The 144,179-nt window shown below is 44.1% G+C and overlaps 2 protein-coding genes and 1 non-coding gene across 7 annotated transcripts in view; all 3 read left to right on the forward strand.

The window, feature by feature from the left end:
* Window positions 1–3,933, forward strand: part of RPL35A (ribosomal protein L35a) — a 4,350-nt gene extending 417 nt beyond the window's left edge. For both annotated transcript variants that reach the window (XM_055129770.1, XM_055129769.1), the window contains exons 2-5: window positions 1–33; window positions 325–477; window positions 1,648–1,792; window positions 3,871–3,933. In XM_055129770.1, the coding sequence (XP_054985745.1) occupies window positions 23–33; window positions 325–477; window positions 1,648–1,792; window positions 3,871–3,894 (333 nt within the window). In that variant the 5' untranslated portion in view covers window positions 1–22 and the 3' untranslated portion in view covers window positions 3,895–3,933. The remainder of the gene's footprint in view (window positions 34–324; window positions 478–1,647; window positions 1,793–3,870) is intronic.
* On the forward strand, window positions 80–212 carry LOC129403031 (small nucleolar RNA SNORA2/SNORA34 family). The gene has a single exon (XR_008629021.1). It is a non-coding gene; the product is annotated as a small nucleolar RNA SNORA2/SNORA34 family (small nucleolar RNA).
* A 6,131-nt stretch (window positions 3,934–10,064) lies between the features above and the next one.
* LMLN (leishmanolysin like peptidase) lies at window positions 10,065–90,254 on the forward strand. Of its 4 annotated transcripts, none has more exons than XM_055126916.1 (17): window positions 10,065–10,246; window positions 19,280–19,377; window positions 26,719–26,773; window positions 29,196–29,278; window positions 29,733–29,850; window positions 36,369–36,547; window positions 42,593–42,698; window positions 44,527–44,621; window positions 51,320–51,437; window positions 53,874–53,981; window positions 56,064–56,140; window positions 61,325–61,435; window positions 74,452–74,584; window positions 76,716–76,875; window positions 78,559–78,689; window positions 83,489–83,699; window positions 89,691–90,254. In XM_055126916.1, the coding sequence occupies exons 1-17, from the start codon at window positions 10,079–10,081 to the stop codon at window positions 89,789–89,791; spliced, it is 2,052 nt and encodes a 683-aa protein (XP_054982891.1). In that variant the 5' UTR covers window positions 10,065–10,078; the 3' UTR covers window positions 89,792–90,254. The 4 variants fall into 4 exon arrangements, with proteins under 4 accessions (XP_054982891.1, XP_054982892.1, XP_054982894.1 ...); XM_055126917.1 differs by having other exon boundaries at window positions 26,743–26,773; XM_055126919.1 differs by lacking the exon at window positions 36,369–36,547 and having other exon boundaries at window positions 42,642–42,698.
* The last annotated feature ends 53,925 nt before the right edge of the window (window positions 90,255–144,179 follow it).

A 144,179-nucleotide genomic window follows, 5' to 3' on the forward strand; every position in this document is an offset into this window, starting at 1 on the left:
AGGCCGGGACCGAGCGGCAGGAATGGCCGGAAGGTACGTTGTGTGTCCGGGCGGCTTCGGGCGTGGGCGGCGGGGGGACGCGGCCCTGGATCAAGGCCTGCAGTCTGCCTTGGCTGCCGGCTTCAAGCAGGAGCCCAGAGGAAGCCTTTCTATGGTCTGTTGAGCACGCCCGAGTGGCCGTGGTGTGTTCAATTCATTAGAAAGAAACAGCGCGGCTTCGGGCGGCGCCGTCGGCTCGTAAGGGGGGGGGGTGGTCCCGGCACGCCCAGACGGCGCCGGGCCGGGGTCGCCGAGACGCGGTGGTCGTGACGCACTGTGTCCTAGGCTGTGGTCGAAAGCCATTTTCGCCGGCTACAAGCGCGGCCTCCGGAACCAGAGGGAGCACACGGCTCTTCTCAAGATCGAAGGCGTCTATGCCCGCGATGAAACCGAGTTCTACCTGGGCAAGAGGTGTGCTTACGTCTACAAAGCGAAGAAGTAAGTTGGGGGGGAAAGTGATTGGGACCGTGACTGTTGTTCCGGGTCTTGATGGAACTTAGTGGGAGACTCCACTAGGTTGTCGCTTTGGGGAGATTTTGGATTTAGGTGTCTTAGTACGCTTGGAAAAATTAGCCATAAATTGACAGCTGTTTTTGTTTTTTGGGTTTTGGGGTTTTTTTTTGTCACACCAAGCGTTGCTCAGGAGTCACTCCTGGCTCTGCACTCAGGAATTATTCCAACTCCTACACAGCTAGGATTCCACTCCTTTGTACTTCTAACTTTCTGCAAACCAGAGACACAACTCCACCCGTGTTTTGGGACCAGAGAGATTGTATAGTGGGTAAAGCACTTGTCACGCTCACAGCTGACCCTGCTTTGATCCCTGGCACTTCTTATGGTCCCTAGAACACTTTACTAAGTGTAGAACCAGAGGTAATCCTGAGCATTCATCACTTTTTGTCTTTTGGTCCAAATCTAGTGACCGTGCGGTGTGGGGATTGAACATGGGCCTGTTGGGTCGGCCTTGCTTTCAGCATTATGAGTCTTTGCCTCTTTTTCTTTTTTGTTCGATTTACTTCTTAGTAAGATTTCTTAGAATAAGATTCCTCCCTCTCCCTACAAGCGTCCTGTACTTCTCATCTCCCTTTACTCTTTTATATCTTATATCTTAGCCCAAGACCTCATCAAGTATGCCTTCTGGTGCCGTTGGCCCATTGTCAGTTTTGCCATAACTGCCTGACATTAACTTACTCCATTATTCTCAATGGGATTTGCAAACTTGCAGAATTGAAGGGGAAATTTTAGAAAAGTGTTTTTATATTTGGCATGTAGTACATATACAAATATTTATTGAGCAAATGATACCCTAGACAGCACCTTGCAATCTTTTTACTCCAACTTTATTGCTTCCTGTGACCCTCAGTTCTTTACTGGTTGTCACTTAGTCTCATGCTCTGGGCCCTAGTGCACATGAACCTGTTGCCCTTTTGAATGACCTGGGCCTCCTTAGATACCCCAGTTAAGAAAACAGCCTCAGGTGCAAACTATACTGGGGTTGAGAGCCACTGGTCTTTAACCTTGAATTTGTCTACACCTGTTGCATTAATTCCCTTTGTGTTTTTTGTTGTTTTTTTTTGTTGTTGTTGTTTTGATCTTCAAAAAAATCAGCAACACAGTGACTCCTGGCGGCAAACCTAACAAAACCAGAGTGATCTGGGGAAAGGTGACCCGCGCCCATGGAAACAGTGGCATGGTTCGAGCTAAGTTCCGAAGTAACCTTCCTGCTAAGGCAATTGGCCACAGAATCCGTGTGGTAAGTATTAGTAACATGACGTCAGATTAAGCTCGCAGCAGGGCTTGATTTATAAAATGGTCATTTCCATAAGAAGTCAGATAAATCATGCTGAAACATTGCTAGTGTCTTGGCCGGTGATAGTGAGGCACTTACCTTCCACACAGGCATCCCAGGGCAGTCCCTGCAACTGCTGGGTGGGGCCCTTAAAACAAATTAGTGGCTATCAGCTACTTAAATAATACCGTAAAAACAATGAAGTACTATGCAGCTGTTAGGAAAAATGAAGTCATGGAATTTGTCTATAGGTGGATGGATAAGGAGAGTATCGTGCTGAGTGAAGTGAGTCAGAAGGAGAGGGACAGATACAGTATGACTGCACTCATTTGTGGAATATATAATAGAAGACTAATAGTATCCATGGTCAGGGAAAATGTGTTAGGAGGACTGGTCAGTGATTGGAACTAACCACAAGTGGGGAGGGGCGCGAGCTGGAGGTAGGTAAGAAAGGAGAGACCAGTATGACAGTAGCTGGACAATATCTGAGTGTTCAAAGTAGATAAAGGAATATTCTTGATAATCTTTAAGTATCAATATTGCAAAACACAATGCCCAAAAGGAGAGAGGGAAGAAAAGTGCCTGTCGTGGGGGGTGATTGGAGGGAACCTGGGCTGCTGGGAAATGTACACTGGTGGAGGGATGGGTGTTGGAACACTATGACTGAAATCCAGTCATAAAGTGATTCAATTAAAAAGTTAAAAAATAATGCTATGAAAGTTCAGAAAAGGCTGGAGAGAGCTCGGTGGCTATGAGTGACTGGAGTTTGAGAACTGAGGTGGGTGCGGTCCTGGAGCACTGCTGGGTGGTGGAGGCAAGTCCAGTAAGGGTTTAGGTCTATCAGCCCCTGTCTGTGTTCCTCCTAATCCCGTGGGCAAGGCAGCCATGGGACCACAGTACAGGTAGGGCTTTCCTGTGATTTGCAGTCCCTGGTATCCCATCAGGTCCCATGAATCCTTGTAGGAGTGATCCCCGAGCATTGCTTGGTGTGACCCCTTCCCTCCCACATCCCCAAAAGCCTGAGATCAGTCCCCATTACCTTGTGGTTCCCTCACTGAGTAGTAGCCCTTCCACTGCTTGGTGTGGTGAAAAAGGGACAGGATGATTGTGCCCAGTTGGTGTTTTGCTATGAGGCTGGGGTGAGGGCAAAAATAAACAATTTTCTGTAGAAGACAGTATTGAACACCAGTCATTAGGAAATAAAAATCCTGTGGATTATTTTTTATCATAATTGTGATTTCAGCTGTATAGGTGCATTAACCTTACTTTCTAGAAGAAAATTGCTGCTTATGCTTTGTGTGTTTCCCACCCCCTCCCTGATTTTTGGGTCACATCTGGTGATGCTCAGGGGTTACCCTGGCAGGCGATGCCCTACCTGCTGTGCTATCGGGTCTGGCCACAGCTGCTTAGGTTTCCAAGTCAGGATTTCTGCCCAAATCTAGACAAAGCCATAGTCTCAGGGAAAAATGCTTCTGTTGAATGCTGCTGAGCAGTTTGCACCAGAGGAAGATCGCTGGCATTGAAAGCAAATTTCAGTGTACTTTATACTATTTCCTTGCGAAAACTTGTTAGAAAACTATTTTCTACTTTGAAAGTTGTTTACTTAGAAAAGCGAAGGCTGTGGGGCTGGACTGATAGCACAGTGGGTAGGGCGTTTGCCTTGCATGTAGCCGACCTGGATTCAATTCCCAGCATCCCACATGGTCCCCCAAGCACCACCGGGGTTATTCCTGAGTGCAGAGCCAGGAGTTAACCCCTGTGCATTGCCGGGTGTGACCCAAGAAGAAAAAAAAAAGGATGTCATGGTCCTGTCCCCACCAGAATAAAATATATAGTGCTGAGATGATGTGGGGTTAGAGCATTTACACTGTGGCTCTGGCTCAGTCTGCTCTGTGTATGAACCTGGGGGCACCTCAGGGCCAGGAGCCAAAGAAGTTGGGGTTGGATGAAGTTGACAGATGAGTTACTTCACAGTGGGGGTTGTGTGAATACTACACTACATGATGTATACTATATGTGTTTTTATGTGTTCTATTTTCCAGATGCTGTATCCCTCAAGGATATAAACTTACTGAAAAGTAAATAAAGTCTAGATATTTTTCTCGCGTCTGTTCTGAATCTCCTTTGTGTTTAAAACACTAGCAGTTAGCAGAATTCCATGTAATAGTGAACAGATTTAATACTTTGGTGCTGGCACTTGTCACAGGTGGCTCACGCTTGACTGTGGCTTAGTTTTGAAAGTGTTTACTCAGGGAAGTGTCAGGTGAAAGGGATATGAGAGAGAGATCAGGTTTCTTCAGAGTGGAAAAAGAGAAAAAAATACATGTTCTCAATAGGCTTAAAAAGAGAGCACAGACTTAAAAGCTGTAAAGAGGGTCACGATCAATCACGAAATCCCCGTTAATCATAGATTTCTTGAGAGGGCTCAGTAACCTCTCCATTCGTCCTTTCCCTGAGATACTTACAAGTCTCTCTCAATTCAGCCCTCCCAAGGATGTTGCACTGGAGGCTCCTTCAGGGTCAGGGGAATGAGATCCAGCTTGTTACTGGATTTAGCATATGAATACACCATGGGAAGCTTGCAAGGCTGTCCCATGTGGGCAGGGAACTCAGAAGCTTGCCAGTTTCTCCCAGAGGGAGAAGTAGGCTACAAGATAGCTTGCTTCTGGAAGCTTGCTTTTAAGTCTCTCTCTGGATGTTGGCCGTTGATTGGGATTACACACACCTGGGTTCCTCTGCTGGTACCTTTATGTGTGAGGCCTGTCCAAACGTGTGGAGAGGGGCCTTGAGCATGGCTGTAGCTAGGTTCTGGTGGTCTTTGGCTGCGGGGAGGGAAGCTGGAGCCCATCCTCTATGACCGGCTCTGGGGAAGACAGCCAGGTGTGTGGGCAAGAGACTCTTAAGAGGGTATTAAGGAAAATAGGATTTGATTTTCTCAGAAAGTGCCTTGGAAGATGTACTCGATATAAACGCCTGGGAAACTGACTTCAGTTTCTTTCTTTTTTTTTTTTTGCTTTTTGGGTCACACCCGGCGATGCACAGGGGTTACTCCTGCCTGGCCATGCTCGGGGATCATATGGAATGCTGAGAATTGAACCCGGGTCAGCCACATGCAAGGCAAACGCCTGACCTGCTGTGCTATCACTCCAGCCCCTGGCTTCAGTTTTTTTGGTTTTTGAGCCATTGCCTACCTTGGAACAAAATATGCTGGGATTGAACAGGGAACAGCTGTGTAAGTGCGTGCCTTACCCACTATACTATCTGGCCTTTAAGGATGTTCGTTGCCAGTGAAGACTGTTGGCAGCACCTGACAGCTTGTTGATCTTAAATACTTTATTTTGGTGGGGGGATGGGGTCACACCCAGCAATGCAGAGATTACTCCTGGCTCATTGGTGCTCAGGGAACTGTATAAGGTGGTGGGAATAGAACCCGGGTCAGCCACGTGCAGGGCAAATGCCCTACCTGCTTTGCTATGCGCATACTCCAGCCCTCTATTCTTTGAAATTTGGGTTAGAGTGACTGATTTGTGGAGAGTAATTAATACACGTACAAAAATACTTGGAAAGGCCGTGTGTCTTACAGAGTTGGTATTTGGGGGGTCAGTCATGGTTTGATCTGTTGAACCATTTATTGGCCAGCCAAACCATGGCAGGAGAGAGACCCTGGACATCACTGAATGGCCCAACTAGCCCTACTCCCCAAAACATGTATATAATTGTATGCTGTTGAGCATGATTTGTATGAGTGGCCAGATTAATTTAGAAATCTAGTGGCAGCCTAGCATTAAGTGAAAGGAAAACCAGGCAGACTTTCAAATGAAAGGTTTTGGGGCTGGTGTGATAGTAATACTTGAATTACATATAGCCAACTTAGGTGTTCCATAGAGTGCCCTGAGCATTGCCAGAAGTAATCCCTGAGGGCAGAGCCAGGATTAAGTACTGAGAACCACTGGTTGTGACTCCCCCCAAAACCAAATGATAAAATGAACATTTTTTTTAGTAAAAGCAGATCCTGTAAGTCTATAGAGATTTTTAAAACCAGTTGGTGATCTGCTGTGTCTCAGGAATCTCTGGGTTGTGATGCGTTTGGCCCACATGGTCTCAGCACCACCAGGTGTAACCCCTGGTTATGGAGCCAGTAGTCATTTCCCCTTGCCTCCCTCCAGGAAAGATTGAGATGATTATTTTACAGTGACCTGTTCCTCATTTTGGCTAGAGTGTCTTTACAAAGTTAGGGGACCAGGAAATGATCTCTTGCTGGCTGAACACTCAGGAAGACAGTTGCATCTGGGTAAGGAATAGAAAACCACACAGTGCCTGGCACTGCTAATGGACCACTGTAGTAGCTCAGCATCATTGACAAAGTGACACTTGAGTGGACAAATGGAGGGTTTATAATGAGCAAAAGGGAAGGTTTGGTAATGAGTGGAGAAAGGGTACTGAGATTACATAGAGAATGGATAAATAAGGTGGCAAAGGTTTGATCATAGCCAGTTTGTGAGCCATAGCACGGGAAGTTTTGTGTTTAACCAAAAGTGTTGGAGTGCTGGGGCTAGAACCTGGGACCTCACAAATGGGAAAGCAAATCTACATTCCATTAGGTCCAGGACTTTTCAAACTTTCCTTCTGCAACCCCAGGTTTATAAACCAGATATACAAATATCTAAGCATAAACATCTAAAAGTAAAATGATATTTACTAATTATTTTAGAATAATATCCTCAGCCTCATATCCACAGGTGTTTTTTGCTTTTTGGGTCACACCGGCGAAGCACAGGGGTCACAATTACTTCTGGCAATGCCTTGGGGACCATACGGATGCTGGGAATCGGGTTTGCTGTGTGCAAGGCAAACGCCCTACCCATTTTGCTATCGCTCTAGCCTCCCATATCCACAGTTCAAGATCTGGACGCTGACTGGTTTAAGAAACAAGTACATCTACACAATGAAATATTATGCAGCTGTTAGAAAAGATGAACTCATGAAATTTCCTTATAAGTGGCTGGACATGGAGAATATCATGCTGAGTGAAGAAGAGGGGCAGACAAAGAATGACTACGTTCATTTGTGAAATAATAAATACCGTAAAATGAGACTAATACCTAAGAACTGTGGATACAAGGGCCAGGAGGATTGCTCCATGGTTTGAAGCCTCCCTCAAGTCTTGGGGGAGAAGGCAGGATGGAGAAGAGATCACCAAGTCAATGATGGAGGGATCGTTCGGGATAGATTTGTCCTGAAAGTAGACTAAGGACCAAACATGGTGGCCTCTCAGTATCAGTTTTGCAGACTATAAGCCCAAAAGTGAGAATAAGAAGGAAAGTGCCTGCCACAGAGGCTGAGGGTGGCGGGAGGGAGACTGGGGACATTGGTGGTGGAGAATGCTTTCTGGTGGAAGAATGGGTGTTGGGTTATTGAAACTCATGAAATCTTTGTAACTAACGGTGATACACTAAAATTTTTTTTAAAGACATCTGGATGCTAGGGTTCTAAGCCTCTGTTTCATGAGACTACTATGAAATAGGAACTTAAAAGATGACTGGTTTCTATTTTTGTATGTTATGCACAGGGTTTTTTCAGGTGTTGTTTTTATAGAGAAAGTTAAGAAAGTGGTTTGAATCTCATTCCCACTGTTTGGGATTAAGACACATTTATATAGAGTCTTGTGAAATGTCTCACCCATGTTTTTGAGAATATGATCCTTAACAATAGTTTGTACAGTCAAGGATTTTTCTCTGACTATGAAGTTTCTCATACTTTTTTAAGTGTTTTATTCCCATTGAATGACTCAGTTTATTGCAGTCCATTCTAGTTTCCATTTTATTATTAGGATTTGTCTCGATGTCCTACATTTTTAAAAAGTTTGTTTTTGGGTGATTTGAGTACCCGGTGGTACTCAAAAGTGCCTACACCTTCCTCTGCAACCAGGGGTCACTTATTTAATTTTTGGGCCATACATGGTGATGCTCAAAGGTTACTCCTGGGGGTGCTCAGGGAACCATATGGGATGCCAACTGGGGTTGGCCACGTGCAAAGCAAACCCTTTACTCACTGTAGTACCTCTCTAGCCCCAAACAGGGATCACTCTGCGATCCGCTGGGGGACTATATGCAATGCCGGGGTTCAGCCAGGAACCCTTATGCTTTCCTCCTGCCACTCAATATTTAATTTTCAATAGTTTCTCACGGGCTAGTTAATATAAGTGAGCAAGGATCTACCCAGTCTTTCTAGATTAGTATAATTACAACTTTTTATTTATAAACTGGCGGGGCGTAGGGGATTCCATGAAGTCTGGAGGCTCCAACTGAGTGCAAGACAAACCCCTTACTAGCTGTGCTATCTCTCTGCTCCTCCCCCTTAAAAATAATTTCTTTGCTGCAGAGGAACCCAGGATCGAGAATGAGGAGGGGAGGGTTTAAGTGGTCTGAACATTTTTTAATTATTTTTTTCTTTTTGGGTCACGCCCGGCAATACATACATACATATATGGATGGATAGATAGATAGATAGATAGATAGATAGATAGATAGATAGATAGATAGATAGATAGATAGATAGATATCTCGGAGAGCCCGGCAAGTACCAAGAGTATCCCTCCTGCTCCTGCAGAGCCTGGCAAGCTACCCGTGGCGTATTCGATATGCCAAAAACAGTAACCATAGGTCTCATTCCCCTGACTCTGAAAAAGCCTCCAATCATTGGGAAAGGTGAGTAAGGAGAGGCTGCTAAAATCTCAGGGCTGGAAGGAATAGAGACGTTACTGGTGCCCAATCTAGTAAGTCCACAAATAACAGGATGACAGTGATATCTATAAAAAAATAAAGGATGAACAGAGACTAGCACACATCCAAAAGAACAAAAGCAACCACTGTTGGAGAGGATGTGGGGAGAAAGGGACCCTTCTACACTGCTGGTGGGAATGCCGGCTAGTTCAGCCCTTTTGGAAAACAGTATGGACGATTCTCAAAAAACTAGAGGTTGAGCTCCCATTTGACCCAGCAATACCACTGCTGGGAATATATCCCAGAAAAGCCAAAAAGTATAGTCGAAGTGACATATGCACTTATATGTTCACCGCAGCACTGTTTACAATAGCCAGAATCTGGAAAAAACCCGAGTGCCCTAGAACAGATGACTGGTTGAAGAAACTCTGGTACATCTATACAATGGAATACTATGCAGCTGTTAGAAAAAATGAGGTCATGACGTTTGCATATAAGTGGATCAACATGGAAAGTATCATGCTAAGTGAAATGAGTCAGAAAGAGAGAGACAGACATAGAAAGATTGCACTCATCTGTGGAATATAGAATAATAGACTATAAGACTAACGCCCAAGAATAGTAGAAATAAGTACCAGGAGATTGTTTCCATGGCTTGGAGGCTGGTCTCTCATTCTGGGTAACTCAGGGAAGGGTCCACCAAGTAAAATGTGGTTGGAGGTCATGTGGGGGAAGGGTGATGCGGGCCGAATGTAGACTAGAGACTGAACACAATGGCCACTCAACACCTTTATTGCAAACCACAACACCTAATCAGAGAGAGAGAACAAAAGGGAATTCCCTGCCATAGTGGCAGGGTGGGGTGGGGGGAGATGGGACTGGGGAGGGGGGGAGGGATGCTGGGTTTACTGGTGGTGGAGAATGGGCACTGGTGAAGGGATGGGTTATCGAACTTTGTATGGGGGAAACATGAGCACAAAGATGTATGGATCTGTAACTGTACCCTCACGATGACTCTCTAATTAAAAATAAACTAATAAAAAAAATAAAGGATGAAGGCGCATCACTGCCTTTAATTTATTGTTTTTTGCATTTTGGGTCACACCCAGAGATGCTCAGGGGTTACTCCTGGCTCTGCACCCAGGAATTACTCCTGGCGGTGCTCAGAGGACCACATGGGGTGCTGGGAATAGAACCAGTGTTGGCTGCGAGCAAGGCAAACGCCCTACCCGCTGTGCTATCACTTCAGTCCTGCCTTTAATTTTTTTAAAGCAGTTAAGTGGGCCTCAGTCAAAAGAAAGGTGCTGCAGCCACTCTTCAGCAGGCTCCCCTCATCATATGGGAGGTCCTGCAGCCCCAGTCGCCGGGTTCAAGCACGCAGAAGCCTAACGTTAGCTGATCCACGCCTCCGCGTCCAGCCCACTTCCCGCGCGTGTCCCCGCTCCCTGCCGGAAGCGGCGTGACGCCAGCCAATCAGAAGGCAGCTCGGCGGCGTCACGTCCTCATGGCAACGGCCCCGCGCCCGAAGATGGCGGCCGGCGGGGCTGCGGAGGGCGCGGGCCGCTGGCTGCGCCGCGGCTCCCCGTGGGTGCGAGGCGTCCTGCTGCTCCTGGGCGGGCTCCGGGCAGCCACACCCATCCCTGTCTCCTTGAGCAGTTCTCCTCCCTGCCGGCACCACGTCCCGACGGGCTCCGAGGTAGGGCGGCGGGGGCGGCCGGGCCGGCGCTGGGCCCCTGGCCGGGCTGCGCTGCTCTAGCCCCTCACCGCGTCCGCGCTGCCGGCACGGGCCCGGAACGCGGGGGAGAGCACCGCGGGCTCCTGAGGCACAGGAGCAGTTCTGCTTTCACGGTGCCTCATCGCATTGCCGGCTTCGTCGCTGGGTCCCCAAGTGCTGGGCTGGAGCTCCAAATGCTGCCCGGGCAGCGAGGGCCGTGTATCCCCCGGGCGGCGGGCTGCTGGACCCCTGGGTGCTGTCCCATGCTCACATGTAGCCCTAGCCCCGCTCTCTCCCGGCTCCTCGGTGCCCGCTTGTTCTTCAGGCCGGTATTGCCTTTGTGATTAAATTGTGAGGCTTTTCTCTTTTGATGCTGTTTGCGTCTTTGCTTCCTCGGAACCCACGATTGTGTTCTCTTGAGGAGGCAGACAGGGTTGGGGTGGGGGTCTCGGGTACTCAGGGGCCGCTCCTCCCAGTGTGAGGGGCTGCTTGTGGCTCTGGCTGCTACCAGAGTGACTGTGCAGAGCAATGCTTTCGTTCCTACGCCCTCTCTCAAGTCCCGTGTATTTTAACTATAAAATCATAATATTTTATCAAGGAACGTCAGCTTGTAATAATTTTTTTTGTTCAATCGAGAAATACAGGTTACTCTTTTTTTTTTTTTTTTGGTGATAAATTCCTCTAAAGTTCTCTGCTTACTATTTTTGATCGTAGACACTAAAAACATTAGGTTTGGAGTCCGTGGATAACACTGCATTTTGGTAGGTTTATTTAGTCTTGGGGGGGAACACCCAGGGGTGCTGTCCTCGTAGGACATCTGTGGTGCTGGGGATTCTGGGAAATGAACCCGTCGTCTGAGAGGCAAAATCACAACGACCGGATTTACCTAGCCTTAGCCTTTGAAGTGAGTGCCATTCAGGCAAAGAGGCAGCTCCCCGCGGGCCTCTCGCCCTTGGCTGCCTGCAAGGTATGAGCAGGATGAGAAGCAGAGGAAAAGGCTGGAAAGGGCTTATGTATAGTCCACGCCCCAACATTCCGGTGTTTATACCGATTGGCCACGCCCTACGGGATATCCGATTGGTATAGCCTGCGAGTTACGTATGCAGATGAGGGTGTGGATTGATTTGGCATGGCCACTCAGCAAATAGGGCTTTATTTGGGCATTCGAGGTAATGAGCGCTTCTATATGCAAATGAGGGTTGAAGTATGACCAATTAGAACACAGTTGTAAATTAGTGCATGTAATCTGATTTCCAGAGTTCTGGCCCGCCCCCCAAGCCCCCCCACTTTTTTTTTTTTTGGTGTTGGGGTCACCTTCACACCCAGTGTTGCTCAGAGTTTACTCCTGGCTCTGCACTCAGGAGTCTCTCATGGGTCATCCACTTGCAAGGTACAAGAGGCCCTACCCGCTGTACTATCTCTCCAGCCCCCTCCCTCCCTCTTCCTATTCCTTCGCTCACAACTGCTGTAAAGCTCCTCTATTAGAGTGTGCCTTCAGAATTATGGGTTGAAAGTCTGGCTTCTGAAGCTACTTCCTGCCGATAAAGGACATGAATTTCTATTAGGGCACTTAGGGCATCCCTGCTTGTTCTCAGTCAGAGGGTGGCAGTGGAGGGCAAGTCTAATTTTGAAGCTCAAGTCTTTCACAGAAGAACAGAAGAAACTGGGTTCAGCTTAGGGAATTCATAGCATTGAAATCAGCTTTGCAAGAAGCATTAAAAGAGCTCCTTGTACAGGAGAAGCCCCCGATTGTGTGGCGTTGAGTACGGCACCCACAAATGGTGCAAAAGGTTGTCCTCTACTAGATCCAGAAAGATTAAAAACATACAGCAATTAGTCATTACAAAATGACTTTTATTGACTTATTTTCTGATAATTCTGTTTGCTGTTTCTTTAGGATTTACTGGACCAAATCACATGAAATACATTTGTTAATGGTTGCCAGGGACAACCATTAATAGAGAATAGGTTAATAGAGAACCCAAGGACGTTGGGGGGGGGGAAGGGGACACTGATGGTGGGATTGGAATTGAACATTGTGTTCCTGACACAACTCTATTATGAACAACTTTGTAAACCGGATTTCTCAGTAAACATCCCTGAAAATAAAAAAAAAAAACATAGGGCTTTCATCAGGTTTCTGTTCAATGCTGTCTTATTTTGTGTAGTTAAGAGAGATTTAGCCCTATTTCTTATCAGCTCTCCACTAGACAAGCTGTGTCACCAAAGCCTTTTGCCACCTTTCCTGTGAGAGTCCTTTCTTGGTCTGCTGGTGGCACTGCTATAGGTCCTGTTGGATTAATAAAAATCTGCTAAATTCTCTCTTGGCCAGAGAGGTAGTATAGCAAGCAGGGTTGCATAAAGCTGACCCAGATTCAACCTGACACCCCACATAGTCTTCCAGGCACTGCTTAGGAGTGACACTTGAATGCTGAGACAGGAGTAAGCCTTGAGCACCACCAGGTGTGGCACAAAAAATGTAATTAGTCTTGAAAACCTCTGCATTTTCTGGCACTGTAACCTTCAGATGGATGGGGTACTCAGACTTCCGTGGACCTGCGGTTGTGGGTATTTGCCAAGTAGAGAAGCCTGACATAGTGAAGCCTGTTTGTGAGATTGAGATCTCGGGACCAGAGAGATAGTACAGCAGGTGGGGCACTTGCCTTTCATGCAGCAGATCTGGGTTTGATCTCCAGTTCTCCATCCTATCAGGAGTGCTGCCTGGGTACAGAACCAGAAGACCTGGGCACTGCCAGGTGTGCCCCCCAAAAAAAATTAAAAAGAAAAAAAGAAAATTAAGATCTCGCCTGTGATCACCCAGAGGCAGGTTCAAAAGTGACTTTTACATGGGTGAGGCCCTTAAATGTAGCTTCATGGCCTGGAATGAGTGAAATGGTTCAATAATGGGGTGTCACAGGTGAAAACTCAGGGGCTAGGCTAAGACTGGCCTCCCCAAAGTGTGACTCTTAAACCTAGGTTAATAGCCAGCTAGATACTAAGACTGCCTGATTAAATATCCAGTAAAACAGCACTGAGTAAAACAGTTTGTTGCTTGCAAGTCTCTTAAATGGCGCATTCCCAATTCTTTCATACTTCAGCTGGATTAGTTTTAAATTCCTACAGGAGTCCAGCGTGGTGCGAGCAGTAGAGCACAGCCTGGCAGTGTGGAGGCCGTGGGTCTATTCTGATACTTTTCCCCTGCTGCCAGCATTGATTGGTATGGACTGCCAGGATGAACAGAACAGGGAGTAACCCCAGTAATTAAAAATACACTCCTGGGATGAAGAGGCAGTAGAGGGGCTTAGGCATTGCCTGCACCATCCTGACCCAAGCTAGAATGCTCAGCTCTACATTTGGTCTGCTGGGCACCTTTCAGCTGTGTGGGTCACTTCTCTCCCGTGTTGTCTTTTTTTTTTTTTTTTTTTTTTGCTTTTTGGGTCACACCTGGCAATGCACAGGGGTCACTCCTGGCTCTGCACTCAGGAATTATCCCTGGTGGTGCTCAGGGGACCATATGGGATGCTGGGAATCAAACCCGGGTTGGCTGCGTGCAAGGCAAACGCCCTACCTGTTGTGCTATCGCTCCAGCCCCATCCCCTGTGTTGTCTTTTGCTCTTTGTTGTTTCCTTGCTCTCTATCTTTGTGCTGTACTTATGAGAGATCATTCTGTGTCTCTCCCTTTCCTGCTGCCACTTAGAATGATGACCTCTAGTTCCATTTATGTTGCTGAAAATTGCATGATTTTGTGCTTTCTTAGGGCATCATAGTACCTTACTGTCTACACATACCACAACCTCTTTTGTTTTTCCTTTTTGGGTTACTCCTGGCTCTGCATTCAGGAATTACCCCTGGCAGTGCTCAGGGGACCGTATAGGATGTTGGAAATAGAACCCGAGTTGGCCATGTGCAAGGCAAATGCCCTACCTGCTGGTATTACAACCTCTTGGCCCATGCACCCACAGTTAGATCTTGGGAGTGTTTGGCTAGTATATGCTGTGATCAACATAAGTTGTGCCTTTTGGACTAATATGATGAAAGTAAGGTGTGGCTATTTGGATTAATATTTTTGTGTTTGGGGATAGATGCCAAGAAGTCGTATTGCTGGGTTGTATGGGGGTTTGATTTCTGTTTTTCTGAGGGATCTCTATGTTTTCCATAGAGGTTGAATCAGATGATATTCCCACCAACAGTGGCTGAAGGTTCATTCCTCACCAAACCCTGCCAACACTAGCTGTTTTCAAACTTTTTGACATATACCATTCTCACAAGACATTATATCTCAGTGCTGTTTTACTGGCATTTCCCCAGTCATGAGTGACATTGAGCACCTTTCCATGTACCTGTTGGCCATCTGTATGTCTGGGATGTATATATGTATGTAATCTGGGAGCATGTCTGTTCATCTCCTCATCCAGTTGTGGATGAGATTGTTGGATTTTTCTTACTGACTTTTGTGTGTGAGAAAACATAAAAAACAATTCCAGTGTATTGGTCACAGTTTTATTTGCCTATTATATACAGAAGGACGTCTTGATTGCTTTCAAGCTGTTGCACTTACGAATGTAAAACATCTGTATACAGGTCCTGTTTGATATTTTAGAGTTGAAAAAACAATACCATTGTTGGGCTGTTTGCTTAAATGCATTTAGTTTTATAAGAAAATGCCAACATTACCATCTTGTATTCCCATAAACAGTGGCTGGGAGTTCTGTTGCTCTTGGTAGTGTTTGGTGTTGATACTATTCTGGATTCTGGCTGTTCTAAAATGAGAACATTTTTTCAACTGCCTTTGGCCACTTGTATGACTTCTTTGAGGAATTCCTGTTAATTTTTTTCTTCCCATTTTTTGGTAGGGTTAGATCAGTTTTTCTTCTAGAGTTCTGCCAATGCTTTATATATCTTGGATAGTAACCCTTTATTGAATGAGAGTGTTGGGCAAATAGTTTCAGTTTTTGGGCTGTCTTTTATTCTTGTCATTGTTTCCTATGAGGTGCAAAACTGCTTAATTTAATATAGACCTATTTTTTGTTAATCTTTGATTCTACTTGTTACATCAGTGATGTTTCATTCTTAAATCTTTAAGCCTCTAGCTTCAGTGTCATGGAGAGTTCTCCTATATTTTCCGCTATGTTTCTTATGGATTCACATCTGATATTGAAGTCTTTAATCCATTTTGATCTGACTTTTGTGCATGGTGTTACAAAGGTCTGAGTTCCTTTTTCTTTTTTTCTTGTGACAGACCATTTTTCCCAGTACCACTTGTTGAAGAGGCTTTACTGACTCCATTTAACATTTTTTGCTCCTTTCTCAAAGATTAATGGACCTAATCTTTAGATTTTCTATTTTATTCGATTGATCTGAGGATCAAAGTGATTCTAGTATCACTGTTTTAATTACTACTGCTTTAGAGTACAGTTTGAAGTTGGGAAAAGTGATGTCTCCTATCTTTTTTCCCCTGAGAATTGCTCTGACTGTTTGGGGGATTGGAGTGGGGGTGGCAGTGAGGGTTTTGTTCCATAGGAATCTCAGGAGTGTTTGACCTATTTCTTTGAAAATGTTACAGGTATTCTTATAGGGACTTCATTGAATCTGTGTAATGCTTTGGACAGTATTGCCATTTTGACAATCTTAATCCTTCAAATACATGAGCAGGGGGTATATTTTCATATACTTGTGTCCTCTTTTTTCTTAAAGGAGTGTTTTGTAGTTTTTTTTTGTTGTTGTTTTTTTTTTTTTTTTTTTTTTTTGCTTTTTGGGTCACTCCCAGCGATGCACAGGGGTCACTCCTGGCTTATGCACTCAGGAATCACCCCTGGCGGTGCTCAGGGGACCATATGGGATGCTGGGATTCGAACCCGGGTCGGCCGCGTGCAAGGCAAACGCCCTACCCGCTGTGCTATCACTCCAGCCCCCTTTTTTTTTCTTTTTGGGTCATGCCCAGCGATGCACAGGGGTTACTCCTGGCTCGTGCACTCAGGAATTACTCCTGGCAGTGCTTGGAGGACCTCAAACCTGAGTTGTTCGCGTGCAAGGCAAATGCCCTACCCTCTGTGCTATTGCTCCAGCCTCTGTCATCATCATCATCATCATCATCATCATCATCATCATCATCATCATCATCATCATCATCCCATTGATCATCAGTTTTCTCGAGCAGTCTCAATAACATCTCCATTCATCCTAGCCCTGAGATTTTAGAAGCCTCTCTTTACTCGTCCTTCCCAGCCGTGCATTAGAGGCTCTTTCAGGGTCAGGGGAATGAGACCAATCATTGTTACTGGTTTTGGCATATGAATACGCCATGGGGAGCTTGCCAGGCTCTCCCATGCAGGTAGGAAACTCTTGGTAGCTTGCCAGGTTCTCTGAGAGGGAGAACTAGGCTATAAGATGTCTATTTATAGGGACTGGAGCAATAGCACAGTGAGTAGGGCCTTTGCCTTGCACGTAGCTGACACAGGTTCGATTCCCAGCACCCCATATGGTCCCCTGAGCACTGCCAGGGGTAATTCCTGAGTGCAGAGTCAGGAGTAACCCCTGTGCATTGCTGGGTGTGACCTAAAGAAAAAAAAAAGCAAAAAAAAAAAAAAGATGTCTATTTATATCCAGAAGCTTGGTTTTATAGTCTCTGGATGTTAGCCATTGATGGGATTACAGGGCACTGGGGCAGTTTCTGGGTGTGACCACCTAGCTACGGGAAAATGGGGAATCTGGGCGGAAGAGTTCCCAGTCCTGATCCGAGCAGGCTTGGAGATCTCAGCCCTGGGTCTCACATACCTGGGTTCCTCTGCCAGTTCCTTCATGTGTGAGGATCATCTGAACGTGTAGAGAGGGGCCTTGAGCGTGGCTGTGGCTGGGGTCCGGAGGTCTTCAGCTGCCGGGGCTCTGCTTGTGGTGGGAAGGGAAACTCAACCTACCCCCTCTGAGGGGCCCTGGTGAAGATAGTCAGGCATGGGGGGAAGAGAGACTCTGCATCACTTTCTTCTGGGAGCTTGGTTGTATAGTTGCTGGATGTTGGCTGTTGATGGGATTACACGGCGCCGAGGCCAGTTTCTGGGTGTGATCACCTAGCTCTTGCCCCAGCCTCTGTAATTTTCTTTATATAGGTCTTTTTTTTTTTTTTGGTCACACCTGGTGATGCACAGGGGTCACTCCTGGCTCTGCACTCAGGAATTACCCCTGGCAGTGCTCAGGGAACCATATGGGATGCTGGGAATTGAACCTGGGTTGGCCACGTGCAAGGCAAATGACCTACCTGCTGTGCTATCATTCCGGCCCCTATATAGATCTTTTACTTAGTAAATGGAGCAATTCCTATGTACTTGAATTTCTGGGATTTAAAAAAAAAATCTCTTTTCTGTTTCATTATTTGGATATAGGAAAACCATGGACTTTTGCATATTAACTTCTTTCTTTCCTATCTGGATGCCCTAAATACCTTTTTCTTGCCTAATTGCTATGGCAGGTACTTCCAATACTGTATTGAACAGAAGTGGTGAAAGTGGGCAACCTTGTCTTGTGCCTGGTCTTTGGGAGAAGGCTTTTAGTTTTTCCCCATTGAGTATGTTTGTGGTGAGCTTATGGTAGATAGCTTTGACTATATTGAGGAAAGTCCCCTCAATTCCCATTCTCTGGAGAATTTTTTATCATGAATGGGTGCTGGATCTTGTCAGTTGCTTTCTCTACATAAATACACTTTTTTTCCTCTTTTTTGGTCACACTTGGTGATGCACAGGGGTTACTCCTGACTCTGCACTCAGGAATCACCCCTGGCAGTGCTCAGGGGACCATATGGCATGCTGGGAATCGAACCTGGGTTGGCTTCGTGCAAGACAAACTCCCTATCCACTGTACTATCGCACCAGCCCCACAACAAACACACGTAAGCATTTTTTTCACCAATTTTTTCTGATTACAGTAGTTTTTTTTGTATACATATTTTATTTTCATAAAAGTAGTTCACAATAGTTCATTACAGATAATATTCAAACACCAATCCTGCCACCGAGCACCTTCCCACCATAATAAGAGGGAAGCATATGAAGATTGTTGTATTTCATTCTGGAGCCATTGAAGCCCAAATATAAGAGAATATAAGTACATATGTTAAAACCAAACTAATATATGCTACTTTTGATAAGTAAGTGAGATAGAGTGTAAGAGGTGGCGTTCTCTTCCAAGAGCTTTAGTTTATAGTCTCTGGGTCTTGGCCGTTCATGAGATTACATGGTGCTGAGAGCAGCTTGTGGGTGTGACTGCCAAGCTACTGGAAAGCTGGAGAGCTGGGGGGAGGAGGCCCAGTCCCAATCCAAGCGGGCTTGGAGATCTTAGTCATGGGTTCCCGCATACCTGGGTTTTTCTGCCTGTACCTTGGGTGAGGCTCATCCAAGAGTGTGGAAAGTGGCCTTGTGCATAGTGGCTGTTGGGTTCTGCTTGGGGCGGGGAGGGAAATTCAACCCGCCCCTATCCGAGGTGCGCTGGTGAGGACAGCCTGGCGCGGGGTCAGGAGATTCTGCCTGTAATAAATCTTGAAGCCAAGTAGTATAGTTCACCAAGTTCATTCTTCTCCTTTCATTGTGTTGATTATCTTGAAATTTTTGCCTTTTCACATGAACTTTATTTTTTCTTTTTTTTGGGGTCACACCTGGCGATGCACAGGGGTTACTCCTGGCTCTGCACTCAGGAATTACCCCTGGCGGTGCTCAGGGGACCATATGGGATGCTGGGATTCGAACCCGGGTTGGCCGCGTGCAAGGCAAACGCCTTACCCGCTGTGCTATTGCTCCAGCCCCTCACATGAACTTTAGAACCAGTGTATTGATATCCACCATATAATGCCTGGATTTTGCTTGGAATGCATTGAGTCAGCAGATGAAGTTGGGAAGAAGTGACATTTGACAATTTGAGTCTTTGTATCCATGAGCATAGGATATCTCAATGGTTAATTTTTTTATGTGTTCCATTTGAAATTTAATTTATCAGTGTATGACTGGTCTTTGTAACATTTAACATTTTCAGGTTATAAATAAAGTTCATCTTAAGGCAAATCATGTTGTGAAGAGAGCTGCTGATGACCATTTAAGAATCAAGACTGTCTATGATAAAAGTATTGAAGAGTAAGTATGTTGTTATTTTTATATCTGTTTTATTAAAAGTTTAATTACTAAAGATATATTTTGTCTTCTATCTAAAGTTTCATTGTGTCAGTATACCTTCAGAATGGAATTAAGTTAAAAATCCTCTTTTTTTTGGAAGGAAAAATTTTATTTTATTATTTTTTTCTTTTTTATTTTTTTTTAATTTTATTGAATCACCATGTGGAAAGTTACAAAGTTTTCAGGTTTAAGTCTCAGTTATACAATGCTCGAACACCCATCCCTTCACCAGTGCACATATTTCACCACCAAGAATCGCAGTACAGCTCCACCCCGCCCCCCACATCCCCAGCCCCCCACCCTGCCTGTGTAACTGATAAATTTCACTTTACTTTCACTTTACTTTGATTACATTCAATATTTCAACACAAAACTCACTATTATTGTTTGGAGTTTCTCCCCCCTAAAGTTGGACCTGCTGAAGAGGAAGCATTTGATAATTTGTTTTCCATTGCTGAGAATGAAGAGATATGAGATCGAGTGGCCGCAATAGCAGCCGCATGGGTTTGGATTTCTGTATTTTAGTATTTTAGTAACTAAGTCCAGAGAAATATCTGCCAGAAATTGCATCATTGCAAACTTGTACTTCTCAACTATTTTATATTCCACATATGAGTGCAATTTTTCTATGTCTGTCTCTTTCTTTCTGACTAATTTCACTCAACATGATACTTTCCATGTTGATCCACTTATATGCAAATTTCGTGACTTCATGTTTCCTGACAGGTACATAGTATTCCGTTGTGTAGATGTACCAGAGTTTCTTTAACCAGTCCTCTGTTTTTGGGCACTCTGGTTTTTTCCAGATTGTGGCTGTTGTAAACAGTGCTGCAATGAACATAGAAATGCAGATGTCATCTCTACTATACCTTTTTGCCTCTCCCGGATATATTCCCAGGAGTGGTATTGCTGGGTCAAATGGAAGCTCAATTTCTAATTATTTGAGAATCGTCCACATTTTTTTCCAAAAGGGCTGAACCAGTCGGCATTCCCACCAGCAGTGAAGGAGAGTCCCTTTCTCCCCACATCCATGCCAACACCGGTTGCTTTTGTTATTTGGGATGTGGGCCAGTCTCTGTGGTGTGAGATGATATCTCATTGTTGTTTTGATCTGCATCTCCCTGATGATTAGTAATGTTGAACATTTTCTCGTGTGCCTCTCAGCCATTCGGATTTCTTCTTTGGGAAAGTTTTTGTTCATTTCATCACCCCATTTTTTGATCGGGTTGGCAGTTTTCTTCTTGTGGAGTTCAACCAGTGCATTGTATATCCTTGATATCAACCCTTTATCGGATGGGTACTGTGTAAATATCCTTTCCCATTCTGTAGATTGTCTTTGTACTTTGGTCACTGTTTCTCTTGAGGTGCAGAAGCTTCTTAGTTTGAGATAGTCCCATTTCTTTACCTCTGTTTTCACTTGCTTGGCCAGTGGCGTGTCAGCTTTGAAGATACCATTGGCTTCAATGTCGTGGAGGGTTTTGCCGACCGGAAGGAAAAATTTTAATGCAGCCTTTCTTGGTAATTAAAATTTTTTGTTTTTATTCTTTAATTAGTCACCATGAGGGTACAGATACAGATTTACACATTTTCAAGCTTATTTTTCCCTCATACAATGTTCGCAAACACATCCCTCCACCAGTGCCCATTCTCCACCACCAATAAACCCAGTATCCTTCCCACCCCCCAATCCCATCTCCCCCCCACCCCACCCTGCCTCTGTGGCAGGGTATTCCCTTTTGATCTCTCTCTCTCTCCAATTGGGTGTTGTGGTTTGCAATAGGGGTATTGAGTGGCCATTGTGTTCAGTCTCTAGTCTACTTTCGGCACACATCCCTCTTCCTGCGCGGGATCTCCAACCACATTTTACTTGGTGATCCCTTCTCTATCTGAGCTGCCTTTTTCCCCAACATGTGAGACCAGCTTCCAAGCCATGGAGCCAATCTCCTGGTACTTATTTCTATTATTCTTGGATATTAGTCTCCTACTCTGTTGTTTCATATTCCACAGATGAGTACAATCTTTCTATGTCTGTCTCTCTCTTTCTGACTCATTTCACTTAGCATGATACTTTCCATGTTGATCCACTTATATGCAAAGTTCATGACTTCATTTTTTCTAACAGTTGCATAGTATCCCATTGTATAGATGTACCAAAGTTTCTTTAACCAGTCATCTGTTCTCAGGCACTCGGGTTTTTTCCAGATTCTGGCTATTGTAAACAGTGCTACGATGGACATATAAGTGTAGATGTCATTTTGACTATACTTTTTTGCTTCTCCGGGATATATTCCCATTAGTGGTATTGCTAGGTCAAATGGGAGCTCAATTTCTAATTTTTTGAGAAGCATCCATATTGTTTTCCAAAAGGGCTGAACCAGTCGGCATTCCCACCAGCAATATAGAAGGGTCCCTTTCTCTCCACACCCTCACCAACAGTGGTTGCTTTTGTTCTTTTGGATGTGTGCCAGTCTCTGTGGTGTGAAGTGGTATCTCATGGTTGTTTTGATCTTCATCTCCCTGATGATTAGTGATGTAGAGCACTTTTTCATGTGCCTTTTGGCCATTCGTTTCTCTTCCTTGGGTAAGTTTCTGTTCATTTCTTCGCCCCATTTTCTGATGGGGTTGGATGTTTTCTTCTTGTAGAGTTCAACCAGTGCCTTATATACCCTTGATATCAACCCCTTATCGGATGGGTATTGGGTGAATATCCTTTTCCATTCTGTAGATTGTCTTTGTATTCTGGTCACTGTATCTTTTGTGGTGCAGAAGCTTCTTAGTTTAATGTAGTCCCATTTGTTTATCTGTTTCCTCTTGGTTGGTCAGTTGCATGTCATCTTTGAAGATATCGTTAGCTCAATATTGTGGAGTGTTTTGCCAACCTTGTCTTCAATGTACCTTATGGTTTGTGGTCTGATGTTGAGTTCTTTAATCCATTTTGATCTGACTTTTGTGCATGGTGTCAGGTCGAGGTCTAAGCCCATTCTTTTGCATGTGGTTGTCCAGTTGTACCAGCACCATTTGTTAAAGAGGCTTTCCTTGCTCCACTTCACATTTCTTGCTCCCTTATCAAAGATTAGATGGTCATACATTTGGGGTTGTGTAGGGATATGCCACCCTGTTCCATTGGTCTGAGGCTCTGCCTTTGTTCTAGTACCATGCTGTTTTGATCATTACCGCTTTGTAGTAAAGTTTAAGGTTGGGTAGGGTGATGCCTCCCATCGTCTTTTTCCCAAGAATTGTTTTAGCAATCCGTGGGCATTTTTTGTTCCATATGAATTTCAGGATTACTTGATCCATTTCTTTGAAGAATGTCATGGGTATCCTTATACGGATCACGTTGAATCTGTATAATGCTTTAGGGAGTATTGCCATTTTGACAATGTTGATTCCCCCTAACCATGAGCAGAGGATATGTTTCCATTTCCTCATATCCTCTTTCATTTCATGGAGTAGCGTCTTACAGTTTTCTTTGTAGAGATCTTTTACTCCCTTAGTTAAGCTGATTCCAAGGTACTTGATTTTCTGGGGCACAATTGTGAATGGGATTGCTTTTTTCATGTCCCTTTCCTCTGTCTCATTGTTTGCATATAGGAAAGCCATGGATTTTTGGGTATTGATTTTATAGCCTGCAACTTTACTGTACAAGTCTGTTGTTTCTAAGAGTTTCTTAGTAGAGGCTTTAGGCTTCTCTAGATATAGTATCATATCATCTGCAAATTGTGAGAGTTTGATTTCTTCCTTTCCTATCTGGATGCCCTTAATATCCTTTTCTTGCCTAACAGCTATCACAAGTACTTCCAGTACTATATTGAACAGAAGTGGTGAGAGTGGACATCCTTGTCTTGTCCCTGATCTTAGAGGAAAGGCCCTTAGTTTTTCCCCATTGAGGATAATGCTTGCCATAGGCTTGTGGTAGATGGCTTCGACTATCCTGAGGAAAGTTCCTCCTTAACCCATTTTGGTGAGGTTTTTCATCATGAAGAGATGTTGGATCTTCTCAAATGCTTTCTCTGCATCAATGGATATGATCATATGGTTTTTATCTTTACTTTTGTTGATATGATGGATTATGTTGATTGATTTCCGAATGTTAAACCATCCTTGCATCCCCGGGATGAATCCCACTTGGTCATGGTGTATGATCTTTTTGATGAGTTGTTGGATTCTATTTGCTAATATTTTGTTGAGGATCTTCACATCAGTGTTCATCAGGGATATTGGTCTATAATTTTTTTTTTCTTAGTGGTGTCTTTGTTTGCTTTTGGTATTAGGGAGATATGTGCTTCATAGAAACTATTTGGGAGAGTTCCTGTTTTTTCAATTTTCTGGAAAATCTTGAGGAGAACTGGCAACAGGTCTTCTTTAAATGTTTGAAAGAATTCGCCAGTGAATCCATCTGGACCTGGGCTTTTGTTTTTTTTTTCTTTTTTTTTGCTTTTTGGGTCACACCCAGCAATGGTCAGGGGTCACTCCTGGCTCTGCACTCAGGAATTACCCCTGGCCGTGCTCAGGGGACCATATGGGATGCTGGGAATCGAACCCGGGTTGGCCGCGTGCCAGGCAAACGCTCTACCCACTGTGCTATCACTCCATGGGCTTTTGTTTTTGGGGAGACTTTTGGTTACAGTTTCAATTTCCTTGATATTGATGGGTCTATTCAGGTATTCCAAGTCTTCTGAGTTCAGTCTTAGGAGATTGTAGGAGTCAAGGAATTCATCCATTTCTTTTAGGTTCTCTTGTTTCGTGGCATACAGACTTTCAAAGTCGTTTCTGATGATCTGTTGAATTTCATTGGTTTCTGTTGTGATGTCCCCCTTTTCATTCCTGATTTGGTTTATTAAGGTTCTCTCTCTTTCTTTGTGAGTCTTGCTAGTGGTTTATCAATCTTGTTTATTTTCTCAAAGAACCAGCTCTTGATTTCATTGACCTTTTGGATTATTTTCTGTGTTTCCATGCTGTTAATTTCTGCTCTAATTTTTATTATTTCTTTCCTTAGGTCTGGTTTGGGTTCCTTTTTCTTGTCCTTTTCTAAGGCTTTGAACTGTGAAGTCAGCTATCTGTGTAGGCCCTTTCTTTCTTCCTAAGGAATGCTTGCAGAGCTATAAGTTTTCCCCTTAACACAGCTTTAGCTGCCTCCCATAGGTTTTGGTAGCTCGTGTCTTCATTCTCATTCTCATTTGTCTTGAGGTATCTCTTGATTTCTTCCTTGATTTCCTTCCTGACACACTCATTGTTCAACACTGAGCTGTTTAATTTCCAGGTGTTTGATTTGATTCTCTGTGTCTCTGTGTGGTTAGCTTCTGTCTTCAGAGCATCGTGGTCTGAGAAGATAGTTGATACAATTTCTGTTTTTCCGATTCTATTGAGTTATGTTTTGTGGCCCAGTACATGGTCTATTTTGGAAAATGTTCTGTGTCCACTGGAAAAGAATGTGTATTCTTTCTTTTTGGAGTGTAAAGCCCTGTATAGGTCTATTAGGCCTCTCTCTTCTATTTCTTCCTTCAGAGTCAGTATTTCGTTGGTGAGCTTTATTCTTGTCGATCTATCCAGAGGTGATAAGGCAGTGTTGAAGTCTCTGACTACTATTGTGCTGGTAGCAATTTCCTTCTTAAAGTCTGTTAGGAGTTATTTTAAGTATTTAGCCGGTCGCTCATTAGGTGCGTATACGTTTAAGAGTGTGATTTCTTTCTGTTGTACATATCCCTTGATAAATAGAAAGTGACCTTCACTGTCCCTTCTAATCTTTTTCAACCTGAAATCTATGTTGTTAGATACTAGTATGGCCACCGCAACTTTTTGAGGGAGTTGTTTGCTTGCAGGATTGTTTTCCTGCAAGTCCTTTGACTTTGAGTCTGTGTTTGCTCTGACTGTTCAGGTATGTTTCTTGTAGGCAGCAGAATGTTGGGTTTTGTTTCCGAATCCATTTTGCCACTCTCTGTCTTTTAATTGGTGCATTTAGGCCAGGCAATGAAAAATTTTTAAAAGACAAAAATGGCAGCAAGACCTCTAAAGATACTGGCATAGTTACAATTAAAATACTGCATTCCCTGTAATGTTCAAGAGAAACTGAGATAATGTAACCCAGTAACAAAGTATAAGCTTTAAGAGAATTATCCACTCATTATAGTAAAATGTTAGTAAGGAATCTAGTGCTAATGAAGTACCGACACTGTGTTCCTGCACACAGCCAGAGACGCATCAAACCAACCAGCAACATCCAATGTGACCAGAACAGCCCCTTCCCCTGCAAGTCACTCTCCCCTGTGCTGCCAACAAAAATCCTTTTGTATTGTGTGTGTTTGTGTGTGTGTGTTGTGTGTGTGTTGTATGTGTCTGTGGTCTTCTTTTTATGTATTTATAGTCCTTTTTTCATTGCATCTTCATAAGATACACAGTTACAAAGTTGTTCATGATTGGGTTGCAGTGATACAATGTTCCAACACCCATCTCTTCTCATTTTTAGGCACCAGAGAGAGAAGGTCAGGTGCTGTCAATCTGAGTTCAATCTGAGCCTCCCATGTGGTTCCCTGAGCACTGCCAGGACTTATTACCGAGTGGTACAGAGCCAGTAGTAACTGCTGAGCATCACGGTGTGACTCACAAGCCAAAAAGAAAAAAAAATAATCTTTTGTAGTCTGTAAAATTGAAAGCCATGGATATAATTCAAATATTCAGTATATATATGTATGTTTGTGCGTGTCTGTGTGTGTGTGTGTTTGTGTGTGTATGTGTGTCTGTGTTTGGGAACCACTCCTGGTTCTATGCTTGGGAGGGACCAGGCTATTTTCCAATCAAATCAGGGCTTCTGCATGTGCAGCATGAGTTCTTGCCATTTGAATCACTTTCCTGGCCCTATCATGAAAATTTTTTTTTAAACTTTGAATCTGCTTGCATGTGGTCAAAGGCAGATCTGAAGACACCATCTCAACCACTACTTGGAGGAAAAATAAGAGGAAGTGCTAAATGTGATAGTAAGAACATTTATAAAATTATCAGATAAAAAAATGTTAAATAACTTAATTTTGTACTAGAGGGGTCCAGAAAACAGATATTATGAGTCTGAAGTAGTTTATTTAGAGCTGTTAGGAGTAGTTGACGATATTTCCCTATCCTTAAATTTCCAAATGAATTGGGTAACATGATTTATTATAATAGAGCTTTTGTATAGTGTGAACTATAAATACTCACAGAAATTGGGGGAGTTTTTGGATAGCTGATATTGAGTGCTTCCACACACAAATTCTTGGGGATCCTGCCATATATTATGAGCAGATAAGCTAGTTCTCTAACTCTTTACGGCAGTTCTTATGTTTTATGTCATTTCAGGTTGCTCCCTGAGAAAAGACACCTTGTAAAGGTATGTACTGACTTGTAGTCACTCATGACTTGAATTGGAAAGTTAAAATGCATGCATTTTATTGTGTATTCTAGTTTAGTAAATGCAACAATGTGACTGTTATAGGAATAATTGAAAAAAGATACTGGTAATGAGTTATCATTTGCAGGGGAGGGGTTGGGCCACACCTTGCTGTGCTCAGGGCTTACTCCTCACTCTGTGCTCGTGGATCCAATCTAGCTGTGTTCAGGAGGCCATAATGTACTGTCAGAGGTCAGATCGGGCTAGACCACATGCAAGTTCTAGTGAAAGCTTGCACTATCTCACTGGCACTGAATGTATCATTTTATCAAAACCGTTTTTATTATATACTCACCAAAATTTTGTATTTTTATATTGAATTGGCTTCTTTCTTTCTTTCTTTCTTTCTTTCTTTCTTTCTTTCTTTCTTTCTTTCTTTCTTTCTTTCTTTCTTTCTTTTCTTTCTTTCTTTCTTTCTTTCTCTTTTTCTCTCCTTCCTTCCTTCCTTCCTTCCTTCCTTCCTTCCTTCCTTCCTTCCTTCCTTCCTTCCTTCCTTCCTTCCTTCCTTCCTTCCTTCCTTCCTTTTTAAATTTTTGTGCCATACATGGTAGGGTCCAAGACACTCTCCTGGCTTTAAAGTTGGGGATCAAGGGGCTGGAGCGATAGCACAGCGGGTAGGGCATTTGCCTTGCACGAGGCCGACCCGGGTTCGATTCCCAGCATCTCATATAGTCCCCTGAGCACTGCCAGGAGTAATTCCTGAGTGCAAAGTCAGGAGTAACCCCTGTGCATCGCTGGGTGTGACCCAAAGAGAAAAAAATTGTTGGGGATTAAATCTGGTAGTGCTTGGAGGGCAGAATTGGGATTGGATCCTGGCCTCCCGTATGTAGAGCAAGAGCCCTTTGGTCTGTCTCTCTAGCCCCCAAAAAGAAATTTTGTGACTTTGTTCTGTTTTGCGGCTTTTGTGTCACACCTGGCAGTGCTGTGAAGCTCCTCCAGCTCTGTGATCAGCGGTCATTTCTGGCAGTGCTCAGTGGGCATGCAGTTGTAGGGTTTGAACTCTAAAGGAAGCTCAAACACAGCCTGCGGCCATCGGTCTTCATCCTGAGGAAAGAAAGCTTTGAGCACTCTGTGCTGCCTTGCTGAGGAGGAGTGGTGAAGCCCAGGGTGCCTGAGGCGATGCTTCCCTCGCAGCTTATAGAAAGTGCTTCCAGACACACAGGCATATATACAGCTTCATGAGCCACAGAAACTGCTGAGGTTAAAGTAGATGTTTTAAATGTGAGATTTTCTTTAAAGCTATCTTAAATTGGGAATCATGTAAATCAGTCTAAAATTTGAAGTAATTGAGATGTTAGCTTTTTTTTTTTTTTTTGGTTTTTGGGTCACACCCGGCGATGCACAGGGGTTACTCCTGGCTCTTCACTCAGGAATTACCCCTGGCGGTGCTCAGGGGACCATATGGGATGCTGGGATTAGAACCCGGGTCGGCCGCATGCAAGGCAAACGCCCTACCCGCTGTGCTATCGCTCCAGCCCCGAGATGTTAGCTTTTGAATCTATATGGGGACATGTAATGTGGGTGTTGTAGAAACTTTAAAAATTTATTTTAAGGGGCTGGAGAGATAGCAGTCTTGGAGCCTGCAGTCTCCCTCAGTCTGACATTGGGAGGGTCCAAGCACCATGGGGACCCTGAACATCACTGGGAGCCCCCCGAGCCTTTTGACCACAGCTGGGGAAGGCACCCTGAATCCTACAAAAGGAGCCCTAATTTAGATGGATGACTGACATTTCAGTTCCTTGATATTCTACTTATTTATTGACTTATTTGGGTTTTGAATCACACCCTGTGATGCTCAAGTTACTCCTGGCTCTGCACTCAGGAATTACTCGTTGGTAGTATTTGAGAGACCATATGGGATGCCGGGATGGAGCCTAGGTTGCCCTTTGCAAGGCAAACGCCCCACCCACTGTACTATTGCTCTGGTCCCTAATATTCTCTTTAAATGGGAGCTGAGAAAGAAGTTTCTTTCTGTAAGTGCCCCTAGAATATGACAGCAATTTCTTTGCACTCAGTCTTTTTTTTTTTATTCTTTTTGGATCACACCCGGCGATGCACAGGGGTTACTCCTGGTTCTACACTCAGGAATTAACTCCTGGCGGTGCTCAGGGGACCATATGGGATGCTGGGATTAGAACCCAGGTTGGTCGCGTGCAAGGCAAATGCCCTACCCGCTGTGCTATCGCTCCAGCCTCGCACTCACAGTCTTTGTAACCCTTGCACACAATCTTTCTGTCTTCTAGAATTCTATGGTTTTCCCTCTGTGCCCTTATTCCTTAATATCATGGCATTTACTTGCTTGAAATATAATTTAAAATGTTTTCTTTGACTATAATTTTTTTCCTCCCCAACTTTTATTTAGAACAAACTTTTCCCACAAGCTATTTCTTACTTGGAGAAGACATTCCAGGTCCGTCGACCTGCAGGCACTATCTTACTCAGCAGGTACGTCCCGATAGACTCCGTCTCTTCACTCATTTACTGCTCCACCGGCCCCGCTCTACTGTCATGGCACATTTTGAAATTTATGTGAGAATATATTGTCATTCTTTTTGTAATTAGAGACAAAACTGCACTGTTTAAAAATAATTGAAAACCACCTGTTGAGAGTAATTATTTCCTTGACTTTCATTACAAGGCAACTTGTGGATCTTTTTCTGAGATGTATTTGTCTCCATTTTCTGTACTCACTTTCTCCCTCCATCATCTGTATACAGTAATGACTTGATGAAATTTGGGGGGACTTGAAAACTCTTCTCAGTAGAATTTCTCCTTGTGCCAAAATTCTTTCCAACTCAAAGAGTGCCCATTATTAAGAAACTAAAATCATAGCTCCTAGACTTTGTTTTTAATTGCTGCCAACCTCTACTTATTATTTTTTTTCTGAATAAAACTGAAGGCAATGTGCAACAAACCAGTACCTCCGGAAAGAGAATGATCCCCACAGATACTGCACTGGGGAGTGTGCCGAGGCTACGAAGTGTGGCCCAGTGACAGTGCCCGAGGAGCACCTCCAGGTGACCACCCTGCTCTTGACTGTGTCTGTGTTGTTTAGAATGAATTTAGGAGAGGGCTTTCCCTCTGGCGAAGCCTGTGTTCTTTTTCTCTCTCTCTTTTGTTTTTTGGTGGTGTGGGGGTGGGGGCTTGGGCCATACCCAGTGATGCTCAGGGGTTATTCCTGGCTCTGCACTCAAAATTTTCTCCTGCAGGTGCTTGGGGAACCATATGGGATGCCAGGGATTAAACCTGGGTTAGCCGAATGCAAGGCAAATGCCCATTCAGTTATATTGTTGCTCAGTCTGTGTTCTTTCTTTTTTTTTTTTTTTTTTTTTTTTGCTTTTTGGGTCACACCCAGCAATGCACAGGGGTCACTCCTGGCTCATGCACTCAGGAATCACCCCTGGCGGTGCTCAGGGGACCATATGGGATGCTGGGATTTGAACCCGGGTCGGCCGCGTGCAAGGCAAACGCCCTACCCGCTGTGCTATCACTCTAGCCCCTGTGTTCTTTCTTAAACATGTATCTCTTTCCTCATGTCTTTAAATTTCTTTCAATAAAAAATTTTTTTTTCACTTAAAAGTATAAACTTAATGGGGGCTGGAGTGATAGCACAGAGGGTAGGGCGTTTGCCTTGAATGCAGCCAACCCAGGTTCGAATCCCAGCATCCCATATGGTCCCCTGAGCACCACCAGGGGTAATTCCTGAGTGCAGAACCAGGAGTAACCCCTGTGCATTGCCAGGTGTGACCCAAAATGCAAAGAAAAAAAAAGTATAAGTTTAAGAGACATTTTTGGGCCATACCTGGAAATGGTCACGGGATACTCTGCACTCAGGAATCACTCCTAGCGGTTATCAGGGGACCCTATAGGATGTCAGCAATCACTGTGCTATCTCTCCAGCCCTGAGATTTTGAATCTATCAGTTTCACCAAGAAGTTACAGTTCAAAAGTTTCTTTTCTCTATGAAAAATAATCCTAGTCTGGTTTTTAATTCTATATTGATTTTATTCTCCTTGGTTTTCAAATTAATGATATATTTTCTGTTTTTGGTTGATCTCTGGGCTGCTAAAATTTCAGTTTAGAGCTTAGTTTTCTAATCAGGTTTTATAGTAGGTTTATACCGTGGTTTTTTGAAGAGTAGTTTGACATCCCTTGAAATATAAGTCATAGAGCCATAGTTATATCTCAGTGGGCTGAGTGCTTGCTTTGCATGGCCTAGGTTTAGTCCCTGTCTGTATGATCCCCCACCACTGCCAGGAGTGACCCCTGAGTCAAAGCCAGGAGTAGTCCCCAGCTACCACTGAGTGTGTCTCCAAAACAAAATCAAAAGAGTATATGGTGAAGCCTAACCTAGAAATATATTCCATGAAAAAAATGACTGTGTATTACATGTTTAAAAATATTCTTTCCAAAAGTATAAATATGGGCCAGATAAAATATATAAATATCATTGTACAGTAGGTAAGATCCTTGCCTTGCATGTGGCCAACCCTAGTTTGATCCCAGTACTATATATGGTCCCCTAAACACTGCCTAGAATGATTCCTGTGCACTGCCAGTGTGACCCCAAAACAAAAATCAAAAAAACTGAATATTTTTACCTATATTTATACTGTGTTATGGCACTGCTACATATTTTACTGGGAATGTAGCTCAGTGGGAGAACACTTCCTCACCTGTGTGAAACTCTGTGTTCAATTCCTGACAATATAAAAAACAGTACAAAACACACAACAAAAAGGAAATAGACCTCTGTATACTTAGATATTTAGGCTCTTAAATAAAAAAATATTTGTAAATATATGCAGTTAGTCTGTTATATTTACAAATTAGTCATTCTATTTTCAGCAAATAGAACTGGAGCAATAGCACAGCGGGTAGGGCCTTTGCCTTGCACGTGACAACCCGGGTTCGATTACTCCGTCCCTCTTGGTGAGCCCAGCAAGCTCCCAAGAGTATCCTGCCCACATGGCAGAGCCTGGCAAGCTGCCCGTGGCATATCCGATATGCCAAAAACAGTAACAACAAGTTTAACAATGGAGACGTTACTGGTGCCTGCTTGAGCAAATCAATGAGCAGCAGGATGACGGTGATACAGTGATACAGTGACTTTCAACAAATAGTTTGTAGTAAGCATTAAAATAACTAAGAAAAGTTGTAAGTATAAATACCCATAGGGTGAACTATTGTGAAACAGAATAGAGACAGGAGTGTATATGAAGATCTGGACTGTTCTAAAATGTAAACTTTTTTTTTCCTTCAGTTTTTGGGTCACACCTGTTGATGCTTAGGAATTACTCCCTGTGGTGCTCAGGGGACCATATGGGATGCAGGGGATAAAACCTGGGTCAGGGGGGCTTGCCCAATCCACTGCCCTATCCCTCCAGTCCTATAAACATTTCTGTTTAAAAGATGATACTGGGGTTCAACTGGGTAGAACTATTTCCTAATATATATAAGGCCCTAGGGGAAGGAGGGAGGGGAAGGAAGAGAGAGAGAGACTTTTCCTTGATAACTTACGCATTTTTGTTAGTGTTCTTGGTGTTTCATACTAAACTTAAATAACTTGCACTAGAAAAATAATTTAAATGTGTATAACTAGAGAATAAGTTTATTGTACATGTATATTTAAAAATATTACTTTTAGCTATTTTCCCTGTTGAGCTATATTCTCTCATTATTTACAGAATGCAAATATACTACTGAACATTAACTTGTATCAAAAGTTAGCATATATTTAAATGAAATTTTCTTTTTTTTTCCACAGAATCAAAGGCCTTATTTATTTATTTATTTATTTTATTTTATTTTATCACCATGTGGAAAATTACAAAGTTCTCATGTTTATGTCTCAGTTATACCATATTCAAACACCATCCCTTCACCAGTGCCCATATTCCACCACCAAAATCCCCGGTATACCCCCTGCCCCCCACCCCAAATGTATAACTGATGAATTTCACTTTATTTTTCTCTTCACCTTGATTACGTTCCATATTTCAACACAAAACTCACTATTGTTGTGGGAGTTATACCCCCAAACAGGATAACCCTACTAAGGAAGCATTTGCTAATTAGTTTTCCATTAAAACATTGTATGTTTTCAGGTTTTAGAAAAGGTCGCGTGGCCGAGTTAGCGGCTCAGATATGTCCCAGTCCCGAATCCCGGAGCCATGTTAGTTGCTGCTCAGTGTCGCCAGGGCTCCATCTGGAGAAGGTGTGCTGGCTGCACCTCCACCTTCCGGCTCCCCGGTGGTGTTGGCCCCAATTCGGGTCCGGAGCATTTTCCGGGCCGCGTTGCTCACCAGAATGCCTGGCCACTTCTCTGTTAATTGTGGCAAGATGGCGCCGAGGGTGGGTCGAGGGCGTGACTTCCAGCGGCCAGGACCACTTGGAGTTTGGGCTGGCACCGCCCCACTCCAGTGCCCCCCCGCGGCTCGGATGTGTCCCAGTCCCGAATCCCAGAGCCATGTTAGTTGCTGCTCAGTGTCGCCAGGGCTCCATCTGGAGGTGGAAATTTTCTTTTCATAAATTTTTTCCCTAAAGTATTTGGGACTCAGCAAAAATGTCTAGAATCCTGTATGCTGGCACCAACATAACTAACTTACTCAGTTTTCTTCCTCCTTCCCCAAAACCCCCTAATTTTTTTAGAGTATAATTTTAGGAACAACTGCACCTTAAGAAATCCATCTGTTTTCTTGAGTTCTTTGTAGGCATTAAAAAATACATTTCTTAGTTTTTTGTCCTAAGGTATGTTCTATTCATTTTTAGTTATCTTGACTTTCCCATATTTTTGCTTCCTGGAGATTGTTTTTTTAAAAAATAATAAAGTAGCACAAAAAGGAATGTTCAAAATAGCTTCCATTTGTAACTCTCAGGTTAAAAATAGTCAAATTTACGCTGGTGGCTCGGTTGCCGCTGCCACGTTCCAGAGGCCGAGGGACAGCCAGGAAGGGGCCCGCAGTGATGAGAAACATGGGGCCTCATGGGATGGGAGCAGAGCCAACCCTTCTCCTTCCCCCTGCCCTTACAAGACCCTGAGAGTTGCCACTGAAGAACGAGCCCTCTGGCTGCTGATTGAGCTGCTTATTGGCCATGATCCCAGAGACTCAGAAACAAAGCTCAGACCACAGCAGCTTTTGGTGGAAATCCCTCCAGATTTAATTATTAAAACTTCAGAATTCCAAAATTGCGCGGCCGCAGTAGCAGCTGTGCATCATCATATGCAATTCATAATCAGCAATAGAAAACAAATTGTCTAATGTTGCCTTTTCAGCAGATCTGAGTGTTGGGGTAAAATCCCAAATAATGATGGTGAATTTGGTGTCAAAATATTGAATGTAATCAAAGTAGAGAGAGTAATGTGTAAATCATCTGCCACACAGGTAGGGAGGGTGCAGGATGGGAGGGATACTGGGGGTTTTGGTGGTGGAAAATGTGCACTGGTGAAGGGTTGGGTGTTTCATCATTGTATGACCAAGACTTAAACTGAAAACTTTGTAGCTGCTCTCATGGTATTTCAATAAGAAAAAGAAATTTAGTTTAAAAAAAAAAAGGACTCCACTGCATTGGATGAGACTCGGACCCTAGCTCAAGCTAGCAATAAAGTTCCTCCACTTTTGAAAAAAATAAATAAAATAAAAATAATTGAATTTAAAAATCACAAATACATGCATTAGGGAAGCAACAGTAAATATTATAGTGGGAATTGTTTCCTCCATGTATATGTACTTCCCTTACAGCTAAAAAAAATCATAGAAATTGCATAGGTCAATAGAAACATCTATTTCTAAATGAAAAAAAAAGATTTTTATTTATAATTTGGAGACTATAATAAACCTCAGATAGGATTCTCTAAAAATGGAAACTGTAAATTACATACGTCAGTAGAAACCATCTATTTCTAAATGGAAAAAATGATTTTTATTTATAATTTGGAGATTATAATAAACCTCAGGATTCTCTAAGTGAAGATTTTTATAAAGACAAAAAAAGATAAAATTTGCTTAGAAAACTAAAACAATGCTACTATTACAAATTGATTCTGGGCCCAGGGAGACGGCCTCAAGGGCTAGTGCACAGCTTTGCATGCTGGAGGCACCACATGGTCCTTGAGCACTGTGCTGGGAGTAGCTGTCCAAATCTATAATGATTTTACTTTTCTTCTGAGAGTGTGGGGCTGGGGTTATTCCTGGCGTTGTTTGGGGAACCACCTACAGTGCCAGGAGTCAAACTGGTGTCAGCCATGTGCAAGGCAAGCACTTTAGCCCCTGTACTATCTCTCTGGCCTGATTTTAACTTTTGGCTTATATTCACTTACATGTTCTGAACTTTTAACAAGATATACAAATTGCTTTATAAAAGATATATATATATAATTGTTTAGATTTAAAAGATTGTTATTAATTTGAGATAATTATAGATATGCAGGAAGTTACCAAAAATGTAGTAGTTCCCTGCTCCCCCAAAGATAGTTCCAGAAATATGAGATCTCCTTTGAAATACTGTGTTTCAAGATGCCCTTGGAAGCCATGTGAAACCAGAGTAGTATTCGACCTCTGTCATTACTGTGTTCATTCTTGTACATATACCTGTGATAAAGTTTAATTTATACAATTAAAACAGTAAGAGTCTGAGAGTGGTAATAAAGTAGATGAATTATAATAATGTGGTATATGGGCCAGAGCAATCATACAGCAGCTAAGGTGCTTGTCTTGCACACAGTCAACCTGGTTCTGCTCCCCTGTACTACATAGGGTCCCCCAAGCCCCCTGGGAGTGATCCCTGAGCACTACCAGGTATGGCCCCAAAACAAAATATATATGGGGTGTGTGTGTGTGTGTGTGTGTGTGTGTGTATATATATATATATATATATATACACATATATATAATAATACAAGTTACGTGAATACAATCTTTCAGGATATGTGATTAAAATATGTGCTGTTTGCCCACAGCTATCAGAAACCATAGAATGTAACCCCATAGATTACAGAGAACGGTTTGTACACAAAGGTTCCATGCAGCCTTCACCTGGCTTAGGACTTATTTATTTTTCCTTTTGGGTTGGGAGGCAGTAACCTGTGGTGCCCAGGATTTAGTCCTGACTATGCATGGGGGTCACTCCTGAAGGGGTGTGTGAGGAGCACAGTAGAAATGGAGGGTGTTGGGGGGATCATTTGTGGTTCTGAATACTGATCTAGGTCAGTCTCCTGCAAGGCCTTACTTCCTATATTACCTCTCCAGGCCCAACATTAGTTTAAAGCCGTTGACTCCTTTTTGACCTTTATAAACTCTCTGTTGTTTTGATTATGATGATAGATTTTTTTTATCATTTTATGTAAAGTAGCAATTTTAGTGGAATGAATTCAAGCATCAAGATAAGAATGAAGTAGAGAGAGTAATGAGAGTTGAGGAATAATGAGTAAAAGCTAACTAACATGCATTTAGAGCCTGGATTCCTCTAATATTAGTTGTCCACACAACTAACCTTTCTCTGGTCTGGTTTTTCTGCTGCCCACTTCTGGGTGCAGCCCTGCAGGGTCTGCCGTGGGGGTAAGTGGCCCTGTCCAGCAGTGGGTGCACAAGACCACGAGGGCATCCGGGATGCAGACTTTGTTCTTTATGTTGGTGCTCTGGCCACTGAGCGGTGCAGCCGTGAAAACATCATCTCATACGCAGCCTACTGTCAGCAGGAAGCAAAAATGGACAGGTAAAGCTCCCTGAGACTTACTTCCCAAGAGCCACTATAGGAACTCTTAAAAACAAAATATTTTGAATACAGGACATTTTCATGGACCAAATTTCCTCTAGTCATCATAAAATAGTTTACTCACCTTGGCTGGGCAGAGCGGGAAGGGGAGAGGTCTGCTGGGACTCCTGTCCTTAAGGTCACATTAGGATCTCACCAAAGGAGCATCCTGCTGTTGGGAGAGTTTTCTTTCTTCTTCTTTTTTAAATTTAATTTAATTTTAATTTTCTTATATTTATATTTTTATGGGCTGCAGCAATAGCACAGCGGGTAGGGCATTTGCCTTGCATGCGGCCCACCCGGATTCGATTCCTCCATCCCTCTTGGAGAGCCCGGCAAGCTACCGAGAGTATACCGCCTGCACAGCAGAGCCTGGCAAGCTACCCGTGGTGTATTTGATATGCCAAAAGCAGTAACAAGTCCCACAATGGAGATGTTACTGGTGCCTGCTCCAGCAAATCAATGAACAAGGGGATGACAGTGCTACTGTGCTAGATTTTTATAAAGTTGTTCACAATAACTTATTACATTTAATATTCAAACACTAATACCACCACCACTACACCTTCCCACCACCTTATTTCGAATGTCTCCACCCCAAGCCCCAAACCCTGTCCCCAGAGCCAAATCTAAATAATTGATTTTGTATTGATTTATATGAATAATCCACTAAAAATGATCAACTAAAGTTTCCTTAGAGCAAAGTGTATGAAGATTCTTGTATTTTACCCTGGAGCCATTAAGACCTTCTATAAGAGATTACTAAAATGTTATTAAAGGTTGAGCCTTTTGTGCTTGTATAAATATATATATTTCCCGCCCAGCCCCCCATACCAAGACTGGTGGATTTCTACTTTAAGCCCCATCAGATGTGCACTACTTTTGGGACATCGGTGATATAAAGTATGAGATGTTGTGCAGCTGCAAATGTGGCCACATGGTCCAGGAATTCTGGAATTTAAAATATGGTTATACAGCAGATTCACTCATGGATGAGGCTCATCCGAATCTGTGGAGATGACAGCTGTGAGCATGACAGCAGTTTCGGCTGCCAGGGCTCTGTTGGGGCAGGTGGGGGAACGCATCTACCTCCCCCGGTTTGCCCCAGATAAGACAGCCTGGTGCAGAATCTGGAGGCATTTGTATGGCATGTCATTCTATGTTGTTCTCTTCCTTTAGGAGAGTTTTCTTCCACAGTCAGTACTGAATAAGAAAGCAATTCGAATTTTTAATTGGAGCACTTCTGTGCCAGTGGATCAGAAAGACAGTACAAGGGTTAACAGCACTTGCCTTGCATGGACCCCATGGACCCCAATTCACTTCCTAGTATGACTGCATTTCCCTGTGCACCTCTGGGACCTACTTCCCTACCGCCACACCGATTATGAGAAGTGTGGCCCCCCAAACAAAAATGTAAACAAATATTTAGTGCTTCTTTGCCAAAACTGTAATGTCAGTAACTTGTTAACAATAATTTCTTTTTCATCACCCAGCGATGCTCAGGGGTTACTCCTGGCTTTGCACTCAGGAATTCCTCCTGGTGGTTCTTGGAAGACCATGTGGAATGCTGGGGATTGAACTTGGGTCAGCTGCATGCAAGGCAAATGCCCTACCTGCTGTACTATCGCTCTGGCCCAATAATTTCATCCAATAATTATTCTACTTGATATGTACTGCTGTTAGTTTAAATCATCACTTGAAAATTTAGTTTCCCTGGAGTCCCGGAGAGATAGTAAGGTAGGGCATTTGCTTTTTACGATGCTGATCTGGGTTCTATCTCTGATACCCCATGTGGTCTCTTGAGCACTGCCAGGAATAAGCTTGCAAAAGACTTAAAAACTTTTTTCTACAAAGGGAACAGCCTTGAAATGAAAATTTATTTTTTGTGTAAATTGTTATACTTTAGACAGCTCAATTAAAGGCACTAGAACTAATGACATTTCAGAGTAGAGTTTATGTATTCTGAAATCTAGGAGAGTGAATGTAATGAATTCATGTAACGAGTGCCTGATGTCAAGACATTGAGCTGTCAAATGGCTAGATGATTTTAAAAGAGTTGTCTCACTATAGTGAGTGTCTAATTCATTTAAAGAGAAAAAAATGAGTTTAGTTAAATCAGGTGGACAATACAAAGCAACACCATTATATACTTCAGAATGGTACTGTCAGTCCTGAAGGGGGCAGGGAGGTTAAAGTCGGATTCATGGATTATGAAAAGCATGTTCTGGGCCACCGCTGGCAGTGCTCAGAGCTTACTCCAGCTCTGTGCTCAGGGATCACTCCTGACAGGCATGGAGGGACCCTTTAGGGTGCTGGGACTCAAACCTGGGCCAGCCATGTTCAAGGGAAGCTTTATCCGCTCTCTGTGGTTCTTACTTAAAATCTTCATGAGATACAATTTTCACACACTTGAGGAAACCTTTTTGGATCATTTTTAGTCAATTATTCATAACAAGCAATATGAAATAAATTATTTAGTATCTGCCTTTGGGGCAGGCTTGGGTGGTGGTGGGAAAGTTTGAAATAATGATGGAGGGAAGGTATCGTGGTGGGATTGGTGTTGAAATATTGAATGTAATTCAATATTGAAATATTGAATATAAATTCTAATAAAAAGAATACATATATTTAATAGTGTTTCCTTATTCTGAGAAATGTTATTAAATATGGCATTTTATATATTAATTATAAAGTAATTAGTATGTAATATACATATTTAGTGACAGTTTCTCAGGAATAAGGAAACATTCCTAAATGCAAAGGCAAAGGGACCAACAGAGTCCTACCCAGGGACAGGGTGAGGCGGGGCTGCCCAGCACAGCCCCAGGAGCCACTGGGTAGGCAGGTTCTGCTTTTGTTTTTGGGCCCCACCCAGCAGTGCTCAGGGGTTTCTCCTGGTTGTATGCTCGGGAACCACATGGGATGCTGGGGATGGAGCTCGGCTTGGCCGCGTGCTAGGCACCCTGCCTGCTGTCATGTCTCCAGGCCGGCTGGAAGGTTCTGTGATTCATGCTGCTGCCTTTACTGGCTGCTCGCCTTGGAAATGGACGATGAGCTCGGCGAGCACTGATCGCTATGGAGCATGTGCACAAAGAAGTGCAGAGCAAGCTTGGTGTTGGCTGTGTGTCTGAGGGGAGTGCGGGCAGAGAGCGCAGAGCTGTTCTGGCGTGTCAGCAGAGAGAAGCTGCTGGGGGCTGCAGCCGGAGACATGTGGCACCTTTTCCAAACAAACCAGCAGAAGGACCAGGCGTTTCCCAGTTGGGGCCAAGTCAGGCTACCTCACGTCCGAGTTTGCTCAGGACCACACTTGTTCATACTGCAAACCCCACGTTCTGGTGAAGCGCAGGGTGGCTGTCCTTTCTAAAGATGAAGCGCCCCCAATTAGTGATAGTCATTACATCTGGGGGTGGAATCTGGTGGGAGTAGGATGTGAAACGGGACATTCTCAGTTTTCTACTTTTCTTTATACATTTCTATGCAATTGAATATCTATTTTTCTGCAGTGAACTGACTTCTCTTAAAAAAAAAAAAGCTGTGTTAAAATGAACTAATCCTACTGTCTGAGGTTCATGCGTAACGTTTTAGGATTAGTGTGGCTTCCATGGGCAAGATTGGAGAGGGATTTCACATGCCATATTGAGGTGGGATCAGTTTACGTCCTTTCAGGACCTGAACAGGCTTAAAGGACCTTAAGAGTCAGATTGTTTTTTGCGAACAGTTCCCAGTATTCCAGATTTCAGGAATCATCACTCACACAAGAGTCTCATAACCCAGCGGCATATTTCAGTTGTGCTTTTGTAAAGCATATTTGGTACACCTTTAGTATTTAGTAACAGAGTCAGCATTTTTTTGTACCAGTGAGTATAAATGAAGCTACCCACATATGTCTTCTCATACCTGGAAAAAGATTTCTTCAAAGGAGAATATTCATGTTGGAGGAAAACTCTGTCTCTTGCATTTGTGCTTTTTGAGTCTTTTTTCATAGAATTGAAATTTCCCTTCATAAATTGCTAAGTTAATTTATTTCATTCTTTGAATATTTGACCACTACCAGATTAGGTGAGGAAAATAGAAGTGTATCTATTCCTGAAATTTACAATTAAAGAAGTCAAATAGGGGCTGGAGAAATAGCACAGCGGGTAGGGCATTTGCCTTGCATGCGGCCGACCCGGGTTTGATTCCCATCGTCCCATATGGTCCCCTGAGCACCACCAGGTGTAATTCCTGAGTGCATGAACCAGGAGTAACCCCTAAGCATTGCTGGGTGTGACCCAAAAAGCAAAAAAAAAAAAAAAAAAAAAAAAGTCAAATAGTTAAATAGGCAATCCACATAAGTAGGTGATTAGGTGATTTCAATAGGTGATAGGTTCTTTGTTGAAAAGGCAGGATGTTGAAATATAAAAGGGAAGAAAGGAGGAGAAACAACCTAAATCAGTTGGGCAAAGAAAGCTTCTTTAAACTTCAGGTGTAAGCTAAACATTGTAGACTTGGGCCAGCCAAGGGGGGAGGGGCTGGGGCATGCTCAGCCCTGAGTGCTTCACTCAGACAAGCCCTGCTTCAGGCACTAGTGCCAAATTAGTTCAAGAGCCATTCGTTTATCACTTACCGAGGGGGCTAAGGAACTGTTACACGTCCTGTCCTTTCTTGGACTCTGCTGGAGAGGCATTAGAGGGGCAGAAGGGCACTTTTATTCTGAAAACACAGAGGTCTCTAGAGGACCTTATGCCTCTGGTGACATGCGTTTCATAGTCTAAAGGTTGTTGTAGCAATGTTTTAGTAGATAAACTGTTTTCATTCTTTTTCTAAGTGTCAATATCTTCTCAGGCATAAAGCAAGTATATATGCCATACATTTAAAAATTTTAAATAAGGCAAATGTTCTTTGTTAGTAGGTGATGATAATTTAATATTTTTGATGGCGTTTCTCTGATAAAATGTTAGTAAGCTTGTGGTAGGACAAAGCATCTTGGATTTCCTTATCTATTCCACCAGCTTTTTTGAAAGACAAATGAATTATTCTAAGAGAAGTGCAACTTTTGGATTCTGAAGGTTAATTTTTAAATTTTTAATATTTTTTTGGTTTTGGCACCACTCACTGGCTCTGTACTCAGGAATCACTCCTGGTAATGCTCTGAGGCTCATATGGGATGCCATGGATTGGATGGACCCAGGTTGGCTGTGTGAAAGACAAGCATCCCACCTATTGTACTGTCTCTCCAGCCCAAGGCTTCTGAAGCATCAAGGACAGCACAAGATGTAGATTCTGGACGGTGAACAATATGGAAGATGAATGGAGGATAAGAATTTTTATGCAAATGAAGGCAGTGTTAGGGCAGATAAAAAGTAAGAAGTAGATGGAGATAAGTAGATTTAACAACTTTTATCAACCTTAGTGATTGACTTATTGACTTAGTCTTATTGTTGATCTGGTTTCCCTCTCAGTCTTTCTGTCTGGCCCTGTGCCTAACAAAGAAATGTTCCTGTCAAAAAGCTGGCATATGTAGTGTGAGGATTTCAGACTTTTGGTTTATTCCTTATTTGGTACCTATTGACAATATCTTAAAAGTTCACACCTGGGGCTGGAGCGATAGCGCAGTGGGTAGGGCTTTTGCCTTGCACGAGACCAACCCGGATTCGATTCCCAGCATCCCATATGGTTCCCTGAGCACCGCCAGGAGTAATTTCTGAGTGCATGAGCCAGGAGTAACCCCGGTGCATTGTTGGGTCTGACCCAAAAAGCAAAAAAAAAAAAAAAAAAAGTTCACACCAAAGTATAATTAGCTGACTGTATTATCTGGTGGGAAAGGTGTTGACCAGTCATCACGTGGGAAAATACGGGTATGCCTTCATGTTAGTGATAGTGAACGATGTTGTGGTACAAAATGACATTTAATGTTTAGCAAAGATTTTTCTGACCATGGGCAGTTTTAATTGAAAAGTATAGATTAGCAAGTATTTTTCAAATGATCCTGGAATATAATAAGAAATTCAATGTCTATTTTAACAGGCCAATAGCAGGATATGCTAACCTGTGTCCAAATATGATCTCTACCCAGCCTCAGGAATTCATTGGCATGCTGTCCACAGTGAAACATGAGATTATTCATGCCCTGGTAAATTTTGCTGTTAACTACTAATCTGTTCTTCATAAGTATACTTTTCTGCATTTTATGTCCTCTTCTTGAAGTATATGCTACATTTTAAAATTGTATGGATTTTTTGAATCACGTTTGATAGAATCTAGTTCATTAGGCTTTTGCCAATAAAAAGTAATGATTGGAATAGTGACTAGGCTGAAGTATACTGTTAAATAAAGAAGGAAATCTTGGGGCCAGAGAGATAGTACAGTAGGTAGGGCACTTGCCTTGCACCGAGACTGATCTGGGATCAATCCCCGCCGTCCCTTCTTATTCCCCGAGCATTGCCAGAAGTGTCCCCTGAGTGCAGGGCCAGGAATTGGCCCTGAATAGCACTAGTGCTCTCCCAAAAACCAAACAAGGGAGAGAAAAAAAGTAAAAGCCATTGAATAAATAGTACTCAAGGAAAGTAGAGGTCTGGGAATATACTCCCTGTCCAGCATCTGGCTTCCACGCCCGAGGCCTTGAACTGGATGCTTGGCCACATGCTGCGTGTGATCTCAAGACTCATTTCTAGAAGTGCTCTGAGAGGGCGGGCCAGATAGTTGAGTGGTCGGGATGGCCGCTACTTATGCAGTTCCTAGCCTGACCCCAGCCCCTCTCGATGCAAGGCCTGAGCAGCATTGCACTGCAGGGCCCAAGTATTAGGGCATCTGGGCCTGGGTGCTGTTGGTAAGCCCCAAACAGAGAACAGAATAATATTGGGCATTGGGCCTTGGCCTGGTTTGAACTTCCTAACATGTGTTTATGTGGATTAGCAAACTGCTACTTTTCCCTCAGCTGGTCCAAAGTGTAGGAATAAAATATTTCCATAGGAAATGTTTGTACCAGCCAGGATTGGGAGTGAGAGTGTAACGTTGCCGAACTGCACAGGAGTGAGTGGGTGGGAGAGGCAGAGAGAGACACAGGGAGAGACAGAGGGAGACAGAGGGAGAGCAGAAAGAGAGGGAGAGACAGAGAGAGAAAGCAGAGAGAGAGAGGGAGAGACAGACAGACAGAGGAGAAACAGAGACAGAGAGAACCATTTTTTGTGTTTGGGAAATAATTTTAGAAAATAACTGATGAATGCATCAGTAAGATGCATTCATTAAAGAGAGGAAGGATCCCAAGGAGCTCGGCATGAAGCCCCTTCACTGTACCACTAGAATCCTCTGGGACCTTTTGCAAATTACTTAGGTGTCTGTCAGCATCCTTATTAAAGTAATAGTGGGACTTGCAACAATGGAGTTTTAAAAGATTTTGGGTCAGAGCGATAGTACAGCAGGTATGGCTCTCGCTTGCCTTTCCTGGGGCCATTCCTGCTTCCATCCCCGGCATCACTTTGGGAATGATCTCAGGAATCACTCCTGGTGGTGCTTGAGCTTGAACCCAGGTTGCAAATGCCTTTCCCACTGTTTTATTTCTGGCCCCATGGTCCTAGTTCTTAGGTAAAAATGTTACCAGTTTTTCTCCAGTGGGAGCTATCTATGTGTACTCCCAGGTAGAACAGGCTGCTACAGACAGGAACAGGATAGGGAGACTGAGAAACAGTGGACTAAGTGACTGACACAGAATGTCCTTGTTACTCCTTTGATTTCTTTACTTACAATTACCTCAAGCAATAAGAAATTTAAAATCCACTGGAACACTTAGTTGTCCAATTGCAATATGTAAGAATTTTACAGATGCTTTAGCTAGATGCTTTTAGAGGTAATATGAGTGATCTCTTTTGATGGCATGTTATGATACCGTAATATGAATCACACTTGTTATTTTCACTTTAAGATATTTGGAGGTAAAAAACTGTTTTGAACTTTTCTTATAGGGCTTCTCTGCTGGACTCTTTGCATTCTACCATGATAAAGATGGAAATCCTCTAACGTCAAGATTTGCAGATGGCCTCCCACCTTTTAACTATAGGTACTTCATATTCATGGTTCTTCACTTTTAGGAGAACACAGAGAACATCCAAGAATCAGAGCATGTTGGGGGCCTTGAATAATAGTGACTCTAGTTCTGGCCCAAGAAAGTTGCAGCTGAGGCTGGAGAGATACAGTGTAGAGCTGGGTTGGGCCCTGGTCTTGTGTGTAGCTAACTTGGGTTGAATCCCAGCATCTCATGTGTCCTCTGAGCCTGCCAGGAGTGATCCCTGAGCACTGCTGGGTGTGACCACAAAATGAAGGGAAAGGGAGGACAGGGAAGGGGAGTGGAGTTTCATTTTATATTAAGATGAATGTGAGTAGTAGCTAATGAGTAGCTAATGAGATATACATGATACCCTTTCAGTATCTGGGTTGCAAGCCATAATGCCAAAAAGGGAAGGGGAGGGGCTGAGGGCAGAGAGAGAGAGAAAGGGGGAGAGGAAGGGAGGGAGAGAGAGAAGGAGGGAGGGAAGAGGAGAGAAAGGAAGGAAGGAGGAAGGGAGGGAAGGAAAGGAAGGAGACAAGGAAAGAAGGGAAAGAAGGAAGGAAGGAGAAAGGGAGGGAGGAAGGAAGGGGGAGGGAGGAAGTAAGGAGAGAGGAAGGGAAAGAAGGAAAAGGAGGGAAGGAAAGAAAGAGGGAGGGAGGGAAGGAGAGAGGGAGGGAGGGAGGGAGGGAGGGAGGGAGGGAGGGAGGGAGGGAGGGAGGGAAAGAAGGAAGGAAGGAAGAAGTGTCTGCCATAGAGGCAGGGTGGAGATGGTGCAGGGCCAGAAGGAAACTGGGGACATTGGTGATGGGAAATATACACTAGTGAAGAGATGGGTATTGGAATATTATTTAACTGAAACCAAATCATGCACAACTTTGTAGCTGTCTATCTTACAGTGATTCAATTAAAAATTTTTTTGGGGGGCTAGAGCAAAAGCATAGCGGGTAGGGCGTTTGTCTTGCACGTGGCCGACCTGGGTTCAATTCCCAGCATCCCATATGGTCCCCTGGGCACTGCCAGGAGTAATTCCTGAATGCAGAGCCAGGAGTGACCCCTGTGCATCACTGGATGTGACCCAAAAGGCCAAAAAAAGAAAAGCCCACATTAATCAATAGGAGTAATTCATATAACAGTAACAGTTATGACCTGCTAGGTTCTATAGTTAACATTTCTAAATATATGTACACTTAAATAACTAAAGAGCTGAAATAAATCTATCCTATCCCTGTTGTACTATAGAGATGGAGAGTCACAGAGGAGTGACAGAGTCAGATGAAGCTGTGAGTGTGACACTGCAAATACCTTATTCATTGGGCACCACTTTTTTCGCTTTCACAGATACTAGATTTATTGGAAATTGAGCACACTTGCATACTTTGATAGGTAATTAGTATTTCCCCTTAAATTTTTCTTCCAGGATTTACTTATGTAAAGTTTAAAGTGTTTTAGCACAGAATTATTCATAAAATTGTTTTTTAATTTTTATAACCCTAAATAAAAGATACAGTCTTTGAAAAAAATTTACTTTACCAACTTATTGTTCATTTACAGTTTTGTAGAATTTCAGAGAATTAGTTTATTCATCTGTATGTATGTCGGTATCAACCACCTTTGAAATTAAGGGGAGAGGGAGAGAGAAAGGGAGGGGGAGAGGTCTCCCATATGTCGGGAAAAAACACAGTAAGGAAACAAAAAGATGGTCCGAGTCCTCAGCACTGAAGGTTCTTGATGGTAGAGCTGAGTTGCCGTGGGGTTGGCATTAGGAAGGGTGCTTGGGCCCTGGTGGCGGGAAGTGGGCTCTCTGATGACAGATCTGGTGGTGGATGGTGTGTGCATAGAAAGGAGGATCAACATTGCGATAATGCCAATACTTCAATTAAAAATGGTTTTTATAAAAGGAAAAAAGGTGCATATGAGTTTTACTCTTTCACCTTACAAATGAGGTCTCTGAGAAGGGGGACTGTGGTCTTTGAAAGCATCAATGATTAGATAGGGATTGTGCACGTGTGAAGTAGGTGAGAGAGAGCTATCCCCCCTTGGGCTGCCCGCACAGGAACTGTTGTGAGGCTCTGTGTTCTTGCACCGAGGCTGCTCCTCAAAAGCTGATCACAGTATAAATGGACATCATGGAAATATAAGAAAATCAGCTGTTGAACATTTACAGTTTGATTGGTATTATTCCAAATAATAAATTTATTTGGAGAAATTGTTCATTTGGAAGTAAGGATTTTGAAGAGGTATTTGAGTGATTAAAAGGTATTTATTTTTCTGCTATTCACTGTTCACGGCTATTCACTATTATGTTTAAATATTGACTTACCTTAGAAAACAAAAGTAATTAATAATTTTTTTTGAGAGACAAGGGATTTCAAGGATGATAAATAGACATGATACAACAAATACAAAAATTAATAATTTTGGAATCTGGGTTAGATGTTGGACTGGAGCGAGATAGCACAGCGGGTAGGGCGTTTGCCTTGCATGTAGCTGACCCGGGTTTGATTCCTCTGTCCCTCTCAGAAGCCCAGCAAGTTACCGAGAGTATCCCATCCGCACAGCAGAACCTGGCAAGCTATCTGTGGCATATTCGATACACCAAAAACAGTAACAAGTCTCACAATGGAGATGTTACTGGTGCCTGCTCGAACAAATCGATGAACAATGGGACAATAGTGCTACAGTGCTACAGTGGGTTAGATGTTGGCTGTATAGATATTTGTGTAAATTCACACGAGACCAGCTGTGTAAATTCACCAGCCAGACGGCTGTGTAAATTCAGCAGACCGGGGCCACTGTTGGCTTGGGTGATTCTCAAGAATCATCTAGGGGGGAATTTGAAAAGTTCTTTCTTTAGGTTAGGGAATGGCGAGATAATCAGGGGTAAGGTGTTGCCTTCCCTGGAGCTGCCCTGGCTCAGTCCTGGCTTCACAGACAGTCTCCAGAGCACCAGGGCGGCAGCTGGGGAGCATGAGCCCCAGCACCCCCAGCACCCACCACAAATATGAAACCAGGGGCGTTGGGGACCATTGGATGGCTAGAACCCAGTCACGAACAACTTTGTAACTGTATTTCATAGTGTTCAATTAAAAAACAGATTGAGATCTGGGAGGGGGAGTCTTAATTGCCATATTGGGTGTCAGGGTTGCTCCGTGTAGAATTATCTTCCTCCACTCGCATTTGCAAGGCCTTAGATTCGATCCCTGTTTTTCCCCCTCCCAAAATATTAAACAGAAACTACCATAGTATTTTTTCTTTTGTTTTTGAGATTATGCCAGGGCACACTCCCAGTCTGTATCGAATATTCTGCATATTGTAGATCTTTTCCCTTTCAGCCAATCTCACAGGCCTGTATTTCCAGGACTGCTAGTGAGTTTAAGCCATTTGCATTTTCTCTTTTTAACCTATTAATTTAATTTTCCTGAACTTTTAGATTTTGTTTCATTTCTCTGGTCACAACATATTTTAGGAGTTCTTTATTAATTAGGATATTAATCTTTATTATGTTTGCTTCAGATATTTTCTGTTCCGTATTTTTTAAATATATTTTTGCTATGCAGAAATACTTTGAAGGTTCATGTCAGTGAATTAATTTATTTTTCCTTTATTACTTAGGAAAGTGTCTTATTTGTTTGGTCTTGCTTTTTGGGCCACACCTGGCCACACTCAGGGCTTGTTTCTGGCTCTGCACTCAGGGATCCCTCTTGGTGGTGCTCAGAAGACCAAAGTGTGTCAGAGATTGAACCTGGGTTGGCTATGTGCAAGGTGAGCACCTCACCTGCTGTACTCTCACTCCAGCCCTACTTGGTAAAGTTTCTGCACTCCAGAGATTCTGCCAGAGGCTGAGGGAGTAGTTTACGTTGTAGAGCACATGCTAGAATGTTCCAAATCCTGCACTATTCCCCTCTGGCATTGTTTTTGTCCCTCTTCACCAGCACCATTTGGTGTTGTGCTGGTGGCCCTGTCTCTGAACACCATCATGTGTAGCCCCTTTGAAAAATAATTCTTTTTGTTTCTTTGTTTTTTTGCTTTTTTGGGTCATACCTGGTGATGCACAGGGGTTACTCCTGGCTCTGCACTCAGGAATTACTCCTCGTGGTACTCAGGGGACCATATGGGATGCTGGGAATCAAATCTGGGTTACCCATGTGCAAGGCAAATACTCTACCCACTGTGCTATCGCTCCAGCCCCCCAAAATATTTTTTTTGTTTGTCTTTTGGGGTCACACCCAACAGTGCTCAAGGCTTACTCTGGCTGTATAGTCAGGGATCACACCCGGTGACACTCCTGGGATCCAGCTGGGTTCAGCTCCACGTGAGGCCCCTGACCACCTTTACCTCTTGGCTTGTCTGAACGGGTTCTAGTCCTTATACATTTAGCATTTAAACTTTTTCTTTTTGTAGATGATTTTAATACACTTGAAATTTAAATTTGCTATGTGTTGCTTTAGGGTTCCTTTGCAAGATACATTTGTTTTTATAATTGTTAAAAGTCTTTTGAGGATCTTGGCCTAAAGTATTATTGAAACAAGTTTTATCTGAAAATTTGTTTTTACTGATATTAGTGTGACCATTCCTGATTTTGTGCATTTGTTTTTAAATAACACATCAGCTAGCTTAGGACTTACTCAGTCGTCACTCCCAGCACTGCTCAGGCACTTAGGACTTCCTCAGGAGTCACTCCTAGCACTGCTCAGGGACTTAGGACTTCCTCAGGAGTCACTCCCAGCACTGCTCAGGGACTGTGTGCCACTGAGGACTGAACCAGGCTTTAGTGGGAGCACGCATGGCAAGCACCTTACCCCTGTGCTATTTCTCCAGCCCCATTCCTCCTTTCTTAATGAGTGTTTGCATCTTTATATTTTTTATTTTTCAATATTTTGGGCCACACCTGGTGAACCTGGTGGTTCTTGGGCATAATTTCTGGCTTGGTACACCAGGGAAGTGGGGGTTATTCCTGGTGGTGCTCAAGGGACCGTGTGTTACTGGGACCTGATCCTGCGTGGAAAGCATTCACATATTCACTCTAGCCTTTGGAAGTGTGTGTGTGTGTGTGTGTGTGTGTGTGTGTGTGTGTGTGTGTGTGTGTGTGTGTTCTGTTGCTTATTTTGTTTTTGGCCCACACCTAGTGGTGTTTGGGACTTACTTGTGTTCTGTGCTCAGGGATCACTTCAGGTGCTTGGGGAATCATGCGCAGCGCCAGATTTGAACTGGGTCTGCTGTATGTCAGGCAAATGCCTTAACCCCTGTACTGACTTTCTGGCCACTCTGCTTACATCTTTTAATCTTTTCACATTCAAAACATTTGTGAACTCGAGTCTGAACTGTGTCTCTGGGTGGCATGTAGTTGGATTATAGAGGTTTTACCTTGATTGTGAACTATTTTCAAGACTGCCATAGTGCTAAGGGATAGGACATGAGAAAAACACCACAAATCGATGTTCTTGCTGACATTTATGTTTCCTGGATTGCTGAAAGATTTTGATCAATTTCCAGCATTTAAAAAAAGTTGATTTGGGACTGGAGATATAATACAGTGCTAAAGCACTTGCCTTACACCTGGTCAAGTTTGATCCCTGGTACCACATAAGCTTCTCTGGGCACCACTGGGAGTGATCCTGAGCATCACCAGGAGTGATCCTGAGTGTATAGGCAGGAGGAAGCCCTGAGCACTGCCAGGAGTGGTCCTGAGCGTATAGGCAGGAGGAAGCCCTGAGCACTGCCAGGAGTGATCCTGCGCGTATAGGCAGGAGGAAGCAGTGGCCCCCAAATCAAAATAATAAAATTCAATGAAGCATTTTATTTGTTGAATTTTTCTGCTTTTTTCTTCAATGTCATGAAACAGATCATTTTCTTAGGTGACTCTCTTTTGCTGACAGCCACCTGAAGTTTATTTTTGTATCTACCACAAACTAATTATTTATCTTTTTCCTTTGATGGATAACCATTTCACATAATTATTACAATTTCTCACTAAATTAAAATACCCTTTTTGAGAGAGAACCCTAATAAACTCAGTTAGAAATGGAAGAGGGGACTTCACAATAGATACCACATAAATTCAAAGGATCATCAGAGATCGCTTTGAGAACCTTTATGCCATGAAATTAGAGAACATAGAAGAACATAGAAGAAATAGATAAGTTCCTCTACCTCCCAAGGCTGAACCAAGATGATTTGGAATATCTGAACAGATCCAGCACTATGGGGGAAATTGAAACAGTAATCAGAAGTCTTCCCCAAAACAAAATCACAGTGATTTGATAAAAAAAAAAAAAAAAGAAATGAAATCTCTCCTTTTTTAAAATTCTCATGTATATTTGGATCTATATCTGGATTTGCTTTTGTTTTATCCAGCAAATTTATTAAAAGGGGGTAACACTTTTTTCTCATAGCTTAGTGTTAGCTACGTGAACTTGAGTAAGTTACATCTAAGTAGCTCTCTTTATTAGCGTAATAGTGATGCTAATTCATAAGGTTGTTGACAAGATCATATTAGAAAATGCTGTGAAGTGTAGGCTGGGGTGTTGCCTGTGGAAGCCCGAGGCTCATTCTCCAGCAAGTTGCTGAGAGACAGAGACACTCTCAAGGACTTGATGGGGACTTTCAGTGCATGGGAACGCAGATGTTTAGACTCAGGGTGGATATTATAACACTTCACATTTGAAGTGGTGGCAGATTTGCAGAGTTGTCTCATTATTCTTTAATTGCAGCCTTGGATTATATCAGTGGAGCGATAAAGTCATTCGAAAAGTGGAGCGGTCCTGGCACATTCGGGATGACAAGGTGGTTCCTCACACTGTGCATCTCCTGGTGACGCCTCGGGTTGTCGTGAGTATGAGTCACTCCAGGCTCATCAGCCTGTGCTTCAGTCACCATCGTTAAGAATTTATACCTGAATTTTAAGCCTAGAATCACTGTCATCCTGTTGCTCATTGATTTGTTCGAGCGGGCACCAGTAACATCTCTCATTGAGAGACTTATTGTTATGTTTTTGGCATATCCAATACGCATGGGTAGCTTGCCAGGCTCTGCCGTGTGGGCTCGATACTCTCGTTAGCTTGCCAGGCTCTCTGAGAGGGGTAGAGGAATCGAACACGGGTCGGCCGCATGAAAGGTGAAAGCCCAACCGCTGTGCTATCGCTCCAGCCCAGAGCCTAGAATAGGAACCATAATATAAAGGTAATACCATAAGTTTGAAGCCAAGGTTAGTCAGGGGAAAAGGAAATTTGGTCATGACTACCCACTGAATTAAGTCAGGGTTCCTTTATTGTAATAACGTCTTCCTGATCACTGGTCCACTTGTATTTGTGGGGATTCTCTGAGAAACAACCAGTAGTTTGTTTCTCTCTCTCTCTCTCTCTCTCTCTCTCTCTCTCTCTCTCTCTCTCTCTCTCTCACTCTCTCTCTCCCCCCTCCCTCTCCTTCCTTCCTTCCTTCCTTCCTTCCTTCCTTCCTTCCTTCCTTCCTTCCTTCCTTCCTTCCTTCCTTCCTTCCTTCCTACCTTCTTTCCTTTCTTCTTTCTTTTTTTCTTTCTTTCTCTCCTCTCTTTCCTCTCCCCCCACATTTTCTGGGAGAGAAAAAGAGACAGAGATAAATCTTAATTTATTAAGATTTATATTCCACACAGCTGTGAAATTTTGGTGAGTTCTGCTCCTATAAGAGCAGTTGTTCAACTGATTGAGTGAAGCCCATCTAATTACGAAAGGTAACCTGCTTTATTGAGAGTCCAGTGGTTCCATGTTCATCTCATGAAAATGCCCTCACATAAACATCCAGAAGAAAACTGTTTGTCTACCTATTTGGATATCTGGCCAAATTTTTTTTTTTTAAATTTTTGGGTCACACCCGGCGATGCACAGGGGTTACTCCTGATTCTGCACTCAGGAATTACTCCTGGTGGTGCTCAGGGGACCATATGGGATGCTGAGATTTGAACCCGGGTCGGCCGCGTGCAAGGCAAATGCCCTACCCACTGTGCTATCACTCCAGCCCCATCTGGCCAAAATATTTTGACACATAAAATTGACCCTCAGATGGGTTCATTCACTCCTCCATTTATTTGGATGTTTTTGGTTGTTGTTGGCTTTTTTTGTTTGTTTATTTGTGTTTGGGTCACACCCAGTGATGCTCAGGGGTTACTCCTGTCTCTGCACTCCTGAGACAGGAGTAACTGTCTCCTGTCCTGGCAGTACTCAGGGATGATATGGGATGCTGGGGATCAAGCCAGGTCAGCCACAAGCAAGGGCAGTGCCTTACATGTTGTAGTATTTCCCAGCTCCATTGTTCATTGTTATTAAGGTTTGGTTTGGTATTATGGGTCATGCCTGGTAGCACTTAGGTCTTCCTGGCTCAGTGCACAGAGGATGCTCCTGGTAGTGTTAAGGGGACCAGGTGATGTTGGGTTCAGAACTGGGGCATTCCTGCAGGCCATTAGGCTCTCTCTCTGTCCCCATGCCCTTTGTGGAGGGGGGGGGCACATCCAACAGTGCTCAGGGCTGACTCCTGGCTACTTGTTCAAGGGTCACTCCTGGTGGTGCTCAGTGATCATTTAGGATGCTGTGTGTGTGTGTGTGGGGGGGGGGGGGTGTTGTTAATTCACTCATGGATAAGGTTTATGTCACTCTCTTCTTGGCCATTGATGAGGTTATATGGTCCCAGGGGCAGTTTGTGGGTGTGACTGCCAAGCTACTGGTAAACTTGGGAGCTGTGGGGAGGAAGCCCAGTTCTGCTCTGAGTGAGCCTGGAGATCTCAGTCACGGGTCTCACATACCTGAAGGGCATACCTGAAGGGCGTTTTTCTGAAGGTTCCCTCATGGGTGAGGCTTGTCTGAGCCTATGGAGAGCGGCCTTGAGCATGGCTATGCGATTGGGTTCTGGAGGGTTTTGGCTGCCAGGGTTCTGCTGGGGAGGGGAGGAAAATTCAACCCTCCCCCTTCTGAGCTTCGCCTGTGAAGACAGCCTGGCACCGGGGTAGGACATTCTATGGATCTTGGCTGTTGATGAGATTACTTCGCACTGGGGTGGGGAGTGGGGGGCAGTGTGTGGGTGTGACTGCCAAGCTACTGGAAAACTGGGGACCTGGGGGGAGGAGGCCCAGTCCCACTCTGAGCAAGCCTGGAGATTAGACATTTAATGTTTTAAATGAACTCTATCCTCTTAACAAAATAATTCTTTAATCTCTACTTTATTTTATTAAGTTTGGTAAAGAGTTTGCCATTTTCTTTTTGTGCTTTTATAGTGTATGTATTTTTTTCTGATTCTTAGGAGGAAGCGAGAAAACATTTTGACTGTCCAGTTCTGGAGGGAATGGAACTTGAAAATCAAGGTGGTATGGGCACTGAGCTCAACCACTGGGAAAAACGCTTACTAGAGGTCAGTGTACTTTCAAATTTTACCAGAAATAAAAGTAATTTCTGTTCAAAGCAGAAGTTATTCAAGACAATAGTAGGTTATAAAGGTACCACTTTAAAATGCATTTTCCTTCCAGCTTTCTAGATGTACTTTCCAGTTGCAATCACTTTCTTCCCCAGAGCAAAGCAAGATAGTTTTTATTGAAAGAAATTTACTTAGAAAGATATGAGGGGAGAGGAAGAGAGAGTACGGGCTTCTCCGGAATGGAAAAAAGCAAGCAAGGCAAGAGAACTAGTAAGAGGCGTGTTTGAGGCAGAACATGGGTTGAGAGAGCAAGCCTGTCTCTGCTTTTGGTAGTTTTTATACAGCGCACACAGGTACCCCTAGATGCACAGAGCTATAAGGGTGTTATCAGTACTGTAAGTTTACATTGCTGTAAGAAAATCCACATGTAAATGAGGCCCTGTACTGTTCACAGATTAACTGTGGACACACAGTGCTCTGATTGTTTTAAGTGGGCCCAAACATTCATGCAACCTTTTCCTTCCTTCTCCTCCCCTCCCCTCTTCCTCCCCCTCCCCTCTCCTTCCCCTTCCCTCCCTCCTCTCCTTTCCTCCCCTCCTCTCCCTTCCTCTCCTCCTCTCCCCTCCCCTCCTCTTTCCCCTCCTCTCCTCTCCCTTCCCCTCCTCTCCTCTTCCCTCTTTTTTTTTAGGCTGCACCTAGCACAATGTTCAGGTCTCATTCCTGGTTCTACACTCAGGGATCACTCATGGCGGTGCTTAGGGGACCATGTGGGGTGCTGGCAAGCACCCTACCCACTGTACTCTCAGTAGGCCTCCATACACCCTTTTTCATTTAGTGTATCTTAAATATCTTTTTGAGGCAGTAAAAGATATTTTACTGCTATGAGTCATGAGACTTAAACAGGATACACTGAATTATCTGCCACTTACTGGAGGCTAGGAAGAAAGCACGCGTGCAGTGCCGCAGAGTACAGCATTTCTCTGTGGCTCAGGCTGGTGCTGTGTGAGCGTTAGCTTGACCCCGAGCCCATCCCCATAAGAACTATTACCGCTCTTAGTGGGTGCACAGACAGTGTCCTGCCCCCAGGGCCTGGCCTGTGAGGTGCTGCACTAGGGAAAGCCAGGCGGCCAGCCTCATGTGGTCATTCCTGTGCCTTTCTCTCCATGCAGAGGCTCGGCTAGGGTTTTTATCTCCTGAAGGCATGTTTCTGGTATCACTGGCGACATTTCACCTTTATTAGGTTTCCAGGGAAACAGCTAGAAAGCTAACTTAAACTATGAAAAAATGAAAGGAACCCTTCTGTGGGCCAGTAGGGCAGAGAGCTCAGTGGCCAGGGCTGCATGGAGCCTGGCACCTTTGCCCACCCTCACCCTGTGGTGTGCCGGGGGATGCCCAGTGCCCCAGGCCCAGCACTGCAGTCCTCGGGCAACACTGCATTGTGGGCCCGAGTGCGCCCCATGTGATTTGGGACCGAGCACTCCTCATCCCCCCAAAGAAAAAGAAATTCCCAGAATTGAAATTTCTGTCTGTATAAGTATTTAGTTGCAGTTTAAATAATTTAGGATCAAATTTGAGGAAATTATGAAAAATAAAAGGAGTGCCTGTTCTGTCTGTTCTCATCTAGTTGACCACAAAGTTATGATGGAAACTTTTGGGAGATAATTATTTCTCCAACAAGATTTTTTTTTTAAATGTAGGCAGTTTTTCTTTTCTCTCCTCTCCCTATTCCTCCTCTCCTCTCCCCTCCCTTCCCTTCCCTTCCCCTCTCTTGTTTGCTTGTTTTGTTTTTGTTTTTGTTTGGGTGCCATCCCTGGCAGTGTTCATGGCTCTCTTCTGGCTCTACTCAGGGATGATCCTGGCAGGGCTGGGGATTGAACTGCGCCAGCATCGTGCCAGGCCTTACCTGCCCCAGTCAATTTCTTATACTTCCAGCCCCAGTCAGTTTCAGTTCTCAATTTTTAAGTGGGTATTTTTTCAAGCTTTCACACGTGGGACAGTCAGAGTAAATACACGGTGAATCACAGCTCTATGGAAGCGGCCAGGAGCCCGCCTTCTTACCAGTGTCTGTCGTGATTTCAGAACGAGGCCATGACGGGCTCCCACACCCAGAACCGCGTGCTCTCACGCATCACGCTGGCCCTGATGGAAGACACTGGGTAAGCGCACTCAGAGCGTTGGGACGGTCCATCAAAGTGAAATGAAGGTTGAGATTAAGATGAAGCTTTAAGGAAGACTGAAATTTTTACTTTAAAAATTGTAGGTGGTTATCTAGTTGTTGCTTTTCCATAGAGAGGCATATTGACTTACTCCAGGCATGGTGCAGGTTCACATGGGGACCAGGTGTGGTGCAAGGTCTCGAGCCCAGGTCAGCTGTGTGCAGCACAGATGCCTTACCTGCAGGATGGCCTCTCTGGCCTATTTGTTACTTATACCAACTTCATTTAATCAATAAATGTTGGGAACTCTGAGGTGTATAGAATAAATGAACAAAATTACATTTTGAGATTTATTGTTTAAGAAAAAGGGGGGCTACTAATATAAAACCAATTTTTTTTAATTGAAGTTGGTGATATATAGGTTCCTAGTCATTGTGCTTGTGTGTGTGTGTGAGACACACACACACACACACACACACACACACACACACACACACACACACAGAAGCCAAGCATCAAAACCCACGGCCTTACACATGCAAGGATGCAACTCAGCTTTCTGTTTTGTTTCTCTTTGCTTTGATTTTTTCCAAAATCACCTATTTTTATTGAGATAACATGGTTGCAACATTACTGCTATTGTTTCATGTTTGCTGCTAGTACCCCCACCCCCCAGAGTATCAGCAAGGTCCTGCCTCCTTCCTGCCCCCTCTGCAGACTCAGTTACCAGTTCTGTTGACAGTATTGAAGAGTTTATTTCCACTGGGGATTGTTAGCTAATCCCTTGCTTTGTTTCCTTTTCTTTGTTTGTGGGTGGGTAGGGGGACACTAGGTGATGCTCAGTGGTTACTCCTGGCTCTGCACCCAGGAATCACTCTTGGTGGGTGCTCAGGGGACCCTAGGGGATGCCAGAGATTGAACCTCAGTCAACTGCTCCCAATACTATCATTCCAGCCCTGTTTCTTTCTTTTTCTTAATTGAATCATCCTGATATACACAGGTACAGTCAGACAGTGTTCCAGCTCCTGTCCCTTCGCCAGTGTATCTTTTCCACCACAACGGCCCCACCTCCCACTCCCTTGCTACTTTATTCTCCACATATGAGCAAGATTATCTGTTTTTTTTTTTTTTTTGCTTTTTGGGTTCACACCCGGAGATGCACAGGGGTCACTCCTGGCTGATGCACTCAGGAATTACTCCTGGCGGTGCTCGGGAGACCATATGGGATGCTGGGATTCGAACCTGGGTCGGCCGCATGCAAGGCAAACACCTTACTGCTGTGCTATCGCTCCAACCCCAATGGTATTTGTCTTTTACCTTCTGACTCAGGTCACTTAGTGACATCCTTCAGTTCCATATGCTTGCAGTGAACTCCAGAATTTTATCTTTTCTCACAACTGAGTGATGTTCCTGGATGTGTATGTATCACAACTTCTGCTCATATCTGTTACTGAGTACTTGCCGTTGTAAATAGTGCTTCAGTGAACACCACTGTGCATATGTCCTTTTGGATGAATGTTTTTGTATACTTGGGGTAGATGCCCAGGAATGGAGATTCGTAGATTTTTATTTTTTTTAATTTTTTTATGATCTTTATTGAGATACCTAGATTTATAATACTATTAATTATACTTTTCATGCATATATTGTTCTAATATCACATCCATCTCAAGAGTGCCCACTTCCTCCCAACTGTGTCCCAGGGGCCCTTATCAACTCCATCCCCCACCCCAGGTAAGCTTACCAGTTTTGTAAATAAAAATCTCTAGTTCTGATGACTTTGACTGTTTGTTGTTATCACTATATTTCGTATAGCCAATATATGAGAGAGATTTTATTTTTTTATTGTGGAGGTAGTGACACCTGAGTAAAACTAAACTTCTAAGATTCCACAAAATTAAAAATCAATATTAAGTTGATAAACTTTTTCCCAAAATTTTTGAGTTTTTTAATTATATATATAAATTTAAAATTGATGCTATGAATAATTTAGTACTAATACCTTTTAAAATTTACATGAAATAGATAAATCCTATAAGTATACAATTTAGTAAGTGAGAAACTTAAGAAAAATTTAAGAGGAAACTCTGGACAGACGTATGAAAGTCTGAAAGTATGTGGTGTACGTGTATCATGGATGGAACTAGAAGATACGCTGCTTGAAGCGAAGGAAAGATGCAGAGTGATCTCTCGGAGGTGGGCGTCCTCCTAGGGAGCAGAGTTCAGGGGCAACAGGCAGCGAAGGCACATCCAGAGCCACGGCAGTGGGAGCCTGTGGGCGGGGCTGAGAGGGGCTGGGGTCCTTTGGTTGAGCTAGACGGGTACACACACTGGTGTTGGGCATAGTGGTGGAACTGTGCATGAGAAATCTTTTTAATAGTATTGTAAACCAAGAATCTCAAAAATAAAATAAAATTTTAAAAATAATAAAAGCGCATGTGGGTTTTTTGTTTTTTGATGTTTGGGTGGTGCTCAGGGCTTACTCCTGGCTCTGTACCCATGGATCACTCCTGGTTCTTGGAGGACCATATGGGATGCTGGGGATTGAACCCAAGTTCATCTGCTGCAAGGCAAGTGCTCTGCCCTCTGTTCTCTCTCTCCAGCCCCTGAAGTATAAAAGTGCACTTAATCCTTAAAAAAAGTGAATACTGGCATTATGTTAGAAAATATTATAGAATAGATACTGTTTAGGTATATTAATAAGTTAATATTATAATGAAAATATTTATGGATATTTAAAAACACCCGAACAGACATAGAGAATTCTAGATAAATAAATAGTGAATTATTTCTTGAAAAAATATAGAATTCCTTAGCAGGCTAGAAGTAAACAGACTTTTCTTCATCTATTTGGGGGAGACCATTAGCACCATCAGTGTCATACTGAATGGCAAAATGCTAAGAAGTTTGTCCTTTTATTTTTGGTTTTGGTCCACACCTGGCAGTGCTCAGGGTTACTCCTGGCTCTGTGCTCAGAAATCACTCCTGGTGGTGCTTGGAGTACCATATGGGATGCTGTGGATTGAACTCCAGTCAGCTGCATGCAAGGCAAATGCCTTCCCTGCTGTACTATTGCCTGAGCCCCTGATGCCTAAATATGTTAGAAGTGTACATGTTGTTTTCCTAGAAGGCTGTTTGGTTGGGGTTGCAACACATAGTTTAAGAAGCTAAGAAAGCTAAGATCTGTAACACTATCTCAGCTGCTTGAAGCACTATGAAATCAAGCTATCTAGTTAACAGAAACACTGTAGCTACTAAGGTTTGTTGACATTTTTGTACTGAAGCAGTGAGATTTGTTTCTTCAGTACTCTAAGTGAGGCACTTCTGGTCTTTGAAAGGGGAAAGGGCTTAGGAGATGCTGTATCACATTTCTGCTAATTTCTGCTTTTGTTTTATTTTGTGAGGAGGAATAAGATTTGAGAAAATTATTCTTATCATAATCTAATCTTTAAACTTATTTTTATTTATTGTTTTGGTAATATCAAGGGGTATGTATAACTGTTTTATACAATTTTACAATTTTTGTAAACTAATCATTTTTTTAAGAGTAAAACTGAGGGCCGGAGCAATAGTACAGCTGCTAGGGCACTTGTCTTGCATGAAGCCAACCAAGGTTTGATACTTTGGACCCTGTTTGGCCCCAGAGCACTGTCAGGAGTGATACCTGAGTGCAGAAATAGGAGTAAGACCTGAACATGGAAAGGTGTGACCTCAACCGCCCCTCCCTTTCGTCCCCCCCCAAAATGAGAGTAGAATTGAGAGGCCAAAGAGATAGTAGAGAATTCAAGTGCTTGCCTTTCTTTGGCTGACCACAAGTTCTACAGATGATCCCCTGAACACAGAGCCAGGAGTTATCCCTGAGCACAGCTCAGCATGGTCCAAAACACAAACAAAAATCCCTAAAGTACATTCAATGTGGATTTTTTTCCCTCTGAAATTAGAACATTTAAGAAGTACTTAAATATAGTATATATTTGTCTTATGTGAGTATAAAGTTTAGTAATAAGTAGAGACTGTATTGGTAGAATATCACAAATTCACATTAGAAAAGCAAGAAAATAGTACCAGGATGAACCATGTCAGGTAAAGCATGGCCAGCTAGTAATTCTCTTTCTTCCTCATGTGATTTCCTGTTCTTTTTTTTTTATTATTATTATTTTATTGAATCACTGTGAGACAGTTACAAGCTTTCATGTTTGGATTACAATCACATAATGGTCAAACACCCATCCCTCCACCAGGTACATTCCCCACCACCAATATCCCGGGTATACCCCCCCCTTTCCCAACCTTTTCATTTCCTATTCCTTCACTCTCATCTCTATTTCTTTGAACCTTATTTCCCCTTGTTTTACTCCTTAATTAGTTTCTACTCTGTGACCTTTGAGATGTACAGTGTACACTGGGTTTGTTTTTGACTTTTTTCAAATATGAAAGTACCCTCACCATAAGACTCAAGTTTTTCAGTTCCTGCAACAGTTACCCTGGCCAGTGATCCCTGTGACCAAAGGCTGCACTTGTAAGCATTCGCCAGTGCTGACTCACCAAAGTCCTTTTGGAGATCATAGCTTGCTCTTTGTCAGATTTGTTCTGGAGTTTAAAAAATAACAGTAACAGTAATGGTTGGGGCCAGAGTGATAGCACAGTGGGTAGGGCATTTGCCTTGCACATGGTGGACTTGAGTTCCAACCCTGACAACCCCCAAGCACCGCCAGGAGTAATTCCTGAGGGCAGAGCCAAGAGTAACCTCTGAGCATCGCTGAGTGTGACCCCCCCCAAAACCAAATAAATAAATAAATAAATCACTGTCACTGTCACTGTCATCCCATTGTTCATCAATTGCTCGAGCGGACACCAGTAATGTCTCCATTGTGAGACTTGTTACTGTTTTTGGCATATCGAATACACCATGGGTAGCTTGCCAGGCAGTGCCATGCAGGTGGGATACTCTTGGTAGCTTGCCCTTGCCAGGCTCTCTGAGAGGGTTGGAGGAATCAAACCCAGGTCAGCCTCGTGGAAAAAACAAACAAATTAATTAATTAATTAATTAATTAACAGTAATGGGAGCTGAGCTATAACTGCAGTAGAGCACATTTTATTGAATATATTGACACCTTGGTTTAATCTTAGTGTCACAGAATAAAATAAAAGTAATAATGAGTTTTGACGGAATTATTTTCACAGCTGGTATAAGGCTAATTACAGCATGGCTGAAAAGCTGGACTGGGGCCGAGGAGAAGGCTGTGACTTTGTCAGGAAGAGCTGCAAGTTCTGGATGGATCAACAGAGACAAAAGTAAGAACACCTTCCCTCTGATTTTCAGTAACACAATGTATTTATAATTTTGTTTTTATCTAGAATAAAAATATTATTTTTAAATTGTGTCCCTGGGGCTGGAGTGATAGTACAGCAGGGAGGGTGTTTGCCCTCGACTGACCCAGGCTCAATCCCCGGCATCCCTTGTGGTCCCCCACGCACAAGTAGGAGTAATTCCTGAGTGCAGAGCCAGGAGTGACCCTGAGCATCGCTGAATGTTATCCAACCGAATGGCACCCAAATGTGTTCCTAACAGCTCAGTTTCAAAATATGAGAAAATCATCTGTTGTATCTATATTCTATTATATCCGTGGCTGTAATATTAAATCACATACTAAAAAGTCTATGTGGTATCCAAAGATCTAAACAATTCTGTTTAGCTTATAATTCATATATATTGCGAAAATTTTGCTACTTTGTCATTTTCACTATTTTTCAGAGAATCCACACTTAAACATATATGCAGTTGTTGATTCAGTATCAAAAAATATAAAAGTAATTTTGAGCAGTGCCTTTAAGTTCTCGATACATATCATCACCTAGAAAGTTTTTTTTTTTAAAAAATATAGTCCCAGGCCCCATACATCCTTATAGTATAGCAAGTAGGATGCTTGTCTTGCACATAGCAAACTCAGGTTCAATCCCTGGTTCACCTATGGTCCCCCAAGCCCCACCTGGAGTGATCCCTGAGCACAAAGCCAAGAGTAAGCCCTGAGCACTGCTGAGTGGGGCACAAAAACAAACAAAATTTTAGTCCCAAATTTGTGGAATAACACACATAACACATATATGCAAATATACATGATTATGTGATTGTGTGTTTTATATCTTTGGATGTACCTTTATTTTATTTTATGATCCTTTTGGTTGGGGGCCATTCCTATCAGTGCCCAGGGCTTCCTCCTGGCTCTGCCCTCAGGGATCACTCTGGGGAGGGGCCGAGGGACCCTGTGGGGTGTTTGGGATTGAACCTCACTCAGCCGTGTGCAAGGCAAATGCCTTACCTGTTGTACTATTTCCCTGATCCCTTCATGTGTCCTTTTAGATATATGTATTTATAACTTTTTATCATGAATTAATAGTGAATTTACTGGCACTTGCATAAACAATTACTCACCTCCTATTTGCTTTATTCAGTTTCTGAGGCATCTTGCAAAAGCTGTAGTACAGTGTCACAACCAGGATATTAACCTTCATACAGTATCACTGCAAGGATCCCTCATAATATCCAGCCCCCCCCCCCTTTTTTTGGTGTGAGGAGTGGACCTGAGCTTTATACGTGCAAAGCCTGTGCTCTACCATGTGCTTCATCCCCACCCCTCTTTACTGACTTCTGCATTCACCCCAACTTCCCCAGCTCTTCTTTAGCCCCTGAAAACTGCTAATACGTTTTGTTTCTATAATGTCATCATATCAAAGAAGTATATGAATGGATCTATTTTGTATGTAACGTTTTAGAGTTGACTTTTCTTTTTTTAGCAATGGGGTCATATCTAGCATTGTTCAGGGGTTACTCCTAGCTCTGCACTTAGGAATTACTCCTGGCAGTGCTTGGGGACCATATGGGATGCCGGGGGTTAAATCTGACTGGGTGCATGCAAGGCAAGTATCTTACCCACTGTACTCTCTCCAGGTTCTGCCCCCTTTATATATAAATACAAACACACACACACACACACACACACACACACACACATTCACTTTCGCACTGTCATCCCATTGTTCATCAATTTGCTCGAGCAGGGACCAATAGCGTCTCTATTGTGAGACTTGTTACTGTTTTTGGCATATGGAATACGCCATGGTAGCTTGCCAGGCTCTGCCATGCGGGTGTGATACTCTCAATAGCTTGCTGGGTTCTCCGAGAGGGATGGAGGAATTGAACCTGGGTCGGTTGCGTGCAAGGCAAATGCCCTACCTGCTATGCTATTGCTCCAGTCCATACATATATCTATATCTATATCTATATATCTATGCCTATATCTATATCTATATCTATATCTAAGCATGGAAGAGCCTGGCAAGCTCCCTGTGGTATTTTCGATATGCCAAAATGCAGGAACAGTAACAGGTCTCATTCCCCTGACCCTGAAAAGAGCCTCCAATCATTAGGAAAAATGAGTAAGGAGAGGGTGCTAAAATCTCAAGGCTAGCACGAATGGAGACATTACTGGTGCCAACTCAAGTAAATCAATGAACAATAGGATGACAATGATGATGACAGGGGTCACTGTATCATTGTATCACTGTCAGCCTGTTGGTCATCGATTTTCTCAAGTGGGTGCCAGTAATGTCTCCATTCATCCTAGCCCTTAGATTTTAGCAGCCTCTCTTTACTTGTTCTTCCCAGCGATGCCACATTGGAGGCTTTTTCAGGGTAAGGGGAATGAGACCCATCATTGTTACTGTATTTGGCATATCGAATATGACACGGAGAGCTTGCCAGGCTCTGCCGTGAGGGCAGGATGCTCCAGGAGTGTTGTTTTATAGTCTCTGGATCTTGGCCGTTGATGGGATGACACAGCACCAGGGACAGTTTCTGGGTGTGGCTGCCAAGCTACTGGAAAACAGAGGTGGGGGGGCCCAGTCCCAGTCCAAGCAGGCTTGGAGATCTCAGCCCCGGGTCCCGCACACCTGGGTTCCTCTGCTAGTTCCTTCCTGCGTGAGACTTGTCTGAGTGTGTGAAGAGGGGCCTTGAGTATGGCTGTGGCTGGGTTCCAGAGGTCTTTGGCTGCCGGGTCTCTGTTTGGGGCGGGGAGGGGAATTCAGCCCACCCCTCTGAGGGGCTCTGGTGAAGACAGCCAGGCACGGGGGCAAGAGACTCTGACAAGTATATATATAAGAACTGTGTTTATAAAGTTACAGATAATTGAGTTTTAGGTATATAATATTTCAACAATCCCACCACTGTCTTCACTATGTCACATTTCCTCCTCTAGTTATTCCACATCTCACAGGTAAGTGAGATCATTCGGTGTTTATCTTTCTTCTGGTTTACTTTATTCAACATATCTTTCAGTTCTAACCAAGTTGCAGCAAAATGGAGTTGATTTTTTTGTCTCAGAATAATTTTCTGGAGATTTATTCCAACTGTTCTGTTTGTCAATAGTTTGCCTATTTATATGTCTGAATAATATTTCATAATATGGATATGTCACATTTTGTTGACCCATTCACACATTATAAAACATCTGAATTGTTCCCAGTTTGGATTTATTAGCAAAAAAAATTGCTACAAACATTTGTGTACAGGTTTTTGTTGGATCATTTACTTCTCTAGGTTAAATACCCAGGAATAGTAATTAGAGGTCATATGAAAATTCTATGTTTAGTTTTGTAAGAAACTGCCAAACTCTTATATGGAAGAGTTTTACATTCTTTTAATACTTATTGCAAAACTGGTTTGAAGGCTATAGATTTCCTAAGCTGTTGCTTGTCCATGAAGTCCTGTATTGTTTCTTCAAATCTGAATGATAATCTAGCTGGACAGAGTATTCTTGGTGAGGTATTTATTTTGTTGAGTTTTGTTACTATCATCTTCCAGTCTTCTCTGGCTCCACACTCTCATTGGATAGATCTGCTGTGAATCCTATGGGCATTCCTTTTTCCATCTTGCTGCTTTCAATACTCTGTTTCTATCTTTGGCCTTTGTGTTTTGGAGTTTTCCAGGGTGAGTCTGTTTTCACTGGGACCCTTCTGGCCTCTTGGGTCCTAGTGCCTATAGACTTCAGCTCAGGGAACTTCTTATCTGTGGTTTTGATAACTGTTGTTTCTTCACCAAAATTACATTCATGATCTTCGGGAACTCCAATGATTCTTACATTCTTTATCTTGAACCCATCTCATAGTTCTGAGTGTGCTGTTCATTTTTTCAGACTTTTTTCCACTCTCTGCTCTCTCCGAGCAGTTTTCTCCCGCTCATCTTGGAGCTCCTTGCACATTTTGTTTTGGTTTGGTTTTGGGGCCACACCTGGTTGTTTACTTCTCGCTCTGCACTAAGGGGTCACTGCTGGTGATGTTCAGGGAACCATTTTGGGTGCTAGAGACCAGTCAAACCTGGGTCAGCCTTGTGCAGGGCAAGCGCCCACCTGCTGTACTGCCCTGGCCCCAGAGCTCTTGTGTCTGCTCAGTTGCCGTCACTCTGCTGTTCAGAGCTTTTGCTGAGTGTTTTGTATCACCCACCATGCTCTCCATTGCTCTAATTTTTTTTTCCCATTTTTTTTTTTAAATTTTTGGGTCACGCCCAGCGATGCTCAGAGGTTACTTCTGGCTCTGCACTCAGGAATTACTCCTGGCGGTGCTTGGGGGACCATATGGGACGCTGGGGATCAAACCCAGATTGGCCACGTGCAAGGCAAATGCCCTCCCCGCTGTACTATCGCTCTGGCCCCTCTCATTTCTGATTGTAGTTTTTTCATTTCAACTCTCGTACTTTCTTGTGTCTTGCTGACTATGTGCCATAATTCATTCAAGTTTGTTAAACTTCCTCATTTTGGTGCCACTAATGTCATTGTCTGAGGAACTGGCTGGTGTTTGTACCTTCACTGAAACTCTTTTCTCTCACTGGGCTTGGCGGACTTCTGCTGTTTTCCCTATTGATTTTCTATACTGGGGTACATCTTTGTCATTAGGCTCCTCCTGGAAGAGGCTGCAGAATTGAACTGTGGATTGCTCTTTCCCTTCTCTGCCTGTCTTCACTGAGTACAGGAAACGTCACTGTGAGTAGCAAATAATTTGCCGAGTAGGTCTGTTGTGCAGCTCACTTCAGGAGCTCTGGGTGGCCCATCAGTGTAGCTTTGGCTGGGGTGGCAACTGAGGGACTGTGCCATAGGGAGGGCTCTGTCTGGGCTTCCAGGGCAGGCCAGCAGTGTCAGCAGGAGGCAGAGGAGGGCAGGGTCATGCCCACCACCCAGTGCCACGGCCTTCACCTCAGGGATCTTTAACTGAGTCCCACAAATTTGATATGTTGTGTTTTTTTATTATCTAATTTATTTTATTATCTAATTTATTATCAATTCTATATCTTATATTACAAAATACAGATTAGATAGCTTAATCATCAAAAATTGATTTTCTCCTAGCCAGAGACTGGAAGTTCTGAATTCAAGATGCCTGTCACTTTGGTTCCTAGTGAGAGTCCCTTCCTGCTTGTCTGCAGCCTTTCCTGCCCGCATGTGGCAGAGACCATGCTTGCTGGGCTCTTCCACTATCTACCACATTTGGCCCTAGTTATTTCCTTTAAAGGCTGCTTCCCAGGAGGGTAAGATTCGGGGATGAGGCTCCAACACGCAAAACTGGGGAGGGGTGTAGTTCAATGTAGAGCCACTGAAATTTTGTTTGACTTTTTTTTTCTCACATGCACACTCAAGTATGTTTGTGTGTGTGGGGGGGGGTTGATTTTTTTCCTCTGGGGCTGCTCAAACCATGAATTATGTAGTTTTAAAGTGTTGGCTCTCTTTTCCCTTTTGTTACTGATTTCTAGCTTGATTCTGTTGTAGCTGGAAAAAACACTCTGTTCAGTCTTTAAGTATTTAAGATTGACCATATGGGATGCTGGGAATCTAACCCGGGTTAGCCGCATGCAAGGCAAATGCCCTACCCACTGTGCTATTGCTCCAGACTACCTCCCATCTTTTTTCCCTCAAGAATTGCTTTAGCTCTTTGTGGGGGTTGGTTGTTCCATATGAATTTCAGGAGTATTTGATCAATATCTTTGAAGAATGTCATGGGTATCCTTATAGGAATCGCATTGAATCTGTATAGTGCTTTGGGGAGTATTGCCACTTTGACAATGTTAATTCTCCCAATCCATGAGCAGGGGATGTGTTTCTGTTTCCTCGAGTCCTCTTATTTCTTGTTGTTGTTGTTGTTGTTGTTTTTGTCTTTTGTTTTTTGGGTCACACCCAGCAATGCACAGGGGTCACTCCTGGCTCATGCACTCAGGAATCACCCCTGGCGGTGCTCAGGGGACCATATGGGATGCTGGGATTTGAACTCGGGTCGGCCACATGCAAGGCAAACGCCCTACCCGCTGTGCTATCACTCCAGCCCCCCTCTTTTATTTCTTGAAGAGTGTTTTGTAGTTTTCTTTGTATAGGTCCTTTACCTTCTTAGGTAAGCTGATTCTGAGGTATTTGATTTTCTGAGACATGATTGTAAACAGGATTGCTTTTTACATGTCACTTTCTTCTCTCTCATTATTTGCATATAGGAAAGCCATGGACTTTTGGGCATTTGATTTTATAACCTGCAACTTTACTATATAAGTCTATTATTTCTAGGAACTTCTTGGTAGAGGCTTTAGGGTTCTCTAAGTATAGTATCATGTCATTTGCAAATAGTGAGAGCTTGATTTCTTCCTTTCCTATCTGGATACCCTTAATATCTTTTTCTTGCCTCACCACTATTGCAACTACTTCCCGTACTATATTGAATAGAAGTGGCGAGATGGACATTCTTATCTTGTCCCTGATCTTAGAGGGAAGGCTTTTAGTTTTTCCCCATTGAAGATAATGCTTACCATAGGCTTGTGGTAGATGGCTTTGATTATATTGAGGAAAGTTCCTTCATTTCCCATTTTACTGAGATTTTTTTTTTATCACAAATGCTTCTGGATCTTGTCAAATGCTTTCTCGGCATCTCGATATGATCATGTGGTTTTTAATCTTTCCTTTTATTGATATGATGGTTTATGTTGATTGACTTGCGGATAGTTAAACTATCCCTGCATCACCGGGATGAGTCTCACTTGATCGTGGTGTATGATTTTTTTTTTGATGAGTTGTTGGAATCTATTTGCTAATATTTTGTTGAGTATCTTTGCATCCGTGTTCATCAGGGATATTGGCCTATAATTTTCTTTTTTTGTGATGTCTCTGTCTGCTTTTGGTATTAGAAAGGAATTGCTGTTCCCAAACATTGAAACTGTTTAGGAGTGTTTCTGTTTCTTTGATTTCCTGGGAAAGCTTAAAAAGGACTGACAGTAGATCCTCTTTAAATGTTTGGAATAATTCGCTAGTGAATCCATCTGGACCTGGGTTTTTGTTTTGGGGAAGATTTGATAACTGTTTCAATTTCTTTGATAGTGATAGGTCTACTCATGTATTTCATATCTTCTTGACTCAGCCTTGGGAGGCTATAGGAATCCAGGAATTTATCCATTTCTTGGTTCTCTTGAATCATGGCATACAGGCTTTCAAAGAAATCTTTGATGATCTTTTGAATTTCTTTGGTTTATGTTGTGATGTCCCCCTTTTTATTTCTGATTCGGTTTATTAGGGTTCTCTCTCTTTGTTTGTGAGTCTTGCTAGTGGTTTATTAATCTTGTTTATTTTCTCAAAGAACCAGCTCTTGGTCTCATTGATCTTTCAGATTGTTTTTTGGGTTTCCTTGTTGTTAATTTCTGCTCTGAGTTTTATCATTTCTCTCCTCCTGCCTGGTTTGGGCTCCTTTTGTTGGTTCTTTTCTAAGATCTTAAGCTGTGATGTCAAATTATTTATGTAGCACCTTTTTCCTTCCTGAGAAATGCTTGCAGAGCTATAAAATTTTCCCTTAACACTGCTTTAGCTATGTGCCACAAGTTCCGGTAGTTCGTGTCTTCATTCTCATTTGTGTCCAGGAATCTTTTGATTTCTTCCTTTATTTCCTCTCTAACCCACTCATTGTTCAACACTGAGGTGTTTAATTTCCAGGTGTTTGTTTTGATTCTTCATTTCTGTGTATGATTAACTTCCATCTTCAGTGCATCGTGGTGTGAAAAGAGAGTTGATACAATTTCTATCTTCTTGATTCTGTTGAGGTATGCTTTGTGACCCAGCATGGTCTATCTTGGAAAATGTTCCGTGTGCACTGGAAATGAATGTGTGTTTGGTTTTGAGGGATGGAAAGCCTTGTATACATCTATTAGCCCTCTCTCTTCCATTTCTTCCTTCAAATCCAGTACTTTTTTTGGTGAGTTTTAGTCTTGTTAATCTATCAAGAGGTGATAGGGTGGTGTTGAAGTCTCCAGCTACTACTGTGTTGCTACCAATATCCTCCTTGAAGTCTGTTAGCATGGCCCCTCATTGGGTATGTATGTTTAGAAATGTGATTTCTTCCTGCTGTACATATCCTTTGATTATTAAAAAATGGCCTTCACTGTTCCTTTTAATCTTTTTCAGCCTGAAATCCATGCTATCAGATACTAGTATGGCCACCCCAGCTGTTTTGAGGAAGTTGCTTGAAGGGTAGTTCTCCATCCTTTGACTTGAGTCTGTATTTGTTCCAACTGTTCAGATGTGTTTCTTGTAGGCAGCAGAATGTTGGGTTCAATTTTTTAATCCATTTTGCTATTCTGTGTCTCCTAATTGGTGCATTTAGACCATTAATTGAGAGAGATTATTGTCATGGGGTTTTGTGCCATCTTTCTGTAGGGATTCATTGTGCTTATAGAGGTTTTTCTTGTCTTTTAAAAAAAAATAATGTAGGGGTACTGCTATTTGTTCAGCCATTGATTAAGCTGATTGAATTGGACATGAACTTCATATTACTTTTTTATTTTATTGTATCACCATGAGATAGAGTTACAAAGCTTTCATGTTTGAGATTCAGCTGTACAATGATGGAACACCTATCCCCTCCACTAGTGCACATTTTCCACCACCGATGTCCCCAGTATGCCCCAACACACACACACACACACACACACACACACACACACACACACACACACACACACACACATCCCAGTCCTCACCCTGCCTCAATGGCAGACAATTTCCCCAATCCTCTCTCTCATTTTTGGCATTATGTTTTGCTCAAATTTTCCCATCGCCGTTCAAGCCTACCTGCCAGGGGCTGATGCTAGATAATTTATTTTTCATTGCTTATTTTGAATATTATGAGAACTCACATGGCCGTGATTGTAAATGTAAATTTCTAGACTGTAAATGGTTGGGTTCCAGAGACATCTCTGTATGTCACTAATTCATTTTAGGATTCAATTGGGAGTCTCTGGGCCAGGGCTGTTGGTGTGCTAAGATGGTGCCCGGAAACAAATTGTGGGCATGACAGCCAATCTTCTGGGTGGGCGGGGACCCAGGGAGGTACAGCCCATGTCCTCTGCCACCATGCGGCCTGGAGATTCAGTCCTAGAACCCCCATATGTGAGTCTTGCTTGTGGAAGCTCTTGGTCACTGGGATTCCATCTGGAGTAGGTGGGGAGACTGCACCTGCTCCATCTGGGGTGCCTTGGTGATATTTGCCTGGTATGGGACCCGGAGAGATCTCTGGTGCTGTAGTGTCTTCTGGGACTCGCTGCTGTGTTTCTGGGCCAGGGCTGTTGGTGCGCTAAGATGGCGCCTGGAGGCAAATTGTGGGCATGACAGCCAGTCTGCTGGGCGGGCAGGGGCCCAGTGAGGTCAGCCCAGGTCCTCTGCTACCATGTGGTCTGGAGATTTTGTCCGGAACCTGCATACCAAGGGCCTTGCTTGTGGAAGCTCTTGGTCACCAGAATTCCATCTGGAGTAGGCGAGGGAGCGCACCTTCTCCATCTGGGGTCCCTGGAGATACTGGCTTGGTATGGGACCCGGAGAGATCTTTGGTGCTGTGGTGTCTTCCGGACTTGTCTCTGTGTCTCTGAGCCAGGGCTGTTGGTGCGCTAAGATCCACATTACAAAATTTTCAGCAGATTATATCTTGGTAAGATCTACCCTAGAGACGGTGGAGTCAGGCTGGGGGTATGGTGGTGATTTTGGATTGTGGAAGCAAGTGACTGCTGCTTGCTTCCAATTTACTTCAGTCTGTTCAGCCATGCATGGGTCCAAGCTTAATTGTGACTTTTGATCTCTTTTGAAATTTATTTAGCTGTCTCTGAAGCAAGTCCGGTAGTAGAGCTTACAGGGTGGTGCTGGACTTGGTTCTTGGGGGTGACTGCCAGACTTCCATGTGTATTGGGAAGTGTGGGGAGGTAGCTCACCCCAACTCTGAGAAAGCCATGAGCTTTATTGCTGAGCCAGAGGTGGTTTGTGGGTGTGGCTCCCATATACCTAACTTTTGGCTGTTTAATTTCTTGGTAAACTTGATCACAAGTTGTTGGGGTTTGGCCAAAGGCACAGCAGCAATTTTGGGGTATCAGGAAGCTTGAAGGCACCATCAGGCTGCTGATGGATTCGCCCTACAGTTGCAGGTTGACCTGTTGGCAGCACCATACCCACTCAGTCCTTCCTTTAAGGCTGGTTTTGAATCTGAAGTTCCTGAGCTGTTGTTTATCCATGAAATAGTGTATCATTCCTTCAAGTTTGAGTTATAGTTTAGCTGGATAAAGTGTTCTTGGTGAAGCGTTAATTTCATTGAGTTTTTTCACTATATCCCACCATTGTCTTCAGGCTCGGACAGTTTCCTCTGGTAAGTCTGCTATAAATCTAAGGGGTGCTCCTTTGTATGTGATTTTCTTCTTTGACCTTGATACTTGCAGTATTGTGTCTCTGTCTATGGTATTCGTCGTTCTGATTATGATATGTTTTGGGGTCTTTTTATTAGGGTCTCTTTTAGCTGGCACCCTTTGGGCTTCTTGGAACTGGATGCCTGTATTCTCCAGCTCTGGGAACTTCTCAGCAGTAATACCTTTAACTGTTGCTACTTCATTGGGGTTGCCTCCCTGTCCTTCTGGTACTCTGATGATTCATATGTTATTCCTCTTAATTTCATCCCCTAGATCTCTTATTCGTCCGAGTGCTATTTTGAGGTCTTTTTCTGTTATATCTTGTTTTCCTGTATGCTTTCTGCTGCTCATCTTCCAGCTCAATGATTTTCTCTTCAGCTGTTGTCATTCTACTGTTGAGGCACCCACTGAGTTTTTGAGTAGAAAAGATTCTACTGAATCTTTTATTAGTGACATTTCTGTTTGTAGCTTTCTTATTTCTGCTCTCATTTCTTCCTGTATTTTCTTGGTTGTCCATTCCACTGTTTCTTTCATGTCTCCTTTAATTTACTGGATGCCTTTTCCACCATTTCTTTGAGTTCATTAAACATCCTCAACATTTCATCCCTGAATTCTTTATCAGAGAGATTGTATTTGTCTGTATTCTCTCTTGAAGCTTCTGGGCTCTTTTCTTCATCCACTCCTTGTGATGGGGATTTGTGTTGTTTCTTCATGTTGCTGTGGTAGTATGGAGGTGGGACCCTCCACTTCACTATCAGAGTCCCCCTCTCGTTGCAAGAAAGGATTCTGGATGAGTTCGGTCAATGGTAGTCACCTTTTCCTCCTTCTAGAATACTGACTCCCTCTTTGGTGCTCCTCTGTGATTTCTGCACACCAGATGTGGCCAACTATGTGTAGTTGGCCAGATAGTTTTGAGGCTTTTGGAATCATAGTATGTCACATTGCTCAGCTCTTCTGCTGTGCATTATAAACTACCACTGACACAGCCAGTGGCCATGGTTATATGTTGTAAACTGTGTCAGAGAAACACATAGGATTTGACCAGAAGTTGAAGTTTACTGGGTACAGAGGATAGGGCGTTTATCTTGCATGCGGCTGACCTGGATTCGATCCCTGGGTTCTCCTATGGTCCCCTAAACACTGCCAGAAGTAATTCCTGAGGGCAGAGCCAGGAGTAACCCTGTGCATCACTAGGTGTGGCCCCAAACAAGGAAAAACAAAATGTTGCCATTTGAACTTTGTCAGCAGTATTCAGCTCTCTCCCCTGAGGTGGTCTGTTCCTGAGCTCCTGGCTCCCCAGCCTGATTGGCTGCTTCCCGGAGCTGCCCAAGAGAGTGCAGTGCAGCTGTAGCTGCACCCAGGCCAGAGCTCTGGAAGGACTGTCAGTGGTGCCAGAGCCAGACAGATTTAAACTGCCACACCTGGCAGTGCTCCAGGCTTCCTCCTGCCTCTGCACTCAGGGATCATTCCTGGCAGGGCGGGGCTCATGTGCAGTGCCTAGGATTAAGCCTCTGAACTACCTCTCCAGCCCCAAATTAGGTTCGCTCTTTGTTTCGAAGCAGCTAAGCATAATGAAAGCCTCAGTCCCTTGCTTGGCTTCTGTACCACTGGCTTTCTGGTGGCAACAGAGGTGTATCACCCTGTGTGCTTCTCACATGTGCTTCTACAATTTCGGTGGGAACGGGGGTGGGGATACACCCAGAAGTGCTCAAGGGTTACTCCTGGTTCTCAGAAATTACTCTTGGTGGTTCTGGAGAACCATATGGGATACCAGGGATCGAACCCAGATCAGCCCCGTGCAAGGCAAGTACTGTACTATCCCCAGTACTATACCCACTGTACTATCTCCCCAGCCTCTACATAAATTTATTCTTCAGTTCATTCACTAAAGCTAGATAGAACTTACAATTATTTATTTGCTAATCACTAATTTCAGGTCATTAATAGCCACCATATGATTAGTGCCTACTATACTGCAGTTTGGTATAGGAGGTCCAATTGGAATTTGGAAGCCACTAATCTTGAACAGTTCTATCTTTGCAGCTATTTTTTGTTTGGGATTTTTTTTTTTTTTTTTAATTTTTGGGCCATACCCGGTGGTGCTCAGGGAACCCTTTGGAGTTGCAGGCATCAATCCTGAGCCAACTGCGTGCCAAGTAGTTTTTGTTTTATATGTTTTGTTTTATTTTATTAATAAATAATATTTGTTTTTTATTATCGCACAATATAGTACATCGGGTAAAGTGTTGGCATTTCATGTGGCCGACCTGGGTTTGATCCCCAGCATCCCAGAATGTCCCTGAATCACCAGAAATGATTCCTGAGTACAGAGCCAGAAGTAATCTCAGGTGTGGTCCAAACACCAAAAAGGAAAAACAAAAGTCACATGGTGTTATAATACATCAAGCACTGATCTTTCGCACCTATGTTCAGCATTTCCTTCTATCCTTTGAAGTTTAGAACCTGATTCCATTTTGAGCCCTTGAGTGCATCCTAAGCATTGGCAGGTAGGCATGGTCTGCACTAGACGTGTGCTCCTGGGTGTCTGATGGCATGTGCTTGCTTGCCTGTGCAGGAGGCAGACGCTGAGCCCATACTGCAACACTCTCAGGAGCAACCCGCTGCGGCTGACCTGCCGGCAGGACCAGAGAGCAGTCGCTGTGTGTAATTTGCAGAAGTTTCCTAAACCTTTGCCTCGAGAGTACCAGGTAATGCTTTTTGGGAATTTAAGAAACAATTTTAAGGAAGAAAGTATTTTAAAAGGAGTTTATAGTCTGAATTATAAATAAATTCTCTTATAAGGTTTAGTTATTTTCTTTGTTAGGAAAAACAAAAAAGGAAGAATTCTATTTTTTTTTTTAATAGTCTGTACTCACTGTTGTCAGTTGATGAATCTCTAGCAGTGCCTATGGGAAAGAAAAGTGATTTAGGGTATTTTTTTTTCTTTTTGGGTCATACCTGGTGATGCTCAGGGGTTACTCCTGGCTCTGCACTCAGGAATTACTCCTGGCGGTGCTCAGGGGACCATATGGGATGCTAGGAATTCGAACCCGGATTGGCCACATGCAAGGCAAACACCCTACCCGCTGTGCTATCGCTCCAGCCCCTAGGGTATTGTTTTATCTGCTTCTGAATGGTGTTTTCTTTGTCATTTTTTCCAAAGCTATGTTTTTGATTCTCTCAAATTGACACAGAAAACAGGATTCTTAGGGCCAAGAGGTAGCACAGGGGTAGAGCACTGGCCTTGCACACAGCTGCCCAGGGGCTGGCCCTGGCACCCCAGGAGCAAGCCCTGAACACCACCAAGTATGATCCTCAAACAAAACAGAATTATTTAAGGAATACAGCTTAGATATTCTAAGTCAGTCAATCGGAAGACTTAAAAGTTTTGCATTTAAAAAGTTTAAATGTGCACTGGTGAAGGACTGGGTGTCGGAATATTACATGACTGAAACCAAGTCATGAACAACTTTGTAACTGTGTATCTCATTGTGATTCAATTTTAAAAATTTTTTTGAGTTTATAATGGCATCTGAAGTAAAGGAAATGGTACACACATATTGGGTGTCAATCTTTGGTTAAGTTTTTGTTCCATGATATTTCTGAAAACCCTTGGCTCTGCCTGCCGGCTTCCAAAGCACCTTTACTTGGCATATCTGAGGTGCTGATGCAAACAGTTGCTCTGCAATTTGAATTGCTTCCCTGTGCTTAAACTCCTTTGAGAGCTTCAGACTGTGACAGGGCAGTAATGCACCTAAGAGTACTAATAGAGTGGCTGCAGATGTGACCTCTTCAGACTTAGCTGCTATCTTATTCCTTAGGTGTCGAGAGTATTTTATACATATGATCTCTTTCATTTTTTTTCTGTTTTATTTGTTTTTGTTTTGGGGTGACATCCAGCTGTTCAGGGCTCACTCCTGGCTCTGCACTCAGGGATCACTCCTGGCAGTTCTTGGGGGGACCACATGGGGTGCTGAGGATGGAATCCAGATGTATGCAAGGCAAGCACTTACTCACTGTACTGTCTCTCCAGCCCTATCATCTTCTCGTAGTTTTATGTTCTCAGTTTTGTCAAAATGATGTATAAATTGTCTCCTAAAGACAGTTGAAGTACCTTAAATTTTGTGCCAGGAGTGAACAGGAGCCATGCTTTGCATGCAGGGGACCCTGGGTTTGATCCCCTCTAACAATGTAGAGTGCCCCCAAAATAAAGAATAAAATAAAATTTCTTAATTCTTTGTTTTTTTTGCTTTTTGGGTCACACCTGGCAATGCTCAGGGGTTACTCCTGGCTCTGCATCTCAGGAATTACTCCTGGTGGTGCTCGGGGGACCATATGGGATGCTGGGAATCGAACCCGAGTCAGCCGCATGCAAGGCAAACGCCCTACCCATTGTGCTATCATTCCAGCCCCAGAATTTCTTAATTTTTAATATCTTAGTTTTCTTATTTATGAACTGTTGCAAATCGCTGAACAACAGGACAACAGTGTTACAGTGCATCTGTTAAAACTTTTCCTACTCATCCTTGTAAAACAATAAGGAATTTTGTTATTAATAAATAAGTTGGACAAGTTTACGTACCTTTGCTAATTTCTGAAATCACAACAACCTTGAAATGGCTCTCGGATGGCATATTATACTATATATAAAGAAAAGTAAGTGAATATATTTTTGTTTGCTATACAGCATGAGAGGCATTGCTGTACATTTTCTCAGCTTTGAGTGTCTTAATTTTGAGTATGCAAAATGTTTCTTACTTTCCTCTCTCTCTCTCTCTCTCTCTCTCTCTCTCTCTCTCTCTCTCTCTCTCTCTCTCTCTCTCTCTCTCTCTCTGGCAGTACTTTGATGAACTCAGTGGGGTACCTGCAGAAGATCTGCCTTACTATGGTGGGTCTGTAGAAATTGCTGACTACTGCCCTTTCAGCCAGGAATTCAGCTGGCATTTAAGCGGTGAATATCAGCGCAGCTCAGATTGTAGGATATTGGAAAATCAGCCAGGTGAGTTGTCTAATGAAATAAAATGTAGGTACCTATTTAATGACATTTCTGCAACAACGTGTATTGGCTAGGGCATGGGCCTTGGAGCTGGGCAGCGTCTGGGCTGCAGTGCCCCTGCTGTCCGTTGCTGATGGTGTGGAACCTGCACAGCAGGAAGGATGCCCACTCGCTGCATTATCAGAATGCTTAGTATCTGTGTGACACTTCCCTTCCAACATCTCATTCTTTTAAAGCCCTAAACTGAAACATAGTGAAGGTGTTACTGAATTCCACAGATGCGTGAGAGATGGTATCTGATACAGTTCATTGGTGTCAGTATAAGATCTCCCAGTGGAGAAATCTTTTTATTATGTTATTATTTCGGGAGGTGGCTCCCCATGCAATGCAAAGAAGGCCTTGGAGCCACTCCTAGCAGCACTTTGCCAACCTGCAACCGTGAAAGTGCTTTGGTGCCCAAAGGTGCTGTAGTGGTCTGACAGGGCCACACCCTGGCAGTGCTCACCTGGGTCCTGTGCATGCAGAGTGTGGTCCTTACCGCCAGGCTGTCTTCTCAGCACGATGTGAATGAGAGAGAGAGAGAGAGAGAGAGAGAGAGAGAGAGAGAGAGAGAGAGAGAGTGTGTGTGTGTGTGTGTGTGTGTAGGGCGTGAGGAGGTGGCCAGAGGAGGTGGCCAGTGCTGCAGCTTTCTACTGGCTGAGGGGTCACTCCTGGTGGTGCTGGGGATCAAACTGGATCAGTCACATGCAAGTCAGCTGCCTTAGTCCCTATACTGTCTCTCTGGCCCTTTTATTTATGTATTTTTATTGAGGTAACACTGGCTTACAAGACCATGTTTCCACCTCAGTGAATAGACCGTACCACAGCTGCTACCAAGGAGATCTGGTGCCCGTGTCCTGTCAGGAACCCTCTGCCCTGCCTCACCTGCTGGCCCCTCCTGCAGACTCCGTGCTGCCTCCCACATCTGCGGTCATGTGCTTACACATCTCCTGCGTATTTTACTTCTGGTGAATCAGTGAATCATGCAGGATTTATGTTTATGATTTATCCACTTAGCATAAATGTCTCGCCAGTACAGAGGAATGGGCCTTGCCTTGCACACAGCTGACCAGGTTTGATCTCAGCACCCCTGGTGGTCCCCTGACCATTCAGGAGTGACCCACTAGCACAGAGCCAGGACTAAACCCTGACCCTGCTGGGTGTGGCCTCAGAACTGTCACTGTATCACTGTATCACTGTCATCCCGTTGCTCATCAATTTGCTCGAGCGGGTACCAGTAACATCTCCATGTGAGACTTGTTATGTTTTTGGCATATCGAATACACCACAGGTAGCTTGCCAGGCTCTGCCGTGCAAGTGAAATACTCTCAGTAGCTTGCCAGGCTCTCCGAGAGGGATGGAGGAATCGAACCCAGGTAGGCCATGTGCAAGGCAAACACCCTACCCACTGCACTATCGCTCAAAACTGAATAGTTTTTACTTTTAATAGCATTCATTTGTATAATTAACTAGTCTTTTCCCCCTTTTCTTTCCGACCCTCATGCCCGCCCCAGCAGTGCTGACGCAGGGCCACTCCTAGCGCCAGGGAGACCACAAGCACCCTGGTCCTCGTGCTGCCTCCAGCTCTCCAAAGTCAATCTCTTTTTTTCAGTCAATTTTTAAGAAAGCTTTTCTGGTTTGTTTCAGACCTTTTAAAAAACTATGGTGCTGAAAAGTATGGCCCTCATTCGGTTTGTCTAATTCAGAAATCAGCGTTTATCATGGAGAAGTGCGAGAGGAAGCTGAGTTACCCAGACTGGGGAAGTGGCTGTTACCAGGTAAACTATAGGATTGCTTAATAGTTATGTCAAATATTGTATAATTTTATCTAGTTCTTTACATGACTTGGGGAATCAGTACTGCACTGAATCTTAGAAAATCAAATTACAAGTTTTTAAATTGCACAATATTTTTTTGACAACAAAACTACATAATTACTAGGAAATTTTCCTAGAACTAAAATTATTATAAAAATGTCGAGGAGGGTTTGCACAGCATGCAGCCGGTGATTCTCATGCCGTTCCTCTTGAGCTCACCTCACAGTTCTCTGCTTTGCTGTTTATTTTATTTTTTTTAGTCTGTTTTCAAACTTGTTTCCTACAGGTTTCCTCCTCCTCTTTGCTCAGCTTCTATTGACTTTTTAAATCCCCTGCCGTGTTCTTTATTTCTGCCATTTCTGACTGTAGGCTCTTTTTCATTTCAACTGTCCTGCTTCCTCGTGCCCTGCTGACCTCTGTGCTGTCATCTCTGGACGCACTGAGCAGCCTCTGTCCTCGTGACAGTCAGTGCAGTCCCTGTCTGGTGATTCTCTGGTGATTCTGTCTTTGCTCATTGAACTTGGTGGTTTTCTCTGTGTTTTTGCCATTGGTTTCTAGTGTTCTTATTTAAAGGATTTCTATCCAAGGCTTTTCCATTGCTATTATTCATTTTGATATTACGTTGCCTGAGATTTGGCTGGCTCCTGCAACCTTTGACTTGTCCTCTTCTTTATGTGAATATTTCTTTGTTTCTGCTAAAAGATATTCTTTAATTTCTCTGCCTCCACCCTGGAATCAACTGTTTCTTCAAAAACTCTAGTTTGCCCCAGTGGAGTGTGGAGCCTAGGGACGAGACCCACGGGCAAGATGCTCATTGTTGCCGAGTCATCGCTGCTCCCTTGCTCTGGGAAGGCAGTGTGGCCGCATGTGTCAGCTTGGCCATACGTTTTTGATTCTGGTGCAATACCAAAGACTTTTCTTCCTCCCGGCCCCTCCTCCCTTCCCCCTTCTATACTTGTAACTCTGTTCTCTGGCAGCAGAGAATCTGGTTCTGGTTGCCCTCAGTACATTTACATATTTGTTCTGTCCAGGTCCCTGCCACCTTCTCTCACACCTTTGTGGTCACTTTCCTCCCCACTTAGCCTCCAAATCAACCCACCAGGAAAAACCTCTCCCCCCAGATCCAAACCTTTTGGCTATAAAACATTTATTTTTCATAAAACTTTCTAATCTTTACACATATTTCTATTTATCAACTTTTAATCAACTTTTTAATTGATTTTTATCAAAGTTATTATTAATCAACTTTTTAAAATGTTTAATAAAACAATTTGATAGTTATTTTTATGAAAATAATCTCCTATTCCTCTCCTCAGGGAAAACTTCTGGGGGTCAGGTGCTTCTGTGATATTTTTTCCAGTATTAAGTTCTCAGTTTGTTATTTTTTCTTTTTTCTTTTCTTTTTTTTTTTTTTTGCTTTTTTGAGTCACACCTGGTGATGCACAGGAGTTACTCCTGGCTCTGCACTCAGGAATTAATCCTGGTGGTGCTCAGGGGACCATATGGGATGCTGAGAATCGAACCTGGGTCGGCCACATGCAAGGCAAACGCCCTACCCACCATGCTCTAGCCCCTCAGTTGGTTCTTACTTCAAAGAATGATCACATTGCCCTCTACCAGGGATAGTATTTATTTAATGCTGGGTTAATGGAAGTGGTTACATTTACTGCTGTTTTCAGGAGTGTTACATTGATGATAGTTATTTTTTAAATGGTTCCATTGTTGAAAAAGCTTTTGGAACTTCTTGCTTGAAACCAGGGTCAGTGGATGGGAAGGAGCGACAGTACAGTTGGGAGGACGTTTGCCGTGCTCAAGCCTGCATCCCACAGGGCCCCCCAAGGATGAATTTCTGAGTGCAGAGCCAGAAGTAACCCCTAACCATTGCCGGGCGTGGCCCCCAAAAAATAAATAAATAAATTGTTTTGTATTTTTTTTAAAAAACAACCTTTAGCTTTATCTAAGAAAATATCTAAGAAAAATCACACTTATGTTAACTTGTGTTATAATCAGTTACCTTTAACCATACTTGTTTCTGGGGAACTTTGGGTATATCTGTAAATTACATCTGCTTGTAAAGAGAAACTTTGTCACTGTCAGACATAGTCAGAAACTTGCACTTATTTTGAATATATTCCACGAGAGAAGTTTTAGGAAAAAAAATTTTTTCTATATTTTTTGTTTGTTTTTTTGCCACACCTAGTGGTGATAAAGGCTTACTTCTGTGTATGTGCTCAGGACCACTCCAGGGTGCTCGAGGGATCAAACCTGGGTCGGCTGTGTGCAGGGCGAGTTCCTACCCACTCTTGCCCTAGGAATATTGAAAGCTAAGTAGTATAATTTATGTGAAGTCCTTGCAAAAAAAATTTTTGAAGAAGACACAATTATCTAAAATTACTTTAAAGTTACCTCTAAGGTGTATTTTTCTCCCCTCATCATCGTGATGCTTGGGGAGCAATGGCATTCAGAGGGCCATTCCAGGGTCTCACACATGCAAGTCCTGTGCTTTGTCACTTGGGCCACTTCCCTGGCTTCAGTGGGTTGATTTTCTCTATTTTGTTTTTGTTCTTATGGGCTTGGGGGGCCACAGCAGCGGTGCAGGTGTGGGGGAAGGTGGCAGGGACCTGCTCCTGGCTCTGCTCTCAGGGATCCTGGCAGGCTCAAGGGACTTTATGAGCTGCCAACAGTTGAAGCCAGGTTGGCTGTGTGCAAGGCTAGTCTTCTCACTCTGACCCCTCATTTGCTTTTTATTTATTTTTTTAAATATTTTTTTAATTTTATCACCATGTGGAAAGTTACAGAGTTCTCAGGTTTATGTCTCAGTTATACCGTATTCAAACACCATCCCTTCACCAGTGCCCATAATCCACCACCAAAATCCCTGGTATTCCCCCCACCCCCCACCCCAACTCTATAACTGATGAATTTCACTTTATTTTCTTTTCACCTTGATTACGTTCAATATTTCAACACAAAACTCACTATTGTTGTGGGAGTTATACCCCCAAACAAGATAACCCTAATAAGGAAGCATTTGATAATTAGTTTTCCATTAAAAAATTGTATGTTTTCAGGTTTTAAAAAAGGACGCGCGGCCGCGCGCGGCTCGGATGTGTCCCAGTCCCGAATCCTGGAGCCGTGTTAGTTGCTGTTCAGTGTCACCAGGGCTCCATCTGGAGAAGGTGTGCTGGCGGCACCTCCCCCTTCCGGCTCCCCGGTGTTGCTGGCCCCAATTCGGGTCCGGAGCATTTTCCGGGCCGCGTTGCTCACCAGAATGCCTGCCGCTTCTCTGTTGATTGTGGAAGATCTCATTTGCTTTTTAAAAGTTACTTTATTGGCTTACAGTGGAAGGATGATTCCTACTTTTAAAGATTCTACCAGTCTTTAAAAAGTGGATCGCTGATTATTTTTATCTCTGAACAGAGAATCTGGGATAAGAGCATTAGAATAAAGAACTTATACATTTCCATGCAATATGCTTTTTATAATGCATATGTATCACTGTTATAATTTAGAACAACTAATAAAAATATGTAAAATTTGGTAACTTGTAGAGAGATTTGAGGCATGATGAATGATTCCTTTAAGATGAACTATATGAAAGTACTGGAATATATGGAAATGTTATTCTTTTTAAAATCCTTTTTTTTAATTGGCTCGCCGTGAGATAGAGCATTACAGAGTTGTCCATGATTATTGTGTTTCAGTTATATAATGTTCCAACATCCATCCCTCCACCATTGTAATTTCCCTCAACCAGTGTCCCCAGTTTCCCTCCCACCCCTTCAAGCCACCCCACCCCAGCCTGCCTCTATGGCAGGCACTTCTTTCTCTTCTCTCTCTCTCTCTCTCTCTCTCTCTTTCTCTCTCTCTCTCTCTAGGCATTATGGTTTGCGATACATATGCTGAAAGGTCTATCCATTTACCTGCTTTCAACACTCACTTCTTGTCCCGAGTGATTTTTCCACCTACTGTTGTCATAATGGACCTGCTCTTTCTTCACTGCCCTCCATCTCCCATACCACTGACCAGCCAGGAAATGCTGTTCTTAAGAAAGCTGACTTGAGGAGGTTGTGAATCCAAGTTTTATGTAAAGCTGTGTGTCACTTCATGCTTTACATGAAAATTGTCGGGACTGGAGCGATAGCACAGCGAGTAGGGCATTTGCCTTGCACGTGGCCGACCCAGGTTCGATTCCCAGCATCCCATATGGTCCCCTGAGTACCACCAGGAGTAATTCCTGAGTGCAGAGCCAGGAGTAATCCCTGTGTATCACCGGCTGTGACCCAAAAAGAAAAAAAAAATTGTCTATAGCGGTTCATCAGCTAATTTACAAGGTGCTAGTCTCAACGTTTGATGCACTGCTCCTACAGAATAAAATTCTTTCAGAACCTAAACTTAACTCGCTTGATGTGAGATAAGGATAAAGATAAAGAAAGGTCACCGCAAATTGTATCCCATGGCCACTATTATTTTTTTTTAATTTTATTGAATCACAATGAGATAGTTACAAGCTTTCATGTTTGGGTTACAATCACACAATGATCAAACACCCATTCCTCCACCAGTGCACATTTCCCACCACAAATATCCGCGGTATACCCCCCTTTCCCACCTGCCTCCTGCCTCCATGGCAGGCAATATTCCCCATACTCTCTCTCTACTTTTTGGCATTATGGCCACTATTCAGTAGTGCATTTTTCTACAGTTAATGTAAAAGACATATACTAGAATCTTATTCATTTTTTTTTTCTTGTTTGAAGGTTTCTTGTTCTCTTGAAGGCCTAAAGGTTTGGGTTCAGGACACGTCGTATCTGTGTAGTCGGGCCGGCCAGGTCCTCCCTGTCAGTATCCAGATGAATGGCTGGATTTACGATGGAAACCTCATCTGCCCATCCTGTTGGGACTTCTGTGAGCTCTGTCCTCCAGAGAGAGATCCTCCAGTTGCTAACCTGACCCGCGCACTCCCGCTGGGTGAGTTACAGGTTCAGGCGGGACATTTCTTACTGAATGTGAAAGCAGCTGTGAGACTGGCTGAACCCTGGGAGCTCGATGTGACACCGCCCTCCACCTCTCTTAGGGGTTTAAGGTTGGTCGGCTTGATAGCTTCTGTTTGGTGAGAGCCAGTGTGAGGGACAATTTGATGTGACTGACCTTAGACTACCACCAAAAAAATTCATTGACATTTACAAAAAGGTAATGCAAAATGATTCCCATTTTGAAACAATAAACAAAATTTTGTTCAAAAAACAATTAAACATATTCTAGATGTCAATATAGAGGGAACGACACTGGAAAAGATTCTCAAGAAAGGGTTTGAAGCATTTATGTATGATCCTGGGCACGGCCCACGGCCCCGGAGCCCTGCTAATAAGTGACCCCTGAGAACAGAGCCAAGAGTAGGTCCTGAGCACCGCTGGCTGTCGCCCCAAAACAAAAACGAAACAGTTAAGAAAGGGTGAGGGGACCGCAGCACTGTTTACAATAGCCAGAATCTGGAAAAAACCCGAGTGCCCTAGAACAGATGACTGGTTGAAGAAACTCTGGTACATCTATACAATGGAATACTATGCAGCTGTTAGAAAAAATGAGGTCATGACGTTTGCATATAAGTGGATCAACATGGAAAGTATCATGCTAAGTGAAATGAGTCAGAAAGAGAGAGACAGACATAGAAAGATTGCACTCATCCGTGAAATATAGAATAATAGACTATAAGACTAATGCCCAAGAACAGTAGAAATAAGTACCAGGAGATTGTTTCCATGGCTTAGAGGCTGGTCTCTCATTCTGGGTAACTCAGGGAAGGGACCACCAAGTAAAATGTGGTTGGAGGTCATGTGGGGGAAGGGTGATGCAGGCCGAATACAGACTAGAGACTGAACACAATGGCCACTCAACACCTCTATTGCAAACCACAACACCTAATCAGAGAGAGAGAACAAAAGGGAATTGCCTGCCATAGTGGCAGGGTGGGGTGGGGGGAGACGGGACTGGGGAGGGGGGGAGGGATGTTGGGTTTACTGGTGGTGGAGAATGGGCACTGGTGAAGGGATGGGTTATCGAACTTTGTATGGGGGAAACATGAGCACAAAGATGTATGGATCTGTAACTGTACCCCCACGATGACTCTCTAATTAAAAATAAACTAATAAAAAAAAAAAGGGTGAGGGGAGAGGAAAAGCTCCAAGGAGATACACACACCCATGCACACATGTGTGTACACACACACACACACAAACACACATACACATACATACACACACGCACACTGTGAGGTAGAAAGCAGGCTGAAAAGACAAATTAGTTCGGTTTGGGGGATAATATTACCTGAGATTGCAGAGAATAGAATTGAGATAGATAGATAGATGAAAGGGATGGTAGGGAAACTGAGTCCTGTTACCTTTCTTAGAACTAGGAGAGGAATGGAAAGAAATGCATTGAAAAGAATGTCTATATGTTCTGTTAGTGAAAATTTGCAAACTTTAAAGATTGACAGCCCATTTAAAAGTTGTAAAAGCATGGGGCTGGAGCAATAGTTCATGCAGAAGGGCACTTGCCTTGCATGGGGCTCACCCAGGTTTGATTCCTGGCATCCCACATGGTCCCCCAAGCACATCCAGGAATAATTCTTGAATGTAGAGTGAGGAGTAACCCCTGAGCACCACTGGGTGTGGCTCAAAAAACCAAACAGCAACAGTAAAACAAGCAAACAAGTTTGAAAGCAAAATCCATGGCTTTTCAGTAAACATTTTTACCTATGAAATTTTTTCACAGTTTGACATTTTAGAAAATAAATAATAAAATTTGTTTTGCAATAATTGATCTTCTCCACTGGAGACATTTTAAATGGACCTAGACAGCTCTTTGCTTTGAGGCATCGAGGGGAGCGAGACAGGCAGGGCCAGGAGCTGACCAGCCCTGCGCCTGCTCATGGAACCTGCTGGAAGGGTCGGGTCGGGATCCAGAGCGGCATCTGCTCCACTCACTCAGCGCCTGCTCAGGTCATCTGTACGCAGTTAGGGCAGATGCCGGGCGGTACCCAGCCTGGGTTGGATTCCACATGGTCCCCTAAGTGTGGCTGGGTGTGGTCCTAGAGGTGGCCCAGGCAAGGCAGGGCAGCCCATGCTGCACCGCTGGCCTGCTTGGCTGAGTCACAGGTGAGGCCTGTTACCCCACCCCCAATCTCTGACCACCTCTCAAGAGCCCCTTACACCAACACACACACACACATATATACACACATACATACATATACATATATATACATATATGTGTATATATATTTGCAACATATATGTAAATATATATTTATAACATATGTAAATAAAACACTAGAAGATAGATGGCTTTTAGGCATTTCTTTGAGAGGAAAGGAGGTTGGGTTTGGTGGAGGAAGGAAGGAAGGAAGGAAATGCCCCTTTACCCTCAGTATGTCGAATCTGCTGCTTGCCATGAAACCTGTGTTGATATGTTATGTGGGTGGATGTGTAGACATTGTCCTGGTTTTCCTAGAACAGTTTATATGCCTGTTGCCATGGTATAATTCCTAAAAGCTGTGCCTTGAGTTAAAATAATCAAAGAGAGCAATGTAGTTTCCCTAAGCAAATTTTATTTCACCTTTATCTGAAGCAAATTGGCTTGGCACCTCCAGCCTCCAAGCTCTGCCGCAGGCCGGTCAGAAAGACAGACATACTCGCGGGCTGTCCCTGCCCCTGCAGGCTCCCCTCAGGAGGTCAGTCAGCGCCCAGGCAGAAGTCGGGCACGAGGGGCTGGGACCCGGCCCTGCACACGGCCCCGAAGGTACCTAGAGACTCTAAAATGTTCAGAACATTCTTCTCTGGGCACAGTTTTGCAAACCCTTTGTATTCTAAGTCCTAGGCTGTTTGTGGGCTGTGGGCAGGGTTAGATATCCTAACCTATGGCATTTTTAGTTAGAGGAATAAAATTTTCCCGCAAAATTTTATGAAGTGGGCAGGCTTCACTCTCAGGAGCTCAGGGAACCGCAAGACAAGGAGGAGGCGAATGCACACTCCGTGGGAAAGACGGGAGCAAGGGCAGTGGGCAGCGCGAAGCGACTTGCCGCTACTGCAGGTCTGAACATATTTAGAAAGATCAACGAATTAGAAAATTAGCGTAGTCTTCTCCTGCTAAGCGAACCTGCTATTGGTTGTCTGAATTTGCTACTCTGGCCAGGCCTTTTTAAAGTACAGAAGTATAGGGTTGGGAAAAAACAAAAGTAAAAATAGATAAAATACAGACATTACTGTCTAACTTTGGATTTTTTTCCCTTTTTGTTTGCTCTTTCTCCATCTCCTTTCCTCCCTCTCTCTTTCCCCCTCCCTCCCTCTCTCTCTCTCTCCCTCTCTCTCTTCCCCTCCCTCTCTCTCTCTCCTCTCTCTCCCCTGTCTCTCTCCTCTCTCTCCCTCCCTTTCTCCTCCCCTCTTCCCCTCCCTCTCTCCCTCTCCCTCTCTCCTCCTCTCTATTCCTCCCTTCCTCTCTCTCTCCCTCTCTTCCCTCTCTCTTTCTCCCTCTCTTCCCCCTCCCTCTCTCTCTTCTTCTCTATCTAGTTTCATGTGTCATTCTGACAGTGCTCAGGCTCACTCCTTAGAGATCACTCTGGTAGGGTGCATGGACCATATGGGGTGCTGGGAATCAAACTGGCTTGACCATGTGCAAGGCGAGCACCCCACCAGTGCGTCTTTTCTTCTTCTTCTTTTTTTTTTTTTTTTTTTTTTGCTTTTTGGGTCACACCCAGCGATGCTCAGGGGTTACTCCTGGCTTTGCACTCAGGAATTATTCCTGGCGGTGCTCAGGGGACCATATGGGATGCTGGGAATTGAACCCGGGTCGGCCACCTGCAAGGCAGACGCCCTACCCACCATGCTATCGCTCCAGCCCCCAACCAGTGCATCTTTTCAAGACGCTGATTTACACAGCTGTTGTCGCTGGGTCTCAACTCCCATGTCCCTTCACTCCTTAGTGTGGATTCTCTCCCTCCCCGGCCTGTCTCCAGACAGTTACACTCTTGAGCTCGTGATGGCGGCGTGAGCCCCAGGTGGTCCAGGCCTGTGCAGACCCCTCACACCCACACCTCGGAGACCCAAACCCCGGAGCCTTATGTCTGTTCCTCCCAGGCCCTCTTCCGGGCTTCCCCTCTCACTTTGCTCTTGCCATAACTCTGGAAGCAGTGCCTTGCCCTTCCTTAGATGTGTTACTCTGCATACCGAAGATGAGTGGGAAATCCCATGTTTGTTCTCGTCCTTCTGACTTACATCATTTAATATAAGATCCTCCAGTTCCATTCATGTTGCCACAAATCACATGAGTTCGTCATTGCCTGTGGCTAGTAATATTCTGTTGTGTATGTTCGCCACACCTTCCTCGTCCCCTCCCCTGTTACAGGAACACTGTTTCCATACCCTGGCTCTTGTACTAAGTGCAGTGATTATAGGTGTGCAGATATCTTTTTGAATGATTGCTTTAATTTTCAGTTTCTGGTTTTGGCTTTGAGCCATACCCAGCTATGCTCAGGCCATACTTCTGGCTCTGTGCTTAGGAATTACTCCTTATGGTGCTTGGAGGATCATATGAGATGCTGGGGACCAAGCTCAGGTGGCTTGTGTACAAGACAGCACCCTGCCCATTGTACTATCACTCTGGTTCCTTAACTTTTGGTTTCTTGACATATCACTCCTCTTTTTTTTCTTTTTTTTGCTTTTTGGGTCACACCCAGCAATGCAGAGAGGTTACTCCTGGATCTGCACTCAGGAATCACCCCTGGTGGTGCTCAGGGGACCATATGGGATGCTGGGAATCGAACCGGGGTCAGCCACGTGCAAGGCAAACGCCCAACCCGCTGTGCTATTGCTCCAGCCCCATTGACATACCACTCTTTTTTTTTTTTTAAGTAAATAGATTTTATTTAGAGGTTTCTGAGGGAAGGAGGAAGGGATAAGTGGAAAAGAAAAAACAGTAGGAGTAATGCGCTCAAGAGAGAATGCAGGCTTCTCCAAGGGTGGAGGAAGCTCTACACACATCCTAGCATTCTGGACACGAAAGCATGAAAGTACACATCTCAAGAGGGGAGATGCGGGCGACACATGTGCTCGGCCACATGGGCACAAGCAGCACATGGGCTCAGGCAGCATATGCGCCGACATACCACTCTTGATAGGAATGGCTTAACTTTGGGCTTAGAAATTTGAACACATGAGTTCTCAAAATGTCTTAATTTATGGGGCTGGAGAAAGATATAGTAGGCCTTGCCTTGCATGTGACCAACCTGGGTTCAATCCCTAGTCCCGCATACAGCCCCCCAAGTTCAGCCAGTGCTCCCTGAGTCCAGAGCGAGGAGGCAGCCTTTAGTGCTGCTTGCTTATGGCACAAAAACAGAGTCTGAATTTGAGATGATGAATGTCATAGTCCTGCTCATTGGGAGCAAAGAATAGAAGAGATTCATGAATCCCATCTAAAAAAAACTGTAGGCACATCTTTTTCTCAGGTATTTTAGGGCCAAAGATAGTATAGGTGGTAAACCTTACAGGTAGTTGACCCCTATTCGATTCTTCATACTACATAGGGTCCCCCAGAATCACCCAGAGTGATCCCTGAGCACTGCCGGGTATGGCAGAGAAAGAAAACAAAAGATTTATTTCTCCATAGAAGTTTTTTGCTTTTGCTTTTGAGACTACTTCCGGGGGTGCTCAGGGCTTGCTCATGACTCTGCTCAGGAATCACTCCTGGCAGGGCTGGAGGGAACCATACAGATGCCAGGAACTGAAGCCAGGTCAGCACGTGCAAGGCAGGCTTCCTGGACCCTTCATAAAAAGTATTTTTATGGCTGTATTTTCTAAGTTTGAGGAGTTCAGTCTTGATCATGGTCTCCCCAGTGGTCTTTGTCATCATAATCAATTTACTCAGTTCAGAAACTGCCTCTAGAAAATGTCCTGTTTGTTCCCGCAGACCTCTGTTCCCGCTCGTCCAGCCTGGCAGCCGCCCTCTGGCTCCTGCTGGGTAACCTGTTTCCCCTGCTGGCTGGATTTCTTCTCTGTGTGTGGCACTAGGAATTAAAATGTGAATTTTCCAGACGTTCTCCTGTGTCCCGTTGTTCACGGCAGAGTGCAGTCCCGGCTGGGCCTGGTGGAGCCGGCGGCCCTTGCCATGGAGCTGGTGACGTCATTTCCTCAGCTCTGGCAGCCGCGGGGCTGGAGAGGGAGGAAGAGTTCCAAGTCAGCCAGTCACTTGTGCTTCAGGATACATGAGCTTCAAGATTTCCCCTTAAATGGGCGATGACTGATGACGTTTTCAGAGTGAAGACATACCTCAGCATTTTCATTAGCTTGGAGTGATGGATGGGCAAGTTCATCAATACTGTGATGTGTGCAAGATTATAAGTTATGAGTCTTGTCTTCTGGAGTGTAAACTGTCCTTGGACTTATGAGAGAATAATTGAATTGGAATTTCTGCATCACTGGTCTGTATTTTAAATTTCATGATAAACATTGTATATTTAAATCATGGTTATAATTGTCCTAAGGGTTTCTTTTTTCTTAAGTTACCTTTTGCTAAATCTTGTAATAATTTGACCATGCTTGCTCATTTTTGAAGCCAGCAGTGAAACAATTTACTACTGTTTATACATGTCAGAATCTCTTGCAGCTCTATTCGTGCTCACAGGTTTTAGACTTGGCTTCCAGTTTTCCCATTCATTTTCGAAGGGCTTGAAGAACTATGGAAGCAGAGTGCCCTTTCTCAGAAAAACTGAAGGCCTGCTACATAAGAAAATAATTATGTTTTTAAATAATAGTTAACACAATTATAATTCAGTGAAAGTAGAACTCCTTTTTGATCAATGAGGATTAAAGGAAATTTTGGTAGTAGCCAGAGCAGTAGTCCAGTGGGCAGGAAGCTTCCCTGACGCCCCTTATGGTCCCCCACGCACCACCAGGCATGATCCCTGGGTGCAGAGCAGAGGTAAGCCTGAACACCCCTGGATGTGGCTCAAAAACCCAAAAATAATTTAAGTAAAGAAATGAAATTTTGGTGTAGATAAGTACAGTTTATTTTCAAGTGAGATTAGAAATTATTACAGAATAATTTATACTTTTTCTGGAAATTATGTATAGGAAGAAAATTTTAGGTCAAAACAGTATGGTCTGAATTATGAATAACAACTTTTAGGGCTATAGGGTCCACTCTACTATAGAACATTCGGTCAAATCCATAGGAGTGGGAAGACAACCTTTACCTTAAAAGGCTGGAGCAATAGTGCAGAGGGGAGAACGTTAGCCTTGCACACAGCTTCCTGGGTTCCATCCCTGGCATCCCATGTGGTTCCCAGAGCACCGCCAGGAGTAATTCCTGAGTGCAGATCCAGGAGTCACCCCTGAGCATCGCCGGGTATGGCTCCAGAAACACAAACAAAACCAAACAGATGAATAAAGGAAGGCACTGCCTGCACCCTGTGCCCACTGTTCAACCCTCTTTGCTGCAGCAGAGATTTGCCACCCGAAGCTGTTCTTCTGGCTCCCAGGTTAGCCAATATTCTAGTAATTCCAGTGTGAGATTTTCCAATAATGAGTGATGTCTAGTTATTCTCACTGAAGGTAATAAAGTCCTGTAGAATTACAAACAAAACCTTTAGAGAAACATTTATTTATTCATTAGTTGGTCCTATAATTTAGCATTTAGATATTGAACACTCTTAAGAAACTACATAATAAATACAGTATTTATTAAAGAATAATTTTAGTTGATTTTTTGGTACTAGGGCCAAAAGAGGAAGCCCAGCATAAAGAAAAGTTTTTTCTTCTACTTTTTCTTAAAGTAGAAGTGTTTATCATTGTGAAAAGGAGGCATCTCTAGCATAGACAATTTTGGCTAAAAAGAAGTGAGGAATAATGACATCAGTCCAGTGCTCAATTTTCTTCCTTATGTGCAAGATCAGAGAAAAGTATAAAGAGTATATATTTTTTACAAATTATAAACATTAGAACTTTATACATTATATACCTACTGTAATCCTGACTCATCTGCAAAGTAACATAAAGAATTTCACCAAAATATACTATGAATTCACTATGAATTATAGTGACTGCTTTGGCTCTGTTTTGACTGGTATGCCATAATGCTATTTAAGTAGTATTGTTTCCAAGCATGGTGCTTTTTATACTTGAATTATATATGTATATATATTTTTATTAATTTATTCTTTTATTGAATCACCATGTGGAAAGTTACAAAGCTTTCAGGTTTAAGTCTCAGTTACACAATGCTCAAATACCCATCCCTTCACCAGTGCACATATTCCACCACCAAGAATCACAGTATACCTCCCTCCCCCCCACCTCCCCAGCCCTCCACCCCACATGTGTAACTGGTACATTTCACTTTACTTTCACTTTACTTTGATTACATTCAATATTTCAACAAAAAACTCACTATTATTGATTGGGAGTTTCTCCCCCCTAAAGTCGACCTGCTGAAAAGAAAGCATTTGATAATTTGTTTTCCATTGCTGAGAATGAAGAGATATGAGGTTGAGAGGCCGCACTAGCAGCCGCATGGGTTTGGATTTCTGTATTTTAGTATTTTCGTAACTAAGTCCAGAGAAATATCTGCCAGAAATTGCAACATTGTAAGCTTGTACCTCTCAGCTACTTTATATTCCACATATGAGTGTAATCTTTCTATGTCTGTCTCTTTCTTTCTGACTCATTTCACTCAGCATGATACTTTCCATGTTGATCCACTTAAATGCAAATTTCATGACTTCTTGTTTTCTGACAGCTACGTAGTATTCCATTGTGTAGATATACCAGAGTTTCTTTAACCAGTCATCTGTCTTTAGGCACTCTGGTTTTTTCCAGATTGTGGCTATTGTAAACAGTGCGGCAATGAACATAGAAATGCAGATGTCATCTTTACTATACCTTTTTGCCTCTCCGGGATATATTCCCAGGAGTGGTATTGCTGGGTCAAATGGAAGCTCAATTTCTAATTTTTTGAGAATTGTCCATATTATATTCCAAAAGGGCTGAACCAGTCGGCATTCCCACCAGCAGTGAAGGAGAGTCCCTTTCTCCCCACGTCCATGCCAACACCAGTTGCTTTTGTTTTTTGGGATGTGGGCCAGTCTCTGTGGTGTGAGATGATATCTCATTATTGTTTTGATCTGCATCTCCCTGATAATTAGTGATGTTGGACATTTTCTCATGTGCCTCTCAGCCAACTTGAATTATATTTTTGCTTTATTTTTATTGATATAGTTATATATATAAATAACTATATTTTATTGATATAGTTATATATATATATATATATTTTGCTTTTTGGGTCACACCTGGCAATGAACAGGGGTTACTCCTGGCTCTGCACTCAGGAATCACCCCTGGCGGTGCTCAGAGGAACATATGGGATGCTGGGAATCGAACCTGGGTCAGCCGCGTGCAAGGCAAATGCCCTACCCGCTGTGCTATCGCTCCAGCCCCTGATATAGTTATATTTGCACTAAAAACTTTCTGAAGAAAATATTATAGGTGACTTTTTTCTATATATTTATTAAGCTTGGTATCTGGAAGCCCAGCATTTTCTCTGCACAAACGTTAAAGTAGGACATTAGGAAGCCCCGGGTGTTTGAGAATGACTGACCCAGCCACGTCTCCTTCCTCTTCAGCGTCCGCTGATCACTGATCCAGCTCTCAGAGAAGACTTAGAACCACCGACCCTGGAAGCAGTTACAAGAAACATGCTGTAGTCACTTATAATAGGACAATATTTTGGGGGGCTAAATCTCTCAAGGTCTAAAATTTCAGTGCAGAGAATGAGTGGGCTTGAATCCAGCTTTCTGCATTCCTGTGGAGGGGCGTGAGGGAAAGCCGGAGAGAGGGACCACTGGGGTCCAGGTGGCAGAAAGGGACAATCCCGACGACCTGGGTTTCCAGTTCAGTCTTGGGTTCATTTGGATACTATTCAGATCCAAATTGTAAACATTATCAAATCTGTCTCCCAGATACTGAAGAAGAGAATTTCCAGGAAGGAAGCGAGAGCCATGACGGCAGCCCTGAGCGTCCAGGAGAATCCGCCCCGCCCAGACTCCTGGACAGTGTCATTTTCCTGCCCTTACTTCTGAAGGATACTTATTTTTGTTAAAACCAGATAGATTTTTCTAAAATTGTTACAAATCATGCTTTAGATTAACTTTACCCTAATATATACCTTAGAGTTGGTCAATATTCAAAGTTGAGACAGTGAATGAGGTTTTAGTAGTCTAGGAAGATGCACATCTGAGTATTTCAGTACATGCTCTCACTTTTTCTTCAGTATTGGAGACTCACTGTGTTCGTCTGTGTAATGACCAGCTTCTCTTTCAGAATCCGCCCGGCTCCCATACGGACTCAGGCCCATCAGAGTGTCGGTCACCGCCAGCTCTGCTCCACTCCCAGCCAGCCCTCAGCCCTGTCCTGGTGCAGGGGGAAGACCCTGGTGCCAGACGGGCTTCACTGCCACAGCCAGTCTCAGGGCTGAGGAGGCAGCAGGAGGCTGACGGCTAATGGGTCTGTGCTGCTCGCTCTGAAGCATGAATTCTCCTGTAGGAAATGAAGAGGGGATGAGGAATTCTTTTTTTTTTTATGTTTACATTTCTTAATAGATTTAAAAAACTAATCTTTATTTATGGTATCAAACCTTAAATGTAATTTATTCCTTAGAAAAGATAAAACTTTAATTAAAAAAAATGGAAACAAATCTGTATTTTGTTCTACTCCCTGCTCAGTTGTTTGAAACCTGGATGAGAGCATGAGCACAGTCACATACTGCTGAGGAGGGGAGGTATATGTTTTGAAACATAATTCAGTGTTTGAAGTTTCTGAGGTTTTTGAGGGAGTTGGGGGGGGGGGAGCATTGAGGCCACACAAAGCAGTGCTCAGGGCTTTCTCCTGGCTCTGAGCTCAGGGGTTACTCCTGGTGGGTCTCATTGACCATAGGTGCCAGGAATCAAACTCTGTTTAATTACATGTAAGGCAAGCTCCATACTTGCTATACTATCTCTCCGGCCCCAGTTTTTTGTTTTAACTGAAGTAAAATTGCCATACTTAAAGAATGGAGCTGAGCTAGAGAGGTGGTATAGGGTTACAGCACTTGCCTGTCATGTGGTAGATCCTGGGAATAGCCTGAGTACCACCAGGTGTGGTCAAGCCACCCCCCCTCCCCATAAAATACAATAAAATGTTGATATTTCATTTTTAAAAGAGAAGAGTAGAGGGGCAGTAGGACAGTAGGCAGGATGTTTGCCTTGCAAATGGTTAACTTGGGTTTGAACCCCGCATCCCATATGGTCCCCCAAGCACCACTAGGAGTTTGTTTGTTTACAGTACAATTAATAATGGTTTCTCATGGCTATAATTCCAACATCACACACTGCCGGTGTACCCATCTCCACCCAAAGGACCCCAACCCTCCTTCTCACCATCCCCAGCTCTATTGTGTGGATCAGTCCCCCTGTTGTTGCCTTTGGGTCTATGTTGCTGCCTCATTGTATATCTCTAACTCCCACACAGGGATGGATGGCCAACAGGCATATGGAAAATACTCAATACAAATCAAAGTAATGAGGTAACATCTCACACCTGTGAGAGTGGCACATCCAAAAAATAAGGAAAGAGCCCATGTTGTCAGGGGTGTGGTGAGAAAGGGACCCTTGGCTGTTGCTAGGAATGTCACCTGGCTCAGTTGCTAGGGAAGCAATATGGAGAGGCCTCTGAGTCGCTCTTAAGGCAAAACAGCAAAGGGATTCATTGTCCTGCCAATGGACCAAAGCTAGGCAAGCGGCCTGAGTAGGGGTGCGGGAGTCTTTTGATAGGAAGATTTCTGGCAGGACAGCAAAACCGTGGAACACAGGGCAAAGAATGGAGTTTCCTGATTGGTTGCACAGTGACAGTCCAAGGTGGAGGGTCGTCCTGGGGCTGACAGCGACAGTGACATTCTACTGTCCTCCACAGAGATACTGGTGGTCTCTGGCCACCCGGTTCCTGCTCAGGAGCACGCTCTGTCCAGCTCTTCTGTGCGAGTCATTACTTTATGATTTCTGCCCAGCCCCTGGGAGGGGTCATGCAGAGGACCTGCGCTATGACCTGCCTGCTGTCATGTGCTCCCAACTTTGCCCTTCTGCTCAGCCTGGTGGTTGAGATCAACTACACATCAGGATAATGCACTTCCTGGGCCAGAAGTGCACAGTGAGAGAGCACGCGGGAGTGAGCCACGTCACCGGGGAGAGAGCAAGGCTAGAGACGGGGAGAAATGGGGGGTGCCGGTCAGGCCAGGCCTGGGTCAGGTAAGAAATGGGGGTGCGGGTCCGGCCAGGCCCCAAAGATGGAGCCAGAATGGGCGCGGGGGGAACGGACGACTCCGCACTGCGGTCACTGCGTGGGAGAAGCAGGGCCAGCACTGAGGGCTGTGGCCGAGATCGTCTCTGGACAGGAGGTCAGCGTTATCCGAGCTCAGCTCTGGACAGGAGGTCACCGTTGCCCGCAGGAACGGGATCAGATCTGAGGACTTGTTTGGTTGTTCTGTTGGGCTACAACCAGCGGTGCTCAGCTACTCCTGGACCAGTGCTCAGGAGTCATTCCTGGCAGTGCTCAAGGGACCGCGTACAGCTGTGGCTGACCCTGGGTTTCCTGCACACAGCCCTCGGTGCACGAGCTCTTGCACTCTGCCCTGAGATTGGAAGCTCTAAGGTTTGAACTCTAGTGTTTAAAGTTTTGATGGCGGGTATGCTGGGCTCATTTTTCCTAGAATACAGTGTTCATAGATTTCAAGTGTTCATAGATTTAATTTTTCATTTTAAATATATGGGATTTTTCATTTTTTTCTTAAGGCCACACTTGGCGGTGCTCAGGAGTTATTCTTGGTTCTGCACCCAGAAATTACCCTGGCTGTGCTTGGGGGCCAATAGCAGTGCCAGGGGTTGGCCCTGTGTTTGCTGCATGCAAGGCGAGTGCCCTGCCTGCTGTGCTAGTATCATACTTCAAAGGGCCCAGCATGGAAGGTGCCTGCCTTGCACACATCTGATCCAGTTTGATCCCAGCACCACATGATCCCCTGGTTCCCACCAGGAGTGATCTGATTGCAGAGCCAGGGGTATGCCTTGACACTGCTGGGGGGATGAAGTTAAAACCCAAATGGCAGGGCTGGAGCGACAGCACAGCGGGTAGGGTGTTTGCCTTGCACACGGCGGACCCAGGTTCGATTCCCAGCATCCCATATGGTCCCCTGAGCACCACCAGGAGTAATTCCTGAGTGCAGAGCCAGGAGTGACCCCCTGTGCATCGCCAAAAACCACCCCCGATGGCATTTCAGAGGAGAGAGACTCAGTCAGCTCTGAGGCTCTGTGAGCTGTGGTTGAGGCTCCACCCTTCTTGGCAGCAGCCAGGTAGAGCCCATATGCATAAATAAAACTGTTCACCTTCCCTCTTACTGTCTCAAGCAACAGTCTGCTTTTTGGTCAAATTTTTATAACAAATCAGCTGAGCACATGCATTATATGCAGAAGGCCTGGGTTTCATACCAGCAATGATCCCTTGAGCAACTGAGCACTGCCAGAACAATCCCAAGAACTGAGCACGGAGCAACCCCTGAGCCTCACTGGATGTGATCCAAAAACAAAATAAATAAATGATAACATATTTAATTTTAAAATGTACTATTCCCAAGTTACATAATTTTGTTTAATACTGAAATTCATGTATAATACTAGAACTTTATAGGTTAATAATTAAACAAGGGGCTGGACAATAGTACAGTAGGTTGGGCAACTGCTCTGCGTGCATCTGACCTGGGTTTCATCCCTAGGACCAAAAACGGTCCCACAAGCCCCACCAGGAATGATCCCTGAGCGCAGAGCAAGAAGGAAGTCTTGAGAACTGCTGGGTATGGCCCCAAACACAATAAAAAAATAAATCTTTAATATTAAATTAAAATTCCTATTTAAAGTGCATAGCACAGCGGGCAGGGCGTTTGCCTTGCACATGGCCAACCCGGGTTTGATTCCTCCATCCCTCTTGGAGACCCCGACAAGCTACCAAGAGGATCGGGATGACAGTGACAGTGATTTAAAGTGCATAATAATGTAAATACGCTTACTATTTATAAAATGTATAGAAGAATCAATACTGGTGGTTCTTGGGGGAAAAAAGTCAAACTCTGACTTTAATTACAAATGAATACAAGATTTTACAAAACTCGAACTAAACTTTAGTTATTTCCTTAAAAACAACAACAGCAGGGCTGGAGCAGTAGCACAGCAGGTAGGGCATTTGCCTTGCACGCGGCCAACCCGGGTTCAATCCCCAGCATCCCATATAGTCCCCCAAGCACCGCCAGGGGTAAATCCTGAGTGCAGAGCCAGGAGTCACCCCTGAGCATCGCCGGGTGTGACCCAAAAAGCAAAAATAAATAAATAAATAAAAATAAAAACAACAATAGCAACAACAGAATATTTACTCTGTACTCATCCACTTTTTCTTTTTTTCTTCTTCTTTTTTTTTTTTTTTTTTGCTTTTTTGGGTCACACCTGGTGATGCACAGGGGTTACTCCTGCCTTTACACTCAGGAATTACTCCTGGCTGAGCTTGGGGGACCATATAGGATGCTGGGAATCGAATGCGGGTCGACCGCGTTCAAGGTAAATGCCCTACCCGCTATACTATCACTCCAGGCCCACTCATCCGCGTTCTTAATGATTACACTTTGATGGTTATGATTTCATAGAATTAATAGCTATAACTGAAAGTGGGAGTATTATATTCCTGGTTCGGCCATAAATCAACACAGGGAGAAGTGTGTTCTAGGTCAATTAAAGACAATACAATCCTTGTACCTGAAAGAATATTGCTACACTGTGGAGAGCCTCCACACTACATCTCACTATGTTACAATCATTCAAATTTTAATATGCAAGAGTTATTAGATGGAGAGGATATGATGCTTTTTTGTTTGTTTTTTTGTTTTTTATTTTTTTAATTTATTTTTTAATTAAGTCACGGTGGAAACAGTTACAGGGCTTTTAGGATCGAGTCTCAGTCATACTATATTCAAACATCCACCCCTTCACCAGTGCACATGTTCCACCACCAAAACCCCCCACATAACCCCCCCCCCACTACCCCTCTACCTGTGTGGCAGATAATTTTCACTTCACTCTTTCCTTACTTTGATTACATTCAATTTTTAACAGAAATCTCACTATCATTATTTGGAGGTTTTCCTCCAACAGTCAGACATGTTGGATGGCATCATTAGAGTGTATGTTTTCATTTATCAGGAAAGGTCCCAGTCCCGCATCCCGGAGCCTTGTTAGTAGAAGCTCAGTGTCGCCAGGGCTCCATCTGGATATGGCGTGCTGGCTATACCTTCTCCGTCTGGCTCCCCGGTGTTGTTGGCCCGGTCTGGGGTCCGGAGCAATCTCCGGCTTGCAATGCTTACCAGAATGCCCGGATTCTTCACAGTTGATTGTTGCAAGATAGTGCCGAGGGCGGGTCGAGACTTCCGGTGGCTGGGGCGAATTGGAGACTGGGCTGGCGCCGCCCCGCTCCAGTGCCCCCCCCCCCGAAGTTTGGAGATGTCCCAGTCCCGCATCTCAGAGCTGTGTTAGTAGAAGTTCAGTGTCGGAGGATATGATGCTTTTACTCACCAATCTGATGTGATCCCTGACTATAATTCTTCAGAAGTAAATAAATTATTTTTGGTGTAGTTCAGAACATAAACAACAGCAAGACATTTTACCTAGGATTGCCAAATACATTTGGAAATTTATGTCAAAAGAACGCCATATTTCCCAGCCAATTTAAACAAGAAATGATCTCAAGTGGGGATCTGAATATTTTGCTTTGGAAACTAAGTACAGAGCGTTTTATGTGGTAGTGAAGCCAAACTTTGGCCTACTCATGACCTGATGAACCAGAAAGCCAAACTACCACACTGAACTTTGCAAAATGGGAAGGACGTTGCTTCAGCCTGGAGTGCAGTGGGCAGCACGATGCTTGGTTCTGTTCTTTGCTGTCTTCTTCCCATCAGGTTGATTTTGTTTGGGGTTTTTGGTTTTTGGTTGTATTTTTTTTTTAGTCATCAGGGTTGTTCACAATTGAGTTCTAGGTATACAATGTTCCAACTGGAACCCCTTTACCAGGGTCCCCAGTTTCCCTCCTGCCCCCACTCCTGTAGCCTGCTTCTGAGTAAGGCACTTTTTCATTCTTTTTTTTTTTTTTGCTTTATGGGTCACATCTGGCTATGCACAGGGGTTACTCCTAGCTCACGCACTCAGGAATCACTCCTGGCAGTGCTCAGGGTGGGATGTTGGGAATCAAACTCAGGTCAGCCACGTGCAAGGCAAACACCCTACCCGCTGTGCTATCGCTCCAGCCCCTATTCATTTTTTTTCTCTTTAAATCGCTTCGGTTTACAATACTATTCCCAGTAGGGTATCATGAATGTCCATGCCACTGTACATCCTTTCAGCACTGTGTCCTCTTTTAGGGTGGACACTTTCCTGCACCATTGTTGTAGTGTTCCCTTTCCTGACCTGTCCTTCTGCCCTGTGCCCACCCCCAGTCAAGATTCCTATTAAAGGTCACTCTCATGCTCTTTGTTTCTGTTGCTTTGGGCATTTGTGACTCCCCATCTATGTTTCTTTCTTTCCCCTTTTTGGATCACAGCCTGTGATACTCAGGGGTTACTCCTGACTCTGCACTTAGGAATTACTACTGGTGGTGCTCAGGGGACCATATGGGATGCTGGGGATCAAACCTGGCTCAACAACATGCAAGGCAAACGTCCTCCCTGCAGTGCTCTCACTCTGGCCTGCTGTTTCTTGATACCCCACAGATGAGATCTATCCTTCCATGCCTGTCCCTCTCTCCTAGACTAACTTCACTCGGCATGGTACTCTCCAGATCCAGCCCACATAAGAGCAAAATGCATGACTTCATCTTTTCTTACAGTTGAGTATGTTCCATTGTGTATATGTCCCATAGCTTCTTTATCCGGTCATCTGTTCTTGGATACTTGAGTAGTTTCCAGGTTTTAATTTTTGTGAATAGTGTTGCAATGAATATAGGAGTACAGAGGTCTTTTCTGAATTGTTTTTGGGGCTTTGGAATACATTCAAAGAAGTGGAATTACTGGGTCATATTAAAGCTCAGTTCCTAGTTTCTTGGTGAATGACCAAAATTTCCAAAAAAGGTCAACATTCCAACCAGCAATGAGTTAGGGTTCTCTTTGCCCCACATCCATGCCAAGACTGGTTGCTGTTTTGAAGAGTACCATTTTCTCTAGTATGAGGTGATGTCTTATTTTTTGATTTGCGTTACCCTGATAGAGTACTTTTTTTATATGTGCTTTGGCCATTTGTATTTCTTCTTTGAGGAAGTTTCTTTCCATATCTTCTCCAAATTTTTTCTAGGGTTATGTGTTATTTTCTTATTGAGTTCTACCAGTGCTTAAGATATCTTGCATATTAACCCTTTATATGCAACCCTTTATATACATCCCAGGGAGAGCCTGGCAGGCTCCCAGTGATGTATTCATATGCCAAAACCAGTAACAATGATGAGTCTCATTCTCCTGACCCTGAAAGAGCCTCCAATGCGGCACCATAGGGAAGGACGAGTAAAGAGAGGCTTCTAAAATCTTAGGACTAGAATGAATGGAGACGTTACTGAGACCACTTGAGAAAATAGACGTGATGATAATGATGATGATTTACCCTTTATGGGATAAGTTTTTGGCAAATAATTTCTCCCCATCTGTGGGCTGTCTTTATATTCTGAGTCATTGCTTAGCCAATGGCATGGCATCCATTAGTATGTCCCTAGCTTCAATGTCATGGATAGAGTTCTGCCTATATTTTCTATTTTCTTCTAGGTACCTAACAGAATCAGATGTAATATTGAGGTCTTTTTTTTTTTTTTTGCTTTTTGGGTCACACCCAGCGATGCTCAGGGGTTATTCCTGGCTTTGCACTCAGGAATTACTCCTGGCGGTGCTTGGGGGACCATATGGGACGCCGAGGATCGAACCCGGGTCGACCGAGTGCAAGGCAAACACCCTTCCCGCTGTGCTATGGCTCCGGCCCCAATATTGAGGTCTTTAAGCCATTTTTATTTGGCTTTTGTGCATGGTGTTAGAAAGCTGTCTGAACTCATTTTTCACTTGTGGCTGACCAGTTTTCCCAGCACACTTGTTGAAGAAGCTTCCCTTTTTCCATTTTTTTTGCTCCTTTGTCAAAGATAAACTGACCATATATCTGGTATCTGTCTCTTGGTTTTCAATTCTATTCCATTTATCTAGAAGTCTGACCTTATTGGAACCATGCTGTTTTAATTACTACTGTTTTGTAGTACAGTTTGAAGTTGGGGAAGGTGAATGCCTCCCATTTCTTTTTTTCCTAAAATTGCTCTGATTACTGGGGTTTGGGGTGAGGGTGAGGAAGTGGTTATTGTTCCTTATAAATTTTAGGTGTGTTTGTTCTGTTTCTTTGAAAATGTCATGGATATCCTTATAGGGACTGTTTTGAGTCTGTACAGTGCTTTGCCATTTTGATATTGTTGACCCACCCAGTCCTTGAACAGGGGATCTGTTTTCATTTTCTTAGTTTCTTCTTTTATTTCTTTTAGAAATGTTTTATCATTTTCTTTGTATAAATCTTTCACCTATTTTGTTAAGTTGATTCTTAGGCACTTGATTTTCTGAGACACAATTGTGAATGGGATTGTATTTCTAACTTCTCTCTTTTTTTTTCATGATTTGCATGTAGAAAGGCATGGAATTTTTGCGTGTTGGTTTCTACAGTTTCCTGAAAAAGATATGCATTAGGCCAGATTTCAAATAACACACTAGTTAAACCATCTAGGCCTTGGCTTTCTTTTTGGGGAGACTTTTGATTACTGTTTATTTGATTACTGTTTCAATTTCCTCAGTAGTAATTGGTCTGTTGATCTGTATCTTCTTGGTTCAGCATTGGGAAGTTATAGGAATTCAAGAATTTATAAATCTCTTCTAGATTCTCTCATTTCATAGCATAACAACTTTTCAAACTAATCCCTGATGATCCTTTGAATTTCGGTGGTATCTGTTGTGATGTCCCCACTTTCATTTCTAATTTGGTTTTTAGGGCTCTCTCTCTTCTTCCCTCCCTCCCTTTCTCCCTCCCTCCCTCTCTCTCTCTCTCTCTCTCTCTCTCTCTTTCTCTCTCTCATATATATATCTCCCTATCCCTATCTCTTTCTCTCTCTTTGTGAGTCTTTCTAGTGGTTCTTATCCATCTTGTCCTTAGGGACACTAAGCTGACACCCTTAGGGGTGCTCACCTCAGGATTTAGCATGGTGGTGTGGTATTCCTCACCCCACTGTCTTAGAGATTATTTATAGTGGTAAAAAAAGAACTTGAAAACATCTCTTAAAAAAAACAAAACAAAACAGGAAGTGTGATCCAAAACATAGTATGGGGGTAAGGAATTTGCCTTCACATGACAATTGGGTTCGATATCTGGCACCCAGTATGGTTCCTTGAACCCCACCATGAGTGATCCCTGAGCACAGATCCAGGAGTAAACCCTGAGCATTGCCAGGTGTGGTCTAGAAAAGAAAAAAAAAAGTAGATGGGGGCTGGAGAGACAATGTAGGGTGATAAGGCACCTGTCCTGCATATGGCTAACCCCATATGATCCCTGACGTTGCATATGGCCTGAGCATTGTAGTCTGAGATCAAGATGACCCCAGGAGAGCAATCCTATAAGCTTAATGTATCTCTTATTGTGTCCATACAAAATAATTAATATTATGAATGTTTATATGTTTGTTGGACAAGGAGAGGAGAAACACATCCATGGGATTCCGCTCTTGGGTGGGTGTCCTGCTGAAAGAGAATCTGTGGAAGAAGAACCCCCTGTGGGGAAGAACTTTGCCCCTATTGATTGTGACCACACCTATGTATAAGCCCCAACCCCTCATGCTTTGGGGATTTAACTAGACTGTAAGAGGGGGCTCAGGAGAGAAGCAGAGAGAGAGACAGGAATGAATGGAGATGAGATTGGAATAAACGGCAGTTGAGACCAACCAGCCTGGCCCTCATTCCTTCCTTCACCTGCCCATTGCCATCAACTTCCCCAGAGTGGGAGAAGACTACCAAACACAGGTAGCAGGGGAGATAGAGCACCGCTGCCCTGTAGTGATTACACAATGAGAATGCTTAGAATTTACTCTTTTAGCAACTTTCTTTTATGTCAGACAATAGTGGTACCTGCAGTATCTAGGGTATGTTGTACATAACATACGAGAACTTACACTATAACTAGAGGTCGTGCCTCTGACCACCCTTTCCCAGTTCCCCTCACCCCCTCCTTTTGTCTCTGATAACGATAAACTTGAATTGCTCTTCCTAGGAGTTTGTGCTGTGTTTTGTTTTAAAATACAGGGCTGGATCGATAGTACAGTGAGTAGGGCATTTGCCTTGCACATGGTCGACCTGGGTTCAATTCCCAGCATCCCATATGGTCCCCCGAGCACTGCCAGGAGTAATTCCTGAGTGCAGAGCCAGGAGTAACCCCTGTGCATGGCTGGGTATGACCCAAAAAGAAAATAAATAAATAAAATAAAATACACATGTAAGTGACAACAAATGATATTTGACTTTCTCTATCTGACTTATTTCACTTAGTATAATGCCATCACAGTCAATCCATATTTTCACAAGAGCTAAGTTTTCCTTATTTTTTAAGTTAATTGGCCAATTGAGCTTGTATCTTTGTTTCACAAAACACTGAGTATATTCTGAAAAGTGGGAACACTGGATCATGTAGTAGTTCTGCTTTTAATTTTTTTTTCCTTTGGCTTTTTGGGTCACTCCCAGCGATGCTCAAGGGTTACTTCTTGCTCTGCACTCAGGAACTACTACTGGCAGTGCTCAGGAGACCATATGGGATTCTGGGGATTGAACCCGGGTTGGCCGTATACAAGGCAAATATCCTCCCTGTTGTACTATCGCTCTGGCCCCACTGCTTTTAGTTTTTTGAGAAAATTAAAAAGTGCTGGAGATTAAATCAGTAATAGCCACATGGAAGGCAAGTATCTTAACCATCCTGTGCTGTATTCCAGGTCCTTTTTGGCCCATTTTTTATTGACGTGTGTTGGTTTATTTATGCATATATACTTACATGTATATGCATTTTATATGAATATATTTGAAACATCTTTATGTACCTTTTTGTTGTTGTGTTGGACTTTTTGGGTGTTATTTTTGGTAAAATCTTGCAGTACTCATGGAATGCGCCCGAATTGGTGCTCAGTGCTCATTCCCAAGGGATGCTGAGGTCACCAAATACTGCTGAGGACCAACGCAACCTCCAGGCTGCGTGCATGCAGTTCGCCCTTGAGCAGATTTCCCAGTCTTTAGTTCCCCTTCTTTCTCCATCAGTGGAAAGTTAATGCATGTTGAATTCTTTGTTCACTCATCCATAAATGGATACATCATTTTCATTTTCATTTTTAACCTAATTAACTTGTTTTGGGACCACACTCAGCAGTGCTCGGAGACCACTCCAGCTGTGCTGGGGTGGAGGAGTCATCCCTGGAGATGCTGAGGAACAATATGGTGCTAAATAAACCGAGACCTCCCCATGCAAAGCTCCACACTCTGTCTCTAATGACTACATGGTAAAGCTTCCGTGTTGATGGATCTGTAGATTTTCTCTGCTTATGATATTTTTGTATATATGGATTTTTATATTTCTTTGATTATCCCTTAGGGTAAATCCCTAGGAATGTCCCTTTTCAAACAGAATAATAAATCATACTGACATGTAACTGCAAAAGGAGTTCAGAGTATGGGCACAGGGACTCCATTTGAGAACATAACAAGCACTTGAGAAATGGATATTATGATAACTGCACTTAACGTGGTTCATGGTGCATGTTCTGTTTTGTATCTTTTATCACAGACCACCAAAATTAAAACCTAAGTAAGACTATATCCAAATACAGAATTTATACAAGCAAATTGCCCTTTAGTGGAGTCAGTTGCTCCTTTTCTCCACAGAATCAAAGCTGGAGGAGGAAGGGTAGGTTGAGGGGAGAACACAGGTGGCAGATGCAGGTTGGAAGTGTTAGAGTGCAGAGTCAACCCCCCTCAAGGAAGAGAACAGAGCCGATAATGAAAATCACATAGTGAGGTTTATTGTTCCAGCTAGCTGGGGTCCAAGTGTCCGCCCGACGCAGGGGGCTTCAACAAGGACCTCAGCACTAGGTTCAGCAAGTTCTTATACTTTCATTTTGGCAAGTCAGCATTACTCAGCAATCTCTGTTACCTACAGAGTACACATCTGTTAGGGCTCGGATCGAGATCTCCCTATAACGACAAAGAGACTCCAGAGACTGCAGACAGCAAGCAGGGTTTATTGTAAGACTGGCTAGCCAGGGTCCAGCTGCCTACACGGACACGCAGGTCCAGCAGGTGGGGCAAGACCCCGAGCTTCTCCAAAGGAGATCTTATATAGGCCTTCCCCGGCCATTACAGCAAAGCCCGCACATTTCATAGCCAATAGATTTGTAATATTACAAACTTTCTTAACCAATCCATTTAAAAGGACATCACTCCTTAGCCTACGGTTTTAGAGATCAGTATTCATACCAATATTCAGGAATGTCCCGATTGTGGGGGCAGTCCTGGGTCTTGTGATATGGGTCTGATTATCTGGTCTGATCACCACCCTTCTTGCGACCCGGGGTGCCTGTATTCCTTGCTCAGGGGCAGAAAATCAAGTTATTCTGCCATGCGGGCTCCTGTAAAAAGAGTCTTGAGAAAGCTAAATTGATTCCTGTGGTCTGTTCTGGGCCAGTTCCTCACAGTATATACAACACCTTTGGCCATTTTACCATTAGAGGTACTTCCTTGTCTTTTTCTTACTGATTTGATGGTGCCTGGTGTGTACCTGGAACAGAATCTCTTCCCTTTGCATTGATGTTTGCCCTCAGAGCTCTGTCTTCCAAGATCATCTCAGCTCTCACTCTAGTGCTCCTCCCCCTCTGCCCCACCAGTGTCACTTGCTTTATCTTATGTATCCCACAGAACTTCACTGTCAAAATATTTTCCCACAATTATTCCAAAATAGGAGGGAGGATGAAATGTTCCTTTAAGATCCCTGTGGGCTGGAGGCATAGTACAGCATGTAGAGTGCTTGCCTTGTATGTGTCTGACCCGGGTTCAATACCCAGAACCACAGATGGTCTCCTGAGCCTCACCAGGAGTGACCCTTGAGTGCAGAGCCAGGAGTAAGCCCTGAGCACCACCAGGTATGGGCCCAAAACAAAAAATGAAACCACAAAAAATTTCACCTAAGAATCTCACCTAAAAGCCTATTAACCTCCTTTTATTTATTAAATTAACATATAAACAATCATATTCAGCCACGTAGGCGAATATGCAAATCAACCAACGGAAACAGTAACCGCCATTTAAAGTTACAGTAACCAAAACATAAACCGTTTACATCCAGGCCTAGCTAGGCCTGAGATTATGGGATGTTGTATACCAACAGGTGCATCTCTGAGTCCGCTCACCTCTTTGCTTGGGTTTTGCCTTCCAGTTCCGTGCCTTTGGTCCCTGGCTCTTCCTTCTCTAGATTTTCTCCCCTCCCCCGCCCCCCATTCTCCTCTTTCTCTCTCAGCTTCCCTTTCTGAAGACCTCTGTTCTGCCATCCTATATATGTAATTGAAACATCTTAATTGACCTATTATTGATTTTAGAGTTTCTCTCCTGAGGGAGAGAAGGAGAGGCTTTCTGAGCCGCGTGCAGACCAGCCCCGGGGAACCGTCCCTGAGGGGGTCTCTGAGTGCATATGGGGGTCGCATGGGCAGAAGCTGTCTAGGACCTAAGCTTACAACAGTCCCTCGTCCGCCCAGGCCTCACCTAAAGGCCCACCCACTGTGACGTCATCCCCTAACGCACCCCAAAGCTGTGTGGAACTTCTCTGCTTGAGCCCAGAGGGGCGCCACAAGGAGCACGGCGGCGCACCCCTCCCGCACCCGCCTCGTCCCCGCTGGCCCGGCGCACCCCTCCTGCTTCTCCAGGCCCGGCGTACCCCTCCCGCTCCGCCCCCGCCTCCCGGGTCCCGGGCGAGGGGGCATGGTCTTCTCGCTGAGGGACTCTATGTTTGTGACTGACACACACCCCGTCCACCTAGTGGCACCCAGCTGATATCTGTGTCCCTGATGGAGTTCGACTTAGAAGTTCGGTGCTGAGCTTGGCACATAGAGCATATTTCTCTCTTCCCCACCATATCGACTTGAGCTCATGACCCCTCACCCACTTCAGCCTATCCATTGAATCTTGAGTATGGTCCCTGGACCTGCTCTACTCATTAAAAAGACAAATGCTTATTTTTTTTCTTTTTGGGTCACACCCGGAGATGCTCAGGGGTTACTCCTGGCTCATGCACTCAGGAATCACTCCTGGCAGTGCTCAGGGGACCATATGGGATGCTGGGAATCGAACCCAAACGCCCTACCCCGTGCTATCACTCCAGCCCCGACAACTGCTTTTTTTTTTTTCTTTTTGGGTCACACCCCGGGATGCACAGGGGTTAGTCCTGGCTCTACACGCAGGGATTACTCCTGGCAGTGCTCAGGGGACCATATGGGATGCTGGGAATCGAACTCGGGTCAGCCGCATGCAAGGCCTTACCTGCTGTGCTATCACTCCAGCTCCCTGACAACTGCTTATTTAAAAAAAAAAAAACAACTGTTTTTTTTTTTGTTGTTTGTGGATGGGGCAGGTTTGCTGAGGCTCAGGGACCATACCTGGTCTATGCTTAGGGTTAATTCCTGGTAGTGTTTGGGGGACTCTATGTGGTACAGCCTCTGAACCAGGCCCAAGGCAGCAGCCACATGGTAGCAAGGGCTGAACCTCTGTACCATCTCTCTGGCCTGAAAAGGAGATTGTGCCTCCCCAGACTTACGGACTCCCCCGTCTGGGGAGGGCCCTGTGATCTGGGCAGTAGGGAGTCCCCAGTGGGCTACAAATTCACTGTAAATCACTGTCCTAAGTACTTGGTTTCTGCCAGCACCTACCTGGTCAAATCCCAGCCCTAGATGAATCCATTATTTGTCTTGGCTTCACCTGCACCTCGGCGATGGAGGTGCACTAGGTGTTAATCGGTGTCCTTGTCAAGCCTCGATTACCCCCAGCGCAGCTCTGTGAGCCAGCTCTCCTCTCTCCAGCCACTACCCTGGCAAAGAGCCCCAGCCCAAAGGTCAGGTGCCCAGCCAAATTTAAATTCAGATAAAGTCACGGGAAAGATTTTGTGTTGCTGATATTTACATTGTATCAAACACCTTGTGTTTCTACTTGCCAAATCTGGCCAAGGTGACCAGGAAGAGAAGCGTGGTCAGCAGGCGACAGGCAGTTGAGACAGAGGGTGGGCATGAAGTGGGGGTGCGCACACGAGCTGGAGCACTCGGGAAGAAATGATGCCCGAATCAATTTTTGTGGCCTCTGCACCTGAGGACCCAGATACCCCGAAGCGACACTCGTGTCTCCCTGAGCACTGAGCTCACACACTCCCTGGTGCTCAGATGCTGGAGGCGAGTCCAGGGAAAATGGGCACTGTAGGCCCTGCTGCCCCGCCCCGGCATAAGGCGGCCAAGAGCGCAAGCTCAGGGGTGTAAGTCACAACGTGGTTGCTGCTTCCCCTTGGCCCCTGGCCTTAGAGACCCTCCCGGTGGCATGGCTGATCGGAAACACAGAGGGCACCTCCCCGTCTGGCTGTCCTCACCCTCTGAGCTACCCCTAGCCCCATGCCTGGATTCCTTAAAGCCTGTGTCGCTAACTAAGCCCCTGCCACCCAGGCTCCCAGCACCCTGCACTGACCCTCCTTCCCGCGGCCTTGGTCTTGCTCTGCTGCTCAGAGGCTCTGACCGAGCCTGAGGACTTTCCAAAGCATCCCGCACACCTAGTGCACCTCAAGACCAGGTCCAGCATTCATGGGGCAGTCATGAATGTCCACCAGGTGGGGCTGTCCCCAAGGATGCTACCCAGGGGCCTGCTGCTCAAAGCCCTTCCCTGGGGCTTCATGGGGACGCTGACTTCATTGGCTGCAGTATTCCCCGGCATCCGGTTCACTTTCTCTTAATATAAGGGCCTGATGGTGCTCAGGGGGCACCAGGACCACACCTGGAGGTGCCAGGTAGAGGGGGGACACACCTAGCCCTCAATTTCATCTCTTCTGTTTGCTCGGGCATAATTCCCAGTGGGCCCTGTGAGCTACTCCTGGTTCAATGCTCAAGGGACTGGAGTACTAGGGATCGAACCCAACTGCCAGTTTGCAGAGTATGTGCTTTGACCCTTTGATGTCCTGGGCCCTCAATATCATCTTAATGCCGCATTTCTTGAGTTCTTGAGAGCCCTCCCTTAAAATTGTTTCCATTTCTTTCTCCCTCCACCTTTTTTTCCCTCTGCCTTTTTTCCCTCTACCTCCCTCTACCTCAGTTTTATGTGAGCATTTAGTGGCTCTTCGTGAGGAAAATCTTTAGCTCCTTAAGCTTTACTGTACACACTATGTTGGTAGGACAGAGAGATAATCCAAAGGCCAGGGTGCATGCCCGACTGGCACGAGGCCCCAAGTTTGCCAGCATTGGGTAGCACCACAAGCACCATCAAATGTGGCCCCAGTGTCCTCCAGAAGCGCCAGGACTGAGTGTCATGGTCCAGGCACTAAATTGGAGGCTGCAGAGCTGGGATGGTCCCTGGAGCCCTCCCACCCTGCCAAGCGCCGAACAGGAAGTCCCTTGACAGAAGTATGTTGGCAAATTTGAGTAAGTCAGATTGGTGAGGGTGACAGGCCTGACCCAGACTTGGACCTCACAGTGCGTGTCAGCATTTCTCTCCTTTAGGTTAAGGCCTAAGGCTTCCCAAGGGAAGAGACATCCCAGAGTTCCTTTCCTGTGGGGTTCAGTGACCATTTGATCCATAGGATTCTCTCAACTAAGGAAAAATTTAGGTTTCAAATCTCTGCCAGTGAGGTGGGGTGCAGACCTTTGGGATCCCCAACATCTCTCCTTCTATTCTAATTCCTACAGAGAATTTCAACAAAAAAGATGTTCTCACCTGTTGGATTTTGACCCTAAGTGTTTTAGGCTTCATCAGTGAATTTCCCCTTTTCCTCCCCCTAGAGAAGCCCCCTAGTCCCCCCCCTCCCAGTTTACTTTCACCTTTCCTTTGTGTTTTACCTCTCATTGTCACTATTCCCCAAGTCAGGGTTGGTTACTTATAAGTCAAACCTTCTGGTAACTCTGGACTTTGTATTTGTAGTAAATTACTTGCTTTTCTATTTCCCCTATAGCCTTTCCATGTTTTACTAGAGAACAATGGTCTTTGCATAAACACAAAAAGACTGTTAATGCTGTGCTCCTAATGTTTGGGAGTTGATTGACTGAAATCTATCTACTCCTGGCACCCATCCTGATTACTTGACTCAGGCTTCAGTTTCTGTAGCTCCTAACACCTCACAAAGGGAAGTCCTGCTGTGGGACTGGGAGGGACCTGGGCAAGCAGCAAAGCTACGCTGGCATAGAAATGGGACAACATAGAGAGCATAAAAGCACAGTCTTGATGCAAGTTGTTATGACTTAAGAGACAGGACCCCAATGGGGAAGGACAAGCTGAACTGGCCTGAGGACCTAGTCTAGGATTTACGGTAAAACCCAGTGGACTTGCTCTCATAGCCCAGAAAACTAAGTTTTGGAATCTATATCTCTTGCTGTGATTATTCAAATAACTGCAAGTATTAATAAGAAGTAAATTTAATTGTTTAATATTTACTAGTAGCTAGGGAAGGAGAAAATCAATATAGATGTCCCTGGGAGACAGAGTGACTCCTTGAGTTAACCCTCCCCCACCCCCCAAGAGAATTTTCTCCCCTGAAACGCTTTACCTCTGTAAATGATCCATCACACGTACATGCAGTCCTGTACCTCAAACCTCTTCAGATGTCCTACAAGTATGCTAACAGCTCTGCATTAAACGGGCCATTTCGACCATCAGTCTGTGGTCCCCATCTCTTCGTTCTCTTTGTTCCTCAGGCTCTTGACCAAACAAGTCGTGCACACACTTAAGAACTCACACTCACCTTCTGTAGAAGTGTTAAGGAAGGCTGAAGAGACAGCTCAGTGGTCAAGCCCTTGTCCTGTATGGGTGAGGCTGGATACCCAGCACCACAGGGTTCTCTGACCACCTACACCAGAGCACCAAATTAGGAGGAGCCCCCGGGCACATCCAGGGATAACCCCAAAACAACAGCAGTGACAACAAAACTATGAAAAGAATTCTAAGGGTGGGGCTAAGAGATAGTTCAGTGGTCAGGGCACTTGCCTTGCATGTAGCTCATCCAGTTTGATCTCCGGCACCACATATGGTTTGCCTGGGCCTGCCAGGAGTGAGCCCTGAGCACAGAGCCAGGAGCGAGCCCTGAGCTCCAAGGGTACGACCCAAACACAAAATGACCCTAAGGAAAGAGCTAACTGTGCTTCAAGCCCAGCAAGCCCACACTTCTGTGAGGCAGCCTGAGCCACCAGAACCACACGCTGCTTCAGACCTGCCTGAAACCGGATCTGGCCACTGGTGCCGGGTCATAGCCTGGCCCCCGTGACACTGTACCTGGAGCACTGGCGTCAGAGGAGTCACTCCGTCCATGTTCTCTGCTGGGGCCATCCCTGGCAGTGCTCTGGGCCTAATCTTTGGTCAGTGCTCAGGTAGGAGTCGCTCCTAGTGTTGCTGGAGACCCAGATAATGTTGCGGGTTGGACCTGGGCCTTCCTCATGGAAAGCATTTCAAAGGGGTCAAACAGGTTTGAAAGGCTCTCTGATTGAAAAGACAATGATAGGGGCTGGAGCGATAGCACAGCGGGTAGGGCATTTGCCTTGCATGCTGCCAACCTGGATTCGATTCCCAGCATCCCATATGGTCCTCCGAGCACTGCCAGGAGTAATTCCTGAGTGCAGAGCCAGGAGTAACCCCTGAGCATCGCCAGGTGTGACAAAAAAGAAAAAAGAAAAGATAATTATAAAAGCTATAAGAATTTATGCGTGAGGGCTGTCCGAACGTGTGGAGAGGGGCCTCGAGCATGGCTGTAGCTAGGTTCGGATGGGCCTCACGCATGAAGGAACAAGCAGAGGAACCCAGGTGTGTGTAATCCCATCAACGGCCAACATCCAGAGACTTAAAAGTGAGCTCCCAGAAGCAGATATCTTGTAGCCTACTTCTCCCTTTGGGAGAAACTGGCAAGCTTCTGAGAGTTTCCTGCCCACATGGGACAGCCTGGCAAGCTTCCCATGGTGTATTCATATGCTAAATCCAGTAACCAGCTGAATCTCATTCCCCTGACCCTGAAAGAGCCTCCAGTGCAACATCATTGGGAGGGCCAAGTCGAGAGAGACTTCTAAGATCTCAAGGTAAGGATGAATGGAGAGGTTACTGAGCCCGCTCGAGAAATCGATGATTAACGGGATTTCATGATCGTGATCGATAAGAATTTAATTATAAAAATTATAAAAATTCAGTTATAAAGAGAAAATTACAGCGTCACTTGATTTTGTTTTCTTTTTGTTCTTTGTGGTGCTGGGGCTAGACCCCAGTGCCTCATGCGCAGATTTCTGAGTTTCCCTCTGAGCCACAGGACCGTGGCCTCAGGGTGTCTGAAGTAACAGTGACCTGTCCCTCAGACCTCTGCATCACAGAGAGCCCTGGTTTAGACTTTGTTTGGGTCCTTATTTTTGTTCTAACTGAAGTAATCAGTATTAGTCAGACTTAGACATAGTCCTCTTAAGAACATGAGGACTGGGGCTAGAGCAATAGCACAGCAGGTAGGGCATTTGCCTTGCATGCGTCCGACTTGGGTTTGATTCCCAGCATCCCATATGGTTCCCTGAGCACCGCCAGGAGTAATTCCTGAGTGCAGAGCCAGGAGTGACTCCAAGGCATCGCTGGGTGTGGCCCAGAAGGGAAAAAAAAAAAAAGAATATGAGGATCTTTATCCATTCATCTGTTCTCGGGCACTTAGGTTGTTTCCAGATTCTGGCTGCAGTGAATAGTGCTGCAATCAACACAGGAGTGCAGGTGGTGTTTCTGCTGTGTGTTTTTGGGCCCCCAGGGTATATTGTTGGGTCAAATGGGAGCTCAGTTTCTAGTATTTTGAGGAATGTTCATATTGTTTTCCAAAAAGGCTGGACCAATCAGTATTCCCACCAGCAATGAATGATGGTCCTATTTTCCCCAAATTTCCACCCACCAACACTGGTTGATCTTGTACGTTTGTATGTGTGCCAGTCTCTGGTGTGAGATGATATCTCTTTTGTTGTTTTGGGTTTTGGTTTTTCTTTTGGGGGGGGGTCACACCCAGCAATGCCTTGGAGTTACTCCTGGCTTTGCACTCAGGAATTACTCCAGGTGGTGCTGGGGGACCTTAAGGGATGCTGGGAATCGAACCCGGGTTGGCTGCGTGCAAGGCAAATGCTCTACCCCCTGTGGTATCACTCCAGCCCCTCATTGTTGTTTTGATCAGCATCTCTCTGATGATTATTAATGAAGAGCAGTTTTTCATGTGCCTTTTGGCCTTCTAATTTCTTCTTTGAAGAAGTTTCTGTTCATTTCTTCTCCCCATTTTTAATTCCATCTACACAATGGAATACTACATGGCTGTTAGGAAAACTGAAGTCATGAACTTTGCCTATAAATGGATGAACATGGAGAATATGATGAGTGAAATGAGCAGGAGAGGGACAGCTATAGAATGACTGCATTCATTTATGAAATATAAAAATAATAATATGAGACTAATATCCAAAGCCAGGGAAAACAGAGTCCAGGAGGACTGGTCAGTGGTTGGAACTAACCACAAGTGTGTGTAGGGTAGAGGGTGGTTAAGATAGAGGAGGGTCCAATATGACCGAGTGTTGCAACTACATAAAGGGATATACATACATCAGCATCTGTATTGCAAACCATAATGCCTAGAATGAGAGAGAGAGAGAGAGAGAGAGAGAGAACTTAGAATGAGAGAGAGTGAGAGAGGAGAGAGAGAGAGAGAGCCGGAGATAAGGAACTTACTTTCCATGTGGCCATTTCAGCAATGACCCCTGGTTCCATCTCCAGCACCCTATATGGTCCCCTGAGCACCAAGAAGGGTCACTGATGAGCACAGGGGCAGAATTAGCCCCTGAGCATCACTGGGTGTGGCTCGAAGTGCTGCTCCCTCCACCAAAATAAAAAAAAAGAAAGAAGGAAAGAAAGAAAAAAGACCAAGAATGGGGGGCCAGGAAGGCACTTGGCAGTTCCAGGTGTGGGTGCAGATGGCCCCTGGCGGGAACATAGTGGGGGTGTAAGGGAAAGAGGAGAGGCCTGGGAGGCTGCTGAAACTGGACATCAGGAGTGGGAAGAAGTGCTTGGGGATGTGCGGTACCCGGGTAGACTGCATGCAAGGCAAGCACCTTAACCCCTGTATTATCTTTCCAGCCCCTAACTCTGAGATTCTATTTGTGTTTGGGGGCCAGACCCAGTGGTGCTTAGGACTCTGCACTCAGGGATCACTCCTAGTGGCTCAGGGGACTTTACAGGTGCCAAGGATTGAACCTGGATTGGCTGTGCAAAGGCCCCATCCACTGCACTATCACTCCAGCCCTGAGATTCTATTTGTAACCAAGACACACATCTGCACCAGACTTCCAAGCTCAGAATCCCCGAAGGCACCGCATGCCCCTCTGAGGCCAGAACTTGCTAAATAGTCTAGGAACACTCAGAGCATTTCCAGGGCTGAGAATGTGATTCTCTCTCCTTGATCTCACTGAGAAGTTCACAGTGAGACATAGGAATAACTCGGTTGTGGGGTCCCCCCTGTGGGCATCATACTGTCCCGCAGGGAGGACCTTTCGTGGGGCTAAGGAGGGGACGCAACCGAACGAAGAGACGCAGAGCCAGAGGAGGAGGAGAGAAAGAGAGTTTATTCACAGCAGTTACAATACTTATACCTCTTGGTGGGAGGGGGCGGTATGCATGCTTGGACCCCCATAGGAACAATAGTAAAATGCAGATCAGGCATGGGCGTTGGGCAGATCAGGCATGGGCGTTGGCTAGTGAGAGAGGAATGGCGAACTGATAAGATCAGTAAGGTCAGCAGTGGTGACCTAGTTACAGGAATCCCAAGTAAGCCTTCGCTTGACTAGAGGATTAGAGCCGGGCTTGTAAAATGGCTCCCTACACTCGGTCTATTTCACTTCCCCAGAAACTGACTCGAGATTACCCCACAGTCTTTCTCCTGGCCCCTCCACATACCACTGCGTGCGAGCTCCGCAGCAGTGGAGGCGAGCAAGAGCACGTCTTGACCTCGTCAGGAGGAGCAGCATAGGTGCAGGCTTGCCAGGAGCCCAGATGCCACCGAGGGGAAGTTATGAACTATGGACGCTGACCATGGCCTTACTGACATTTGGCTCAGCTTCCTGGAACTGGGAGAGGGAAAAAAGGCTGAGCCTTTAAGTTGTCTCCGCCCGTGGCACAGCAGGAACCTGAGGGGAATATTTTATTGGACAGTGGAGTGGGACCCAGGCCTGGCCCCTTATCTCCAGACCTGCCTGGTCATGGTACACTGCATTCACTTGGTTTCACCTCCGCCTCAGTGTCTCCATAAGAGCACCCTGATCAGAGTCCACTTGATGCTCCTCCCACCCAGCCTTCAGCAACTCATTGCTAACTGATTGACAGAGGTATTATGTCTCCACTACCAGAGACTCCTCCAAAGGGGTGAATTCTATTATAGAAGCATTTCTGTTTGTTTGTTTGTTTGTGGCCCACAGCCTGATGGTGCTCAGAGGTTACTCGTGGCAGTCTTGGAGAACCATCTGTGTGTGTGCTGGGAATCAAATCCGGTTTGCCTCAGAGCTGCCACATGCAAGGAGAATGCTTTACCTCCTGACCCATCTCTCAAAAGGCATTTTATATTGCATACAAGCTTAAGGAATCATTCTTGCATATTTATAATCTCCTTCCCAACCCTCCATGTAAAGAAAAATTTATCTGGAAAACTCCAGATGGTATTATTACCATAGTTTCTCTGTAAGCAGTGAGCTCTACGTCCTGCTCAGACCTTCCCTTCTGGTGAGCTCCCCAGTGCTGCTCTGGGACTCAAGGACCCCTCCAAGGGGTCGTCAGGGCTACAAGTAGTAATAATGGGTAGTGGGTGGACAAGGAGGGAGAGGCAGAGAGCGCTGGTTGGGATGCCAGGTCTCCTGCACGTTCCTACGTTCCCACCCCTTGGAGCTAACTCCTAGACCCTCCCTTTTCCTTTTTTCTGCTTCTTCAACTATTTCTTTTTGCTTGTTATTACTATGAATGTGTCTATTTTAGTATTTGAGGGCATGGAGCATCGCTTGCCCTCATTGCTCAGGCAGCCGTGCCAGATGGTTCACATGGCTTAGCAACGTGAGCTGCTTGGGTCCAGAGGTGCTGAGGACCTCCAGGTCATGCAGTGCCCTGTAGGATAACATAGCCTCAGGTAGTTTAGGTTTATTGGATTACTCCCACCACAGTGCTCCCATTCCTCTGTGTTTATTTGTAGCTTCTTTCTTAGTGTTCTGTTGACTTGTAAATACTGTTTTTCTCTTCTCCTTGAGTCCTTTGCATAGTTTATTCAGAGCAATGTCCTTTTTGTATGGACACAGGAAGCCTTAGCAAGTGCTATGCTTTTGTAACCTGGGAGTCATTTGACTCTACATGATATTTTCCTCCTGGGCATCTGTTCTCTCGATCTAAGCCTCAGCTGCCCTTACTTTCTAGCACCCCCAAAAGCAGAAGGTCCTGACGAGGGACAAGACGGACCCAGGGCAAGCCGTGAATTGTGTGCTACCCTGGCATCGAGATGGGCCTGGCCAAAGTGCCTAATGCTTAACTATAAGTTAAGAGCTTGGTCATGGACAAATGCTGTCATGATCCAAATCGTGATAACTAGATTTGCCAGGAGAGCTTCCTTGTAAGCCTCAATGTATCTCTTGCTATGTCCATACAAAAATAACTAGTATTAAGATGTTAATGAGTGTTTGGACTAAGGGTAAGAGAAAAACACCTTAAGAGTCAGGAAGGGCTTTGGAATGCCCCCTAGGTTGTGTTCCCTTTGAACCTGGTGGCCCTAAGGAAGGGTTTTCTTATGTTGATTTTGCTACCTGGCTGTGTGTAGCCTAGAGGACAAGGTGGGAGAGACAAGTAGGGGGAGAGACTAGTGAAGGAAAAGACGATCCAGGCGGCAGTAGATCCAGAGAGAGGACGGAGCTAGAAGTGTGGGAGATGAGAAAGATGGAAGATTAAATAAACGGTAACTAATCAGCAACCAGCTTGGTCCTCGTTCTTCCTTCGTCTGTCCTTGGCCAACAGCCGTCCTGATCCAGCCCATACACAGCGGTTCCAGAGCACCGAACCCGGGCGGTGAGACAGAGCCGCCCGGAGAGCCCGAGAGTGCACACGCCTGTTGGCGTGCCTTAGTTTTTTTACAGTGCCCGAGATCAGACTTGGGGCCTGGTACAGGTGTTAGGGTCGAGCAGACCTCTACCCAGGGGAGGCGTGGAGGAACAAGACCGAGACAACTCTTTCTGCAAACACACGGGGTTTATTCAGGCCAGCACGCTGGGGCTCAGCAGCGTACCTAGAAGCAGGCAGGGGCTGAGAGCACAGAGCTCAAAAAGCAAGCAGTTTTTATACAGTGTTGAAACAAAGACCACATTCTTTTGAGGTTTTTACGACCTGACCTGGTTACACATTTTGGTTCCTGGAGCTGTTTGCTTACCTAAGGTAGCTTCATTCTGCCTATCTAGAAATGTCCTGGCCAGCAGTGGTCCATCTGGTGGGGTCTGCCACAAAGCTGCTGAGCTGTTTACAGAAAGCAATTTAGCAGGTTAGCAGTAGCAGTCTTTAAACTTCTTTAACTCTTCCTCTGCCGGACCCTTCCCAGGCAGGGCTTATGCTCCAGCCCTTTGATTTATCGCCTTCCCTAGCCCCCTCACAGTTCACCTCTAAGAGATACTCTTTCTGGCTCACAGAAAAAAGGCTCTTTTTTTTTTTTTTTAAATGTACTCACATGTTAATTCTACTATCAGCCGTAGTTTTCTCATACTCAGTTAGACCCCAGCAGTAGACCTGGTCCCCTGAGCAGTACTTGTCTTAGGTCCAGGAAGTGCCAGAGCACTCCTGGCTGCTACTCAAAACTCCAATCTCCCAAAGAGAGTCTTCATGCTTTCTCATTTGTCTTTCTTCTTCAAGCACCATCCACCTATGGTGAACTTTTCTCTTTTTGCTTTTTTTTTTTTTTTTGCTTTTTTGGGTCACACCTGGCGATGCACAGGGGTTATTCCTGGTTCTGCACTCAGGAACTACCCCTGGTGGTGCTCAGGGGACCATATGGGATGCTGGGAATCAAACCTAGGTTGGCCTCCTGCAAGGCAAACGCCCTACCCGCTGTGCTATCACTCCAGCCCCCACTTTTTGCTTTTCTAACAGGGCAAACTCCACTCAGCTCCAAAGACCACTTCCAGGCAATATTGTGGGTCCAGTCTTGCCAGATCTTTAAATTTTTCAGAAACATATCATCACCATCATCATCATCATCCTGTTGACCGTCAATTTTCTTGAGTGGCCTCAGTAACGTCTCCATTCGTCCTAGCCCTGATATTTTAGAAGCCTCTCTTTACTCCTCCTTCCCAATGGTGCCACATTAGAGGCTTTTTCAGGGTCAGGGAACCAGTAACCATTGTTACTGGTTTTGGCATATGAATACGCCACAGGGAGCTTGCCAGGCTCTCCCATGTGGGCAGGAAACTCTCAGTAGCTTGCCAGGTTCTCCAAGAGAGGAACTAGGCTATAAGATGTCACATGACCACAAAGCAGCCACATGCTTTCGGGAGCTTGGTTTTCTGGGTGTTGGCCGTTGATGGGATTACACGGCACTGGGGGCAGTTTCTGGATGTGACCATGTACCTACTGGAAAATGGTGGAAGAGGCCCAGTCCCGATCTGAGCAGGCTTAGAGATCTCAGCCCCGGGTTCCACACACTTGGGTTCATCTGCTGGTTCCTTCATGCATGAGGCTTGTCTGAATGTGTGGAGAGGGGCCTTGAGCATGGCTGTGGCTGGGTTCTGGAGGTCTTCGGCTACGGGGGCTCTGCTTGTGGCGGGGAGGGAAACTCAACCCACCCCCTCCAAGGGGCCCCGGTGAAGACAGCCAAGCACAGGGGCAAGAGACTCTTCGGAAACATATATAAAACATAATTTGACACAAAAATGCTTTTTTGCCATACCCAGCTGTGCTCAAGGTTCTTTGCTCAGGGGTCACTCCTGGTGGACTTGGGGAGCTGCAGTGTGTTGCTGGGATTGAACCTATATAGCCATGTACAAGGCAAGTGCTCTACCCACTGTACTATTGCTCTAGCCCTGATATAAAAATCTTTAAGTTAATTTATTTTTATTATTAGTTTTGGGCCTATGCCAACTGATGCTCAGGACTTTCTCCTGTCCCTGCATTCAGAATTACGCCAGGTCAGAATTGAACCTTGGTCAACCACATGCAAGACTAGTGCCCTACCCACTGCACTATCTCTCCAGCCCACTATTTTTTCTTGTTTTTTATAGGGCCACCCTTACTTGTGCTCCAGGGCCCTGAGGTTCCCCTGGCAACACTCAGATGTGCTAGGGGTTCAGACTCTGGACCTTGTTCTACCTCTAGCGTTATTCCCTTGGCCCAAACCTTTGGATTTTTAAACAGTACAAACAAAGTAAAACATTGTACAGACCTAATATATGTAATCATAAAAGAAACTTCAAGGCTTGAAGCTTCTTTTATGATAGTAAATGAACATTTTTTTGTCATTTATTTATTTATTTACTTGTTTTTGTGTGTGTGAAAAACAAGGAACTCAGAGTAAATTTCTTATTGAAAGCAAGTATTGTAATGCCAAATAAAGATGACACGTCCAGAAGAAATCTCAGAGCTGTATCTATACTATTCTCTCCATCTTAAATGCAATCTGTAAATTTCTACAAAAAAAACAATTTTACATATTTTATACTTTTTACTTAAAACTTATAAAAATTATCTTTCTTTTGTAAACTCAACAATTTGAATATTAACAAATTCATTATCATTCAGTGCATTTATTCTAGATGGAGTATGCATAGTGAACTGTCACTATAATAAATTTGAAATTTGAAATAATAAATCAAATAAAAATAAAAAGTTTGTTTGAAATAATAAATCAAATTTAAACATCTTAAACAACAGAAATTTGGGCTTGAAATCTATTAGAAGATACATAGCTTTATATAGACAGCTGAGAACTTTATTAAATGGTATTGGATATTTAATAAGTCCAAATATTCCTAACAAAAACAATTTAAAAGTTTACCTAGAAATTACATCTGATTTCCTTTTCTTTTTTTTTTTTTTTTTTTGCTTTTTGGGTCACACCTGGCGATGCACAGGGGTTACTCCTGGCTCTGCACTCAGGAATTACCCCTGGTCGTGCTCAGGGGACCATATGGGATGCTGGGATTTGAACCCGGGTCGGCCGCGTGCAAGGCAAACGCCCTACCCGCTGTGCTATCTCTCCAGCCCCTGATTTCCTTTTCAATTCTCTTGTTCAAAGAAACCCAAGGTGTCAGAATAGTGTCAGTATTTCTATGAGTCTGCTTACAGGAAAAGTGGAGGAAGAAAACAGTTCTTTGATCCATGCTTTGATCAGTACACATTGGCACTTTGTTTATCCTTTGCTGTGGCAACACATTCAACCAACTTCTGAAAAAGATGACTGTGAATCATGCTACTAAAGAGGTAATAGCTGATGCTTTGCAATGCTTCTTGGCTTGTCAGAAGTTCCCTTTCATTTGTTCAGCCTACTATCTTTCCTCTACTATCTGTTCTCTTCAACTCTTTTTTTTTTATAAGAATTTTATTTTATTGAATCACCATGTGGAAAATTACAATGCTTTCAGGCTTAAGTCTTAGTCATACAATGCTGAAACAACCATCCCTTCACCATTATTTATTTATTTTTTATTCTTTAATTAGTGAGTCACCATGAGGGTACAGATACAGATTTACACATTTTTGAGCTTGTTTTTCCCTCATACAATGTTCACAAACACATCCCTCCACCAGTGCCCATTCTCCACCACCAATAAACCCAGTATCCCTCCCACCCCCCAATCCCATCTCCCCCCACACACCACCCTGCCTCTGTGGCAGGGTATTCCCTTTTGATCTCTCTCTCCAATTGGGTGCTGTGGTTTGCAATAGGGGTATTGAGTGGCCATTGTGTTCGGTCTCTAGTCTACTTTCAGCATGCATCTCCCTTCCTGCGTGGGATCTCCAACATTTTACTTGGTGTTCCCTTCTCTATCTGAGCTGCCTTTTCCCCAGCATGTGAGACCAGCTTCCAAGCCATGGAGCCAACCTACTGGTACTTATTTCTACTATTCTTGGGTGTTAGTCTCCTACTCTGTTATTTTATATTCCACAGATGAGTGCAATCTTTCTATGTCTGTCTCTCTCTTTCTGACTCATTTCACTTAGCGTGATACTTTCCATGTTGATCCACTTATATGCAAAGTTCATGACTTCATTTTTTCTAGCAACTGCATAGTGAACATTTTTTTTTAATTGAATCACCATGAAAAAAGTTACAAAGCTTTCAGGTTTAAGTCTCAGTCATACAATGATCAAACCCCCATCCCTTCACCAGTGCACATGTTCCACCACCGAGAACCCCAGTATACCTCCCATCCCACCCCACCCTCACCTGTGTGGCTAATGATCTTCACTTGACTCTCTCTTTACTTTGATTACATTCAATATTTCAACAGAAAACTCACTATTATTATTTGGAATTTTCTCCCAACAATCAAACCTGCTGAAAAGGCATCATTTGATAATTTGTTTTCCATTGCTAAGAATTGCTGAGAATGAAGAGTATATGGCTGTCGCGGCTGTGCAGTTTTGGAATTCTGGTATTTTAGTAATTAAGTCCAGAGAAATTTCTGCCATCACTACAAGCTCATACCTCCAGTTAGTGGGCTCTATAAGATAGTGGTCGCCACACAGCCACCGCTGCCGCCGCCACTGCCACCTCAGAAAAGAAAGGCCAAAAGAGAAAAACCTTTCCCCTCCCAGGGCGGCATGGGGTCATAACTCAGTTCAGGTCTAAAGGCATTTCTATAAGAAGCCGCTGGGTGCCGAAAGTAGTTATTAGGCCTCCGGGATCATGGTCTTTTAGGAGCAGAGGAGCTGTTCATGTGCCCATGCTCTGGGTCTCATCTGGGCGGACTGTATATGAACATTTTCTTATGTAACTTACCTCATTGTTTGCCTTATAGCTTTAGTTTTCAATTACTTTCACCGCATCCTCCTCAAACATCTCTTTTATACTTTTCGACATGTCTCATCATCACAAATACACTCTCTTCCTGATCATTTTAAAGTCCAGGCAGATGAAAGAAATCAGTTTCCAGTGTTTGTCTTTCCCGCTTGGTAGTATTAAATCCTAAAACCAGCACATTGTGAACCAAGTTCTCATGGATCCATCCCAGGTCTCTCTGTAAGTTTGGTGAGGTCTGATGAACTAGTGTGATAGCTCCTTCTGATGTACACAAGCCAAGAGCTTGTGACTGAGCAGTCTGTCCCTCCTGATCCCTGGGACCCACAGGCCTGTGTTCTGCTCCCAGGGCAACATGGACGAGCCAAAGACAAGGTTCTCTATGCATATTCACTGGCTTTTAAGTTACTGTAATAATAAGATTGATTTTGCTATCATCACCATGTTTACATGTTCAGTCAGTAGCATTGAATATCTTACAATGCTATGAAATATGGTCACTGTTTTTTATTTTTTTCATCACCCCAAAAAGAAGTTCAATACCCAATAAGCAGTAATTTCCCATTTTCCCCCTACCCACCCCTGGTAACCTCTCATCCATTCTGTGTCTGTGAATTGACTGCTCTCAAGATCTCACGTCAGTGGAATCATGCAATAGCAGTCCTTTTGTTCTTAACTGATTTCACTTAGGATACAGTCTTCAAGGTTTATCTGTGTTGTGGCATATATCTGAACGTGGCTCCTTTTTGATGGCTGTGTAACATTTGTCTGTCTATACCACATTCTGCTGATCCATTCATCTGTCGATTAAGTTGCTTCTGTCTGTTGGCTATTGTGAATAATGCTGCTATGACTAGGGGCACAAATATCTGACAGTCTTTGATTTCAAGTCTTGGTGTATGTACACGAGTTGAACTGTTGGATGATGTAGTAATTCTATTCAGAAATCACCGGTTTAGACTGGAAAGACAGTACAGCAGGTGAGGTGCTTGCCCTGCAGATGGCAGACCCCAGTTAGGTCTCCAGCATCCAACATGGTCCTCTTAGCATAGCCAGGAGCCACTCCTGAGGCAGAGATGGGGTAACCCATGAGCACTGGATATGACCCCGCAACTAAAATGCATACATTAATTTAGTTGAGCATTCTGTGTTCCTGATTTTGTTTACTGAGCTTAGTTTGTTTCTATGCTGCTTTCCCTTCTTACTTGCTGTGCTCCTGCCGGCCTTTTGGGTTTGTGGAATTTGGAGCTGTTGTGCTGCTGTGTATGTGGTTCCGGGAACTGTAGAATGGGGATAACTCCTGGCCCACCCCAAGCCTGAGAGCACCCCAAAGTTATCAGACCAAAGACCAGTGTCCCATGACTTGCATTAGCTTGGCTTGGCATCTCTTCTGAGACCAGTCATGAAGCTAGGCCATTGTTCACATGACATCGGCAGCTGTAGGAAGTGGCATGGATCCAGGGGCTTCCTGCAGTACAGGGATTGGAGGGCAGGCAGCTGCCCACTCTGAGAAGACTCCAGAGCTTTCAACCTTAGAACCAATATATCTGAGAGTTTCATCAGCCTTGGATCTCTGAGGAGATCAAGCATGATGCTATTTGCAAGGCGGTGGCTGTGAGTATGGCTGCAGGGTCAGGGCTTTGGCGAGGATGGGCTTAGTTGGCCCTGTCCTCAGGCCATCCTGGTTTTTAGCCCAGAGACCCACCTACCTGAGAGATTCATTGTCTTGGCTCGCACCTCTTCTGGGACTGGTCTTGAAGCTGTAAAATTGGGCTGTTGTTTATATGGCAGCGACATGGAACATGGTTCATTTTTTTGTCTTTTAAAAAAATTATTAAACCATCCTAGTAGCTGTGAAGTAGTATCTCACTGTGCTTTTTTAAATTTCCTTAATGAATATAACAGATCTTTTAAAATATCTATTCATCAATTGTCATTCTTTCTGTTTTTTTAGCTTTTTGGGTCACACCTGGCGATGCACAGGGGTTACTCCTGGCTCTGCACTCAGAAATCACTCCTGGCAGTGCTCAGGGGACCATATGGGATGCTGGAAATCGAACCCGGGTCAGCCGTGTGCAAGGCAAACGCCCCACCCGCTGTGCTATTGCTCCAGCCCCTGTCATTCTTTTTTTAATTAAAAATTTTTTTTAATTTAATTTTATTTTTATAAAGTTGTTCATAATATTTGATTATATTTAATATTCAAACACCAATCCTACCACCATTATACCTTCCCACCACAATATTTCGAATGTTTCCATCCCGGATCCCAAACCCTGTCCCAAAAGCAAAACTGAAATAATTTATTTTGTATTTCTTGTTATGAATAATCCACTAAAAAAGATTCAAAAATGTTTCCTTAGAGAAGGTGTGTGAAGATTGTTGTATTTCACCCAGGGGCCATTAAGCCCTTCTATAAGAGATTAGTAACATGTTGTTAAAGGTTGAACCTTGTGGCATATACATATATATATATATGTATGTTTATATATATACACACAGATATATGCATATTATATATATATATATATATATATATATATACACACACACACACATATTTGCCTCTAAGATTGGTTGCCTTCTACTTTAAACCACGTCAAATGGGGTGTGCTACTCTTGGTATGTTAGTGATGTAAAGTATGAGATGTCAAGTCGCTGCCTTTGGGCCACACGGTCCAGGAATAGATTTACTTATAGGTGAGGCTCATCTGAGTGTGTGGAGAGCGGCCATGAACATGGGGGCAGTTGAATTCTGGAGGTTTTCAGCTGCCGGGGCTGGCTCTGCTGGGGTGGGGAAGGACCTCACTTGTACCTTTCGGGGTTGCCCCAAATGAAACAGCCTGGTGGGGGGCTTGGGGGCATGGCTATGGTGTATCATTCTGTACTCTCTTCTAAGAGATTTATGAGTCTCTCAAACCTGGGTTAGCACTTGCAAGGCAAGTGCCCTACCCACTGTACTATCTCTCTGCCTGATAGAGCTTCTTTTCATTGTTTGTATTTCCTTTTCCTGTGCAAAGTTTTTAAATTTAACGTAGGTACACATTATTTATTATTTACCTTGCTTTTAGGGTTGAATTACCAAAACATCTTTAATGTTATGTCTTAGAATGTCACATCTATATCATCTTCTCTGTGCTTTATGGTTTGAGGTTTAACATTTAGGTCCATGGGGGTAGAGTAGGTAAAGAATAATCTTCCAGCGCATATGCTGCCTGAGCCCATGTGCTGCTTGTGCCCACGTGGCCGAGCACATGTGGTGCCCAAGCACATGTGTCGCCCGCATCTCCCCCCTTGAGATGTGTACTTTCATGCTTTCGTTTCCAGTGCTAGGATGTGTGTAGAGCTTCCTCCACCCTTGGAGAGGCCTGCGTTCTCTCTTGAGCGCGTTACTCCTACTGATTTTTCCTTTCCACTTATCCCTTCCTCCTTCCCTCAGAAACCTCTAAATAAAATCTGTTAGTTCAAAAAAAAAAAAAAAAGAATAATCTTCCAACACTATTTGGGGTTCTTGTTGTTGTTGTCCTGTTTTGTTTTGGGGTCACACCCGGCGGTGCTCAGGACTTACTCCTGGATCTGTGCTCAGGGATCATCCTGGCAGGTTCGGGAAGGCTCTATGTGGTGCCAGGCCTCAAACCTGGGTCAGTCACATGCAAAGCAAGTGCCCTTCCTGCAGCACTCCAGCTCCCAACACTATTCGTTGAAAAACCTCTTTCTTGGGGCTGGAGTGATAGCATAGCGGGTAGGGCGTTTGCCTTGCACGCGGCCGACCCGGGTTCAAATCCCAGCATCCCATATGGTCCCCTGAGCGTCGCCAGGAGTAATTCCTGAGTGCAGAGCCAGGAGTAACCCCTGTGCATCGCCAGGTGTGACCTAAAAACCAAAAAAAAAAAAAAAGAAAAACCTCTTTCTTCATTGTGAGATCTTAGAGCATTTTCCATAAATTAAATATCAGTAAATGTGTAGATATATTGCTGGCTCTCCATGTAAAGATCCATGTGTCTCTTTATTCCAATACCATACAGATTTAATTACTTTTAAAATAAGCAGCCTGCATTCTCTTGAGAGCCACTTTCATTTAGTTCTGAGATGTGAACTTTTGGCTTTTTCCCCCTCTGAAAAGTCATGTTGTCTCTTGAACATGTATTTCTCTCTCTCCCTCATATTTCTCTAAACAAGACTATTTTACTTCCCAAAAAATGTTAACAGGGATTTAATTGGGGTTGTATTAATTCTGTATATTATTTTAGGTAGGATGGATATTTTTTTTTATAATTTATTTATTTTTAATTAGAGAATCACCGTGAGGGTACAGTTACAGATTTATACACTTTTGTGCTTATACTTCCCTCATACAAAGTTCGGGAACCCATCCCTTCACCAGTGCCCATTCTCCACCACCCGTAAACCCAGCATCCCTCCCACCCTCCCCGATCCCATCTCCCCCCACCCCGCCCTGCCACTGTGGCAGGGCATTCCCTTCTGTTCTCTCTCTCTAATTAGCTGTTGTGGTTTGCAATAAAGGTGTTGAGTGGCCGCTGTGCTCAGTCTCTAGCCCTCATTCAGCCCGCAACTCCCTTCCCCCACATGGCCTTCAACTACAATGTAGTTGGTGATTGCTTCTCTGAGTTGCCCTTTCCCCGGAACGTGAGGCCAGCCGCGAAGCCATGGGGTCAACCTCCTGGTACTTATTTCTACGGTTCTTGGGTATTAGTCTCCCACTCTGATATTCTATATACCATAGATGAGTGCAGTCTTTCTATGTCTGTCTCTCTCTTTCTGACTCATTTCACTCAGCATGAAACTTTTCATGCCCATCCACTTAACTACAAAATTCTTGACTTCCTTTTTTCTAACAGCTGCATAGTATTCCATTGTATAGATGTACCAAAGTTTCCTCAACCAGTCATCCGTTTTAGGGCATTCGGGTTTTTTCCAGATTCTGGCTATTGTAAACAGTGCTGCGATGAACATACATGTGCAGATGTTGTTTCGATTGTACTTTTTTGCCTCTCTGGGATATATTCCCAGCAGTGGTATTGCTGGGTCAAATGGGAGCTCAACCTCTAGTTTTCTGAGAATCGTCCATACTGTTTTCCAAAAGGGCTGAACTAGCCGGCATTCCCACCAGCAGTGTAGAAGGGTCCCTTTCTCCCCACATCCTCTCCAACAGCGGTTGCTTTTGTTCTTTTGGATGTGTGCCAGTCTCTGTGGTGTGAGGTGGTATCTCATGGTTGTTTTGATCTGCATCTCTCTGATGATTAGTGATGCAGAGCACTTGTTCATGTGCCTTTTGGCCATTCGTATTTCTTCCTTGGTAAAGTTTCTGTTCATTTCTTCGCCCCATTTTTTGATGGGGTTGGATGTTTTCTTCTTGTAGAGTTCAACCAGTGCTTTATATACCATTGATATCAACCCCTTATCTGATGGGTATTGTGTAAATATCCTTTCCCATTCTGTGGATAGTCTTTGGATTCTGGTCACTGTATCTCTTGCGGTGCAGAAGCTTTTTAGTTTAATGTAGTCCCATTTGTTGATCTCTGTTTTTACTAGATTGCTTAGTTCCGTGTCACCTTTGAAGATACCTTTATCTTCAATATCCTGGAGGGTTTCGCCGACCTTGTCTTCAATGTACCTTATGGTTTGTGGTCTAATGTTGAGGTCTTTAATCCATTTTGATCTGACTTTTGTGCATGGTGTTAGATCAAGGTCTAAACCCATTTTTTTGCATGTGGTTGTCCAGTTGTGCCAGCACCATTTGTTAAAGAGGCTTTCCTTGCTCCACTTCACATCTCTTGCTCCCTTATCAAAGATTAGATGATCATACATTTGGGGTTGTGTGTAGGGATATTCCACCCTGTTCCATTGGTCTGCAGCTCTGCCTTTGTTCCAGTACCATGCTGTTTTAATTGTTACCGCTTTGTAGTAGAGTTTAAGGTTGGGGAGGGTGATGCCTCCCATCATCTTTTTCCCAAGAATTGTTTTAGCTATCCGTGGGCGTTTATTGTTCCATATAAATTTCAGGATTGCTTGCTCCGCTTCTTTGAAGAATGCCATGGGTATCCCTATAGGGATCGCGTTAAATCTGTATAATGCTTTTGGGAGTATTGCCATTTTGACAATGTTTATTCTCCCTATCCATGAGCAGGGGATATGTTTCCATTTCCTCATGTCCTCTTTTATTTCATGGAGTAGAGTTATATAGTTTTCTTTGTAGAGGTCCTTTACTTCTTTAGTTAAGCTGACTCCAAGATATTTGATTTTCTGGGGCACAATTTTGAATGGGATTGCTTTTTTCATGTCCCTTTCCTCTGTCTCATTGTTTGCATATAGGAAGGCCATGGACTTTTGGGTATTGATTTTATAGCCTGCGACTTTACTGTATAGGTCAATTGTTTCTAAGAGTTTCTTACTAGAGCTTTTAGGTTTCTCTAGGTATAGCATCATATCGTCCGCGAATAGTGAGAGCTTGATTTCTTCCTTTCCGATCTGAATCCCCTTAATATCTTTTTCTTGCCTGATGGCTATTGCTAATACTTCCAATACTATATTAAAGAGAAGTGGTGAGAGTGGGCATCCTTGTCTTGTCCCCGATCTTAGAGGAAAAGCCCTTAGTTTTTCTCCATTGATGATAATGCTTGCCCTAGGTTCGTGGTAGATGGCTTTGACTATCTTGAGAAAAGTTCCTCCAAAACCCATTTTGGTGAGAGTTTTTATCATGAGTGGGTGCTGGATCTTGTCAAATGCTTTCTCTGCATCTATTGACATGATCATATGGTTTTTATCTTTACTTTTGTTGATGTGATGGATTATGTTTATTGATTTCCGAATGTTAAACCATCCTTGCATCCCCGGGATGAATCCCACTTGGTCATGGTGTATGATCTTTTTGATGAGTTGTTGGATTCTATTTGCTAGTATTTTGTTGAGGATCTTCGCATCGGTGTTCATCAAGGATATTGGTCTATAGTTTTCTTTGTTAGTGGTGTCTTTGTTTGCTTTTGGTATTAGGGAGATATGTGCCTCGTAGAAACTGTTCGGAAGGGTTCCTGTCTTTTCAATTTCCTGAAAAAGCTTGTGGAGAACTGGCAACAAGTCTTCTTTAAATGTTTGGAAGAATTCACCAGTGAATCCATCTGGACCTGGGCTTTTGTTTTTGGGGAGACTTTTGATTACAGTTTCGATTTCCTTGATATTTATGGGCCTATTGAGGTATTTCACGTCTTCTTGGCTCAGTCTTGGGAGATTGTAGGAGTCAAGGAATTCGTCCATTTCTTTTAGGTTCTCTTGCTTCGTGGCATACAGACTTTCAAAGTAGTCTCTGATGATCCTTTGAATCTCCTTGGTTTCTGTTGTGATGTCCCCCTTTTCATTTCTGATTCTGTTTATTAGGGTTTTCTCTTTTTCTTTCTTTGTGAGTCTTGCTAGCGGTTTATCAATCTTATTTATTTTCTCGAAGAACCAGCTCTTTGTTTCATTGATCTTACGGATTGTTTTTCGGGTTTCCATATCGTTAATTTCTGCTCTAAGTTTTATTATTTCTTTCCTTCGATCTGGTTTGGGTTCCTTTTGCTGGTCCTCTTCTAAGATCTTGAGCTGCGAAGTCAAGCTATCTATATAGGCCCTTTCTTCCTTTCTGAGGAAGGCTTGGAGAGCTATAAATTTTCCCCTTAACACAGCTTTAGCCGCGTCCCATAGGTTCTGATAGCTTGTGTCTTCATTCTCATTTGTTTCGAGGTATCTCTTAATTTCTTTCTTGATTTCCTCCGTGACCCACTCATTGTTCAATAGTGAGTTGTTTAACTTCCAAGTGTTTGATTTGGTCCTCCGCGTCTGTGCATGATTAACTTCCATCTTCAGTGCATCATGGTCTGAAAAGATAGCTGATACAATTTCTATCTTCCCAATTCTATGAAGGTATAACTTGTGAAGGCCATGGATTTTTGGGTATTGATTTTGTAGCCTGCAACTTTACTGTATAAGTCTATTGTTTCTAAGAGTTTCTTAGTAGAGGTTTTAGGCTTCTCTAGATATAGTATCATGTCGTCTGCAAATAGTGAGAGTTTGATTTCTTCCCTTCCTATCTGGATGCCCTTAATCTCTTTTTCTTGTCTAATAGCTATTGCAAGTACTTCCAGTACTATATTGAAGAGGAGTGGTGAGAGTGGGCATCCTTGTCTTGTGCCCGATCTCAGAGGAAAGGCCCTTAGTTTTTCCCCGTTGAGGATAATGCTTGCCGTAGGCTTGTGATAGATGGCTTCGACTATCTTGAGGAAAGTTCCTCCAAACCCCATTTTGGCGAGGGTTTTCATCATGAAAGGATGTTGGATCTTGTCAAATGCTTTCTCTGCATCTATTGATATGATCATATGGTTTTTGTCTTTACTTTTGTTGATATGCTGGATTATGTTGATTGATTTCCGAATGTTAAACCATCCTTGCATCCCTGGGATGAATCCCACTTGGTCGTGATGTATGATCTTTTTGATGAGTTGTTGGATCCTATTTGCTAGTATTTTGTTGAGGATCTTCGCATCGGTGTTCATCAGGGAAATTGGTCTGTAATTTTCTTTCTTAGTGGTGTCTTTGTTTGCTTTTGGTATTAGGGAGATATGTGCTTCATAGAAACTGTTTGGGAGAGTTCCTGTTTTTTCAATTTCCTGGAAAAGTTTGAGGAAAACAGGCAATAGGTCTTCTTTAAATGTTTGGAAGAATTCGCCAGTGAAACCATCTGGGCCTGGGCTTTTGTTTTTGGGGAGGTTTATGATTACAGTTTCAATTTCCTTAACATTGATGGGTCTATTCAGGTATTCCAGGTCTTCTTCCTTCAGTGTTGGGAGATTGTAGGAATCAAGGAATCCATCCATTTCTTTTAGGTTCTCCTTTTTTGTGGCGTAAAGACCTTCAAAGTAGTCTCTAATGATCTTTTGAATCTCACTGGTTTCTGTTATGATGTCCCCCTTTTCATTTCTGATTCGATTTATTAGAGTTTTCTCTCTTTCTTTCTTTGTGAGTCTTGCTAGCGGTTTATAGGATGGATATTTTTGACTAAATTTTTTCTATCCATGCATGTGAAATGTCATTTCATATCTCCATGTCTTCTCCTATGTCTTTTACACAGAATGTCTTGTAGATGTATTATGCAGGCATAATTTAGGCATAATTTTAGGCAGACAGATCTTTCATGTATTTTATGAAATCACATTTTTACTTATTCGCACCTTCCCTCCTCCCCCATGTTTTCCTTCATTGTATAATTTTGGTGACTAATTCTGAAACTGGTATTTGTTACTTTCCTTTAATATGTTTTGCAAGCCTTGCTTGGTAGTAGTGAATTGCTCCAGTGTTTGCTTATCTGTAAAAATCAGTTGTTCTTTCTCCTACCCTGGAAGACCACCTGGCAGGACAGAGCACTCTCAGGGGAGACTCGGGTCCAGTTAGAATGTTGACTGTGTGGGCTGGGCCTTTCTATCTTTTTGCCTTTTTTGTCTTGGTTTTTGTTTATCTGTTGTTGTCACTGTTTTTTTTTGGGGGGGGGGGCACAGATGTTATGGCTCAAACATTCCCAGTGTATCAAGAGCAGAAAGAAGCGTTCCCATGTCCAAACAAGTGCTCTAGTCTTTTGAGCCATTTCCATGTATGTTAGGTTTTTTTTGTTTTGTTTTGTTTTGTTTTGTTTTTGTTTTTGTTTTTTTCTTTTTGGGTCACACCCGGCCATGCACAGGGGTCACTCCTGGCTCATGCACTCAGGAATCACCCCTGGCGGTGCTCAGGGGACCATATGGGATGCTGGGATTCGAACCTGGGTTGGCCGCGTGCAAGGCAAACGCCCTACCCGCTGTGCTATCACTCCAGCCCCTGTTTTGTTTTTAGAGCTGGAGCAATAGCACAGCGGGTAGGGCATTTGCCTTGCATGCCGCCAACCTGAATTTGATTCCTCAGTCCCTCTCGGAGAGCCCAGCAAGCTATCAAGAGTTTCTCACCTGCACAGCAGAACCTGGAAAGCTAGCCATGGCATATTTGATATCCCAAAAACAGTAAAACAAGTCTCATAATGAAGTCATTACTGGTGCCCACTCAAGCAAATCAGTGAGCAACGGGATGACAGTGTTACAGTGATGTTAGCTTTGCTTTGCAGTCACAGCAGACAACATGCAGGGGCTACTCCTGACTTCTTCCTTGAAGGTCATTCCCAGTAGAACTTGGGACCATCTGGTACTGAGACCAAACCTGTTGCTCCAGGAGCCAGAGACAGCACAGCAGGAAGGGCATTTGCCTTGGATGGGGCTGACCCAGGTTCAATCCCCATCATCCCATAGGGTCCCCCAGCAACCGCCAGGAGTGATTCCTGAATGCAGAACCAGGAGTGACCCCTGAGCATTGCCAGGTGTGACCCAAAGAAGAGAAACAAACAAACAAAACCCCCTGTAACTCTAGCAGGCAAAGTCTGTGCCCCTGAACCATCTCTCTGGCCCCCATACTGATGTACTTCAGGTATTAAATAACTTTTAATAGTTTTCATATATAATTTGAATACTTTAGGGAGATGGCTCCAGTGAGGCTGATGTTCATAGTTTTTGGGAGGGGCTGGGTTCCTAGTGGTGCTCCTGGTGGTTCTCTGGCAAGTAGCATGGTAGCACAAGGGGTGAGGGCGTGCTGCTAAGGCCCTGCAGTGATGGGAACCCCAGGGCCATCTGCTCAGTAGCCCTCTTAACCCACAGTACTAGGGACCAAGCAGGGCTCAGCCACATGCTAGGTAAGTCCCTTAGCTGCTGTCCTGTACCCAGTTCCCCACATGAGCTGTCAATGCAGCAAGCCAGGTCAGGGTCAGGAGCACCATGAGCTTCCTCTGCCCTTACGTTCTTGGTTCTTAACATTCTTAGGATATGCATGTGACCTTCTTGTTCCTTGGCTGGCGATTGCTATCGAATGTCTTCTCCTCACCAGCCTTCCTTAGCCCAGACTTTCACTTTACTGTCAAATCTATTTTGTTTCAGACATTCTGGGCTGTGACTCCCTTGCAGAGAATTGGAAGGTGACTAGCTGATTCTTACAACACTAAAGACTGTCTGAGGACTGACACAACCAGCTCAGAATTGCCAGATGCTCCTTCCTTATGAAGAAACGGCTGCTTCCAGAGAACATCCACAGTCCTGCCCAGCTGTTCCCAAGGCAGGGCAAGGCAGAGCTGACCACTAGACCATGCTGGAAAGTGCTGGCGCTCTCAGCCTCTCAAGCCCACCAAGGTGTCAGGCCAGAGTGGAGGTCAGATAGAACAAAACAGAAAAGGGGCGTCAGGAACTTTAGAGACCATCTAACCCAGCCAAGTAATCTCGGTTTTTTCTTTCAACTCTTTCCATTCATAGATGAGAAATTCGAGGCCCCCTAAGGGCAGGGTCTGTTGCTCCCCCTTTGCCTTTGCAGCAGAGGGAAAATGAGCCCGCAGCTCTCCTGCCTCTAGAAGGCATTTCTTGATGAAACACTGGGTACCTGAAGAAAACTGTTCTTACTAGCAGCCACCCTCCGAGTCTTGAATATGCTAATACATACTGCATATCTTTCAGCAGGAAATAGTTCATAGACTGCCCTGAACTTCTTTGACCAGATCATTTTTTAAAAATAGAGGATCTGTTGGAGCTGGAGGGGTAGTGCAGGAAGTAGGGCTTTTCGCCTTGCATGCAGCCAACCTGGGTTTGATCTCCAGCATCTCATATGATCCCCCAAACACCAACAGGAGTAATTCCTGAGTGCAGAGCCAGGAGTAACTCCTGAGCAATGTTGGGTGTGGCCCCAAAGAAAAACAGAACAAAATAGTGTCTATTTACACACTTCAACAAGGTCACTGGGGGTGGTGGCTTTTATATCACCAAATTGTGGACCACTGCTGGCCTGGAGGAACTTCCTGCTGCCCCCAACCCATCCTCGGCAAAGTCGTTGCTATATAACGTGTGGTAGCCTGGACCCTGCAGTGACTGGAGCTAGACAGTCGTGCAGACGATGAGTACAACGTGCGTGGACGGTGCGTAAGCTGCATACTTATAGCAGTGTGCGCCATGGCCATCTCTCCACTGTACATCCCTGCACGTTGCTACTACTTAGAATGTGCCAGAATTATCAGCCCCTTTGCTTAAGTTTGCTAAGGCTGTGTTGTGCTATTGTTGCAGGAATAAATATGAAGCAGAACAGAAACCAAACCCAACCCAAGCAGTGCTCTCTGAGAGTTGGAAGGACTCAGAGCGCAGATCCAGCAGAGTGCGTGCTTGGGAGACTGAGCCGTGAGCAGGAGTGAGAGTTCTATCTGATAGAGCATCTGGGAGGGCATGGGAAATCTGCAGGTAGCTGGCTTGAGTGCAGAAGCAGAAATTCCCAAGCATGTCATCTGCAGAGCCAGGGCAAAGCTATCTTAAGGACATGAGCACATTGGGACTGCTTTCTTCGGTTACAAAGTGACATTACGGCCATCTCAAGGCCACCCTGAATGCGCCCAATGATTCTGTTATGTCTCCCACACTCTGCCCTCGGGAGCCCTGCCTATCTGGTGTGAGCCTGTTTGAAATGTGGGCAGGGGTCTGTTTTCCTCACTGGGATTGAAGAAAGCAAGTTACTCACTGTGTCTCTGTGCTGTAAAAATAGAAATGCTGCAACAAGAAAATAATACAGGAAAACCTTTTCTTTTTTTAAGAAGTAAAATAGTTTTGGGCTGAAGAGATAGCACAGCAGGTAGGTCGTTTGCCTTGCATGCGGCTGACCTGGATTCGATTCCCAGCATCCCATATGGTCCCCTGAACACTGCCAGGAGTAATTCCTGAGTGCAGAGCCAGGAGTAACCCCTGAGCATTGCCGGGTGTGACCCAAAAAAAGGAAAAAAGAAGAAAGTAAAATAGTTTTATTTAGAGAATATGAGGAGGAAGGAGAAAGAGAAAATGTCTTCAAGAAAGAGGGCAATGTTGAGTCATGCCATAAAGGAAAGGAATTGCATTTCTCAGGTTGAGATACAGCAACTCCCAAGATGGGAAATGTGCCAGGCAGTAAAACTTTTACTAATTTTTTTTTTTTTGCTTTTTGGGTCACACTCAGCGATGCTTAGGGGTTACTCCTGGCTCTGCACTCAGTAATTACCCCTGGCCCCCGCAGGTGCACCCTTCCTGCCGACCCTGGGCGAGGCGGCCTGCTGGCTTCCGTGGGACCTTGCTGTTTGTGACCCGACACACCCCGTCCACCTGGTGGCATCCCTGTCAGTGTGTTTCCTAATTCTATTAATTGATCCAGTGAAACTTTCCGGACTTGCTCATCACTCACATTTGAAGCACAGAAATCTTACAGAGAAGCCACTGGATTTTTCTTAAAAATTACCAAACCAGGTAAAAAGTCAGAAAAGTCAAATGAAAAAGATAGTGTCTGATAAAAAGTAGCTCCTTTAAGTATCTTAGTTAGTTGATTTTCAAATATCTAAAATGGAAAAAATCATTAGTAATGAGGAGTTAGAAAAACCTTACATCTTAGACATTGCTTGGGAAATTTTGGAGTTTCAAAAAATTTTTGATTCAAGACTAAAGAAAAAAAAAGAAAGAGGGGCAGGAGGGATAGTACAGCGAGTAGGGCATTTGTCATGCAAACAGTCATGTAGGCAGACCTGGGTTCGATTCCCAGCATCTCATATGGTAGCCTAAGCATGCCAGGAGGAATTCCTGAATGCAAAACCAGGAGTAACCATAACCCCTGTGCATTGCCAGGTGTGTGTGACCCAAAAAGCAAATAAAAAAACAAATCCCCCCCCAAAAAAAAAGAAAGAAAGAAAAAAGAAAAGAAAGAGAAGAAAAGAAAAACTAGAGGCAGGAACAGGTCTGGCACTTGCCTTGCACGTTGCTGACCTGGGTTCAACCCTTAGCATCCCCTGAGCCACTCCAGGAGTGACACAGGAGCACAGAGCCAGGAGTAAGCCCTGAGCACAGCTGGGTGTAACCAAAAAAAAACAAAAAAAAATTTAAATAAAAATTTAAAAATTAGAGGCTGTTTTCAGGCAACACCATTTAGAAAACTCACCATATCTTCAAATAGCACATGACAGAGGGAGAAAGCCATTCGGACCGTCTGAGACTCCTCTCATGAGTCCCCACTGCTCTGTGTGACTCCAGGAGGTCCTGAAGAGAAATGGCCGGAGGAAGAAGTTGCCTTCACTCCTGTGTTGAACCGCAGGTTCAAAGCTAGTGCACTTGATGATTTGTTGCTGTTACTGTTGTTGGATTTGAGGCAACACCTGGCCATTCTCAGAGCTTACTCCTAGCTCTTTGCTTGAGGATCACTGCTAGCAGTGCTGGGGGACCATAAATGGTGCTGGGGATCAAACCTGGGTCAGCCACGTGCAAGGCAAGCATCTTCCCTGCTGTAATATCTCTCTTGCCCCTTCTTAGTTTTAAGTGCAGGAATAAGGCTGGGCCCATGCATCAGAGTGTGTATGAACAGTGGTGTGAGCGAGCTGGACATGGCTCAGAGGTGGTTGTGGAAGAAAAGGGCCCAGCTCATTTAAAAACTGTATGACGCACAGCCATAAAGAAGCTTCTTGGGGGCTGGAGAGATAGCACAGCGGGTAGGGCGTTTGCCTTGCACGCGGCCGACCCGGGTTCAAATCCCAGCATCCCATATGGTCCCCTGAGCACGGCCAGGGGTGATTCCTGAGTGCATAGCCAGGAGTAACCCCTGTGCATCGCCAGGTGTGACCCAAAAAGCAAAAAAAAAAAAAAAAAAAAAAAAAAAAAAAAAAAGAAGCTTCTTGCTGAATTAGACACTGCAATGAGTGGCGCAGTGAAATTTGGATTGGGGTTTGTCACAACACTGTGTGGACTCCTTCACACCAATACTCCTCAGTATCTCTCCAGATGACGTTTCTTTTATGCCCTGTGGACACGGGAGAGGGAGAGTGCTTTCTGAGAGAGCAAACACCACCCTTGTGGAGCCACTGTGGGATGAGGATGAACTTGCACATGGAACAAGTACCTGGCTGTCACAACAAACACAGTTTTCTCTGCAAGGAGCTATACAAGCTTTTTTCTTTTCTTTTCTTTTCTTTTCTTTTCTTTTCTTTTCTTTTCTTTTCTTTTCTTTTCTTTTCTTTTCTTTTCTTTTCCTTTTCTTTTCTTTTCTTTCCTTTTCTTTTCTTTTCTCTTCTTTTCTTCTCTTCTCTTCTCTTCTCTTCTCTTCTCTTCTCTTCTCTTCTTTTCTTTTCTTTTCTTTTCTTTTCTTTTTTCTTTCTGTTTTGATGCTTTTCGGTCACACCTAGTGGTGCTCAGAGCTTACACCTGGCTCTGTGCTCTGGATCTCTCCTAGCTGTCATCAGGGGACCAGACGTGGAGACCAGACCCTGGTGAAAGGTGCCTCCACCCCATCTACTGTATTTACAGCCCCTGCACAAATATTTTTACACTGAGAAATAAACTGGATGCCTTTAAAGGAAGCTGACTCTTTGGGAGTGTTGCTTACAAGAGGAAGTGAGGAAAATATTTCCACTCTGCAAGAGTTTTTGATTACTTGGGGCCAGAGAGGTAGTACTTCCCTGCATACAGCTGACCTGGCTTTCATCCCTAATGCCCTATGTGGTCCCCTGAGCCTGCCAAGAATGATTCCTGAGTACAGAGCCAGGTACAGGAGTAAGCCCTGAGCACTGCCTGGTGTGACACAAAAACACGTAGCTTTTGAGGACCGGAGTGATAGTAAGTGGGTAAGGCATTTGCCTTGCATGGCAAACCCTGGTCCAATCCCCACAATCCCATGAGGTCCCTCAAATACTGCCAGGAGTAATTCCTTATTGCAGGTCCAGGAGTAAACACTGACCATCGCCAGGTGTGGCCCCCAAACAAAACAAAAACAGTTTTTGGTTGCTGCTGAAGTCAACAGAAGTCATTCAATATAATAAGCAAACAGTCGAGGGTCTTAGCTCAAAATCTGCATCAATAGTACCTTGAAAATGAGAATACTCAGAAAAGAAATTTCTGATTAGTAACCCCTTCATGGAAGATGTCAACTTGTTGACACTTATTCCTGATAAAGTTGGCTTTATCTAATTTTTTTCTGATGTCACTCTAGTACCCAAAGATAGCATAAAATCATTGTTTCAATGTTGGATATCTCCGTGAAAAGAATAACTAACTCAGTCACAGAACTGTCAAATTGTTGGTTGTATTTTCAGTCTTCTTTTTGTGTGAGAATAGTTTCCCACCCTGACAGTAATATAAAGCCAATAGAATAAAACAAATGGATGGCATATGTGGTGCAAAAGGTTGAACCAGGATCAGTTTCATGCCAGGCAAGCCCCTTAGCTCCTTAACAATTGCTCCAGCCAGTCAGCCAGTCCTTTTATTTTGAGGTTAACAATGCAAAGGCAGAGAAAGGAGAAGCCCCATGGTATTTGCGGGCAGCCTGGGTAATTGAGTTTTATTGGTGATAGAGGGGAGTTTCAGGGTGACCAGACAGGGAGCGTGGGAGAGACCTCTGACCCATGCACAGTATCTGGATGTGAGTGTGATCCCAGCTCAAGTTCAAGTTGCTATATCCAATAATAAAATATATCCAATATATCCAATAATAAAAGTTGCTATATCCAATAATAAAATTTTGGGAGGGATTTGAGAGAGAGAGAGAGAGAGAGAGAGAGAGAGAGACAGGCTGGGACTGAATTTTGCAACAACCTATACAGTTGAAAATGGAAATTAATGGACCTATACAGTTGAAAATGGAAACTAATGCTTACACAGCCTAGAGAAGCTACAGCTTTTGAGCAAGTCAAACCCATCCCCGTGGTGCTTTACAATTAATCTGAGAGATTATGACAAGGGAGCTCACGTGGCCAAAGGAGCCACCGCAGACCCAGAAAAGACTCCTGCACTCAAGCCTGGGGATTTTTCTAACACATGTCAGAATTATCCAGGCCAGGAGGAGCCTGGCCTCAGGCCCACACCCTTTACCTCATTCACCACATGCCATACACTCTCTTCTGTAAACTCGGTTTTAGGGACAGAGGACAGAGGGCTGCAACAGGTTGTGTCACTGCCTATACACAGATGGTTGTTGTCTAATTTTAGGCTAGAGTTAACTATTTAAGGTCTTTTCAAGAAGTCAAAAATATCAATTTTTAAAAAAATTAAATATCGTGATTTACAAAGTTGTTCATAATACAGTTGTCCCAATACCAATCTCACCACCTTGACCACCGTCCCTAACTTCCCCACACCTCCCACACCTGCCTTCTTATCAGGCACAAACAAATTTGCTTCTTGTTACAACAAAATGGCAAATGGAATTATAAAAAATAATAGATAAATAAAAGAGAATTTGTGATCACTGTTATATCTCACAATGGTGCTACTGAAGCCGCCGTCTAAGAACTGACTGAGCCATCTGCTGCATGGCTACTGTCTGTTCATGAGCTTGGTGGGTTTCTGTGCAAATTCCCCATCAAATTTGCAGTGCTCTCACAGGGCAGTCAGTGCTGTGAGACTTGGAGATATCGGTGCTCCTGGAGCTGTAGGTGGGACAATGGGCAGGTGGCTGGGCAGATTGGTGTGGCTCAGTTGTGGAGCTAGAACAGAGAAGGTTGGGTGTGGCTGTGGGTTTTGGGGCCTTCCTTCAGGAGGGGACCTGCCCTCCCCATTCCAAGAGGAGAGACTGGTCTCCCTGGGACAATGCAGCAGGTGGTGTCTTTTCCAAAATTACTATTTTTGTGGGGTTTTGGACTATACCCACTGGTGATCAGACTTAACTTCTGGTACTACACTCAGGTGATCATATGGGGTGCTGAGGATTGAATCTGGGTTGACCATATGCAAGGCAAGTGCTACTCTTGGAACATCAGTGGGGTGTAGAGTGTGAGATGTCCAGGAATTCTAAAATTTTAAATAGGGTGACATAGATGGAGTTAATTTTTTTTTTTGCTTTTTGGGTTACACCCAGCAATGCATAGGGGTTACTCCTGGCTCATGCACTCAGGAATTACTCCTGGCGGTGCTTGGGGGATCATATGGAATGCTGGGAATAGAACCTGGGTTGGTCACATGCAAGGCAAATGCCCTACCTACTGTGCTATTGCTCCAACACTGGAATTAAAATTTTTAACTGGATGGTGACTTGGGGTCCAGAGTCATCTCTGCAGCTTGTTGCTCTCATTTGAGATTTGTTTGTGAGTCTCTGAATCATGGCTGCTAGTGAGCTTACATAGCTCCAGAGGCAGTTTGACTGCCAGGGACCCGGTAGAACAGAAAGATGGGGGGAGGTCACCCATTCCTGACTTTGTGAAATCCTAGAGTTCTATCAGTATCAGTATAACTATCACTATAATCTTGTTGATCATTGATTTGCTCGAGCAGGCCCAGTAAGGTGTCCATTCATCCTAGCCCTGAGATTTTAGCAGCCTCTCTTTACTTGTCCTTCCCAATGGTGCCACATTAGAGGCTCTTTCAGGTCAGGGGAATGAGACCCATAATTGTTACTGTTTTTGGCATATAAATATGCTACAGGGAGCTTGCCAGGCTCTCCCGTGCGGGCAGGAAACTCTCGGTAGCTTGCCAGGCTCTCCGAGAGGGAGAACTAGGCTATAAGATGTTACACGGCTGAAATGCAGCTGCGTGCTTCTGGGAGCTTGGTTTTATAGTCTTTGGATGTTGGCCGTTGATGGGATTACATGGCGCTGGGGGCAGTTTGCGGGTGTGACTGCCTAGCTACTGGAAAATGGGGGATTTGGGCAGAAGAGGCCCAGTCCCGATCTGAGCAGGCTAGGAGATGTCAGCCCCATGTCCCGTGCACCTGGGTTCCTCTGCTGGTTCCTTCATGCGTGAGGCTCGTCCGGGTGTGTGGAGAGTGGCCTTGAACATGGCTGTGGCTGGGTTCCAGAGGTCTCCAGCTGCCGAGGCTCTGCTCGGGGTGGGGAGGGAAATTCAACCGGCCCCCTCCAAGGGGCCCTGTTGAAGACAGCCAGGCGTGGGGGCTGGAGACTCTGCCCTAGAGTTCTCAGTCCCAAAACCTATATTTTAATTTTTAACACATGGGGCCCAGCAAAATATATCTACAGGTGAATTTAAGCTGCTGGTTGCTCTTTTTTTGCCTTTTATTCTAGGCAATTTGCACCTTTTTGCTTAAGGATCTCTTGACAGGTCCTTTTGTTAAAAAATACAGAATTCTTAGGCTGGAGAGATAGCACAGGGGTTAGGACACTTCTTGTGCATGTGGCTGAAACTGGTTCAATCCCCAGCACCACATGGTCCCCTAAGTCCTGCCTGGAGTGATCCCCAAGCACACCTAATTTATGCCCCTGCCCCCCAGCGGCATGCTGAAGACCGGTTCTTGTGCTCTTTGTTCCTTTTACCTGTAAACATTTTATATTCCCCTTTATATTCCACATTTGAGAAATATTCTGTATCTCTCTCCCTCTGATACTTTCTAGATCCGTGCATGTAGCATCAAATTGCATAATTTCTTCTTGACTTAAGGCCACTAATATTCCAATGTGGAGGTGTACCAGTTTCATTATTTGGTAGTTTGCTCTCGGATACTTGGGTTGTTTCTAGATTCTGGCTATTGTGAACAGTGCTGTAATAATCATAGGAGTACAGATGTCGTGTGTGTGTGTGTGTGTGTGTGTGTGTATGACATACTTCTTGGGCTGTGGAGTTCGTGCTCTGCATGTGGAACTCCTGGTATCTATCTCAATTACCACATAGTGTCCTGAGCACTCCCAGGAGAAACCCCTGAGCACTGTACTTAGAGTCGCCCGAGACACCTGTTAGTATGTTCCTTAAGCCAAAATTGTCACTGTCATCCCGAAAATTAATAAAAACATCTAATGCAGAATTTTTTGCTACTGCCTGAGTTGTTTGGAATTCGTAGCCATGGGGGCGCCCATTTATCTCCAGTTCTCATGCTTTAGAGAAACAGAAGCAAGGAATGCAAAATGGAACAAACAACAAAATATAAGGAGACTTAGGGGGGCTGGAGTGATAGCACAGCAGGAAGGGCATTTGCCTTGCACGTGGCCGACCCGGGTTTGAATCCCAGCATCCCATATGGTCCTCTGAGCACCGCCAGGGGTGGTTCCTGAGTGCAGCCAGGAGTAACCCCTGTGCATTGCCAGGTGTGATCCAAAAAGCAAAAAAATAAAAAAATTTTTTAAAAAAAAGGAGACTTAGGAATTAGCATAAACATAAGGGTCCACTCTCCAAATAAGGAGGCCTGGCTCATAATGGAGAACCAGACAGTCTTGTGGTTTGACTGGCATAAGACCACGATTAATATTTAAAAGTTACCACAAAGCCAAGCCCTTTGCACTTCATATTCAGACATCCTGAGAATTAAATAATCTGGAAGAAGTAAATCACTTCTCAATAATTTGTTTTTTATTTTATTTGTGATTACAATGCTATTAATGGTAGGTTTTTATACATACAGTGTTTCAACACCATATTCTCCACAGTGTCCGTCCCCCTACCCCCATCATCCACCATGGCTTTGATCATCTTTTGAGAAAATTTGGGCCAATATTTAATTCTGCCCTTGACCTTCTAGAGAAGAATTTCCTAAACTTATTTTATCCACTGCTCCCTTTTCAGAGGAAAAGAATCAACATCCCCTGGAAATGTAATTTCATTAAGTGAGCAATCAGGAAACGCCCTCCTCCAGTTGTGCCCCTATCCTTCCAGTGCCCCCCAGGAGACAGTACTGTCCTTTCTGGGAAACACCATTCTAGAATAATCATACTTGGTTAAGGTTTGTGTGTCTATGTGTACATATAACTGTGCCCGTGCTTTCTTACATGACAGATCACATTTATAAATACTTGAGATTAATAATGATGATTTTAGTTTGATTACATTACTTTTCGATTCCTCTGTCCCTCTCTGAATGCCTGGCAAGCTACTGAGAGTATCCCGCCCGCATGGCAGAGCCTGGCAAGCTGCCTGTGGCATATTCGATATGCCAAAAAACAGTAACAAGTCTCACAATGGAGACGTTACTGGTGTCCGCTCAAGCAA

This window comes from Sorex araneus, chromosome 2, assembly GCF_027595985.1.
Source record: "Sorex araneus isolate mSorAra2 chromosome 2, mSorAra2.pri, whole genome shotgun sequence".
Taxonomy (NCBI): Eukaryota; Metazoa; Chordata; class Mammalia; order Eulipotyphla; family Soricidae; genus Sorex; species Sorex araneus.

Bases quoted from the DNA above. Each gene is read 5' to 3' on its own strand.
- LMLN (XM_055126916.1), top strand. From the start codon at position 10,079: ATGGCGGCCGGCGGGGCTGCGGAGGGCGCGGGCCGCTGGCTGCGCCGC. The intron at 19,378-26,718 runs GTAAGTATGTTG...TCTTTACGGCAG, and splicing joins TATGATAAAAGTATTGAAGA to TTCTTATGTTTTATGTCATT. The intron at 56,141-61,324 runs GTAAGCGCACTC...TTATTTTCACAG, and splicing joins GCCCTGATGGAAGACACTGG to CTGGTATAAGGCTAATTACA.